We start from the raw sequence: 101,348 nt of genomic DNA on the forward strand, positions 1-101,348 counted from the left end.
TATTTTTTCATTGTGTTTTTCCATATTTTAGTTGGTCCTACATATGGGAAATAATTTTTTTAAATTGGTAAAATGGCGAATAATGGGTAAAAACTGGAAAAATACAGGAAAATTGGCTTATTTCCATTGTTTAAAATTATTTTTACAATATATTCGGCAGTTTATCATGCGTAAGGTGTTCTATAAGTAGAATCGGGCATCTTTCTTTGTTGACGAACGCATAATGGAATAATAATAAAAAAATAAAAAATGAAATAAAATGGCGGACTGGGGTTCGAATTTCAAAGCCGTCTAACTCTCTTTCAAGGACTCTTTCTATAAGTAGCCGTCTAACTTTTCATGTTCAAGGATTCTTTTTTCAAATCTTGAACTATGAAAAACTATCTCCATCTTGATTGCTAAAAATTCTATATTGACAACACGCGGTGGTACAATCTTTGGGGGTTGCTGAAGAGATTTTACAAATGCCCATCGCCAAATGTTTGGCGATGGACATTTGTTAAAATTTAAGAGTCCCCACTTCAAAGATCTATTCATAACAATACATTTTCCCCTTTGACACATTGATGGATCATATCTATTGTTCTGACCTTCTACCCCACCTTCAGGTTGGAAAATCCTAGGATGGACAGAGCACAGCTACAAGTACTAGTTTTTTTTAGTACCTATCTTGTGGTAGGCCACTAAGTTCATTTAACTTCATGGCTTACTCTAGTTCATTACTAGTAACTAACAGGAAAAGAAAGCTTGCGTATTGGGAATAAAATTTAAGTGTAATAGTCTATTGATATTTTTGCTGTCTTATTGTTTTTTTATTATTTAATTGATTTCGTTTAATGAATTAAAATAATATTTTTTTACTTTAAAAGGAAATTTAGTTTCACTTTGATCGATCAAGTTACTGGATGATTCAAAATTCTATATCAATAAAAACCGAACGGTGGCAAAAATAATCAACATTCCTTATTACTGAATGTTAAATAAATGTGATAATTGGTAGAATAAAATAAATGAAAGGAATTACTGTCACAGGAGAGGAATGCTAGATCAGGGGTTTCCAACTTACATGAGGCCGGGGGCCACAATTAAAAACACAAATCAAATGGAGGGCCGCAACTTTATCAAAATTTTATCTACTAGGACTCTTTTATGTTTGAAGGAACATTAAATATTGATGTCAAATTTTTACCAAGTTGTACAGAACAAAAGTATTGAATTACAAATTAAAATAAGAAGTAAATTTTTTAAAAATATTTGTTATTAATAATATTTTTTAAAAATATTAAATAAATAATAAAAATTCGGGCTACAATAACTTTAATGTGCACCTATGTAATTAACAATTAATGTGCAGCAGATATCTAATTGTTAAGATATAAAACTTTAAAAAAGTTGGTATTAAAACTTACATAGTAGCACACAAAATATTCAATGAGAAAATTGAGGTTTGTCTGCTGCAACCACCAGAGAATAGACATTTACATTTTAAATAAAAAAAATTTCAAATGTGTGCGTAAATATTTTCGTCCAAAATGAGTGGTTTCAAAAAGTTAAATCGGATAATTTCTTCGAGAAAATTTCTGATACGCACGTGCTGAATTATATTCACAAAAAAAAAATAATAAATAAATAAAAAAGAGCAACATACATGATTATTTTTGTATTTTGAATAAATATTTTCTAGGATGCAAAACCTGAGAAATAAATTTTTCTGCACCGTTGGTACGTTAAATTTCACGGAAACGAAGAAGTTAGGTTCGTATTAACGAGAAAAGTGGAATTTTTACCGTATAGTTTTTTTACGAAAATTAACCGCAAAAAAAGACAACTAATATATTTTAGTTCGCGGGCCACAAAAAGAGGCTATTTTTCATTTTTTAGATTTAGTTAATGTCTTATTTTAGTAAATGGAATTTGTTGGAACAAATTATAAAATTACGTTTGTTAATTCCTTATAGCATTGTCTATAAAATTAATAATGAAAAATATTCGTTTCTAAAATTCGTAAGTACAAAGTTCAAGTATAATTTTGCGTTTAATTATTTATCTTTTTTTTCTTCCCCCTTTCAGTTTTTGAGGGATCCCTTCCCTGAATTCAAAAATTTATCCGGAGATACCCTAAGCTGTCAACACCAACGCTTCATTCGCACTTACAATTAGTATTTTAATATTTATGTGTCGTCTTCAATCTCGTTCAGTTCATAACGTTCCACACAAATATTTTATTTATAATTTTGAAAGTGAAAGAAGCTACCATAAATATATTCTGAACAATGTTTAATTTTGAGTTCCGATTTTTCAATTGAAATAGATGTTAGGTCCACATGGCCCACCCTAGAAGCTAATTCACAGGGGGGTGGTCGAAATTTCAAGCCTGTGTTCAGCCTGATGAATCAACAAGTTGCAACAATGAAAAACGGGGCTTTATCTATATGGCAACACATTTGAATAAGATAATCAAACAAAGAAAGAGAGATAAGAGACAGGTGTGCTGGGCGCAAAGTGACCCCCCATATTCGACACTGAGGTAGGTTCTATATTATATTAAAGAAACTGAAGTAAGTAGTATATCTGTTCTTGTGTCATTATTTGTACGTTATTCATGTCCTTTGTTATTTAAAGTACAAAGTATGCCATTTTTTATTTGGATCATCTGTTTCTATAGGCAAAAACCAAACACATAGACAGACTGAATCTTTTTATCTTGCTTTTTGTATCCCAACAAGCACATTATAATGACATGTAATTGTGCAGTGCGCAAAATAAATAAATTAATTAATTAAATTAAATTAATTAATAAATAAATTAAATAAATTAAATAAATTAAATAAATTAAATAAATTAAATAAATTAAATAAATTAAATAAATTAAATAAATTAAATAAATAAATAAATTAAATAATTAAATAAATAAATGGATGAATCACCCTGAATGACTGTTGATCGAATAATCGGATCTTCACGTTCTAGGACTTTATCTTAATGATTCGAGGGGGTGATCTCAAATATGCTAATTAAATAATGCAGACGATATTTTAAGGTATAAAATCAGCCACAAAAACGTACTTATTCAGAGTAAATTGAAGGTTTCGGATTTCTGACCCCCAAAATATAGGGGTTTGCCCCAATCTGGGAAACATGATTTCAATAGTTTGGTCAGGAAGACAGTCCAAAGTTCGAACCCCTTAATGTTAATTTTACTTAAGGTTAAATTTACTTTTATTTTAATATATCTCGATAACTTTTAAAACGATTTGAAAAATTTTTTTTTCTCACATAATTATAAAATCCGTTTATCTAAAGATAATTCCTTGCAGAATATAACTTTTAGTAAATGATTATCATTTTTATTATTTTATTAAATAACAATTTTTTACAACATCACTTCAAAGAATGTAATTTTACATGTAAAATTTGAGCGGAATCGGTCGAATAGTTCTTGAGAAATCGAATTTAAAAAATAGAACTTTTTTAAAATTTGCTCTACCACGTTTCTGTTTTCGGACCCACTCGCATTATTAATTCCAACGAAATGACTCATTTTGAACACTTCTTAATAATGCGTAATACTTATTTTTTAATTATGAGTCATAATTATATCCTCTGAATTTATCGCATAGACTTTGTATCATTTATTTAAATATCTGTAAAAGAACGAAATTTGAATTCTGTGCAACCGAGTTAAGAAATTCTCAGCTGTTCACTATAAGCATTTGTAAAACAGCAGTTTGGACTGGACCACTATAACCGGGTATTCATTATAATAGTCAAACCCCGTTATAGTGAACATGGTTTACACTGAAAACCCGGATATAGTGAGCGTACACTGATATACTCATATAATGTTATTTTTTGTGGATGTAGTGAATCTAAAGAAGATAAGAAATTTTCCTGTCTTCGACTTATTTTTTTCTTCTTCATTTTTTGGTAATTTTGAAATTTCTACATAAAATACATATACCGATTTTTAAAGCCATCTATTGATTGGAATGTAGCCATAAGGATTCTTTCTTGTTTGCTTCTTCTACCTCAGTTTCCCATCCCTAAATAAAGGGCATTCTTAAATTTTTTGTACGCAAGACGAAGAGTTATAAAAAATAAAAGTTGACACATTTTTTTTGTTACTGCATATTGTTTTTTAATCATTTTTGTATTTCTTTTTATTGGCCATTTATTTAAATAATGTGTAGGGGAGAGTGGGGTCAATTGTAACAGGGTGCGATTGTAACAGAGCAAAAATTTCGAGTGTCGGGTTCTAGATTTGGTTCCTAGGTGGCGCACAAGGTGTATTTAATAAATCTACGTGTACACCCCTGCTGGCTACCATTTTTATATACTTTTGAAAGAGTTACATCACAAAAGATATTTTCATGCTACGAAAGTACTTTTTTCGGTATTAGAATATTATATTGCAACAAAGTAATTTTGTTTAAACAAATAAAAATTATTAACCGAATATGTAAGTGGACACCTTAATTAACATTTCAATAAAAAAAGATTAGTTTTGTTAATTAACTAGCATTGTTTTTAACAAATGAAGCTGAAATGGCGTCTTGGGGACAATTGTAACAATAAGTAAAGGGACGATTGTAACAGCGGAAAATAAATAATCTTATGTTTACATACCATTACTTAACTCTTTAAGAACCACCAATAGTTTCTTATATCATTTATATTATGTTGCATGTGCATTATTTTATTTGTCACCTTTCACAGCATAAATTAAAATTTTTAACCCCCTAAAGTTAAAAGTTTAACCCTTTAGGTTTCTGCTCATTATCATTTTTACTCCTAAAATATCACTACTATTTTGATCAATAAAGAAATATATTACAACTATGATAATATGTATAATTAACTATGTTTTAGTTGAATTTATGAACTGTTACAATTGACCCCGTAAGTGGGGACAATTGTAACAAGTGCACGACTGTCAAAAATTGTTAATAACTGATATAATAACATTTAAAATAAGGTATTTACTTTTTTTTCTAGTAGAGGATAGTCTACTTTACTCGTCTGTCAATTAATACTAATAATATATTGGATTTTTTGTTAGTTAAAAATAGTTAAGTAAAAAATGTTACAATTGACCCCACTCTCCCCTAATAAAAGGGAAGAGTTTGTAAAAATGAGTTAAAATTGGTTGCAGTACGGATACAGTGAATTGAAATTTCGGTCCCTTGAAGGTTCACTATACTGGGGTTTGACTGTATATCGAGTTCATTATAAGGACGTTAGACTGTGTTTCATTTTCTAAACTAAGACACGAACAGATAAAAGTTTTGGTAGACATAATTATTATCATTTATGTTTAATACTTTCTTTTGAGCTACTAAAATTTCCTCAGAGTATGCAATTTTATGAAAATCATGTAATTTTATTTTTTATGTTATGTTTAATCTCTTTTTAAAAAAGAGAATAATTCGTAATAGACTTGAAACAATAGATTCTTTTGGTTCGAACATTTCTTTCGCCAAAAATAGGAGATGAATTAGATCAGAATAATTTACCACCGCTTAACTAGTTTTTAACATTGTACCTGAATGCACTCGTTTAATACATATGAAAATAATACTTTTATGTTTAAGCGTGGCATAGAAAGGAAGGTTTACAAATACTGTCGAGTTTTCAACCGTTTCATATTTAACTAAGATTCACGATAAAAATAATTTTCAAACGTAGTATCCGTTTACATAATTATTTAGAGTATAATTTAAACTTTCCTTTCCTTTATTTATGCTTAACACAATAAAAAAAAAGTACAAATTAGTTAAAACTGGACGACTTTTCTTATTTTAGAATCTTCTTTCATTAATAATCGACTTTTTCGCATTACAGTATAAAAAATTATAAAAATCAATAGTTATAAAAAAATTAATGATTTTTTAAATTTCATTTGTGATTAAAAATAGTTAAGGATAAGTACAAAGTAATTATGCATAATTAAGTATAAGTATTACAGTCCATATTAAAATTATTAGACGTACTATAATATTCTATGTAAAATCTTAATTATCATGTAATACTATACAGCTTTACTGTTTTTGTGCGACTGAAACCGGTTTGCACTTGATTTCGTTCGTGTATCAATTGGTTAACATTGTAACGCAATACGTTAAAAATAAATACAAATGGGAAGTATATAAAAATATACTGAGTAAAAATGCATTACATGTATGTTTCAATATAAAAGTATTGCCGATAAACTTGTACAAAACATGTCATTATTAAAAAACTATAGTGCGTCTAATCATTTGATCTAATTATTATAATATACTAATATAATGCCTGATACAATAAATATTCCATGTTTATATAATATATCGTCTAATTTGTCCAATCGTCGAATTTATATTATACATTATCTAATTTGACCAATTTATACAAGAGCGTTAGCAAGTGTAAACCGGTTTCAGTCACACAGAAACTATAAAGCTGTATAGTATCACGTGATAATTAAGATTTTATACAGAATCTTACAGTGCGCCTAATAATCTGGCCAGTGACTGCTAGTATTAATTAAGTATTAGTATGAATAATTAAGTATTAGTGTCAATAATTGAGTATTAGTATGAATGATAAAGTATAAGTACTGAATTAAGTAGTTTATTTATTTATTTTTTAATTTTTTTGTTTTATCATAGGGGGAAATCCGATTAAGTATTACTGTCAATAATTGAGTATTAGTATGAATGATAAAGTATAAGTACTGAATTAAGTAGTTTATTTATTTATTTTTTAATTTTTTTGTTTTATCATAGGGGGAAATCCGATGGACCTATCCACTTGATTAAGACACCTGATCTCCATTCAGAACTCTCCTCGACCATTATAGCTGGCAGCCAATCAGATTGAACGTGCTCTCCCCCCCCCCACCCTCCTACTGTTCAAGAAGACATAAAATCTTGTAAGTACATGCAGATTTAGCCACAGTGTAGTTAACTGTTCCAAAATTTTGCTGGGAGATCATTTAAATTTGAGTAACAGGTTATAAATTGTGTCACTAAAAGTGTTGAAGTAAAGCGAAAATTGCAGCCTGGCAATGGGTAAGTAAAATTTTACTTTTAACAGAATTAATAACTATCTATAATTAATAACTGAACAAATTATATGTTATTTCCTTATTTCATAATTTAAGAATTCTAATAACATGAGTAAATTGAAAGAAAAAAAAAATTATAATAATTTCTTTTGATCGAAATTTAAAGTGTAAGCATTATGCAGATTTTTAGCCAGAATAACCAATTGTTTAATCTGTTGAAAAAAAAAGTTGTTTTAAAGTTAAATAATATTCACAACGTTAGTTGATTTACAACTAATATTATCCTAGCTTTTATTTTTCATTTGTAGGTGTATTGAATTTATAATTTTGCGTTCGTAAATCCCATGCATTTTATAATTGTTAGCGCATTTTCTTCAGTTCATGTTTTTGCATGTTATGTCTAAGAAATGTCCAATTGTTCTTAGAATGTCGTTACACTTTTTTTCCCCTCCGTGATTGTAAAAAGGAAATTTCATTCGCTGTTTATTTCAGAGAAGTAATTCATTTAGGAAAACTTAATAGCGTTTTTATTATAAGAATGTTCAAATATTCTTTACCATTTTCCTTATAATGTTTAACAAAAATTTCATATCCAGTCGAACCGCATTAACGCGAAATCGTTTATGAAATATCGGTTTGCATTAAACACATGTTTTGTCCTGTAAGTCAGTAATCAATTATTATTGTACATATTTCACATGTTTAACGTGAAATTTTCAAACTGATTATCGTTTAACATGGAAAGAAACTAGACACAGCACAGATAAGAAGCATATGAATAAAGTGCCTATTATTCACTTTAAGGAATGTTATTTCTATCATCCATCTTTGTTAGAAGTAGTAGTTGGGCAAATAAATAAAATAGTTTAATAAAATTATTAAAATTTGTCAGCTTATTTTCTATCTTTTAGAAAGATATTTTCTTCTTTGTCGTGTCGATTGTCGTTCTAAATTACAAAAAATGGGTGATTTTCAAAATTTTCTTAGCAATATTTATCAAAAAATTTTTTACTTAATCATGATAATGTCAAATTTTTGAAAATGTTTTTGAATTTTATTGATTTTTCGTTTATGATTTGTAGCGATTCCCTTGAGAAACCACCTGGGAAATCTATTTTTAGCTCAAACCCCCAAATTGTTCCTCTTCAGCCTCGTTTCCCAAACTTATGACTTTTGTGTACCCTTTCTAAATTTTTCGTTAAGCTGTGTACCACTAATGAAAGAAGGAATATATTTTTTACTGTAAAAAAATTGCACAAAAGTTAAAAATCACACCTGGCTGTTGATACCACTCATTATTAACTGCTAACTCTGCGAAAAAATAGCCAATAGAAAAATACGTAATCGTAAATTTTCATGGCTAGTTTTATTTTTAAATAAAATTTGTTGAAATTTTCGTTTGTTGCAGGATATTTCGCATAAGAACGCGCACCCCAGCTAAACAGTTCCCGTACCCTTGGGGGTACGCGTACCACACTTTGGGAAACATTACCGTAAGCGATCAGTCGCACAAAGTTGTTGTTAAATTTTAATAAAATTATATTAAGTTTTTACAATCGTCATACTTCTTCTTTTCACATATTGGAGTCATAACAATAAGTTATGTGATTAGAGGAAACCCCTAAAAAATTAAGAACTTAAAACGATCGAAATTTTTTTATTTTATTATTTTTTGGAAAGCGATTAAAAATATTTTGTGAGTGCTTAAAGTGTGCTTATTTTTTGTTGAAATATCTGGATGGGCTCTCTGTTCAATTATTATGATGGTCCCGCCAATTTCGCGTTAGCGCTTGTTCGACTATACTGTGAATCACAAATTAGTAATACTTTCTTTAAAGAAAATTAATAGCATTTTCAAAATGACATTTAATCGCGTCGCACCCCACGATTTCTTTCTTACCCTTAGTCAATTTTATTCTAGTATGCTAAACAATTTTCACACACGGAAAAATATTTCAAGGGAATTTTATGTAGTGATAATAATTTCGAAGAAGATCGTTACGCCTGTTTGTTTAACTTAAAGAATATTTAATTCCTCCTTCCATTTTGCTTAAAATATATTTAATTGATAACAATAACTGTTTAAATAAATCCTTAGCACATTTTTATTTTCATTGTCTATCGAATTATTTGTGGAGATCTAGGAGTTTTCTTTTTTGCATGCCTCGCTAAATCACGCCTCGTTTCTCCCTCACTCATTTAGTTGTTTATTCATTTAATATTCGGCTAATTGATATGTTGTTTATCACAGGGAAATGATATTTTCTGAAGGGAAAGTTTTCTGATTTGGTACGATGAGTGTAAGATTTTGGAGGAATTAGAATGTTGTTTCTAATCTATTCGAGCACTTGTCTGAAATGTTATTCGTTAAAATACTTTTAACAGTGAAAATTGCGTAAAAATTTAGTTTAAATCAGAAGAATAACTTACATGTTGTTTTTTTTTCCTTCCAAAGCAGGGGTCTGTTTAGAAGAAATTTGGGTCCGTTAATGGACCCTTCACAAAATATCTTTTCATGAAAACGGACCCTTCACAAAACATTTTAACTTAAAAACGGACCCTTCACAAAACGATTTTTCTTTTAATCGGACCCTTCACAAATTTGTTTAGCTTCATTATTGTTTTGTTAATCGAATAAACCCTTCCCAGGGCAGAAAACAAGAAAGATGGATGTAAACGAATTAAGTTTTTGTCTTCGGCAGACGATTCTTCCATTATTCGTCCGAAATTAATATTCTGCGTTCAGCAGTATAGGCTAAATACCAAATATTTGTATGTTGCATCTCTAATTTAAAAGCAGCAATTGCTGTTTATTTTAGAAAATTTAATTTTTTTTAATTATAATTTCACAGTGCCGAGCATAATCTTGTTTCTATTTAAAATTTAAAAACTCCTTGAAGTTTTTTGCAATAACCGGACCCTATTTGCACAAATTCATAAAAGCGGACCCTGGTTGAAAGAATGTGAGAAATTTTTTCACAATTTCACGAAAACCGGACCTTTCACAAATTGTCTGGATAGACCCCTGCAAAGTACAACGGATAACATAGGTTCTTTTAAAGTTTGAAATTCAAAATTTACTTCAAAAATTGTGTTTTGTATGAGAAATTTGAAGTTAGTGGATAGAATTAAACGCATTGACTGAAAAAAAAGCTTGGAGAAAGAAATAACTTTAAAAAAACATGCATTTAATTTAGTTCTGCATTAATTTATTGTTAGGAGATATGTTCTATTCTTATGATTGGTTTCAGTTTTTAAACAGCGATCGAATTATAAACATATAAAGACACGCTGTCAATTTAAAGAATTCAACTCTTTAATTTTGCCATGAGCTTTAAAACCGATTTGATAAAATAGAGTATTTAGTTTTCTGTTATTACATTCCATCGTCGTGGCAATAAGCGTTTGTTAACTTTTTTATTATTCGATTTTAATTTTTACAGTCTAGTTTTTTAGTAAGATCCTATTACGATGACCGTTTCACTGTATAACGTTATATTCGTGAATTCCCGTTTGCTATTTTATGGATGGTGTATGGCCTGAATGTAAACAATAACAATCTTTCTAAAACCGAAAGAAATTACGAAGGTGATACTATTCAGCTTTATTCTTTTTACGACACTGAAACCGGCTTGCACTTTTTTACATTAGAGTATCAATTGGTTAAATTAGACGATATATAATATAAATTCGACGATTGGATAAATTAGACGATATATTATATAAATTCGACGATTGGATAAATTAGACGATATATAATATAAATTCGACGATTGGATAAATTAGACGATATATAATATAAATTCGACGATTGGATAAATGAGACGATATATAATATAAATTCGACGATTGGATAAATTAGGCGATATATTATACAAATATAGAATATTTATTATATCAAGTATAGTATCAGCGTATTATTATGATTAGACCAAATTATTAGACGCACTGTAGTGTTTTAATAAAAGCATGTTTTACACGAATTTATAGGCTATAATTTTATATTTAATGGGTTTTTATTCAGGTGATTTTTTATATACTTCCTAGTTGCATTTATTTTTAACGTATTGCATTACAATGTTAACCAATTGATACACGAACGTACAGGTGCAAATAGTCGCATTAAAACAAAAAAACCGTATGGTATCATCTTATAATTAAGATTTTACATAGGATCTTATAATACGTCTAATAATTTGCTGAGGGACTGTATAATTTGAAACTTAAACTTTGCAGTTCTCTTTGTGTGTTTATTTAACCAAAATGGCTATTAGTAGCTACCGTAGCGCCACATCTTTCAAAAAGAATTTTAAAGTTTTGAAGTAAGTTGGTAGTAGAAATTTTTTTTGTCAAAATACATCAGGCATTTATGAATTTTGGAATAAAAATTGCTGTAATCTTCTGTACATCTTGATATATATATATTACGACATCCCATTATAACATCCATTCTTGTTGTGACCATAGGGATCGTTATATCGAGAGCCAACTGCATTTCAAAAATACTGTACAGCAAGCAATTCAAATAATTTTGCTACACACTGTTCTAGCATGAATGGACTGTTTGAAGATAAATTCCAAACAATCCCCGTGGCAGAATTTTTTCGGGCTTTCTGCGACATACCTCTCTAATACTAATATCTTTCTGCAAGATACTTTTAATAATAACAAATATACATGTTACCAATATAAAGTAACGGAAGCGTCAACTTCATAAAAAATGTAATAATAATAATAGTAAATAAAAAAATTTGGATCAAGTAAAATAATTTTTTTAATTGAATATGCATATTTTTAAAATTCTAATATAATCGGCGATATTGTCATATTTTGTCGGGGGTAACACACTTATTATTTCCTTTTTCGCTTTTTGTAAGTCATCATCACATTATAAAAAATAATAAAAAAATGCGTTAAATCCGTAGCAGTAACTGCCGAAAAAAATAGAAGAACGACGACAAAATTACGCGAATCGGACTCTTCAAAAAGGGGCTACTAAATGCGTGTTTTCATTTCGAAGTTGTAATAATGTATCAGAAATATCAGATTTTAAGAGCAATGTTGAAATTAATAGTTATAACTGCATAATTTCTACTGTAAAGAAAACCGATTTTTTTTAACTTCATTATTCTTTATTTTTAATTATTCTCATATGAGAATATAAAAATCACAAGTATATTTTTCCACTCCGATGAGCCAGAAAGGTAATTCAGAAGAAAAGATAAAATCTTTCGAAAATTTCTGCAGAAGAGCAAAGCAAAAATTTTTACTTCCCAGAAGAAAAATCTTTCTGCAAGAACTCGGTAACATTCTGTGACAATGTCGCCGTTTCACCGCGATTCTACCACAGGGCGAACAAATACGCAGAAAATAATTATTCGTAGAATAACAATTTGAAATAAATTTGATTATCTCAACTTTAGATTCTTAAAAAAAATAATAAGCAATCTCATAAATTATTCTTTCAATTAGATCTTAAAGAATAATTTTTTTATTTATTTACTTATTTAGCAATTTTTTTTTATGTTAGTCACTTAAATTGATTAGTAACAGCTTTCAGAAAAATGTGTTTTTCATCTCTGCATATCGATCATATCGAAGAATTTATTTTTTCATTGTGTCAGAAAACTTGATTGTTATTTTCACACAACCAAACCTTGATACCGAGTATGTGAGAAAGATAATGTGATAAATTGAAAATCGTAAAAATATGTACATTTTTAAGTCATATAATAGCTGTATTGACAATTTCGAAGTAATTTTAATATTTTTTCTTAGCTTTGTCACCTCTCAAGATTATCTTGTACAACATACATACTTAATGGTGACAAGCCCGATTACACATCACTACTATGTTTAAATCAACCTCTTCTCCATTCCTAACACTTTAATTTTATCCCAAAATAAGGTTTATTTTCACTCAGCAAAAACCTTTTAATGCAGCGATTCTCAACCTGTGGGGCGCGCCCCCCTAGGGGGGCGCGAGCACACCAGAGGGGTGGCGCGAGAATATTCAAAAGAAAATATTATTTAAAAAAAATTGATTAACTGGATGAAAGGAAAGCGCACATATACATAGAAAACAAAATATATTTTGACATATTTAATAACTTATTAAAATGAAACAACTTAATAAATCAAAATTTAAGGTGGGGAGCCAAGGGTGGCTTGATCTTAAGAATTTTTTTATAATTTTCTGATTAAGTCTGTGTATCTGAATTTTTTCTGTAACATCTTACACCTATCTCTAATATATATCACGTATACTTTTAGTTGTATAATAAAATTTCATTTATTTTATAGTACAATTTTAAAATTTCAGCTTCTGCACCTAAGGTTTCGCACAGGTTCCAAAGGTGAGCGATGTTTTGAAATCACTTTTTCACTTACTCAAATTATCTTTAGAAAATACACTTGGACTGGTTAACTTCTTCTAAAAATGCACTTTAAGTGTCTTGCTGGTTGGAACAAGTTTCCCGACTTTAAAAAAGATATTTGTTTTCAGAGTGTATAATTTGTTTATTGATTTTACTTTGATAGTTCTTGTGTGAAGTCACTAGCGATTCTTTCGAGTTAACTCATTAGAATTAATCAAGAATTATTGAGTTAATTATTTCAGAAGGATTAGCCAACAAGTAAGAGTTAAATAACCATACTAGAGTTAACTAACTAAACCCATAACTAATCTAAAAATACCCAAATTTGCAAGAAAATACCAGAATCGACCACAAAAAACACTCATAACTACCACAAAAATAAAAAAAAATACCTGAAAAATGACTTTAAAATGCAAACAAAACAAAAAACTTGAAGCAAAATATCGTAAAGTCTACTAAAGTGCAGAGAACGTCAAAATATTATAAAAATTTTAAAAATACTAAAGTTCCACATTTGCTTAAAATGAAATAAATCAATTGGCATTTAATTCAAGCATTCCTTTTTGAGAAATAATATGCTACGTAATGATTTATAATTAACTCTTTTATAGATTTCACGTTTGCTTCCAAAGGTGGCCTGAGTGTCGCGCCACTTGGGAAAATACATAAGGTCTCTCTTACCATTTGCACGACATAAAACTATTAATCTGATAGATTAATTTGAATTAAAGTAATGTGGTTAAAGAAAAAGAAATAAACTTTCAGAAAACATATTATAACTCAAAGTTCTAAGAATTTAAACACATTATCTTCTCATCTGGAAATTAGAACGACAACTGCAAATAATTAAATCCCTTCATGCAATGGAGGCCATTCAAGGAAATATCTTCCAATTCAGCCTCGCGCACCTCAGATACAAGATTTACAATGCAGAAGGGACATCTTATGATTCAAAATAAATTTCATTTTACTTTGGGGGGGGGGGCTACGTTAGGAGCACTGGCCACCTTTGGCTTACCCACCTTACTTAATCAAACATACTAAATTTTTTTTAAAAAAAAAAAAAAATTAGTGACTTCCTTGGGTCTGTCCTGCAGAGCAAAGTTTTTTGAAGTGAGGCTTAATATTAGAAATAGCCACTCTCAGTCCTGTTTCTATATTTAGCCGTGATCTATATTTTATCTTCAAAGAAGCCAAGCAGAAAATCCAGTTTCACAAAGGTAGGATATTGAAAACGGTAATAGAATGCGAAATGCCCTTTGTTTCAGTGCAGAAAAATCCTCCTCCTGCCAAAATTCAAATAGTGATTTATTACTAAATTGCATTTCAGTTTCGCCACTTGTCGTGAAGTCTATGAATTTTTCTTCCTCATTAATTGAGAGTCCTTCGGGAGTCTTATGAAATGGATTCCTAACCCACTCGTAACTTGCAAGCAGTTTGTCATGAGCAGGAAAATACTTTTTAAAATTCTTTGCCAGCATGGCTAAATGATTTTCAATGATTACAAATGTAACTTTTATATATTCTTCTTCAGCCTTATAAGTTTTAGTACAATTATCCACATTTGCAAACATTGTTAGGTTCTTTTGCTTTAAATTTCTGCCCCACAATTCTAATTTTCTACAAAAAGCATTAACTTCATCACTCGTATCCAACATATGTGTATTTGCTCCTTGGAGTCAAGTTATTTAATTTCTCGAATAAGACGACCAAGTATCTCAATTTCATCACAAATAAACAATAGTGTAAATTCCCGGTTTCCGGTCTGTTATTTTCTAAGAAAATGACGATTTCTTCTCTTAATTCATGAGCACGTTGCAAAAATTTCTCACGTGATAAACATCTTGCCTCACATTTAAATAGTAACTCTGAATGAACTGAACCCATGTCATTACAAAGAGCAGAAAAGATTCTCGATCTCAGGGTTCTCATTTTTATATAATTTGAAATGGTTACAACCGCAGTTAATACGATATTTAAACCAGGACGTATTTCTTTCGAACCCAAAGCTTCTCTGTGGATCATGCAATGTGTCCAGACGCATTGAGGCGATTTTTGCTTTACTAGTGCTTGTATACTTTCGAACCTTCCGGATATTGAACAAGCATATTCCGATGCATATTCCAGTGCATATTCCGATGCACTTTTTGCATTCTGTGTTTGCATCATTCATAACATCATTTAAAATAGCAAATAATGCTAGTGCTGTTGTTTTGAGTTCTATTGATTTGCAGAAAAGTAGTTCTACTACTGACATATTATCACAAAATCAAACATAGGCAATGAAATGAGCATCTTTATTAATATCTCTTGCTTCTAAGTTTATTGAAACCATTTTGTCACGCAACATCGAGAAAAGCTGCCACTACATTTTTAGCTGTATCACCAATTCGACGAGCAACAGTATCATTCGAAAGAGGTATGGACTGTAATTGTTTTGAAATATTAACTCCAAACATAGTTTCTACAATCTCAATTGCTGCTGATTTTTACTTTACTTTTGTTTTGGTAGTTAGTTAAAAATAATTTAAAGACAGAATTAAAAATACTCAATATACATTATTGTTGCATACATTTTACTGCAAGTGGGGGGCGCGATGAAAATTATGATTGATAACTGGACCGCGAATACTGAAAGGTTGAGAAACGCTGTTTTAATGTAAACTTAAGAAGGTTTGTTATGCAGTTTACGTGTAAACCTTCTAACCTTAAAACAAGATATGTGGCAATCTGCTCTATTCTACGGGTATTTTCCTAATCTCCGAAACCTTCTATATTAAAACCTAAAAATCAAGGCTGTCTTAGGGTTTTCAAGCGAGAAAAAAATCTTTTGATAAAGCTAGTCTCAAAGTGAAAATAATCTTAAATCTAGAAAACTCTTCTTCATGCTCCACGTGCTGTATAGTCTGTCTAAAGTAAGAACTCCTCTAGCCATTCACCTGGACTCGTGGCGGTGACTATGGTAACGAGGTATTACTATTTCAAGTAGGGGAGTAACGTCACTATTTGGGACAGGTTGGGGCTCTGAGCGGCGAAAGAATCTTTTTCTTCGGTCTATTGTATTAGCCCTAAAGGGAAGAGAAGCTACCCTCCCTGAAATGATCCATTCTTTTTTTCCATATCGGCAGAAGGCCTCAGACTTGGTGGAGGAGGGAGTTCTTACTGTAGACAAACTATACTACTTCCTCACGCTCACCTTTCTAGACATAGGAAGAGTATCTCATAATATATATTTTTTTTCTATAAAAGGCGATATTCTTCGCTGCTACTCAAAATATACATGTCATCATCATCATCATCATCGTAGTAAGCCAGACAGTCCAATGTGAGCCAATGCCTTCCTCTGAAGATTTCTCCATGATGGCTTCCGATTTATCTTTGATCTAAAATATACATGTACTTCCCCAATCAAAAGCCTTTTTTTCTCAGCTGATTTAAATTCTTGACCTTTAAAGTATAGGAAGGAGCCGCAATGTAGAAAAGAAAAAAATGTCATTGTTAACTTCTGTCGTTCGTCATTGTTAACTTCCTTTTTACTGTATTTCTCATTTTAAACTTTTATTCCTCCATAACCGATTCCCTGAAAATTTCAGTCGTCCCCACTTAATTGAATATTGTATATTCGTATAACTTGCTTATACGAATACAATTTAAAGGATCCAAATCATTTTATAAGAAACTAACGTTAAATTTCTTCGTTTAAATGGATATTTGTAGTTTCTAGTTCTCCCTTAATTGCAAAAAAAGAGATACTGAAATGGAAAAAAAAATCTATTCATTTTTAAGAACTGTTTCACCAACTAAACTGCTGTTTGTAGAAAATGCAACACCATGAAGGAATTATCAGAATCAAATGAAATTCGCAGCAAATGTCAATTATAGGATATTATGCAAATTAATAAAGTTTCAGAGCCATCGCGCGTGCGTGGCGCGCGCAGCGCCCTCTGAATTGATGCTGAAAGCGTATAAATAAAGTGCTGTAGCGGGACGTTGAAAATAGTCTATGATTATTTGTTAGTGGCAAACGTTTAGTGAGACCTGAGTATGCCTCCACGACGGAAGAATAAGAAATTCAAGCAACTTACGGAGTTTGAACGAGGGAGGATAATCGGCCTTCGAGAAGGAGGATTTTCCTATCGCGCAATAGCAGCTCGTATGCAGCGGAACAGTTCCACAGTGATGCGAGTTTGGAAGCAGTGGACCGACGAGCACCGAACAACTCGAAAAACAGGCACTGGACGACAGAAGGTGACGTCAGAGCGCGATGATCGACACCTGCTCCGCATGGCGGTGAATGATCGCACAGCTTCCTCCAGGCAGCTGGCAGCACATTGGTCTACTGCTACAGGTGTACAATTGTCGGCTTCGTCAATTCGTCGTCGTCTGCTGCGCCGTGGATTGCGTGCAAGGGTGCCATTATACAGGATTCCCCTCACGGCGGATCATCGACGGCTGCGTCGGCAGTGGGCTCTTGAGCACAGAGACTGGCGAGCTGATTGGCACCAAGTTGTCTTTTCAGATGAATCACGCTTCAATTTGTGGACCCATGATGGCCGTGTTCGTGTTAGACGTTATGCCGGTCAACGCTGCCTTCCTGAGTGTATTATTGAACGACATAGTGGTCGAACACCCGGAGTTATGGTCTGGGGTGCGATTTCGTATCATGGACGATCCAATTTGATACGAATTGAGGGTAATCTCAATAGCAACAGATACGTCCGTGAAGTGCTACAGCCCGAAGTCGTTCCTTTCCTTCAAGGCATCCCTGGAGCTATCTTTCAGCAGGATAATGCACGCCCACATGTTGCGCGGACTGTTAGAGACTTCTGTTCAGCACAACGCATGCAACTTCTTCCTTGGCCTGCTTATTCGCCGGATATGTCGCCTATTGAGCACGTGTGGGATATGGTTGGTCGGCGTCTCACTCGTGATCCGCGTCCTGCAGTTTCCAAAGACGAACTTTGGTTGCGCATACAAGCGATATGGAATTCTCTTCCTCAAGCAGATATTCAACATCTGTTTGACTCCATGCCACGTCGTATAGCAGCACTTATTGCAGCGCGTGGTGGCTGCACCAAATACTGATTTCGGACGCTTAATTTGTTTCTTTTGTTTTGAAAATTTCATCATTTATTTGTATCAGTACAAGTCGTTTCTGCATTAAATTTCATTTGATTCTGATGATTCTTTCATGGTGTTGCATTTTCTACAATCAGCAGTTTAGAATGGAATTTTCAGTTAAGAAGATAAGAATACAATGGGTGATCACTTCAATAGGAACTTCCTGTTCATTTCTTGCTCTCAACAGTTGTTAGGAGTATAGCTTAAGAATTAATCAAATTTTGCTGGCAGTTATCCATTGCAGTGAATGAAGGGGGGTTTTACCTCTCCTTTGACTGACTTCACTCACACATTAATTAGAATGTAAAAAGGTACAGAGTAATTTTTCTCGCAGTGAAGACTTTTTCTTATCAAAGCTAATTTTCACAGCAGAACTGAGTTATCAGCTTTGATAAGAAAAAGTTTCAAAAGTACAGCGTGTCTTTCCCTAATGCAGAATAATCATTGCTTACTGCAGTGAATGCAAGACGAGTGTGAAAAGAAATGATTTGTCATAATGGAAAAAGTAAGAAAAATAGGGGTTTCGAACGAAATCAATTAAATTTCAAAAATTCCAAATTGAAATAAGCAAAGTAATTTGGTATTTTTCAAGTTTGGAAGATATAAAGAAAACTTAAAATCTGAAAGTATACGTAAGAAATATGCAAGTCATGAAAGTCTTAGTAAAGAAAAGAAAGGAAAAATCAAATTTTGATAAATTATTCGAATTAAACGAATATAAAAACAATCTTCAAGTACATATATTTTTCGAAAAATAACAAAATAATATTGTAGTACCTCCATCGTTTTTTTTCTTCATTAGCATAAGATTTATTTTTATATAGCTTTAAATGACATTTATATTATATAATACGAAGGAATGCAGTTTAAATTATATTTCTTTATTGATCATAAAACTGAGTTTATGTTGTTACGGCTGTTCAACAACGGTTCAAAAAACCATGTTTTCTTTATTTAGAAAAAATGCCAAATAGGAGTGTAGGTTGTTAAAAGCCGTAAGATTGGAAAATCGCTTACCGATCCTCACAATAATATTTGTTCTTGAATAGCATTCAGTGTTGCAAAAAACCCACCTGTCCCGTAAAACCCACCCGGGTTTTACTGGGTAAAACCCATTCTGAAAAACCCAGGGTGGGTTTTACTGGGTTTTTCTAAAATTGATTTCTTTTTTATCCTCATTTGTATTAAAGAGCTATTCTATTGAAATATATATGTAGTCCAGCCTAAAAAAATGAACCTATGGTGAAAAAATTAACTGTATTTGGAGACTGGAGAGTCACCTTGCTGGCTAGATTTGACTGTATATGGCCATTGATTAGTCAGTGCTTTTAATTCGCTTTCCATGCAAAAAAATAAAAAATCCCTCAATTATTTTTAAGACTAAAATATAAATAAAAAGTAATACTATGTTAAAATAAGTTTCAAATGTGTGATGTATGTGAGTACATATAACATTTTTTTTATCGTGATGTCAGAAGAAACTTTATTCACACTTTTGTACTCATTTTTTTGTATTAATTATTAATTGCACTTTAATTACTTATATGTGAAATTAGTTCATAAAATTAAACTTTATTATTAATATTAACATAAACTTTTTTAAAATAAGGTGCTTAACCCAGCCTTCTCTTTTGAAAAAAAAAATAAAACATGAAGTACCCAGAAAAACCCGCCCGGGTTGGGTTTTTCTGAAAAAACCCGGGTTTTTTGCAACCCTGATCGCATTGATCTGAAAAGCATTGTTTAACAACCACTAGTCCGCAAACGCTGTTATCTTTACAATTATTAATTCAATATAACAATTATTATTTCACAAAAACTATTCTTTATCGCTGGTCAAAAAATTGCTTAAGTGTCCCAATTTTATGTGAGATAAAATTATACCAATAGTCCTAATCTTACCGCGATAAAGCCGGACACACCGGATCGAGAAACACTGGTCTGAAGTAATCGTAGTCCTTTATACAAGCACGGGAATACACTTTTAGTTTATCCGAGCATTGTTTATTTATTTATTTTCTCTTCTTTCTCTTTTATGAAGTGAAACAAATAAAAGTGGAACCAACGGAAAGAAAAGTAGTAGTAGACAGAAAGCAGCGTTTGTCATATTCACTGAAAAGGGAACAGTTGAAGACCGAGCCTATCTTGTGTGAACGAGTGAAAGAGGAAAATCGGTATGTATTATTCACTCTCTTGACACGCATTTCTAAAATCCTTTAATAAGATATCAATTTTCGAACCATGTAGCAGTCAAACTCATTTTAGAGTAACACTCCAAATATTTGAAAAATTTATGATATGATGTCTACCTTCTGACTCGTTCAGTTTCCTTAAACAGAAATTACTTTATTTTATAACCGTCGTTGAATAGTCGACCCAAGTTTTTGGGGCTTTGAAATTACAAGGCTCCGTAGCCTTGTAATTTTGAACAAAATCCTGAAGACAAGGGAACTATTAGATCAAATATGGGGAGAATCAAATTTGGACCCATAGACCCTACGAGGACCCATATTAGATCAAAATTGGATCACATATGGACTCCTAGAGGACTTTTAGATGGAACTCACCCGCAGTTCCGTTACATGGAGAGGAAAACCTCCAACGGTTAGAATGACGGCAAGGAGACTCTAAAACATGATCCGTTTACCACTGAGAATATTTCATGTCAGCACTGTGGTCGGTGCAAGCCGGATGCGGAATTCGCATTGACCAGACATTGCCGGGATTCGAACCCTGGTTTACCTCATTGGAAGGCGAACGCTCTATCCCCTGAGCCATCGCGGCTCTGGTTGTATTTATTGTGCGTAAATTTATACTTAGGGCCGGAATAGCCTGGTTGGTAGGCGCTGGATTCACAGTGGACCCGAATTTTTGGGTTTACGACTACTAATGATCCACTACGTAACCTTGTAATTTTGAACCCAATCCAGAAATCAATTGGATCAAATATTGGAAGAAATTTTGCCTTCGTGGAGGACTTTTTGATAGAACTAATCCACATTTGCAATACATGGAGAGGAAGACCACGAGTACCTCACACGGTTATTCTGACGGAAAGGGAACTCTAACCCATGATCCGTCTACCACTGAGGATATTTTACGTCAGCATTGTGGCCGGTGCAAGTCGGATGCGGAATTCAAATCAACCAGCTGTTGCTGGGATTCGAAGCCGTTTCCCCTCATTCGAAGGCTAGCTCTCTATCTCTGAGCCATCTCAGATCAAACAGAAATTATTGTGCAAATCGAGACAACCTAAGGAAGAAGAAAAAACACCATTTCTGCCAAGTATGGCATTTTAGTAGCAGCAGTATTGCGATATTTTAGTTATATTATTTATATGTAATACAAATGATATCATATTTAAAACGTTTTATTTTAAAGCTATGAAAGACTTTTCTATGAACTAAAGGCAATTAGATAGAATTAGCTGTTTAAAGTTGATTGCTGCGCATTTTCTGCTATATTGCTTGCCAAAGAAGCAGGGACGACTTTATTTCGGAATTTGCATAGCAGCGCGACTGCTTTTCATGTACATTTAAAGGTTTTAATATCTTCTTCTAAAACTATTGTTAAAAATTGTTTATTTTTATCATAATTACGAAAAATTCGCGTGCGAGTTTTATTTCCTGAACGCATTTTTTATGATTTAAACTGGTGCAAATTCGCGTTGTTGTTGTTGTCGTAGTCTCTGGTAACAAGGGGTGTGATTGTTCTTGTTTTCCAGTGGCGCCATCTATGGTCAAGAATTCAACTTCGGCCTCCCCATGCATCACACCCGTTCATAGGGCGGACCCATTCATTCATCCACAGATCGTAATTTTGACCCGAACCAGAGAACGATGAATCTCCAATCCAGTACCCCCAGAGGTTTTGAATTGTTATGAGACGTGGAGGACTTTGTGAGCCTACAGATATAACGTGCACCAGTCACCATTTACTACACGGGGAGTCTTTGTCATACTCAAGAAGCTTAACAAACGTGAGTCCTGCCCTCCTCGCTATTCTGGCCTCGAAAAATTCATTCCTGTGAAATCAAAGACGCTGGTTTGATTTTTCTGGGAAAAATTGACTTTACAGGGAATGCTGATACCGATGAGTTTCCTAAAGAAACATATTCATATGATTTCAAAAATGTAGTGTCAATAAAATATTTATCAATAGCTCCAAGTAAAGAATACTAATTATGTAAAAAATAAGTATCAGTATTTATGTCTAATTTATTCTCTTTCAGGCGATTTACTGAAGCGCCCGTGTTCTCAATGATTGTTAATAAACCTGGTATACCTCCGTTCCGATTCTCTCCGATTACAAGTTCTACAGAAGTTTCGGACTGGTACCGGTTCTCTCCCACTACTGGTATCCATGACATGCCTCGATTATCTCCCATCACAAGTTCTGATGCAGCTCCTGGCATGTCTCACTTTTCTTCAATAACACGATCTAGTGAAGCTCCAGGCATGCCTCACCTTTCTCCAGTAACACGATCTAGTGAAGTTTCTGGCAGACCTAGTTTCTCTTGTATTACAAACAGTAAAGTTTTTGACAGATCTCTGGCGCCATCTATTGCAAGTCCAAATAAAGTTGCTGGTAAGTAAATTTGAAATCTATCGATATTAAATTAATGAAACTGTAATGCATGAATACACATTTTTCTGAACTATTTTATGCAGATCCAAAAATATGTTTTAGCATGCGAAACTTCCATGCGTGCGAGTCCCGCAGTAGAGTAAGTAAGCCGCCGGTGGGTGACCACTTTGTAGTGACTTTGAATTTTGGCGACTTTTAAATTTTTAACATTTAAATATTTATGTAGCGAGTGATTTAAAATAAAAGGGTTTTGTAGGAAGAGCACACCTGCATGAATCTCCTTTTTGCAGTTGTATCGAAATTGACTGATCGTTAAGACACGGTTCCCAGCAGATCGCTGAAGTCAAGCATCACTGGCTGCGGTCCGTATGCTGGTGGGTGACCACTTGAATCATTCTTCGTAGGAAACCGAGGTTGTGCGGTATAGGTCCTCGTTAAACTATTCAATCGTAAAGTGCTCGACTTCTTGTGCAGGTCGTTGGGCTTCCGAAGCGGGGGTGCCATCCCCTCCGCAGAGGATCAAAAATGTGTTGGCATGTCTTTGGATCGTCCTCAGTGATGCTTCCCAGACCGTCGCCAATAGCCCATTGTGCAGCTCTAGTGCGATGTAAATGAACTACAACGACAACATCCTCTCTGCAATTAAATGACTCAAAAGCTGGAAACGGTTGCTGCAAACATTAAAGTCCCTGTAACGATAAACTATCGAAATAAAGGTTTTTCTATTTGTCTCATAAAAAACACATTTGAGGTTTCTATCTTGATAAAAACGTAAAATACAACATAGCTGATATTTTTGAGTTAATTACCCTTAATTAATCAATGATTTTAAAATATAGAGATGAATATTTTATTGAGTTATAAAATATTATTTATAACTAGGTTAATGGACCTTCAAGACTCCGACTCTTACGAAATGTTCTAATAATTGCAAAATATCGAAATGAAGTTTTTTTGTTGTTGTACATTTTAGAACACGCCATTTCATAAAGAACACGCGTTTTTTACTTCATAAAGAATTAGTAAAAAAAATCATCATAGTCCGAATTGGAAACATCTATTTTGGTTAAAAAAAAAGGTTTTACTGTCTACCACTATTACTGTCAATTAGGCTAATCACTCCTTAATTACAAACTATCAAAGTGAATTTTTCTTAAAAATTTATATTTTATATTTTATAAAAATTATTTTTTAAAACTTTTAGACGTTAACTCACTGGTGAAGAAAAGTAAAGCAGAATGCTTGAAGATTAAAGAAGAAATCGTCGATTCACCTAGTAAGTACCATTGAAAAATATTTGTTTCACTATTTAATTTCTTCTGTTTCGCATGTCGTGTCAGAATTGTGTGTTTGTTATGTAGTAAATTATCATTATCAATTAGAGTAGAGAATTATCAAATTAGAGTAGTATATTTGTTATATAGTAAATTAGAAATTTCGTTATTCTATTGAGCAAACATGGCTCATTTCGCTGGCAACAATTAGTACGCATAGTTTTTTAGTGCAATTTGAAAAATAATTGTGCTTGAAAAATAATAATTTATACAGAATATAAAATAAAAAACATATTTTTACACTGGTAGTAAAATAGCCAAAAATGTCAACATGATGGCAGTTTAGTGAAGATGAAAAGCGTTTATGATCTAATTTGTTTTAATTATTTTGAAAATAACTTCCAACTCTACATAGTCTAAAACCTAAGATTTACAAAAAAATATTCTAATAAATTACTATTTATAGTTACAAATATTCTGATCGTTAGTTTGGCAAGTTTTAAAAGTTTAACTATTTATCGCTTAACTTCCTCCCTAAAACCCAGATAATTTCTTTTTTAACAATATGGTATAAACAGTTTAAAAGAAAGGCTGCTCTACAAGTCTTAAATTTACGACTGAAAATTTGAATTTTTTTTTTCCTTCGGTAAGAGGCCTTCGAAAATATACTCTCAGCATGTCAGAGTTGAGCTGTTGGAAACATAAAATGGACCCTTACAATATAATAGTATTGATATGAAACTTTTTTTTTACTTCATAAAGAATTAGAAAAATATAATCACAGTGTTCGAATAAACATCTATTTTGGTAAAAAAAAGTGTTATTGTCTACCACTGTTACTGTCAGTTAGGCTAGTCACCCCTTAATTACAAAATATCAAAGTGAATTTTTTTCAAAATTTATAATTAATTATTTTTTTTAACTTTTAGACGTTAACTCACTGGTGAGGAAAAGAAAAGCAGAATGCTTGAAGATTAAAGAAGAAATCGTCGATTCACCAAGTAAGTACCATTGAAAAATATTTGTTTCACTATTTAATTGCTTCTGTTTGGAATTTTGTGTTAGTTATATAATTAATTTTAATTATTAGTAAATTAGAGTAGTATACTTGTTATATAGTAAATTAGAAATTTCGTTAAAATTGTATTGAGCAAACATGGCTCATTTCGCAGGCAACAATTAGTACGCTTAGTTTTTTAGAGCTGTAATGTTTGAGAAACAATAATTTATACAGAACTAATTATAATTTTACGCTGGTAGTAAAATACCCGAAAATGTTAACATGATGACAGTTTAATGAAGATGAAAAGCGTCTGCGATCTAATTTTATTTAAAATTATTTTGAGAATAACTTCAAACCCTACATAGTCTTAGATTTTAAAATAATGCTCTAAACTATATTCCGAACTATTTATAATAACGAATCTTTCGATTTTAAGAATATCGTTAGTTTGGCAAGTTTTAAAAGTTTAGCTATTTTTTGACTATGTAAGCGCTTGGTCCTTAAATCCCAGATAATTTCTTTTTAACAATATGGAATAGACAGTTTAAAAGAAAAGCTACACTATAAGTTTTAGAGTTCCGACTTTAAAAACTTGAGTTATTTATTTATTTAGTTTTTTGTTACAAGACCTTCGAAAATACTCTCAATGTGTCGGAGTTGAGCTGTAGGTAAAATCAAGTAGAATCTTACAGTGAAAAATACTTTGTGCTTTAATCATTAAGTTTTAAGCCTTTTTATTACATTTTAAAACAAAGTTCAATTCAAAAGTACGCAAAACTACAAATAAGAAAAATGGTAAAAGCTACTTATAGCTAAACAATATGTTTTTTTAAAAAATATTTTTATTTTATTTTATTATTGTTACTATTTTTACCTTTTGGGGTGGATATAGAAAAATGTCTTTCAGGTGGTGGGATTTATGAGTTCAATGCTTATTTAAATTTCCATAGTTAACTTAAGCATGCATTCCTTTTTTTAAAATTATCAATCGAAGAAAAATAAGATTACCTTCATACAATAAATAAATTTTTAATGAAGATCAAATTTCTATTTAATTCGATTATTTTACTACAATTAATAATCGAATCTTATTTCCATAGCTATTCTCGATTAGGTTATGTTAGGAAAAATTACGAATCATCGAGGGCAGGCACTTAACCTTCAACACATAATTATAAGAATGGGGAATACTCTTTACTTTAAAATATATATATATATGTCAACTACATCACCGTCTTGCAATTATTTTGATTAGACTAATACATTATAAGGTAAATAACGATTTTTTATGTTAATTACGTCACTAAAAACTCGTGTTCCTTAAATTGAAGATTTTCGAAATCTGTCTTTAGTTTGTACAAAAAATTAAAAAAATAGCCTATCAATTATAAACTTACTGAACGTCTCAAAGGAAAAAAAAGCACAATCTTAATTTATAACCAATGTTGAAAACTAACCCATTGTTGGGTTAACGACAATTAAAGTAACCTTTTAATTTTTAACCCTACCTTGAACATAATGGATCAAAAGCATTTTATTTTGTTTCATAACCGTCGTTGAACAGCCGACCCAATTTTGGGTTCATGACTACCAATGCTCAACTCCTTAACCTTGTCATTTTGAAACCAATCCAGAAGACAAGTATACATCTGGATCAGTACCCCCAGAGGTATTGATTTGTTATGGGAATACGGAGGACTTTGCGACTCTACAGATTTAACGTGCACCAGTCACCATTTACTTCACGGGGAGTCTTTGGCCAGCTGGGATCGAATCCACGAACTCTTGGACACGAGCCCTGTACCCTACCAACCAGACTACCCCGGCCTGATGCGAATTGTTTATGCAATCTCCCCCTCCAAATCAATGCTAGTTGTTCAAGTCGCGATTTACGGAAGTGCAGAGTTTCGAGCTGCATGCCCCCCGCCCCATCACCCCACAATACGAAATACTTAGTGGCTCAATGGGATACCTGCTAGTGACGAAGCGTGGGTATCTCGATTCTGATTGGTGGAAGAGTTTCTCTTGTTTACATTAACAACTGTTCTTTTGATTCTGTTTGAGTAAGCCAAGCCCTTCAATTTTCATTCTATATTCCTACACAAAGATTCTTTCACGAAGATTTCAATTCTTTCACTATATATTTCTCACTTAACACAAAGATAGACATGAAGCTATGTAGAATATCAGCAAACTAATTATGCTTCGAAGTTGCCAGGTACACAAAACAAAAATGTATTACGGTTACGATGAAATGCATAAACAAATAATAAATCTAAGTTAAGTAAAAGACGTAGAAGAGAAAGAATTAAATTTCAATAATGTGTGATACGGCATTGTATTTCATTAACTTCACGTTAATTAGTATTCTAACTTACGTCTAGAAACTCAGCTCAACTTTATCACGCCATTTTGCTTATAAACGATCAGTTGGGCTTGACATCACAGTGGGTATACGTGGTCTTCTTCTTCTTTAAGTGTAAGTACCCGATTGGTAATAAAATGGAAACATACCACCAAACAATATTTTTACTAGATTTTATTAAAGTTTAGAAGTTCAATGGTCAATGGATTTTTTTTTTTTTTTTTGACATAACGAGTATACCAGGGTTGGGGTTTTGGACGTCCTAATCTGGTCTTAGACATGACACGTGACTTTCACTGTCCTAAACTGTCTAAAACTGTTCTAACCTGTCTTAAAGTGTCCAAAACCTTGAACATTGGTAAAAGGTAAAGATTCTTTATGTGTAACCATTGTACACATAATGACAAATATTAATAAATATTTTATGCTTTTTATACAATTTGCTTTAACTTATTAAAGGAAAATAATATAATAAGAAAAGATTTATAACTTTTGAAGCTCCATAATTCATTGAATAACGAAAGTGAGTATCTTATCCCTTATATATGAACAAATATGTTTTCAATACTGATAAATTATGTATAAGGATAAATAAATGCAAGATTAAAAATAATGATAAACTTTTTTAATAAAACAAAAATTTGTCTGTTTCTTGTTCAAAAATTAACTTTTTATATTTCCCAATATTTTTTTAAAAATTGTGACATTATTTAAATAAAAGGGTTTTGGACAGTTTCAGACAAAGGGGTTCTGGACGAGACGGTTTAAACCCTGGTTTCAACCGTGGATTAATCCATTATGTCCTAAACCTTGACAATTCTGGAGTATACACGTTTTACGCATTGCAATAGGGATTTGTTTAGTAGTTCATTTTGTATATTAAAACTGGTTAGTAGTTTTTTTTTCTTAATGAGCTTTTCTTCTTGTCTTAGGCTCTCCTGTTGTTCCCAAATTGGAAAAAGAGAGATCTCCCGGATCAAAATCCGAAAGGGAAAGAAGAAATGAAAATATTCTAAAAGGACTGAACACTGTAGATCCACTTTTGAAACGGATTTGTTTAGAAGAAAACGAGGACAACCATTTTTGTGAAATGATGAAATTCTATTTCAAAGATTTAAATAAAAAGAGAAAAGCTGAGCTTCAATTAAAAATCTTGAATTTAATTAAGGAGGAATTGAATAAAAACTAATTATATTGGATTGCCTTTTTTTCTTTATTTATGTAATATATTAATATACAACAGAAGCTTTTGATATAGTGCTAATTTCTTTAAATTTGTTTCATTTGATGTATTAAAAACCAACTACTACTTAGATATTTCAGCTTAGTAAGCACAGACTAGAAAAAAAAAACGTCTAGTTAATTCTGATTTTTTAATACCAATAAAAATCCATTTCTATTTTGTAAGATAGGAGAAATGCAACGAGTTTCGAGACGTGAAATTAGTCGTCGTTATTACAAACTAATTCATAGTTAAGAAACTCTTGATAAAATTTTTGTTTTATTTGAATAAACAATATTTGAAAACAAATAGCGCTGAAAGCTTTTTTTTTTCAGCATAATCTTCAACTGACAATTTGCATATGAAAAAAATTTTATCGTAATAAATAAACGTTTAACTAACTAAAATAGATTATAGTAATCTCTTTCTACAAATAGCTTATTTTTTAAATTCCTTCACGATGGTAAGTTTGTTCCATGATTTCTTGTGTTTTCTGGGTTGAATTCAAAATCAGAAGTCTACCTAGTCCATTATTTAAATCCACATAGCCGATATCAGGACCTGCGCTAAGGATTTAGGCAGTAAATTTGCCAAATATCAAAAGTATTTCCGCAAGTCTTCGCTGAATGCAAATCTTAAAAAAATTTTATGAATCATTTTTGTCCCATAGAAAACTATTTTACGGTAGTTTATTTCAGGCTTATATTGTTTTGACGGCTATATGAGTTGTATCTACTGAATTTTACAGTAGAAATCCTTTTAGATTAGAAAAAATCCTTTTCACGTAACTTTGAGGATCGAGTTCAATGTATTCTTTTCTTTCCAGTAGAAAAAAAATCAGTCGCCAATACTTCCGCCAAAACACAATTTTATTCGCTAAATTTACGATTCTATGTTATTTGGCAAGGGGGCGAATGCTTCGTGCGGGCCTTGAATATGAATATGTTATTAAATTAAGTAAAACGAGTCTTAATATAAATTAGTAATAAATCTTGTGAAGAAACTAGCAATACTAAGAACTAAGGCCGAGATAGCCTGGTTGGTAGGGCACATGTGTAAGAGTTTGTGGGTTCGCATCATCTTTTCTTCTAATGTGACTGTTAATGTAGTATGTCGGATACAAGAACCGACGGAAATAAATATGAGAGGACTGAAGGAAGTAGAAGATCAAGAAGTTTCATTTGGTAGACGATTTAATAAAAAGCTATTTACGTATATATACAAAATATCTAACTATTATCATTTTTGTTCAGACATGTTATTTCTACCGCTCATCTCTGTTCTATTTTCAATTCAGACTGATGCCACTCAAAATATAAAAACATAAAGCTCTTACCGTAGATGGCGCTGCATTCTCCCCACTTGAGTTTGCGAGGCAAAATCAACAAAAATCTAAACATTCTACTGAAAAATACTAAAAATATCTTAAACAAACAACTATCAATAAATGTTACAAAAAATATTAATTCAAAAAATTCAAGTTAATAAATTCAGAAATAAAGAGATAATAATCAAACACATAGTAATGTTTTCTCAAAAAAGTATCGTTAAATATGTAAAAAAGTCACATGTCCAAAACATAAAGTCAAGTTAAAGTCTCACAGTCAATATGTTCTGGCATTATCGGTGATCTCTAACGGATAGAGTCTTTGAATTAGTCTTAATAGAGTTCCCTTACTTGTTTTCAGTTTAACTAGTCTGACTCGTCCATCTCTTCCAGGGAAGAGCTCAATAACTTTTCCTAACGGCCAGAAAATTCGTTTTCTGTCTTCTCTGCCAATCAAGACGATGTCTAAAATATTTATTTGGTCAAGTCTCTTGGAAATAGATGAACGCAAGAAACCTAAATATTCGGTCCTGAATCTTTCTTTTAGTCTTTCTCTTAATCTTTGAACATATCTGTATCTCTTGTCTAAATTAGTTTTGTCATTTTTGTCTAAGTCGGCTACGTCGTTAGTAGGGAGGTCTTGAAGGAATGAAGATGGTGTTAAAGCTCTCAAATCTGGTTCTTCAGACACATAAGTCAAAGGTCTATTGTTCATGATCGACTCACATTCACAAACAAGAGTTGAGAGTTCTTCATGAGTCAGAGATGACCGTCCCAAGTTTTTTCTTAAGAGATCTTTGAGAATTCCGATTAATCTTTCCCAGAATCCTCCCCACCATGGGGCGGAGGGTGGATTAAATTTCCATTGGATTTGGGAAACTTCAAATTCTTTCATGATTTTGGTCCAATCAAGGCGCTTCAAGGAAGCGTTGAGGCTGTGGGGATTTAATTATCGACTATGTCAACCTTCATCTATCAAAACGTACCTCGTGATGGATTCAAGTTAACATGTCTTATATACTATTGATTTGGTATTTAATATTTGTAGTGGTAGTTACGCCACAAGGCCAGTTAAATTGGTACCATTGTCTGAGTACCGTGTGGATACTCTACCTCTTCTGGCAATAAAACGCCGTAATGCTTGAACAGAAGCGTTTGTGCTAAGAGAAGGTATCAGCTCTAAGTGAACAGTTCTATATACAGCACAGGAGAAAAGGACGATCCAAACCTTCTCATTAGTCTTGGTCATCAAAGGTCCGGCCATATCGACACCGGACACTTCGAATACAGTCGATAATCTAGTTCGATCAGGAGGCAGAGGTGGAAATGGTACTTCAAGATTTTTAACTTTTTGTCTCTTGCAGGTGACACATCCTCTAATAACGGAGCGAACAGTTCTTCTACCTTTTAAAAATCAAAACCTAATTCTTCCGCAGTAGATTTCAAAATATAAGACTTTTGTGAACCCGTATTTAATATAATTCTAGCTTTACGCTGCGCTTTATTTCCCTTAATAATTACTACAAGAGTCTGTAAAAATACTTCTTTAGTTGCATGCACGCGCGAATGTAAGGTGCCCGTCTCTTTTTCTTTGCTTTCATTATTATCTCGTTTTATTTCATCCGATCGATTACATTCTAAGTCAGGACACATGAATTTTAAATGTTTTATTGAGCAAATGGGACATTTAATATTTGATTTACAAGAAAAAGCCAGGTGCCCTTTCAATAAACAAATTTTACATAAACCCTTCCTTTTAATAACAGACTGTTTTTCTTCTAAAGGCATATAAACGCTTTCTTGCAAAAAGCAGTATCGTGGTTTTTAAAACAAAATAGACAAAGAATATCATCGTTTGAATTATGACTAATTAATTCAGCAGCAGACGATTTCCGATCTCTCAAATTCAGACTCGCCGGCGGTGTCAAGTTCCTTCGTTCAAAGGGGGGATGAAATATTTCAGTTCTACTCAATTTTATTTTTTCTTCCGCTTGTACTTCGTTTTTCAAAAAATAAATTATCGCATTATGACTGGATAGTTTTCGTTCGCTTTCTAAACTTTTTCTTTGGCGTTCAAATGAGCGTAACACATTTAATGGTAATGAACTTTCAACAAGGGGATTTTAGGTTTGTCGACTGAATTAAATAGTGAAATTTATCAGCTTTCGTTAAATTAACATTTTCATGAATATTTTTAAATTGGTTCCAAAACGTTAGCCAATCTTACAAGTCTCCGCCGAATTTATATAATTCAACTTCGGGGAGCCGTTGACATAAAGCCTTCGGAGATTTATTGTTCGGTAATTCGCGGTTATTTTCGGAAGTATTAATTTCATTTTCACACGAGTTCTTTTTCAAATTATCTAAAGAACGTTTAGCTTTTAATTGAATTCTCAAAGCTTTTTCTCGGTATTCTTCAACGGAATTATATTCAGTTTCGAATTCTTTTTCATCTTGCAAACTATCTAAATAACTATTATGAGTTAATTCCAAAATGTCTACTTTTTGTTTAAATAAACAAAGATCAGTTTCGATTTCGTCATACTTCACGCTATCGCCAGTTAATAAATTTTCTAGTTTATTGTAGACCTTAGTAAATGAAGCTCTTTGAGAGGTTTTATTTCTTTTTATTATTTCCATTTTTACTATTTTAATATCAAATTCTTAGCTTCTAAAACAATCGATTCTAAGCACATATAAATTACCGTTATGGTATCAAATATTCAAATAAAAATATATATATATTTCAAATCTTCAAAAGTATTCAAATTGTCAAATATTTAATCTTCAAAATGGAAATTAATAAATCTTCGCCTACCTTTCTTAATTTCTTGTTTGTCTTGTTTCAATCAGACCGCCCAAACCGGGGGCGCCATAAATGTCGGATACAAGAACCGACGGAAATAAATATGAGAGGACTGAAGGAAGTAGAAGATCAAGAAGTTTCATTTGGTAGACGATTTAATAAAAAGCTATTTACATATATATACAAAATATCTAACTATTATCATTTTTGTTCAGACATGTTATTTCTACCGCTCATCTCTGTTTGTTCAAAATGTTCCAAAATTAATGCTATGAATTGTATAGTTTTAAAATCTTTAGTTATAGAATGAAGATGTTAAACACCAGTACATTAACCGTTTAGCAAAAATAATTTAAAAGAAGCAGACTCAGAAGTGTTTTAAAAATGAACCAATTCTCTTATCGAAGTAAATCAAAACAAAGAATTGGTTTAATTAAGAAAGTCCGATTAAATTTTCCAATTAAAGGTCTGGTTTCTTAGGACAAGCGCCTTATCTGGTCGTCAGCGGGACGTCAACGTCACGCTGACGCCAACAAAATACTGGTTTGTTAGCTCAAGGCCTGGTTTCTTAGAACTAGCGCCTTATCTGGGCGTCAGCGGAAAGTTGACGTAGATCTGACGCCAAAAAAATATTTTTTTGTTAGCTCAGCGTGAGCAGTCGGTCCAACGCAGACATTATCTCTCATTGCGCATGCGTTAATAACGTAAACAAATATTTATTTAGAATTTGTATTGATTTTGTTATTGTCGACCAGTGTTTTAGAGAACAAATAATGACTTTGTCCAAGAAAAAACACATTATAGCTGAGCTAAATGAAGAGTGCTATGTTTAATGAAGAAGCTATGTTTAATGTCAAAATCAAAATCTTGGCTGATTTCAATGTGCAACAGGATGTTGTCCGCCATTGCTTCTGTGGTTAACGTCACGTTGTAATCCAACTGCAGTTGAGTTGGACGGCAATTGTAGTTCAAGATGAGCGTTCGATGACGTATACTATCAAACTCACAAATGGACCAATCAGAGGTTAACGCTGATTTCCAGCTGACGGCGTCCTGTCCTAAGAAACCAGGCCTTTAAGTTATATTGTTCATTTGTTAAGAATAGAGATGACAATTGGCATGCTTTAAATTACTTGATTTTTTTTTTCAAAAATCGTTTATTTAAGTAACCTTTTTTTTTGAGTCATTGAATTATGTCAAAAATATTTTATAATAATATTTATTAAAAAATATATACCGTAAACCGGGGCGAGTCTACCCATCCAGGGGCGAGTCTACCCATTTTAGTTTTATTTAATTTTCACTACTTAAAATTGCAAATAAAAAAATTTTAACAACGGAGGACTTAGTTCAGACTCTAAGGAAGATGGCGCTGTAGTAGTTTGATCTGTTTTTATTTATTTGGTGTCTTTTTAACCGACCTGTTCAAACGTCTTTTGAGAGATTTGTATTGAAAATCAGCAAACTTTTAGTTGGTGCTCCGTAAGTATATTATTATTATTACTATTTTCACTTTGGTTAAGTGATAAACTTATCTAAGACTAAGATTACATTAATTTTATATGAAAAAAAAAATAATGTAAGTTTTGCTGTTGTAAACAAAAAGCCAGAATTCGCGGGGCGAGTCTACCCATTCGTATTTAGTTTTAATGAAGCATAATAATATAATTTAGAACTTTGTTTATATGAAAATTAAGTCATTTTAAATGAATTTGAATATATTATTTTAATTCTGCATTGATGAATTTATCATTAATAAGAAAATTTATAGGTTAAATATAAATGTAAATATAAAATATGTTTATTTTACCTGTTTTTTCAATTTTTATATTACAAAATTAACTTTTTTTATTTAATGCAAGTTAAATAAATTATTATTTATAAATCATTATTACCTCCCAAAAGAATGGGAAAAGGATTTTTCATGATTCCCAATGTTTGAATTTCGATTTTGTTAATAATCTTTAATTATTATTATTTATTAATTAATTAATTGTAAATTTATATTAATTTTAATTAATTTTTATAAACAATAATCAGAAAAAAATGTTATTTTATAATGTTAATGATTATAAAAGCAAAACTGTGATCAAAATATGATAATCGATCAAATACTCAATTTGTGCTATTTTATAAATAAAAAAATGGAATATATAATAAAGTTATGAATTTTACTTCATAAATATCCTATATAGTAACTAAAATAACAATTTAATAGTAAAATTTGATTATTTACAATGTTAACATTCATTTTAGTAGAATGGGTGGACTCGCCCCATACGAGAGATTTGTCAGCAGTTCTATAAAAATATACAGTAACGGCGTAACTGTTAATATTTTCTAAAATCGATTTCACAGCTTTAAAGAGGGATAAATAGCGATTCCGAAACACCTATTAAAAGCCTTTTTTCTTTAATATTTACAAAAGTTTGACCACTTGAAAGTTGACAAACTGAAAAAATGGGTAGACTCGCCCCGGTTTACGGTATTTTACTTTGCCATTATTACGTTTTTGATTTTGATTGTTTTCTAAATTAAGAGAGTTTAAAACTAAAAGAGTTGTTTCCTTATTATAACGTAATTTTATGAGTATTTAAATCGGTTTCTCGACTTATTAACAGTTTTGCAAGCGGCAGCGAACAGAAGACTTACCCCTCTAGTTAATACACATATTTTAAAGTAGTGCATTTAAGAAGAAAAAAAAGTGGTCCTCATTGATATTAAAGTTTTTAAATACTGAGAGAGAAATGTATATAAATCATTGCTCCAAATAGACTTAAAATGAATTTTAAAAGAAAGAGGCTAAATGGGGATGAAATTGGGGTGAAATTTAAACAATAATTTTCCTTCAACTGAATGTAAAATAATTTGATTATTTAATAATCAATATTTCATGTAACTAGTAACTGACGCTCAACAGCCCTGACGATGGATTCGCAATAATTGCTGTTTCTTGGCATAAAACAGTTGGAATTATTGAACTAAAAATACAGGGTGTCCCAAAACCACAGCATTAACTCTGCACAGCTAGATTCCTCGTTGGAAGTACATAAAAACTGCCCAAAGAAGTGTTCCTGTACGATCCATAGTTTACGGAAAACAAAGTATGGCGTCACTGTCGGTGCAAGAAAAAAACATTTTATTGGACCATTCCACGGCGTGCTCAAGCCTGCCACGACATGCACGGCGGACACTTTGAACATCTGCTTTAAATTGTGCATAGTATACTGCTGTTGATATGTTCAATAAAGGGTTTTTTCTTGCACCGGCAGTGACATCATACTTTGTTTTTCGTATTTTTCTCGTTAACTATGGATCGTACAGGAACGCTTCTTTGGGCAGTTTTTATGTACTCCCAACGAGGATGCGGTCGTTTTGGGACACCCTGTATATGTGCTGTAAAGAACACTTGTGCCTCCATGTCCAAATTTTACCCTTATGATACCATTAAGATAAGTGAACATAAATCAATTTTCTAAACAATAATTTTTTGAAATAACATTTAAAAGTATAATTCTATGACAAATTTGTTGAGTTCACAACCGTAATTTAATATTTTTGCTTGCCAAACGGAAGGATGCATTTTAAATACAATTCTTGCCTGAAGTTTTAAATCATTTAACGAATATCTTGAACCATGATTCATAATAGTATATTAATATAATTTGAAACCAAAAAATAATGATAGGAAAATGGTTAATAAGATACCGATTTAAATCACTTAACCTTAAAAGGTAATATAGAATTACGTTATTCTAATAATAAAAGCAATCCTCCTAAATTCTTAATTTAAAAACAAACAAAATCGAAAACGTAATAATAACAGTACAGATAATTTTAACATTTAAATTAAGGAAACAAAAATATTTATAGGAAAACAATAACTTTATGATTTATGTCAATTTTATGCTGATGACAACCAAACCAATATGAAAATTAATGTGGGAGAACTTAATCCTGACATGTGATTTTCCGGCCAATGAAAATGTATTGACAACAATGGAAAACACCATCATTAGATTTTTATATATAGTAAGATAAATATTCATCCACACCGCTGATTTTCAATAAAAAGCCATATTCATTTTACTTTTGTATTTTTAATATAAAACTGAATTCTGCAATTAAATTTTGAATTTAATAGATATACTACAATTTTCCCCTTAGGAAAAAAAATCATAAGATTGGGTTTTCTGGAAATGGAGAACAGCCCAGTGTTCAAAAAACTCCCGGGTTCCTAAAGGGTAAAGCTAACTTAACCCCCAAAAGACGCCTCAAAAAAATATCGAGAAAGGATTTACTAACAAAACAGATGACGAAATGTAGCGTCATCGACCGACAAGCACAGTTTTTTTCCTTACTGCTCACGTGACCTTCAATTCAATACGCAGATCAAAGTTCATGATTTCTCAGCAGCACTTTCTCCTCATAATTTGTTCTTCATCTTTCAGCGCGTGTTTGAGAGTTTCTGCTCGGAAAATCGTTGGGGATATATTTAAAAATAAAACCGCTTATCTCTCTGGTCAAGTGAGACGAATATTATCTGATTAATATCAAATTCAAATAAAAAATATTTTTCCGGCAATTTTAATTTTTATTCACCGTGGCTCTTCAAATTCTTCTATTATGTCTCCTACTAATTATCCTGCTATTTGTGACTTTAGTTGTCTTTACTTACGTTTTCTCTACAGAAATGCCCAGTCTAAGGATGATACGTAGGACTTTTACCAGAGATATTAAGTAAGTTGTACTAGATTTTTTTTTTCTTTCTAAAAATATCTCATGTATTGATTTTCTCAATTTAGAGTCTGCGAATGAAATTCTTTTTCTATGAAATCGTTTGGGAATTATAGAGTGAGAAAATATCGTCAGGTTTAATTAGAATACTGTTTTTGCTTCAATTAATGTTCTTTTAAATGAGTGACTTAATTATCATCTGACTTATACTTAATTAGTAAATAATTTTCTTCTTTTATTTTTAATTTTTATCTACCATTACTCATAAAATTATTCTGTTATGTAATTCCTCGATTTGTCAGTTATTATTTTGTCGTTGTTTGCGTATTTTCTTCAGAAATGACATGTCTGTGTACGAACGTAGTAGTACTTTTACTTGACACATTAAGTAAGTTTGATAAAATATTTTCTGTATAATTAAAATTGTTTTAAATTACACAGCGGCTGCTCGTGACATTTCGTGTGAAAAAGATCGAAAGAGATAAAAACAGATTCTATTTTTTTCCCTTTCTATATATTCGACAATATTTTACGGATAGAGTTAGAATTTTACGGTTTCTATGACGGATTTTATCAATTTTATATTAAAAAATTATTTTTTCGTCAATTTCAATATTTATTCACTATAGTACTTCAAATATTTCTATTTTGTCTTCAAATTCTCCTATTTTGTTCATTTTATTGCTATTGTACTTTTCAAAAATGTTGATTTATTACACTACGTATACTTTAACGTTTCTCTTTTTATTTTCTTTTGTTCATATTTAGTTTATGTTTTAATGTCAGTTTTTAATTACGATAAAAAAAATTTTTTTAAAAAAACTTTGACAATTTTAGAAAATTGATTTAGTAGTTTCTCAAAATCATAATTGGCCTGTCCCTTAGTCTAAAAAACTGAAATCAGTCCAAATTTTTATATATTGTCAATTTTTTCCGAAACTTACATATTTAAAATTGATGTAATTTTTGAAATAGCATATCTATGTCGTATAGGCTCGATTTATGTCTCCGACTTGTTGAAATTCTCCAGCTTATTCAAGTAATTTTCAATACTCTTCTACTAAAATTTTATTGCAAATTGCCTGAAATAAATCAAGCTCATTGAGTCTTGGAATTCGCCCAATCGTATGTGTTCTTGTTGCAGTACACCTAATTAGAAAAAAATTTACTTATTAACCTGCATTATTGCATAATGACTGTCCATTTTCGACCAGTCGGACTTTTAAATTAGCCTACACTCTAAAATTTATAATTTAAAAGTGTATTACTTCAAATAACTAATTTTTTCGAATGGAAGTTTTGATTGCGAACTTCCATGTTTGTAAGTCGTATTATTATTTACGCATCTTGTTTTACTCTGAATCTATTAAATTGATAAAAGACTTCCGTATTTGCGTGCATCATGATTACGAAACACAATTGCTCATTGTGTAGAATGATAAAGAAAATCTAACTCTTGATTTGAATTATATTTGCGTCAATTTTCTGAGTGTAATTATGTAATTAACTACGTTATTTAAAGTGCTAAGTTGAAGTTATTGTAAAAATAAAAAAGCTCGTTTGTAGCATAACTGATGTTCAGTCAGCGATTTAAAGCTTCTTTTTTTCTTCTAGTATTTTTTTTTTTTTTGTATTGTTGGCATTAGCGACTTTTTTTCTTAATTCTAAAGTTCGTCAAAATCTATAAAATGAAAAGTTCAATAATTTCAATCAGGACGTTGAGGAGCGACTTTCGAGAATTTTTCAAATTCTAATTTTTCAATTACTTTAATGACAACATCAGATCTGTTTGCTAGCCTTACAGTTCCATTCAATTGAATCAAGTCGGAGTTACAAACTGTACTCTTCTGTTGGTTACAAATTGCACGTTTCTTAATAATTGAGCGTTCCTTTAATAATTAATTTTCTAACCAGGGGTCTGTTTAGAAAAAATTTGGGTCCGCTAACGGACCCTTCACAAAATATCTTTTCATAAAAACGGACCCTTCACAAAATATTTTAACTTAAAAACGGACCCTTCACAAAATAATTTATCTTTTAATCGGACCCTTCACAAAATGATTTTTCTTTTAATCGGACCCTTCACAAATTTGTTTATCTTCATTATTATTTTGTTTTTCGAATAAACCCTTTCCAGGGCAGAAAACAAGAAAGATGGATGTAAACTAATTAAATTTTGTCTTCGACAGACGATTCTTCCATTATTCGTCCGAAATTAATATTCTGAGTTCAGCAGTATAGGCTTAATACCAAATATTTGTATGTTGCATCTCTAATTTAGAAGCAGCAATTGTTGTTTATTTTTTAAAATTTAATTTTTTTAATTATAATTGTACAGTGTTGAGCATAATCTTGTATGTCTTTACAATTTGAAAGCTCCTTGAAAAAGGTTTTTTTTTTGCAATAACGGACCCTATTTGCACAAATTCATAAAAGCGGACCTTAATTGAAAGAATGTGAGTATTTTTTTCACAATTTCACGAAAAACGGACCTTTCACAAAATGTCTGGACAGACCCCTGCTAACTGATTTTCGTTATCCCAATAAAAAAAAAAATAATTTAAAAAACATAATAATAAAAAAGAACTTTTTTATGGTTTTGTACGAAAAAGTAAGAAATCAAACATTGAGTGTAACTTATGAGAATCAAGTTGATATAGTCTCAGATAATTTTCTGGATATTATTTACATAAATTTATCTTAAAATGTGTTGCCAGATTTTCTCATAAAATTTTTGAAGAAAGCAGTGGAAAGGTCCATGGTTTTCGAATAACAATAATAGCAAATAAACCTCCGACTTTTCATCTGCTTTCATGCTGGCAATACATTTTAAGATAAAATTTATATAAAATGAACGTAATATCTTGAAAATTGAGATTATATCAACAATATTCTTAAAAGTTAAACTCAATATTTTATTTCTTACTTTTTCGTGCAAAACCATAGAATTTTTTTTTTTTTTAATTTTTAAAATTATTTCATTTAATAGACTTTTTTCAGGTTCTGACAGTAAAGCGCGATATGCAGGTCATCTGTATTTGTATCGCATATTACTTTAGAGAAAAGCTTTATTAAATCTGCTTGTCTACTCGAATATTAACAGAGTAGATAGAAATTAAACATTGAGATTTTTTAGTATTGGAATAGCAATCAAATTATCAGTTAAATTAATAGTATTACTTAAGTTACATTACCATAAATATGATATTGTAACGATTAATACTTTCTTAGAATATGACGAAAATTGAAATTGACAATAGCTCAGAATTGCTGGCAAACTCTCGGGGAGATCCGGAGATAAATTTGTTCGAACATTTCAGCAGCTGACTGAACAGTTCTAATCAATTAATATGCGAAACATGCATAAAACTGAAAAAATTATACCGACTTTTTCTTGAGTAGCATTTGAGTATGATGAGTCTCAAAGAGAGAGTCTAAACTAAATTACAAATTGAAAATATTATTACCGTTGTTGAACAGCCGATCACTTTTTGTGTTTACGACTACTAATGTTCAACGCCGTAGCCTTGTAATTTTGAACTCAAACAAAAAGACAAGGAAAATCTTGGATCAAATATTGGGAGAAATTTGCCCTCTTAGTAAAGGACTTTTTGATGAAACTAACCACATTTGCATTACATTGAGAGGAAAACCTCGAAGCCCTTCCACGGTTATTCTAACGGCAAAGGAATTCTAACCCATGATCCATCTACCACTAAGGATATTTTACGTGAGCATTGTAGTCAATACGAGCCGGGTGCGGAATTCGTATCGACTAGTCATCATTGGGATTTGAACCCGGTTCACCACATTGGAAGGCGAGCGTTCTATCCCCTGAGTCATCACGGCTCAATTAATTTCAATTTTATTATATTTTATAACCATCGTTGAACTGCCGAACCCAGTTTTTGGGTTGACGACTACTACTGTTCAACTCCGTATATAGCCTTGTAATTTTGAACCTAAACAAAAGGACAAGAGAATTCTTGAATCAAGTATTGGGAGAAATTTGCCCTCTGGGTGAAGGAATTTTTGATGTAACCAACCATCATTTGCGTTACATGGAGAGGAAAGCCACGAAAACCTCCCACGGTTAGCCAGACTCTAACCCATGATCCGTCTACCACTGAGCATATTTTATGTCTGCGCTGTGGTCAGTACGAGCCAGGTGCTGAATTCGTATTGACTAGTCATCATTGGGATTCGAAATCATCAGTTCACCACATTGGAAGGCGAGTGTTCCCTGAGCCACCACGGCTCAATTGAAAATATGAAAAACATTTGTAATAGTAAATTTGCACAGTATTGCGAGCAGGTATTTCATTCAGCAAATTCTATATAACCGATTGTAAGAAGTCATCTATTTTAATGCAAGTTAATATTAAATGATGTAACTATGTTTGCTAAGCAGCAAATATAGTTACATTATATAATTATTTCGTTAAATCAATTTTTTTTCTTCTTTTTTTTGTGTGTGTGTAGGAAACCCTTATAACTTCGAAACTATCAGTCCGATCGTCTCTGTGTTGGTCTCATTCAACTCAGCGGGAAATCTTACATCGACAGTAAATCCTTAATTACTTGTTTAACCGCTTCCCGTAGCAATTTTTTAGAATAAAAATGGCAAGAGATCAACATATTTTTTTTATTTTATTAATGAATACAAGGAACTAAGGCTCCTACAAGAAACTAAAACAAAACATAATACACAAGTTCTAAGTTGAAATTTTAATTTTTTTTATGCCTACAAAATATTTAATTTACCATCCGTTTACTATTCCAAATGATCTTGGGCAAATGATAAAAGTTAAATATGAGTCTTTTTATAGGTTCACATCTTCATCATCTGAAAAATCATCTGCATTACTTTCGCTCGTCACCACCATTCTTTTTTTTTTACTCTTTTTTTTTTCTGTGCAAATTCATCAACCATCGTATATACAATCGCACAAAACACGCCTGCTGTCCCACAAATAACAAAACTCCTGAGCAAATATTGGAAAACTTCCAATCACAGCAGATAATTATTATTTTTTGTTTTGCTTCCGGCTGAATAAAAACGCGATTAAACAAAACGTATTGTCGAATTCCGCTATTCCCAAGTTTATTCGGGATGCAAAATATTTGCAATGTACACATACCCGAGCTAACTTGGGATTATAAGGGAAGTGGTTAAAAGAAATTTATTTCTTCCCTTCGAATCATCCTCATTTTCCTCAAAAAACGTACAGAGAAGAGTAGGACAGCTTTCAGGTATCATATATAATAACATAAACATCTTCCCTTTTTAAAGAAATGCCTTTCCGAAAAACTTTCTTTTTGCTAAAATTACTGAACTAATTCAGACATCTTTGGACTAACTGAACACCTATTTGGACATCTAATTTGAGTTGTAAAGTAAATGGCAACACTTTTACATCAGTTGTAATTTTTTTTTTATACTTAGATACCAGGATACCCAGAGACAACTCATAATTTTTTTCTTTGAATAATAATTTCATTTTATTTTATTTTATGAACAGTCGTTGAACAGCCAACCCAATTTTTTGGGTTTACGACTGCTAACGTTCAACGCCGCCATAGCCTTGTAATTTTGAACCCAATCCAGAAGACAAGGGAACTCCTAGATCAAGTATTGGGAGAGATTTTGCCTTGGTGAAGGACTTTTTGATGGAACTAACCCGCATTTGCGTTACACGGAGTGGAAAACCACGAAAGGCTTCCACTAACCCATGAGCAGTCTACCACTGAGGATATTTCACTTCAACCACAGTTTTCATCATAATTGTTCAGCTTAAATTATGACGTTGGTACTCTTTTTGTGCAACAAATCAGTTTGTTTTTAAATTTTGTGAAAATGGATAACTTAACTTTTTTCACTCTAAATTTATAATCTAAAACTAAAGAAAGTTTATTCAAAAGGTTGCGATGAGTGGACCTTGGCAAAACAGTAACTGTCACGATTGAAGATAATTCAAAAAGTGTATTATTGTTGGGATTTTTTTTTTCATTATCATAATAATCACTAAATAAGCATGACCTTAAAGAGCTTATTCAATTCATATGAAATATTCTGCGTGGAAAAGTAAAATGCGATTGAAAGTGTAACCTTCGTTGTGCAGTTACGGTTATAACTTACACAAAGGAAACATGAACAAAACAAAAGATGGAAGAAATTTTGATGGTAAAACTTTATCGTGATCTAAAAAATGTAACCTTAAATACTTTTTATTCGAATGATCAAATTTTCACGTACTAAAAATAAAACGTTTACATTCGTATTTGAATATACACATTTGAATATACAGTGTTCTCCCAAAGCATGGTATAATTTCTTTTAAATAAAGACCTTGCAATTAAAACCATTTTCCTGGTACTGTGTAATACATTTTTCAAATAAATTATATCAATACATTACTAAATTCATAGTTAGTATTCCCAAAAGAAAGAGATAAAATACACATTTAAACATACGGGGTTCTACCAAAGCTTAGTATAATTTCTTTTGAATAAAGACCTTGTAAACAAAAAAACCTTTTCCTGGTACGTCAACGAATAATTGTTGAAATTCGAAGAACCAGATCATTTTTTTCAATCAGTCTATCAATCATCATTTCCTGGTTTTTGAAGGAAATATGGAATTTGAACTCACTCACATACAGTCTTTTATAATGTTTGACAACACTTCAAAACGCTATTATTTTCAAGATGAGTTGATTGTGTCCTCACATGATTTGAAGGGTACAGAATAATCATATTTAAAATTTGTTTACTACGTTACTCAATCTTTTTGTTTGAAGATGATTTAAATCAAGGCATCGAGTGTTCAATATTTTTTGCAGTCTTGTTTTTATTAATTCCAACAGAACATTTAAAAAAATTTGGTTCTATGTTTTCTAAGAAAATATTTATTTGGTCATAAAATAAACAATCTGTAGTGTCTATCACTACAAAAATACAATTCCAATTCACTAGGTTATAAGACCTGTTAACTCGATTCAATGGTGGGGTAGCTTTTCATAGACGAAGGTTGACATTGTCGATAACAACTAACAACACATAGGTGACCCGAACGTGATGTGAACGCGATTACCTTGGCAGAAACACCCACTGCGATTTGAACTAGCCTACTTCGATGGATCATTCACTCATTGAACTGTTGACTTGCTATTTGGGACGGCGACATTGACCTCCTTACGCTGTTGCTACTCAGTCTCGATCACACACAACGTCGGCATGTATACACTCTACTGCTAATGGCAACACGAGAGCAACCACAAACGCGAACTTAATACAGTTCTCACGAGCAGCACTCAAAAGTACGGTGATCTTAATACAGCTCTCCCGGCTTCTCATAGATCTAAAATAAACGACGATGCAGACTAGACACAAAATTTGTGTAATTTGTATACAGTTCAAAATTTTTTTAAGAAAGTAACATATCTTTGGACTGGTTCAGTGACTAAGGGCTGAGGTTCGAATCACAGTGAGGGTGGAGAGCTTGAGATCAATAGGGTGCTTCACTTGGAAAGTAAAGGTGACTTGTGTCGACCGCATTGCTACAATCGTTAGGTTAGTCACGAAATTTCCGACCATTAATCTCCATGTTCCCCGAACTCACAACGGAAGTTATTCTATTGCATTTGACAGTGTTATAATTTTTGTTGAATCATGTAAAAAAAAGGGCAACGGAAAAAATATTGATTACATTTCCTCTTTCAATTACATAGCGGTAGATTCTACTCGTTGTAGTCAAGAAACGATTGAAACCTGCATCTCCTGTGGAAAATTGAGTGCTCTAGATAGACGGAAAGTGCTATAATTTTTGTTAAATGGGTAAGGGAAATAGCGCACTAGATAGAGGAAAAGTGGATAAAATGTAGATTAACGATACATTTTCAACTACGATAACAGGGGTATAAAATCTACCTTAAGCGATCAGTAATTGATTTTAAAAGAACAGGTCGATGCCGCAATACGAGATCGAAAAACGCCCAATATTGTTTGTTTGCTAGACATTGCAAGTATCATCTGTGTTAGAAAAAAGTAATTTTTGTGTTTGGTAATTTTAGGTTTGGGAAAATTTATTCTATATGCGATGTGATTTGCAGGAATGCGCCATTCTTTATAACTTTCTTATTTATATGAGTTTCAGCTTATCGAATATTATAACTTTCAATTCATTTTTCCTATTCATGTGAGTTTAAAAAATGACGTTAATGATGCTTATCAGAGATTTATGTTCAATTTATTTATTGTTATTAAGAAAAATTAAGTCTTATCGTGATGTTCAGTTTAATATCGTAAAATATCGATAATGAATTTGAATTGTCCTTGATTTTTTTTTTATTATTTGTGAGCTCATATCTGTAAATTAGATTTGAAAGGAATAATTCAAGAAGAAAGATATTTATCTGATATTGGGAAATTTATCATGATTATCTTTCAAATAAATATTGTAATGCAGTACGCGATTTCGTTTAACAATGGAAAACTTTTCATTTAACTTATTTAGTTAAAAAAAAATAATTTTCCTTAAATTGCGGTTCTTTTTTCCGTTACAATTGATAAGACTTTTAACATTATTTTTTTGAAGTTATATTTCAAAACCAGAATGGCAATTTAACCAGAATGGTCGTCCAACAACCTTCATAAAATTATCTATTTCTAGAGAAGTAATTTTATTTTATACCCGTCGTTGAACAGCCGACCTTATTTTTGGGTTTACGACTACAAATGTTCACTCCGTAGCCTTGTAATTTTGAACCCAAACCAGAAGACAGGGGAACTCTTGAATCCAGTATTGGGAGAAATTTGCCTTCGTGACTGACTTTTTGATGGAACTAATCCATATTTGCGTCACACGGAGAAGAAAACTTCCCACAGTTAGCCTGATAGCAAGGGGACTCTAACCCATGAACCGTCTACCACTGAATCATTCGAGTCGAATTGAGCACTGTGGTAGGTGCAAGCTGGATTCGTATCGACCAGCCATCGATGGGATTCGAAGTTCATCTCATTGGAAGGGAAACTCTCTATCCCCTGACCAATCACGGTTCAGGAGAAGTAATTTTAAAGTGTTAGGTTGTTTAAAAGCTGTACTCCAAATTCGAAGACAGTTTCGATTTGTCGAAACTGTCCCTGACCAATCACGGTTCAGGAGAAGTAATTTTAAAGTGTTAGGTTGTTTAAAAGCTGTACTCCAAATTCGAAGACAGTTTCGATTTGTCGAAACTGTCCCTGACCAATCACGGTTCAGGAGAAGTAATTTTAAAGTGTTAGGTTGTTTGAAAGCTGTACTCCAAATTCGAAGACAGTTTCGATTTGTCGAAACTGTCCCTGACCAATCACGGTTCAGGAGAAGTAATTTTAAAGTGTTAGGTTGTTTAAAAGCTGTACTCCAAATTCGAAGACAGTTTCGATTTATCGACAAACGAATAGCGCTGTTAAAAGCGCTGCATTATGTTTGTTTTAACTTTATTTATGCTAATTAAAATTTGAACTTTTAAATCGTTTTCTAAATTTAATTATTGCATCACTTCTCAGTTTGCGTATTTTGTTTATAATAGCTGCTAAATTATATTCAATGATACCATTTTTCTCCTACTAACATTGGTTATAAATTAAATATTGGTATTGTCAAGATTAGGCCAAAATAATTTTCTAAGTTCTTGACATTCCTACCTGCTCGACCCCACGTATTTTTATTATTTTGACAGATCGTGTGAAAAAGGATGAGATGGGGATTCCTAGCAACAATTTTACCTTTGCCCCAGATGGGCTCAAAATTGGTTCAATATGGTTCCTATATGAATCAATATTGGAATGTCTTGATTTTTTAATATTGGTCCTATATAGGGCCTATATTGCTTGAATAATGACTGATAGTTCCATATAGGACCTATATTGATTGTAAAGTGGCTCTAAAATATCAAGTGAATCGGACAATTCTATATCTGGTCAGTAAGGAAAAATAACAGTTCTTTAAAGCCTTATTAATCCAAGATTCATGAATATGAGTCCAATGAGAACCCAAGTTAATTTGCTGCTAGGGATGCTACATGGTACAGTGAGAAAAAAGAAGAAAAATATCACTCTGAATAATATTTATTCCAATTAATGGAACAAAATACCAGTTCTAATGGTACTAAGGGCTGACCTCAAAATGGGATAATTAGTCTAACTCTTATTAGCATATTTGAACGAAATCAGACTCATATGCGTTCATTATTTGCGCGTAATACTAAACAAGCTTACCTTTTATTCGACTGATTTTGTTCCAAGTTACCATTTTGTCATTTAAAATTACATACTTTGAAATGATTTAAAAATTAGTAGGAAGATTTTTATATTATTTCAAGTCAAATTTTTTTCAAATCTTTTTAAATAAAAAATAATGAATGATTATTGAGAATTATTTTTTACACGAAATTATTTTTGAGTTAACTAGTTTTTAAGAAAAATATTCGATCATCTTTCAAAACTCCGGATGCATAACTGAATACGCTAAAAGTTAAATTAGCATGAAGAGACCCAAATTTTCGTCCTCTCCCCTGAGTAAGCTTTTAAGTAAAATAATTTTTTAAAAAAAGGGGAAACAATTATGATCACAGAAAGGCGATCACAGGTTACCCATTGGCAAATTGGTTGTTGTCTAATCCCCCCCTTCCGTCTACGTTCTTTGGATTTAGCTTTTTCAGCCTCGGTAAGTTTAGGCCTTGGTATCGTTTTTTTTTTTTTTCCTTGCTTCAACTCTAACCTTTGGGGCCGTATCAAACAGTTTGGGACCCTCTTTATGTGTGATATTCGCCGGAATTAGTATTGAAAACGATCCGGTTTGAAGTGTAGGTTAGAATCTCTAATTCTTAATTAAAACAATAAAAACAAAAAAATATCGTTCAAATGATGAAATTCTCTTTTATTCACAACTCAAGAAGTATTTATGGGATCTCTCAGGTTCCTTATCTCAAAAATAAACTCACCAACTTTATGCATGACAAAATCAAAAGTGAAAACAAGAATTCTAAATAAAAATATCAAACAGCAGCGGTCACCATAGCAACGCATGCAGTGACGACGCATGCGCACTGTTTACTATGACTCTTGAACACATTTGAAAAGTGTGATGACGTCCAAAGTAAGATGCGCACGCCATCCAACTCAAAACACCATTTTGCTAATGGGTAATAATAAATGATGATTAAAAATAATTTTTTACATTGAATTACTTTTGAGAGTAAACGAATTTTATGAAATATTTTCGATCATCATTCAAAACTCTGAAGGCATAACTAAATACGCTAAAAGTGAAATTAACATGAAGAGACCCAAACTTTCGTCTGCTCCACTGAGTAAACTTTAAGAACTATATTTTTCAGATTGTGGCTACCCCCTCCAATTTTGATGGCCAAATCCTTCGAAAAGAAAAAAATATGGTTATTCGGAAAAAGTAAATTTTTTTTTTATCTAATTCCGTAACTTAATGATTAGATCTAATTAATTATCATAATTAAGATTAACACTTTGACCTATTGAAATTCGATTTTAGTGAGAGGAAATTCGATCATGCCAGTGAAAGTTAATTAGGCTTTTATCTTTACTTTTGGTTCGCAGTGCACCGATTTCTGATATGAGGCATTACTTGGTACCTAATAAGATTTCAAAATGTCATTTTAAAAAATAAAAATATCAACTCCTAGAATGGATAGTAAGAGAATATGGATTGTTGTAACGGTGTCTTTTGCACAATTCGCTTTTTATTTAAAAAGCTGAAAACGCTTCCATTGGAATTAAATATATCTTTAGCCTTAATTACGTGTTTTTAAATTTCCTTAAAATGATTCAACTAAGTATCTTTATGCATCGTCGAAAATTCATTTACAGTTTGTGGCAAAATTTAAATTTTTAAAAACTGCTTTTTCTATGATACCAGATAAATAGTTTTATTCACTTCTTGATCAAATCATACGCAATCGAAAAAGTTATTTATAACCAAACGAATACCACCTAAGTTTTTAAAAAGCACTGTGCTTTGGCTTAATTGCAATTTGTATTAAAATTAATTATAATCAATACATATAATTATTGTCATAACTAAATTGTAGTAATTAATAAAAATAGTTAACAATAATTTTTATAATAATTAATTATTTTAATAATTATTACAAAAATAGTTAATAATTTTTTTAATAATTAACTATTTTAATTATTATTATAATTATTAATGGTAGCAGGTTATGTTTTTACATTAAAAAAGGAAATTATTTGAAAGCTTTTGACCTAGATTGCGAAAAAATATGAAGAATTAACATTGGAATTTAAAGATTATAATCTTAAACTTTGAGTTATCTTTTCGTTAATAGTTCCATTCTAGGATTTTTTCGTTAATTTAGAATAAGTTTTTTAACCCAGATAATTATTTTTCGATAGAAAAAGCATTAGTTGTAAAAATTCGCGATAATTATTCAATGGTTTAACGAATAATGCATATTTTAGTACATAAATTGAGAATTCGCAGATTACGATTTTGAAATCTTCTCAAATGTTTCTAAATATTTTTTTTTATAAAAAAGTAAAATTAATTTTATTTTTATACTTTCTATTAAGAACTTAAAATTACCAGCAAAAAAAAAAGTAGTTCTAAAATTATAGAACAAATTTTGGGAGTAATTTTCATTTTTGAAACGGCGTTTAAGCGATTGAACATTAAATGTCTATTTACTAAATTCTCTCTATTTCTCACATGTGTTTATTTATTCAATTATTTTCACCTCATCAATGGGTGACTTCTCAAGGTAAGGAATGCTTTAGAAACCGGTTGGAGCAATTTAAGAATGTAACTCCAAAGTTGATTCGTATCGATCAATCTATCTGACTTTGAATAAATTTTCAAACGCAAAAAAAGTTTTGAATATACTAAGAGGCATTAAAATAATCACACTTTCACAAAAACGCAATTGTCCGAAAATTCAGATTTTTTTAAAACTCATATTAGGGGTTATGTGTGTTTAGATAGGGAGGGGAAACATATTTGGGGAAGATTTACGTATCTTGATCTGTGGCAGAATTATCGCCAACTCTTGGCAACTTCCGGACAGCGGCCCCCGAGAAACTTAAAAAAAAAAAAAAAAAACTTTAAAAAAAAATTCACAGAAAGAGACCAACTCGAAGTATAAGTCGTAGCCACCAAAGGGAAAAACATCTAAATGTTTTTATTTAAAGACATTTGCAAGTTTAAAATCAATTTGGCGCCTTGGCGATTGCAGTTGGCGCGACAGATCACGATGCAGAAATATCCCCCATATTTTCTTCAATTTTTATTTTTTAAATAAAACAGAAGAAATATTTTAGACGAATTTTGAGAACATGGTAGAAAAAAAATTTAAACCGCGAGGTTGTAATTTCGGGTGTTAACTTTATGCTAGTGGGTACCTTAAGTTTTATTTTGTTTTGCTCTGCTGTAAGTACCATACTTAAACTTGTAAAATTATGAACGGGTACAGTATAATGTCTACAGAGCATGATGAAGTTAGAATTTTAGTATTCAACGATTAACTGTGAAACTTGTAATAAAAAATACCAAGAGGACCGCTCTACAGTCCAGAAACACGCAGTTACGGAATAGAAATGTAACGAGTTTGAAAGGTTAATTTTATTGTAATAGTAGCATCGAGCTCTCAGTTTTTTTTTATTTAAAAAAAAAACTTGTAATGTAAACGATACTTATGTTACTTTGCTACGCTAGCGGGAGAACACCTCTATTGCGAAAATATTTCAACGCTACCTAGAAAGTGAAGTAAAAAGTTTATGTATATATATATATATGTATTACTAATAGCTAGTCATCAAAAATAATTGTAATAAAGTTAACAAATCTCGTCATTATTTCCCGATGACCATGTCTAAGCATTATATTAATGAACTACGATGCATAATTTTAATTCATATTCTCTTTGATAGGGAAATATCGAATATTAATAGTTAACGAAGTCTTCTTTAACACCTATTGGCTACTTTTTGTTCCCTTTAGTTACATAACCTTTCATTATGTTAAGTACAAGTTAAGTTAACATTATGTGGAATAAAAAAAATTTCCCGAATAATTATTTCCCCCCTCAAATTTAAAAGATATTGGTTACATTAGAAAATTTTAGAACATCTAAATCATTCGAAAATGTATAAGCAATTATATAAACGTTGTAAATCCAACAGTTAACAAACGACAATCTAGTTAAAATTTTAATATTCGAGCTACCACTTTCGGAATCTGCAGAAATTAATGACTTTTGGTGGAATCTAGTGGTTTACCAACTAGAGGAATAAAGTCACTGCATTTTAGAGTAATTTTAGTCTTTTTATTTAACAAATAAGGAAAACATTACTAGGTTTTAGTCATTTTGGACGACAGTAAAATTTTAAGGTCAAATTTTTACCTTTCATCATATTTCTCATTGTTAATTCACTCTTTTTAATTGAGCATAAAATAGCTTAAGCTTTTTCTACAGCTTAACTATTTGCTCATTTTAATTTTACGAAGACATTGGCAGCTTTTACCGTAAATATTCTCATTATCTATTATTGTTTTTCCCACCAATTGTGTTTACGTTTTTCCTTCATGACTTGTACTTTTACTTTTTATGACTCAAAGAAATTTCCTGCTTTCAAATAATAATTTTCCTTTGTTGTTCTCAATAATTGATCGTCATTTTTGTTCATTCATGTTCAAAACAATTTCCGAGTTTTAGTGACTGTTTAATTTTTAAAAGAGTCAAATCTATTTTTTGAAGGTGATTGCTTTAGAACAGATTGCTTTAGAAATATTACGCAAACATGCTTTCAGTAATATTAGACTTCGTAGCAAAAATAAGCAAAAAAAACTCATGCTTACTAAAAAATTTTCGGAATACTCCCTTTCCTTTATTTTCACGTTGACTTTTACAATAGTAATCTAATTTTAGGATGAATTCAAATAAAAAATATTACTTAGAGTTAAATAAAAAATTTTAATTAAAATACTTTTTATGAAGCTTTGTATGTTTTCTTCTACGGTTGAATTTTTTGATCTACCAGCACGGAGAAAAAAAAATCCGGTAAAATTACCGTTGTTGTTGTCGTATGCCATTAAGGCAAAGGGGTGAGCTTCTTGTTTTTCAGTGGTGAATCCAAGAATTCTACTTTTGCCACACACATACGTCGCAATCCGTTAATATGTGCCTACGAAAGCTGTAGTGCAATGGTGAAAGAGGATAACTACATTCAAAGTTGAACAAAAGTTTAGTAGATACCAGGACAAAATTTGTTATAGGGTCCATCCTCAAGGGACAGGATGAATTATTTCCATATTTTGTAGAGTTTTTGCACACCCTTTATACAAAATTGTAGTTTCTATATAGATATTTTATGACCGTCGTTGAACAGTCCACCCAATTAAGGTTTACAACTACTGATGCTCAACTCCGTAACCTTGTAATTAAGCCGTAAAAGATAAGGAAACTCCTGGATCAAGTATTGGGAGAAATTTGCCTTCGTGGAAGACTTTTTGATGGAACTAACTTGTATTTGCGTGACATGGAGAGGAAAACCTCCTGACGGCAAGGGGACTCCAACCCATGAACCGTCTACCACTGAGGATATTTCACGTCAGCACTGTGGTCGGTGCCAGTTGAATGCGGAATCCGTATCGACCAGCCATCTCTGGGATTCGAACCCGTTTTTACCTCATTGGAAGGCGAACGCTCTATACCCTGAGCTATCACGTCTCTCTATATAGATATTCTCTGCCATTTTCTTTTGGAAAAAAAAAAAAAAAAAAAAGCAAATACTATCAATCCCGCCTTCAGCTGTCGTGGAATTACGACTCCCTCTCCTTCTCCTCTCTCTTGAGTACATCATGTGTAAATTGCGTGTCTAATTTTTCTTAAATTGTCACTTAAAATAGAAATGTCTAATTTTTTTTTCTTTCTTTTACTGAATTTCGATTATTTCTAAATTTCACATAGAGTTAACATGTGCTCTAGGTTTTTCACCACTAGCGGTTTAAAATCGGGTGGTTTGACTTTTTCTAGAAAAAAAAATCTCGTATAGAAGAAAGTAGTACATCCATAACTTCTCGAGAATATAACTGAATGAATATCTTGGTAAAATCAGATGAGTATCTAGATCGAACAGCATGCGATCGAGCTACATGAATATTACCCTCCCCCCCCACACTAATTATAAATGTCTGCCTTAATGATTTCCATTATTTGTCTAAATTATTTTTTCCTTGGTACGATTTAAGGAGGAAATCATTTTGAGAAATCATTTGTTCTGAAAATGACGCTCAACGTCCACAGGAAGAAAAGCCATAATTTTGTGAAAAGGAAAATTGTTTGTGATCTAATTTTTTTTATGTTAAAAAGAGTCAATCCAAAGCTGCGTTGTCTAGGCCTATAAATTTTTTCAAAAATCTAGACATCGATTTTTATAAATTTCATCTAGGTGAAAAAAATATCTAACCAAATTGGCAATTATTAAAAGGGTTTGTACGTAGATGTATGTGTATATGTATTTGTATATGTATGTATATATGTATACATATGTATGCATGTATATATGCATATGTATATATATATGTATAAATATGCTTATCTGTATGTATATATGTATGCGTACATATATATGCATATATAGTACGCCTCAAGTGTATGCGTACATATATATGCATATATATACGCCTCAAGTGTAGAATTCCGGCTATTTTACTTTCTTTGGCAAAAGAGCTTTGTAAAACAATATAGAATGTCGTTAGAAATAGAAAATCAGTAAATAAAACATGAAAAGAACGTAGATACTGCCTAATCATTCACCGAAGATAAGACGGCGAAATAGTCTATTATTATCCCTTTCAATTCAAGTATTGATAAAAACAACTTTTAAGCAGAAATAATGCTAAGTACACGCTTATCACAAGGTCCTTATTTATGATATGTCATCCAATTCGCATACTTTTTTTTTAAATAAAAAAAAAGACAATCAATGCGATGACACGTGGATTAAAATTAAGAATTAAAAAAAAACAAACTTAAAAACAGATTTATTGTGTCTAACGCTTCAACCTCAATCATAAAATATAATAATAGCCAATTAAAGCTTCAGTAAAATTATTTATTGCATTTACCTGATGCTTTATAATTACTTTCATTCGTTCATTTACAGCATTCATCAATAGATTGCAATTGGGTATAATATAGCCTACGTCACAGGTTGTGTTGTTCCTACTAAATTTAACCCATGAACGGCATTTTCTGCGAGCCTAACTTCAAGCCACAAATAAACAAACGAAGTGTTCGATGGTTTAAATAGCTGCTCGCCAGATTTTATTGCATTATAAAGAAAAGTTATTGAAACTAAATACAACTAAATAAACAACAAGAACTAAAACAAATAACAACAACTACTAATAACAATAACTAAATAAACAACAGCTAAATTCCATTCGTTTAGCATTGCGTCATATGTTGTTCCTACTAAATCGAAGTAGTTGTGTTTTTTTCATATTATACCCAATTAAAAATGGTGGTTTTCAGCAACTTGCAGTTAAAAATGAAATGAGTAATATTCAAATTAAAATTAAGCCTTTTTTTTATTTTCTTAATGCTTAGTTCCTATTTTTCAAATACGTTTTTTTTCGTGATTTTCTGTAAATTTTTTGGAGAATTTATTCAGCTACTTTTAAAAAAATTTTTTTAAAAACTTGTTAGTATAAACCACTATAGTGCTAAAAAACATAAAAGAAGGACGCGTGTTCTTCAGAGCGCAGAAAAATGGCAACTCTCTCGTACAAACGATTTTAGCGCTATACTGCGGTTAAAGGCTTAACTATTAAATGGGCGAGTTTATCATTTGCTTTCTCTTTATTTTTAATTGAATTTATGAGTTTTATTTTAGTTCCATAAAAAGCTTATACGATAAAGTTTTAAGGATGTCATATGTTAAGACGACATAAGGTACCTACATTTTCTAAAGTTAATTACGATTTATTTTAAATATATTAACATCTCACCATTTTTATTTTTCTTTAGTTTATTACAATGTTAAACAAAATTGATATTTATGTGGTTAACTTGTGCCATTAATCCTTATACACTGAAAATTAAATTCCCGAAAAGCATTATTACTATAGGTATTTTCTTTTCTCTGTTTAATGTAATTTATAGTATGACGAACTGAAATAAACAAGACGAAATAAAAATATAACATGCATACTTTTTACGTTTAGTAGAACTAAAATCCAAGATAAAAAAATTTTAAAATTCACTTATCTTAGATTTTAGTTTTACTAAACGTAGATTAATTAGAATTGATTGATTAGAAATTGATTTGAAAATTGTAGAATTGATTTGAAAACTTTATATTTCTGCACAAATTGCCAATAAAAAAATTCAAAACACAAAAATAAATTGCCGCAACTCTATTTTTGTTCAATAATAATATTTCTTGAAACCTTAAAATATAAAGATAATTCTTGTGCATACACACAGAATTATCTTATTCGTTTATGTTCTAAATATTATCGTGCATGGTATAATCGTACGATACAAAACATAGAATAGAAACACAGCATAATGAACAGTTGGGGTTCAAGCATTCATATCTACAGTGTGAACTAACAGTTTCTAGTGTAGCTAGAGGGAGCAAGAGCTTGTTGGGATAAGAGAAACTTTTAGAAAAGCGTCGTGATGACGTCAAATTGATTGTCTATACATATTATCGTTCATGGCATAAATATTAGATAATCTTTTGTTACATAAATAAATAAAAAATTCTATTGATAATTGGCTTAGGCGTATAAAAATGAATGGAATAAGTCTTCGGTAATTTTAAATGTAGTTATTTCTAATTGTTGTAGTAAAAATATTTTAAAAAATTGACAAAATGTAACTTTTTTTAATGAGTATTTGTTTAAATGGATTGCCCCGAAAAGAAATAGCTTTTCTTAGATTGGTAACGCCATCTGTGTAAACAGTGATAGAAGTTGTCTGCTATGCTTAGTCAATACTTCAGGTTATTAATATTTTCAAAACCAATTTATGAAATAAGATATTTGCTTTAAAATATAATTATTTAAAATATAAAATATTATTAGTATCTTTAATTTACCTTTAAAAACTCCCGGGGTGAGATATTCGAAATAATGACTAACGTATCTTTAGTTTTCTATTATAATGATAAAATCAATGAAAATATTTTGAAGGTCATTCTTGACAAAATCAAAATTCAATTCCATTCCAAAACTGCTAAAAAATACTTAATATCTAAAGATGCTTAATATTTTGAGCCTATGTTTAACTGAACGATTGAAAAATGGAACACAGAAATTTTTTAAAACTAGGGAAAATTCGAGTTAATAAATTAACTGTTAACACGTTGAATGCCATGGGGGTCACCACTGACCGGCACTGAGTTTGATCGCGTCGCCACGGGGGTCATCAGTGACCGGCGAAGCCAAGATTATTTTATAAGGCAAAGTACGAAATTTGGACAAAATCTATCAAATGGTTCCTGAGAAAAATAATTTCAAATATAAATTATTTTTTTTAGAAAAATGCAATTTCTCCAAAACTATTCGACCTACTTCGTTCAAATTTCGAATTTTACCATTTAAAATTATATTCTTTAAACCTATGTAAAAAAGTTAAAACAAATTTAAGAAAATATCATATGACCATCATATAACGCCATCTATTACCATCTATGGCCTCTTACATCGCACCCGTTTATAGGGTGGACCAGGGCCGGATTAACCTATAGGCACACTAGGCACGTGCCTAGGGCCTACGAAATTCAGAGGCCTACGAAAAACTTGGGAGAAAAAAATTTGTTGACAAAAATAATTTAGCTTTAAAAACAACAAGTGTATTTTGCACAAAATTATGAAGATACAAATAAAAATATAATATTTTTCGGTAATAAATTATTTTGCAGAATCTTATGATCTAATACATTACTTTTTTGGATTCAACAAAATCTTGTATTATGCTGTCGAATTCCAAACTACGCAAAATGTCGTATTCAATAGACATAAGTGCGAGCGATGCCAAACGATCTTGATTCATTGTTGACCGCAAATAATTTTTTATCAATTTTAATCTGGAGAAAGATCTTTCTCCATCTGCATTTGATCCAAGAATCGACAAATATATTCTTAATGCAATGTGAACGTTAGGAAAAGTATTCACAAGTTTATCTTTAATTTCAGCCTTCAGCATTTCTTGTGCAGATTTATGTTCATCTAAATTTGAAAATAGTAAAAATTCATCTACAAAGTTTTTCTCTAAATCGGATGAGTAAATTTTCACCAAATTTTGCGCTTTTAGTTTAATCTCAGATTCTGACAAATCTTTGTGTAATTTCCTTGTAATTCGGGTTCGATAAAACATCGATTAATCACACTTTTTGGTCGATCCAGAAAACTGGGAAATTCAGACATCCTGGGATAGCGATGGTCCCGAGCATCCCAAATAATTGGTTCTCTACTATATAAATATTTCTTGTAATTAATCTCTCTATCAATTTCACTGTTTTCTTTGCTGGCTTGTTGTTGTATTGTTGACGTGAAGTGTTTACATAGTTATTGATCGAACTAATCATAATGGTATTATCGATATCAACTGCAATATCGGCAGTTTGTCGGTATTGCAGATAAAGTTCAATAAACAAATTCGTAAATTAAAATCCATATTAATAAAAATGTAAAAAAAAAAATATGCAAGAAAATTTTAGCATATATTTTGAAAAGAGGGCAGGAGGGGAGGGCCCAAAAACGGCTATGCTAGGGCCTACGAAAGGTATAATCCGGCTCTGTGCCTAGGGCCTACGAAAGGTATAATCCGGCTCTGGGGTGGACCCATTCATACATCCATTCTTTCCTCCACAGATCGTAAATTTGACCAGAACCAGAAAACTACCAATCTCCAATTCAGTACCCCCAGAGGCATTTATTTAGTATGGGAACATGGATGACTTTGTGACCCGACAGATTTAACGTGCACCAGTCACCATTTACTACACGGAGAGTCTTCGGCTGGCTGGATTCGAACTCCCGTTCTCACGAACATGAGTCCAGCACCCTGTCAACCAGGCTAATTTACACAAATAAATTTATGATTGATATTCACACTATTTGTCAGTGTCCTTCGACACATGTAAAAAAAAAAAAAAACGAGGATTTCTTTCACAATTTGTAATATAAAGCGTGCGGTATTTTTGATTCTCTAAAATTTTTTTGACATTGTATACAATACAATTTTGCAATCAACAGTTTCTTTTTATAGATAGTTAAATAGTATACGGTTGCCTGATTTTAGAATTTTGATAGGTACCTTCGTTGTGCAATTAACGATGCAAGATTTTTTTTTTAGTCATCGAAATATGTTTTTATCAGTTTCAACTGTAGCAAAACGAGATTTGAAAGATTCTAAAATCTGAGAAACATGTTTTGAATTACTTATTCACGACCATAATTCGCATAACGTTATTGCTTTAAAATTATGAGGAAAAATTCGCAATAGTCTAAAAATCATCAAGCGATATTTCTCATGATCGAATAAATCAACTTCTTGATTTTCTACTTTTGTTTGAAAGATTTTGTGCGGTTAAATGATACTACATCATTAAAAGTAAAAAATAAAAAAACACAAATTAAAAATTTAGCCTAATTCCAAGATGGCAAGTGTAGAGGCCTAGAAATAGCAACATACAATTTTATTTTTATTTTATAACCATCGTTGAACAACTGACCCGATTTTCGGGTTTGCGACTACTAGAGTTCAACTCCGTAACCTTTTAATTTTGAACCCAATCCAGAAGACAAGGAAACTTCCGCATCAAGTATTGGGAGAAATTTTGCCTTCGCCGAGGACCTCTTGATGGAACTAACCCGCATTTGCTTTACATGGAGAGGGAGACCACGGAAACCTCCCATGGTTAGCCTGATGGCAAGGGACTCTAACCCTTGATCCGTCTACCACTGATGATATTTTACGTCAGCATTGTGGAAGGTGCAAGCCAGTTGCGGAATTCGTATCGACCAGCCATCGCTGGGATTCGAACCCGGTTCACCAGATTGGAAGGAGAACATTCTATCCTCTGAGCCATCACGGAATCTAAAGTTATTGATATTTTTTTTAGTCCATGTTATCAGATAGTTTTTTCTATTATCCGGGGACTTACGATCCGTGAGCAGCTGTTTATCGAGAATCTAACAGCTACATTTATGGTGAAATCCATAATTAAGATGCAATGATGGAAAGTGTATTTTAAGATCAATCTAATTAACCTTTCCTCTTTATTTTCTTTCAGAGCTGTCAGATTGTATGCGTTGTTTCTTTTCTTTCTTAAAAAATGTCATTTGCTTAATCAGTCGGTGGCCGATCTTTTTACAAACACCGCCAAGAAATACGGTAATAAAGTGTGCTTCATCTACGAGGATCAAGAATGGACATTCAGGGATGTGAGTATTTAATTATTTTTTTAATGCTTTTGTTTTGTAGTAAGGATTCAGATACACTATCTTACAATAATGAAAGAGACACAAGATACTTTCAGCTATTGGCAATTATTATTTGTTTTTTAAATTAAGAAATAATTTTACAGGTGAAATAATTTTACAGGTGTTTAAATTATTGGAATTCTCATACGCATCAATAAAGTTTAACCCTTCCTGAAGCACCGGCTGTAAATGACGAACGAAAAAGTGTTTTTGAAAACCCTTTGGCAGAAAATACAGGGTGTCTATAAAGGAACTCCGGGGTTTTGAGGCAAAATATTTTAATGAAATAAAAAACATACATGCATGTTTTATACATGACTGAAAAGCTTACATTTTCAAGTTTTTTTTAACACTTAGTAAAGTTCTATATGAGCCCCGTTAGTGGCACGACAGACGTCTAAACGGTATTCTACCTCTTCCCATGTCCTGGCGAGCATGTCTGGGGGGACGGTTGCCACACAATTGACTATTCGTTCCCTGAGATATTGAACATCACGAATTTTCTCTGCATACTCAAGATTCTTGATATGCCCCCAGAAGAAAAAATCCAACCGAGTCAGATCAGGGCTCCTTGGAGGCCATGGAATAGGTCCCTCCCTTCCGATCCACCTGTTGCCGAGCCGAGCGTCCAATGCCTCACGCACACGTAAACTGAAGTGTGGCGGGGTCCCATCTTGTTGAAAGTAAACTAAACCCTTCTCCGCCTCAATGTCATCTAACTGAGGAAAAAGATACTCCTCCAACCTGCAGCGCCGCCAACAGTTGATACAAACATTCCCAATTGGTATGAGTAAAACTTTTTGAGCTACTCTTTTCAGAGAAATCGACTAAACTTTGCTATCTTTTATAGTTAGTGAGATATGAATTTTTAAAACCCCGGAGTTCTTTTATAGACACCCTGTATAGTAATGAACTTGTAACTTGCTTTCAATCGATTTAATTATCGTACGCAATAAGTGCATAGTTTCGTAAACCTAGCCTTAATATTCATGGAAATACGAACTTTCGGAAAAGAAAAACTACTTTTGTTGCATTTTATTCCTTTTATAAAAAATTTTATAAAATTCTCGGATTAAGTTTTAAATTTAAAAATATCATTTTAAAATTCGAAATATATTCGATGAAAATTGCGGAAAAGTGGGCAAACAAAATAATCCTTTCATACTGCGCATGCGTACAAAACGTTTTAAAAAAAAAAGGTTCAAATAATTTTGTAACAGCTGGTCTGGGAAGCAAAGACGGTGTTAATATTTCTCAGTGTTAATAATAATAATATTAATTTCTAAACTCCATCAGATGGCGCTCTGCGCAGTAATATAAAAAGATGTATTTAGTTTCCTCTATGTCACTGAACACAATTCCTTGTTTTTGTTATTAAATATACTTTGTTAAAGGCGTTTGTAATGCGTTAAAACCCAGAGATCATCGTATTTAACAGACGGTTTGGACGCAATGCTGACCACATTGCCGAAATCATGCCTTTGTCACGAAGTTGTGAATCCTTTTAGAAGTGTCTTACTTTGCTTTAAGACTGAACATTTGTGTACAACATAGATTGACAAATGTGTTTCTATTTTGTAACAGGTGGATGAATTCAGCAATAAAGTAGCCAATTGCTTTTTAATGAATGGTTATAAGAAAGGGGACGAGGTTGCCCTTATCATGGAAAATTGCCCGGAGTTTATTTGCTTTTGGCTTGGAATGGCCAAAATTGGCGTGGTCACAGCGCTCATCAATACAAATGTGCGAGAAGACGCTTTGGGACATTCCATCAACATATTAGATGCAAAGGCTGTTATATTTGGGAAAAATATGTCTCATGGTTTGCATTATTTCTATATTTGATACCAATCAATCTCGTAGTTTTATTACATTAAATGTTTTCAATCTTGTGCTTATCAGGAATTCTTAGACAGTCTTCGAAGCTTTGCGAATATGTTACAGTGAATGACCGAAGGCCAGAGACTTTCACCGGTGCATATCAACAATTGCATAGTCACTTTGGTAAATGTCCTAAATATTTGTTTTATCCGATTTGATATTATTATATTTAATCGATGTTTTTAAATATCCGCCGAGGATAGATTAGGAGGAGCATCAGTGTAGGGTATACTACACTAATGGATGGAAATTAACTAGACCTGGTGCATATTTCGGACATTTACCGAAGCGACTATGCGATTGTCAACATTCACCACCGTGCATATATATATATATATATATATATATATATATATATATATATATATATATATGCTAAGAGAATCATTTTATAATTTCTGAAATGTTTAGACCATGCAATTTCTTATACATATCAATGAAGTTAAAAGCTTTTTAAGGTTTGAGGGACCGACGATAAATTACAAGCAGAAAATAATGTTTTTGAACATTATGTGTCAAAAATTGTATCAATAGATTTGTGACTTGTTACAGTTATTTTGGTTATTCTATGCACACAAAAAAATCACTCAATTTCGTAAGCCTAGCTAAAAATATTTAGGGAAATGCGGACATTTTTACAAAGAAAAAACAACTTTTTCTTTTTGTCGTACGTTATTTTGCTATAACTTTAAGAAATATTCAATGAATTTAAACAAAATTTTCAGAGAATTTTAAAAATTAATTGCAAAATTTTTGCTTTGAAATTTGAAAAAAATTTGAAAAAAAATTGTTAAAAACTGCGCTAACTAAAACTAGTTCTTTTATACAGCGCATGGTCGGGAAAAAATTTAAAAAAAATATTTTTTTTTTGTAATTTTGTAGTGAATTTTATTCGGCAACTAAGGAAAAAAGTCCGATTCGAATATCTTAAAAATTTAAAAAGTTTCAAGCAATTTTCAAAGTGAATTTAGTACTTTTTAAAATTAACCTCAAAATTATAGGTTTTCTACAAACATTATTTTGTATCATAAAACAGAATTTAATAACAAGTGATAATACCTTATAATAAACGTTCATACACCAAAATACGATTTAATAAGAAAAGAAAGATACTGTTATAGGGTATGATCCCCAATAATGCGGGGATCATATTTAGTAAATCTTGTTTAATAGTACACAATGAAATGTGCGGAAAACCCATTACCATTTTGTGCATTATTTTAAAAAGTAAGAAAACAACTTGAAACTTTTTAAATTTTTAGGATATTTAAGTCAGACTTGGTTTTAATTAGTTCCAAATACGATTCACTACAAAATTAGGAAAAAACTTTTTTTTAAATTTTTTTCCCACGCATGGGAATGAACTAGTTGCATTACTCATGTATTGCGCAGTTTTTAACAAAATTTTCTCAAATTTTAAAGCAAAAAAAAAAAGTTTTTGAAGTTTTAGCAAAAGTTATAGCAAAAGGACGTATGACTAAAAAAAAAAATAAAAAAAAATTTGGTTTTTAGAAAATTTTCAATATCTCCATAAATATTTAAACTAGGCTTACAAAATGTTGTGTAATATAATAACCAAAACTACAAAAGTGTAGCAATAGCAGTTACAAATCTATTGCTACACTTATTGGCATAGGGTGCTCAAAAACATTATTTTCCGTTTTTAATTTATTGTCGGGCCCTCAATCCTCTAAAAGCTTAAAGCTTCATTGACATGTATGTATAAGAAATGGTCTAAATAAAAGAGAAATATAATATATATATATATGAAAAAGAGGTTTATTTTCGGTATTTTATAATTATTAAGGTATTTCGGGGTTTATTAGCCTAATTAACAGTTGTGCTTAGTAACAGGTTTTAGTAAGATATAAGTTTCCAATTTAGTTCATGTGCTCTTTATCTTAAGTGACACATTGTAAATTCTATCACAAAGATTCTTTCTCAAAAATTTCAATTCTTTAATTGCTTATTTACACAGAGACTTGTGGGAAGCCATGTGAAACATAAACAAGCTAATTATGTATCGAAGTTGCCAAGTACTTCAAACAAAAATGTATCACGGTTACAATAAAATACATTAACAAGTAATGAATCTAAGTTAAGTGAAAAAAGTGAATAAGAAAAAATATTTCAACTAATTCGAGATGCGATACAGCTCTGTTTTTAATTACCCTTTAGTCAATTAACATTCGAACATGTAGAGAAACGCCATTTTACTGATAAAGGTTAGCTGGCGCTGACGTCATGGATCACATGTGTGAGTATGGGAGGTCTTCTTCTTGAAGTGCAAGTACCCAATCCGTCTGAGTTTAATTAATTAAGTTTTAAACTGCAGCACAACTAGTTTTTAACTTACAGCTCAGTTTGTTTCAGTTTTTCGTTCTCAACGCGAGGAAATAATTCATTCAGAAATGAAAGAGAAATATACATTTGGACTCATTTCATAACTAAATTATTTGAAGAGTCTCATAAAAGTTTTATTTTTCAGCTCTTGAGGGAGCGATTCCATTTATAAATAAGAGGGAAACAATAGAATATTATTATTATTCTGAAAAAGGTAAAATCGACACTACAACATTCCCAGCCGCCAAATCTCTGAACACTTTACTCGATGATGCTTCCTCAGCACACATTGATTTGGGAGACAAGAAACCCGGCTTTACAGGTATTGTTCTTTTTTGTAGTATTAATATCACTAATAAAGTCAATATTAGTTCTGATACATAATTATTCAATTATTATTTTAATTAATTTTCTTTTCTTCCGTAAATTTAAATTTTAAAAATTATATTTCTTACATATAGATGGAACCACTGATTCTCGATCGAACATAACATGTTGCCACCGCTAAAAAAATATTTAAACATATTAGACGGGCAGAAATAAAACCATGCCAACATATTTTAGGCTTAAGAAAAAAAAGAAATAAGCTCTCCATGACGCTGCAGACAAAGTTTCGATTTCAAAGAAAAAAGAAATAAGCTCCCCATGACGCTGCAGACAAAGTTTCGATTTTAAAAAAAAAGAAATAAGCCGATGACCACTTTCTCTCAGGGGGTGACGTCACTACCCATGCCTCACGATAAGGGAAGAAGCAGAGAGGGACTATGGCGTCACATCCGCCTACTATATTACGGCTACTAGAGAATTTAATCATTTGAACAATATTTTTTTGTTTTTATTGTTTTAATTAAGAATCAGAAATTCTTACCTACAGTTCAAAGTGGATCGTTTTCAATACTAATTCAGGTGAATATCACAAATAAAGAGGGTGAAAAAAAATTAGACAACAACCATTTTGACAATGGGTAACTTGTGATCACCTTTTGGTGATCACAATTTTTTAAAAATTGATTTTGAAAATTAAAGAAATTTCAAAGATGAACTGTTTATCGTTGATCTAAATAAGCGCAAATTACTTATAACACAGGTAGGAAGTGAGGTGCGATCGGAAGACTTTACCTTTAACGCAGAAAAAGACACCAGTGTTTCATGTTTTTTTTTTCTTTCTGAAATTAGTTTTACTCTAAAAACTACAGATTTTTTTTTCAAGTTGATATTTTATTAATTTTTTGTAAAAGTTTGTAAAGAATGTATGAGATATATATACTATATTCGTTTGTCTTCTTCGTCCATCACCCTAATGAGCTGTCCCAACTAGTCGTCTCCATCTGGCTCGCTCAGACACTAGGTTTCTCCATTTATTGATTCCCATGGTTTTGAGATTGCCCCCAGAGCATTGGTCTTCTTCTTTTTCGGTTGCCTGCCCCAATCAAAATTCTTGATGGTCCCTTCAAAACATTTTGAGGGTTTATGTTGGCTTCAGTACGATTCATGATGGTATGGTCAAACATAATTTGATGATCATCATCATCCGACATTTTTAATTATGCATTCAGAGGTTTTGATATTCCAACAAACTTCCATTATTCCATGATGGAAAATACTACTTTAATATTATGATGGTTAACCATCAAGATAAGATTGATTCTCATGGACTAACAATCCGTGATGGTCCATGATGAATCCAACTCCGAAATCAGTCTGAATTCATACATTGGGGTGATGGTTGTTCATGATTGTTCCAACACTTGACTTCTAAGAATCTATGAGGGAAATTTCTGATGAACAAACCATCAAAACAAGTTGCTATTATGTTGGACCATCATAAATAAGTCCTACTTTGAGGTGATAGTTACTTATGTTGGTTACTATCAAAAATATAATGGTTCATGATGGATTTATTGATCGATACCATCAATATTATGTTGATCCATCAATTTAAAACCATCAAAAATTTTTACTTAGGTGTAAACTTTCCGAAAGTAAACTTCTTAACTATGTCACCATCACCCCTTCTATGGATGTGATATAGGCCATCTTATTTTATAGAATTTAATAACTATTCACTTGTCTGCTCCTTTGAAAATAACACTTTAAGCAAAAAGTAACTCTCTACCACACCCTACGTAGCAGAGAAGTGGAGGCCCTTAGTATGTACATGAGTGGATTTTAAAAAATCCTGCCTAGGGCTATATTTTAAAATTGCGTAAGAACTACAACATATAGTGATAATCTGATTGCAGATTTTATATCAGCAATGAAAAAATATATATTTTAGATCAGTTCTAAAATTTCAAGCAACATAAACCAAAACTGCTCCCCAGTGTTTAGTATGAATTTATGTATAATAATAATTCATGTATTTAAAACAAAATAAAAAAAATAAATTTAAAATAAAATAAATTCATGTATTTGATTTTTTTTTCTTCCAGTTTCCATTATTAAAATTTAAAAACATTTTTTTAGACAAATTACTCTACATCTATACATCGGGAACCACTGGTTTGCCTAAAGCTGCCATAATAAGGAATAGTAGGTAAGAATTACAGAAATTTTTTTATGTGATGAAAGTATCGCGATTTTAATTTTATTCAAAACAGGTAACTAAAAGTTGTTTAAGGAATAGTAAGAAAGAATTCAGAGCCATTTTTTTAAAGCTATTATAGTATCATTGTGCTTATCGCCATTTTTATGTTGAATTGCTTTCTCAGTAAAAAGAGGTATAATTTTTTAAACGTCAATGTAATTAATTAACATTAAAGTTCTGTCTTTGAATTTTTATTCAGCGTATGTGTTTTTTACCTTGCATTTGAAAAAACAAAGAGCTGACGTTGTTTTTCAAAGTTACATTGCAGTTTTTAAATGTGACTATTTTTTGTCGTTTTAATTGTCATTAGTGTTTTATTTCACAAACTGTCAAGGATCTCTTTTATTTATAGTTTTTTTCTCTTAAAAAAAGAACGTTAATTTTCAACTTCAATGTATTAAAATAACAAAGCTTCAGTTTTTAAGGTATTTGATTACCGAATAGTGTTTTCAGGAGGAAAATGGCATCTCTAATTATTTTATATGAGTTTTATTTATAAATCTGTTTGTCTTGCAAAAACTGATTTTAAATTTTTAACTTCAATGCAATGTAACCACATTAAAGTTTCTTTTTATATATTTTCAATCACAGTATGGTGTTTACAACAGGAAAATGATTTTGCCATCTCTATCTATTCAGTTGTGCCGTTATATACATTTTCGTTTGTTGATAGCTATGAGTTTTACAATATAGTATTATTTTATCACAAAAAAAATGAATAGAAATAAAATAAAAATAAGCAAATAAAAAATTTAAAAAAAATATATATATATATATATCGAATGCATGAAAATTCACCTTATTATAAATCAGAGTAGAGATTTATAACTAATAATCCTTTTGTAAAAAAATAATGTATAAGTTATTAAAAAATATTCACGTCGAATCAAGGAATAATCATCTTAAAGAATCCTAATAAATTTAAATTCTTATTTATTTTTCTCTACTTTCGTTTACTTTACTAACAACGAAACCATCTGTTCAAAAATACCACTGAAAGAGGGACATAGAAGGTTTGCTGTTTAGGACATCTGATGCTTCAAATTTGTTTTTGAAATTCCTCAACAGATAGCGTTAGAAAAAAAACTGCTCAACAGTATTTTTAAAATGAAACATTCGCAGCATCAGCACTGTGTTATTAACAGGAGCTAATATGTAGTTTAAAAAAAATTTATTTTAAAATTTTTGTAGTGACAAACTTTTTAACTATGACATATTTTAAACTAAGTGCCTTCCATTTTTTAATTGATTTTCAACACCCTGTATACTATAGGTTTTTATGGATGTGCGTTGCTGCGAGATACATGGTTCAAATCCCGGGCTTTGAGATTTTTTACAATCCTCTTCCACTTTACCACTCTTCGGGGGGTATTATTTTTGTAGGATACATTTTGGTTTTTGGCAGCACAATGGTTATCCGCAAGAAGTTTTCAGCCTCAAATTTTTGGAAGGATTGCATCAAGTATAAAGTAACTGTAAGTAATATATTTTTTTATTTATACGGGAAAAGATTAAAACTCATTTATACCTTGTTACACATTGTTTCCTTACAATGCAATAGATACTTTATGAGAGAATTAAAGCGTTCATTAATCAGTAATTAATGTATATTAAAAACAAAAACTCGAAATATTTTTCTTTTTTTTTGCATTTATTGCAACTAACAAACATTCAAGCGAAAAAGTAACTGCTATCGTAAAAGCAGACTGATTCCAGACATGGAACCCTACCATGAGCTCCATGGAATGAAATTCCATCTGGGAATGAAATTCCATCTATCTCATTCCGTTCCAACGGGAATTATTTCCCCCCACCACGAACACCTTGGAAAGAGTTTCTTGGCTGGAATTGGAATCGGTTTCATTCCAACCAGTCTCCGGCACCTGGAATCGTCGTTCCAATGAGGGAATGATGAATTTTTAAGGACTAAATACGATATTTCGTCGATGAATGTCTTAATTTTTTTCTATTTCATAAGAGAAGATAACAAAATTTCTAAAAGATAAACGTGCCCGAGCCATTTTCAAGACGATAATTAAAAGAGAAATGTTTTGTTTCATCAGTATGTGTGAACGAAAAGATACTTTCAGAGTTAACTAAGAAATTACGGAAAACTAAAAATAATTATGCTCTCATTATATAATAATTGTTACTATTTCTATGTTATTATTACGGGATGTATTACTTGGCCAATACCTTTTTCTGAAGTTCCAATTATTTCTTTTTTTAATTTTCTTTCAATGAACTTTTAATTCAACAATATTTAACTTCCTTTCGAACGATAGTTCTTTATACTATACACCAATGGCAGCACATTTAAAAGAATTTTTTACAGGCATGATGTATTATAAAGTAAACAATTTATTTATAATAAGAAATACAAAAAAGAATAAAAACGTTTTAAAAATATTTATGAAATTTGTATATCTTACTCATTTTAAAAAATTTTATTCTCATTCTTCCATTAAAATATATACTATAAAAGCTGCGGAAGTAGTTCCCTGAACTATAATTTTTAAGTATTTCATACGTAAAATGATTTTACAAATCACGAAAAAAATTTTACGCAGTTCTAGAAATTAATTTCTTGTGAACATATTTATTTAACTATCAGTAAAAACAGTCACTTTTATAATGTAACAAATAAACCAAAGTAATAAGCAAAGTAGTAACTTTTTAGTCATTCATATTGTTACAATTTTAATTGAAAACAAATTAACTTTTCTGAATTTAAATTCATTTCAAAGAGATCAAGCTAAGTGTTAATTTTTTTGTCTGATAAAATTTGAATTCTTTCTGGAAATTAGTTTTGATTTAAAAACTAGCATAATTAGTAATCTATCTACTTGCAGTTCTCAGGCACGAAATTTTGAATCTTAATTCATTAGAATATGATCATTATTTTAAGAGTTGTACTTTTTAAAAAATATTTAAAATAAATAATGAAACGTATTAAGGGATACATCAGAAATATTTATTATGAAAAAATGATTTTATTTTATGAATTATACATGATAAATATGACAGTTTTTAATTAATAAAACTATATGTATAATAAATTGAAGAATATTTCAAAGTATTCGCAGTTCATGTTTTTTTAGTCTAATGAAAACAATAAACATTATAAAAATAAAACAATAAGTAGTCAAAAATATTATCTAAATAGCAGAAGCTCGTTTCGTTTTACTCATGCTAATGCTGCCAAACTCAAAAAGAAAATCAAAAGTAAATTGTGTGATTGGTTAAATTTTAGCCACTCCCTGAGAGCGAGTTATCGTGGAATGTCTGATTCCAAGGGAGTGTTCATGGTACGGTATTGAGCATTCAAGGAACCAAACTTTTCCAGTTTCACTTTCCAGCCTGGAATCTTCATTCCATTCCCGGTAGTTCATGGTAGGGCCCATGGGGTTCTATAAGGCCTGTTTACACGGTCCAAGTTCTTGAATGAAGATTGATTGATATTGATGGAAACTGGCTTTGCTTTGAGCTTGAATAGTGTAAACGATCATCCAAGTCCTTGGACGATAGTAGATCATATTCTGCTTTCCATTCAAGTTTTTTCTCCCTTAACCAATCAGCTTCTTAAGTTTTGTGACGTCAACAAGCCGGCATCAGATTATGTCATTTTGTTGTCTGTTTTTATATTTTTTGTCCAAATAAATTATTTGTTATGGTCTATTTGTGTTATTATGATTTTATTTAACTTTATTCAGTAAACTCATGTATGTATGATTTTATAATGTTGAATATGAACAAAGCGCATGCGCAAGTTTTTCATCCGACCTATCAGTGACGTTCAAGAACTTGGATAGTGTCGACGAATCATCCAATTTCTTGGACAGAGAAATTCCTCAAAGTTCTCAGATTCAAGAACTTGGACTGCGTAAACACAGGCCTTTAGCATATGGATGGTTGACTGAATGTCAACAATAACAAGCTTCTTAAAACCGGAAGAAACTTCCGGTGTATCCCTCCGCTCATGTTATTCTTACGAGGCTTAATATTCTAGGGAAATTTGTTAATTCGATTTATGTTTAAATTTGTGCGTTATTTTACCTTTCCTGTAATTTATAAATTCTAACGGGTTGTGAGCCTAAAATAAATTTCAGAAAATTAATATCACAACCTAAAATTAAGCTTAAAATTAATATCACATATCGGCTCACTATATACTTGTTGTTCATAAAATTCCAAAGTATTCACATTAAAAAAAATGTTTTTTAATGAAATTGTTTTCCTAGGCGACCCAATACATCGGCGAAATATGCAGATACCTTCTGAATCAACCGAAGACTCCAGAAGAGACGCAACACTCGGTGAAAGTTTTGATGGGAAATGGACTTAAACCACACATTTGGACAGAGTTTCAAGATAGATTCAAAATCGAACGAATCGTCGAATTTTATGGTTCAACAGAAGGAAATGCTAATTTAAGTAAGACATAATTTGACTTTTTGTTTTTGTTGTAATACAATTGTACTAAACATATCGATTAATATAATAGTTGTATTAAACATAATTGTAGCCGAACCAACAATTTTGTTTCGAGATTTAATATGTCAGATTAAATGCCAAAGTTTGAAAAGATATAAATGCGAGACAAAAGATATAGATGCATTATTGAGGTTACTAATTTTTGGAAAGAGATATTTCATTATTTTTAATTTTTTATACTTAATTACTGAATCAAGGGTATATATATATATATATATATATATATATATATATATATATATATATATATATATATATATATATATATATATATATATATATATATATATATATATATATATATATACAGTGGCGTACGCAAGGGAGGGGTTTAGGGGTTTGAACACCCCCCTTGAGCTCAGACGAAATGGCAAAAATAAACATTTTAGTAGAAATAATGCGGGTATTATTTTTTAAGACTATATATTTTTATTTGCTTTATGCCTACCTTTTTATCTCACGGTATTTCTCAAATACTGAAAAAAACATTTACTATTATAGGGTTGTACTTTTGAAACTAAATTCACGTGATACTGTTATGGACTGGTTCCTTTCTGTTCTGCCAGTCGCGATAGTTTTCGAGACTGGCTGTCATTCGCGAGGTCTTAACGCGATGATTCTGGAATCTTAGACGTTCTGTCGTCTTTGAGACAATTCGACAATTTTGGAGATGCGGTGAAAAATTATATAAAAGGGGGACGGAGTACAATGTAAGTTTTTCTGTTGTACAGAAATGTGATGCTTCCGCTGAAGAAAACGTTTCTAGCATAACAAAATCTGATGAATGTGAAAGTGGCCCTCAAAGTGTTACTTACCACCCATATGACATTGGACTTTTTTCAGAAGATATTACATGCGAGAAGATATTACATTATGTTCTTAAACTTAAAAAATCAAATAAAAATTTAACTAAACAATGTTGTCTAAATAAAAAGTCAAAACTGTCTAAATTAGGGAAATAATAGTGCTTTATTACATACTCGAATTTCTTTTAGTAGCTTCAGAAAATTATGAACACCCCCCTTGAAAAAATTCTGCGTACGCCACTGTATATATATATATATATATATATATATATATATATATATATATATATATATATATATATATATATATATATATATATATATATATATATATATATATATATATATATATATATATTATTTTTGTTAAGTTTGAAGTTTGCACTCTTCTGTAACTGTTATACGAAGTATAACGGGAAGCCAAATTTGCTCAGCAAGAAGTGAAAATTATAGATCTACGGAATGACCATTCAATGTTTACTAACAATCACAGAGACTGCAAACTACGATCCTCTTGTGTTTGAAACTTTCATACGGAACACAGGTGTTAGCTATGAGCAATTCGGCACACGGTGTACTCATTCTACGTTGAAAAGAAAACCAACAAAGATCATACGTGACGGAATTCTACATATGTTTTTCTCGTTGTTATTAAGCGTTTAGATAAAACGGGTAGGAAAAAAAAAACTGTTAAATATCTTTAAAATAGTCATATTTCACATTGCGTTCGTAAATTTTCGATGAAACATTGTTAACTTTTTCAGTTAACATATTTGGTAAAGTTGGAAAAGTTGGATTCGTATCTAGAGTTGCGGATAGGGTTTATCCAATCTATTTGATGAAAGTGAATCCGGAAACTGGAGACATTCTCAGAGATGAAAACGGACTTTGTATACGATGTAAACCAGGTAAGACCATGTGTATGTTTTTTTTTTTTTCATTTTTAATTTCCTTATAAATGTGTTTAGTATATAGTTTTAAAATATTATATTGTAAGTTACAGTAGGAAACCGATTATCCGGAACGATCGGGACCATCGCTATTCCGGATAACTGATTTTTCCGGTTTTCTGAATCGCTACAAAAAGCGGTTTTTTTAATGTTAAACCCAACTAAAAAAAAAATTTTTTTTGGAAATGATCTTAAAAAGAAGAAAAAACGATGGAGTAATACAATAATGATTATTTCCAAAATGATGGTAAGGTAAACATCTTTCAAAAAAGAACGAAAAATCCTAAAATCTTATGAGGAAAAAAAAAAATTTTTTTTAAATATGGCGGGAAAATTTATCGAATTTCGTTCCGGTTTTTTGGTTTTCCGGTTTTCTGATTTCCGGATAACGGGTTCTGTACTGTATAAACGTCGTAATATTAAACAATTGAAGTCTTTCTAGCATTTATTGAGGATTGAAGTTTAATTAGGATAATTATAGTACCGCAGCAGTCTGCGAGGGGGTAATGAAGATATGCATATATTATAGCAATATTCTAGTGATATTATAATAGTAATGGCCTACAATTTCAAGACCAACGGCAAAACTAAAGCAATGTGGTTAGCATTGCGTACTAGCTTCCTTTACTTTCCAAACAAGTTGGTACGATTCTATCTGAAGCTAGGTTCTTCAGAATAAACGATTTAGGCTACAACAGTGTGAATGTCTTATTATAGAAGATGCTTACAACTACCAATGTTCAACTCCGTAGCCTTCTCATTTTGAACACAACCCAGAAGACAAGGAAACTCCTGGATCAGTACCCCCAGAAGTATTGATTTGTTATGGGAACATGGAGGACTTTGCGACTCCGACAGATTTAACGTGTATCAGTCACCATTTACTACACGGAGAATCTTAGCGCGGGGGGGGGGGGTCGAACCAACAAACTGTTGCACATGGGCCCAGTCTCCTACCAACCAGGCTATCACGGCCTTAATATAAAACATTTCAAAAAAAGAAAAAATCTTCGCTGGTTATTTGCTGATTAAATAAGCAAATCATACATTGTTGTTTGTAAAATATTATATTTATATTATCTTGCCAACAGAACCAACTGTACCCAAAGCATCGAAATCGTTATAAACTGCCTGACAATTGTTCTTAACCGTATTATCATTAAGTGACAAACCGTATCAATCCTTTCAAAACTATTATATTCTTATTATTTGAACAACTGTAGAGCAACTAAGAAAAGCTTCTCAATTATTATTATCACCTGATCCACAAAGATTCAAAATTTTTTCGTCATTCTTCTATGACCGAAAGAAACAATTTTGTTTGAAAACTTCACCATTCTTATTTATAACAGCATCTCAACCTTGATCAAAAAAATTATCATAGCATTTGACCCATTATATAGTAACTCCTCTATTGACTAATGATACCAACTTTCATATCTACTTCGTCTTAATATCGTCAGCAATATTAGCGAATTTTAAAATTGTTCCTCTTTTGTTATGATTTTATCAATCGTATGAATTATTGTATCAAAGTCGTGGTGGCTCAGGGGATAGAGCGTTCGCCTTCCAATGAAGTGAACCGGGTTGGAGTCCCATCAATGGTGGGTTGATACGAATTCCGCACCCTGCTCGCACCGTCCACAGTGCTGACGCAAGATATCCTCTGCTCCCATTCCGTCAGGCTAACCGTGGGAGGTTTTCGTGGTTTTCCTCTCCATGTAGCGCACATGTGGGTTAGTTCCCTCAAAAAGTCTTCCACGGAGGCAAATTTCTCCCATTACTTGATCTAAGAGAGTTCCCTTGTCTTCTGGATTGGGTTCAAAATGACAAGGCTACGGAATTGAACTTAGGTAGTCGGAAACCTAAAATTAAGTCGGCTGTTCAATAATGGTTATAAAATAAAATAAAAAATTATTGCATCAACAGCAATCTCTGAAGAATGCAAGTACCAAAAAGTATTCTATGATTGACGGTCGATATTTTTTTTAAACAAAAATGTGACTTTTTCTACTTTTCCTTTCTAACTTCTTTTCTTTTTGTAGGAGAACCTGGAGAATTGGTTGCCAGAATCAGACGTGGCACTCCATTGAATTCATTCGATGGTTATGCCAATCCAAATGATACCAAAAAAAAGATAGCAAGAAATTGTTTCAGACATGGAGACACTGCGTTCCTTTCTGGTACGTATTTCTAACTGACCGACACTAAAATATTTAATCACATAAAAGTTTTTTTTTTTTTAAAAAAAAAAAGGTCGATGTGACAACCATGCTTGTGAAGCGGTATTATTTGCGGGTTCGTCTTTTGGAACGAACCCGCAACGTCGCCATTAATTAATATTAAATGGCGACGGGGACTTATATCACAATATACTATTCGTCCGTATTCGTTCAAATATAGTATTTCGTTATATGACGTTGTATGTTTTTAAAAGAAAGATAAAAAGTTGCATACATTACAACTTAAAATGTTTTCGAGAAATAATAAACAATTATTAAAAAAAAATTTTTTTGCATGGAATCTTTGGATTAACGAATTTTGTAATTGTGAATAAAATTTTTTAATTCGCTCAAAACTTCACAAGATATACCGAAATAGACAGAAAGTAAAATTAATATTAAGAGGTCCAAACTTTGGACCGCTCACCAGACCAAACTATAGAGACCCTGTTTTTCAGATTGCAGCTATTTCTCATATTCAATTGTAGGGGAGAGTGGGGTCAATTGTAACAGGGTACGATTGTAACAGAGCAAAAATTTCGAGTGTCGGGTTCTAGATTTGGTTCCTAGGTGGCGCACAAGGTGTATTTAATAAATCTACATGTACATCCCTGCTGGCAACCATTTTTATGTACTTTTGAAAGAGTTACATCAAAAAAGATATTTTCACGATACGTAAGTACTTTTTTTGGTATTAGAATATTATATTGTAACAAAGTAATTTTGTTTGAACAAATAAAAATTATTTACCGAATCTGTAAGTGGACACCTTAATTAACATTTCAAAAAAAAAGATTAGTTTTGTTAATTAACTAGCATTGTTTTTAACAAATGAAGCTGAAATGGCGTCTTGGGGACGCTTGTAACAATAAGTAAAGGGACGATTGTAACAGCTGAAAATAAATAATCTTATGTTTACAAACCATTACTCAACTCTTTAAGAACCACCAATAGTTTCCTATATCACTTATATTATGTTGCATGTGCACTATTTTATTTGTCACCTTTCACAGCATAAATTAAAATTTTCAACCCCTTAAAGTTAAAAGTTTAACAATTTAGGTCTCTGCTCATTATTATTTTTACTCCTAACATATCACTACTATTTTGATCAATAAAAAAATATATCACAACTATGATAATATGTATAATCAACTATGTCTTAGTTGAATTTATGAACTGTTACAATTGACCCCGTAAGTGGGGACAATTGTAACAAGTGCTCGACTGTCAAAAATTGCTAATAACTAATATAATAATAATTAAAATAAGGTACTTATTTTTTTTTTCTAGTAGAGGATAGTCTACTTTACTCGTCTGTCAATTAATACTAATAATATATTGGATTTTTTGTTAGTTAAAAATAGCTAAGTAAAAAATGTTACAATTGACCCCACTCTCCCCTACTCAAAAAACCGAATCCGTCGAAAAGAAAAAGTATATTTATTTAGAGAAAATACGTCATTGTGTCGTGTTCCGTATCTTAAAATATCGTTTGCACTAATTAATTGGCATATTTAAGCCCTCGAACCATTGAGATTGACTCGTAATACGTGAAAATCCGATCAATGGATCAAAAGTTATTCAAAGTGTTAAATTTTTTTCTTTCTCGTGTACTGTATAGTTTGTCTACGGTAAGATCTCCCTCCCCCCGCGCCACACAATCTGATGCCGTCTACTGCTATGGAAACAAGAATAGCGCAATTCAGGAAGGGTAGCTTCTCTTCACTCTAGGACTAACACAGTAGACTGAAGAAAAAGATTGTCTTTCTCTCGACGATCCGGGCTAAAACCTGTCCTAAACATTGACCTAACACCTCTACTTGAATTAGTTATACCTCGCTACCATAGTCACCGCCACGAGTTCAGACGGATGGCTAGGGGAGTTGTTATTTTAGACAAACTATACAGCATGTACAAAATTTATGAAATTGCCGAATTTTGAGGCTGAAACTAACTCTGAAAATTGAGTGGCTTCCGCGATAGCAACTTTCCCTTAACTTAAAAGACGATTAGGCAAGACTTCCATATTTTATTTTATTTTATAACCGTCGTTGGACAGCCGATTCAATTTTGGGTTTACGCCTACTGATGTTCAACTCCGTAGCCTTGTCATTTTGAACCAATCCAGAAGACAAGGAAACTCCTGGATCAGTACCCACCAGAGGTATGATTTGTTATGGGAACATGGAGGAATTTGTGACTTCGACAGATTTAACATGCATCAGTCACCATTTACTACACGGGCCGGCAGGGATCGAACTCACTACCTCTTGGACATGGGCCCAGTGCCCTACAAACCAGGCTATCCCAGCCCAAAACTTTAATATTATACGAGTGTGATTGAGCTGTGGTAGCACAGGGGATAAAGCATTCGCCTTCCCATCAGGAGAACTTGGTTCGAATCCCATTAAAGGTGGTCGATACGAATTCTTCATCCGGCTTGTACCGACCACAGCGCTGACGTAAAATATCTACAGTGGTAGACAGATCATGGGTTAGTCTCCTTGCAGTTTTCAGGGAAGTCAAGGAAATTTTTGTGATTTCCCTCGCCATGTAACGCAAATGCGGGTTAGTTCCATCAAAAAGTACTCCACGAAGACAAACTCCTCCCAATCTATTCTATCCAGGCGTTCCCTTGTCTGCGAGACTTCAGAGTGTGATTTAATGACTAATGGTTTTTTTCCAGGTGATATTCTAGTGATGGACGAAGATGGTTACTTCTCATTCATGGATCGAACAGGTGACACGTTCAGGTGGAAAGGAGAGAATGTTTCAACGGGTGAAGTAGAAAACATTGTCAGCAAAGCTCTCAGTCATGCAGCAGTTGTTGTTTACGGTGTGGAAGTTCCAAGTGCGTTTACATTCTCTGTTTCAATTTTTTAGACACATATTATTTAAATGTTTTCACATCTGTTTAAATGTGCATTTTGACAATACCAGCATTTTTTACAACGCCTGACGTAAAATATGGCTTTTTACTTTGGAAAAAAAAAGTCTGGACAATACCGTCCAATACCTCTTTGCCTTGAAAACCTCTGTGTAGGAAAAATCAGGCAATATCTAGTCACTTTAATAAATATGAGGGTTGCAGTTACCGGGCTATATCTGTATGCCTTAAAAATACATTAGTGTAAGAATACCCATGAAATTGTATATGTAAATGGTCCTCACATCTTTCCCGAATTATTATCTTGGTTAAGGTGATTGTTATTAATAATGCATGGCGATTACTAAAAATGTATGTCCTTATTAAAGAAAACAAGAAAGGAACAAAATATGAAATCGTTGTTGTCGTTGTAGGTCATTAAAACAAAGAATATAGAGGATATTCTATATTCTTTGATTAAGACTCTGAAGATGCGATCGTTCTTGTTTTCCGGTGGCGCCATCTAAGTCCAAGAATTTGACTTTTGTCATACCCTTACGTCACACCCTTTTGTAGGGTGGACCCCTTCAATCATCCATTTATTCATCCACAGATCGTAATTTTGACCAGAGAACGATAAATCTCCGATCCAGTACCTTCAGAGGTATAATTTTAAGAACTGTTAATATATTAATAAATGTAAAGCGTCTCTGTGAATTATTTCTCTAAATAGAAAGTTCATTTTAAGATGAAGAAATATTTTAAAGAACAAATAAAGTAATTAATAAAATAATCAGAATAAATCTATGTTTATAACACAAATAAAATGTGTGCAGTTTCAACGAAAAAAAATAGAAATCGGATGGTGATTGGCAACTGGCAGACATTTTTCAAACCACCTGTTTAATATATTCAGTCGCCCTGTGGTCAGTGTCGTCCATTAATTCTTCTGTACAAATTGAACACTGCTATTTGCACTGCTTTTCTTTACGATAAATTACCATTAAGTTGCTCAACTTTCAGTTGTTCGTTGTTTCGTCCTAAAAGGCGTATAAACAGTTCGTTACTGTAATACATATACGCTTTGTAAAGGCGAATTCAGTTCTGTCTCTCTGTGTAAGTAACATGTAATTATTAATAATCCTTATTTTTTTAAAAATTCATTTCAGATGTTGAAGGTCGAGCTGGAATGGCTGCTATACAAATGAATGGGAATGATCTTAATTTTAGTAATTTATATGAAAATATCATCAAAAAACTGCCCAGCTACGCAATCCCTTTCTTCATTCGAGTTACTGACATCGACACTACTGGTTTGTATTAGATTTTAGTTGAGTTTTTTTTTATTTTTTCAAAAAATAACTAACCAGTTGGAACAACAAAAGATTTAAAATATTAGCTTAAAAACATCAAATTTTTATAAATAAATGGATGGAAATTTTTTTTTAAGCAGAATGATGTATAATGTAAATTTATTAAATTCAACCAATTAAACTCAATAACAATAATTACGTATTTCTAATAAAAACATTTTTATTATATTTTTCAATACACGATAGCACAATACGATTTTAAAGAGAACATATTCCCGCTAGAAAAAAAGCATCGTTGGCTGCAGTCAGTAAGTAGGTGGGTGACCCCTTTGATCAGCCTGCGTAGGGACAGAGGGTGAGCAGTATCCGTCCCCGTTAAACTGTTCTACTATAAAGTGCTCGACTTCGCGCACAGGTTGTTGCACAAAGCAGGGAAGCACTCCTCTCTGCAGAGAATCAATATTGCGATGGCTTGTCTTAGGAGGATCACCCTCAAAGGATGTTTCCCAGACGTCGCCAATAGCCCGTTGTGCAGCTCCAGTGCAACGTAAATAAGTAACTACAGTCGTCCCCACTTAAGGGCATATCGAATAACCCGCTTATACAAATAAAATTTTGTGGAACCAAATGATTTTATATTATGTTAAACTTCCCCGTTTAAACGGATATTTATTGTTTTTTGTCCCCGCCTAATTTCATAAAGAAGAGGTACTGAAATGAAAAAAAAAATTTTGTAGTTTATTTTTGAGAAATGTTTCACCAGCTAAAATGGTATTTCCGTTTTTCAATTAAGATAAGGATACAAAAGGTGATCACTTCAATAGGGACTTCCTGTTCACAGGTGTTAGGGGTAACAGGTGTAAGCAGGTGTTAGGGGTAAAGTTGAAAAACTAATAAATTCTTCTTGCCAGTTATACATAGCGTTAAGGAATATTTATTTCACTCACTCATCATGTAGAATGTAAAAAAGGTACAAAGTTATTTGTTTTATGGTCCCCTCCTGTTTCACTATTAGCTTTGATAAGAAAAAAAGTTTCAAAGACCTAATACGTTAGTGTACAGTGTGTCTTCTTCCTCTTAAAGTGGAATAATCTTTGTTTAATCCAGTGAATTACTCTGAATTGGTTGAGAGAGAAAAGGAATGATCTGAATTAATCAGAAAGGAAAAAAAAACAATGAATCGTGGAAACAATAAATTTCAAAATATCCCAAACTAAAATTTCTCAAATTTCGAGGATTAGAAAAAAAATTTGGAATTTAGAAAATTTGAAATTAAAAGGAAGAATGTAATTATGATAAATTGACAAATTAAACCGGTATAAAAACAGTTTTCAATAATAAATTTTTTGGAAGGGATTAAATAATATTTTAATACCTATATTATATTTTATTATTATTATTGCACTGATTTATTTTTATGTAACTTTAAATGACGTGTATATTTTACGATTCTAACACAGACAGTTTTAATTACAATTGTTTATTGATCATAAAACTGAGTTTATTTAATCAAAACGCCATATTATGCATTAAATCTCATTTAAAGTAAAATTTCGATTGAATTCCCTTCGAATTTACGATTGAATTCCCTTTTAATCGAATAACCAGCTTAATTGCATAGATTTGGCTGTAACCGATGGTATTCTTTTAAGCGGGGATGACTGTGCCTACCTACCACTATCTCTTGAGAACTAAATCTTACGAGTCAGATTCTCGTGAGTGTAAAATATTACAAGAAAAAAAAATTCTGACTCAAAGTGAATTTTAACAAAGACGAATCAGAATCCTTTGACTCTTCAGAAATAAATTATGGAAGTCAAATGTGGAGTAACTGTTTAGGACTGTTGGGAGTTCTTACCGTAGACAAACTATAGTTGACTAAATGTAAACAATAGCAAGCTTTCTAAAACCGGAAGAAACTTACGGTGTATTCCTCCGCTTATGTTATACTTACGAGGCAATGTGTAAATAGGCTGAATATTCTAGGAAGTTTTATTATTGTGATTTGTGCTTAAATTTATACGTCATTTTACCATTCAAAAGAGCTTTCTGTAGTTTACAAGTTCTAACTGGTTGCGGGCCTAAAACAAATGTAAGAAAATTAATATCACAACGTAAAGTGTAAGGCTTTGTGATGTTCTCAACTCGTAATAAACTACACTGTTGAGTTTTTACAACAATGAACATAAATTTATTAATAAAAAACAAAAGATTAAGAAAATTAACAAAAATTCAGAATGGACACATCTAAACAAAATAATACATCCGCTCTCTCCAAGAGCGCAACCCCTTCTACTCTTTTTTATTTTCCACCCACTCTCATCTTCCACCACACGACGTCATAATAATGGCGTCACCTGGTATGACACCCCCCACCTAAAATTGGAGATAGGGTTCAAACCCAAACACTAGATGCAATTTTAAATTTTAACCAGGTGACTCCTAGGACATACAGCATAAAAGTACTTACCAATAGGTATATAACAAAGATAACATAAAGACATCTTACTTCATCATACGATACATCTAAACTAGAAAATATAAACAAAACAATTAATAATCACATATAACAATGTTGAATTATGCCATGGCTGCTAAACTAATCATTAGAAATAAGTAAAAAAAAAACTTTTAAGAATGTTCAAAAAGAGTCTAATAAAGTTTATTGTTGCTTTGTAGTTCACACAGGACCATCAACAGTTTAGTCTTGACAACGCATCGGCATTAGCAAGTTTTACACCTGGGCAATGCGTAATCGAAATGTTATACTTCTGTAATGCCAGAGCCCATCGTTGAAGCTTAGATGATTGAGGTGCATTCTTCGAAACAAAAGTCAACGGATTATGGTCCGTAATCAGTTCTATAGGTGATCCAAATATCCAAGTCTCGAATTTCTTTAAACTCCAAATGACGGCGTACGCCTCTCTTTCGATAGTTGGCCAAGCCTGCTGGGCTTTGGTCAACTTCTGACTGGCATAGCTTATAGGATGTAGTACACCATCCTTACGTTGAGACAAACAACCACCGATCCCTGTCGATGACGCATCACACTGTATCACAAAAGGTACTCCGAGCACAGGAGTACTGAGGCTGGTTGCCTCCATAAGACAACGCTTCACGCTTTGAAATGCAATTTCGTGGTTTTCCTTCCAAGTAAGTTCTTCCGGACATCTTTTCTTCGTCAATTCCGTTAATGGCAATACTACTTCTGAATAATGTGGAATGTAATCTCGATAATAATTACAAAGTCCTAAGAAACTCTTTAACAGATGCTTTGACTGAGGCCTCGATAATTTCTGAATCGCTGCCACTTTATCTGGGTCTGCACCATGGCTACCGGATCCGACGATGTGTCCTAAGTATTTGATGTGAGTTCTTGCAAAGGAACACTTTTTTAAGTTTACAGAAAACCCTAATTCTAAAAGCTTTTCAAAAATAATATCAATGTGTACCAAATGTTCATCCCACGATTTTGAATAGATAGCAATATCATCGATGTACGCCCTTGCAAAATCTTGATATTTCACAAGTGCTTGGTTCATGACCCTCTGGAAGGTTGCTGCGGCGTTTCTCAATCCGAAAGCCATAACTTTAAAACGATACTGTCCTCTATGAGTTTTAAAGGAAGCTAAATCCTGGCTCTTTTTTTCTAATGGTATGGCCCAATAACCCTTGAGCAGGTCAACTGTTGATATCACGTTGGCTTTCCCAATTTCAAATAATAAATCAGTCTGATTTTCCATAGGAAAATCGTCCGGTATTGTCACTGCATTTAGAGATCGAAAGTCAATACAAAGACGAAGAGCTCCGTCCTTTTTCATGACACATACTATAGGATGAGAGATTTCAGCGTCGCTTTCTTCAATTAAACCTAGGTCTAACAATTCTTCAATCTGCTTCTCAACTTGGGGTTTCAATGCTTCTGGAATTCTATATATGTAAGGCTTTTTCCTATCAGCTTCGTTTATTCTAATCTTGTGTTCTCCGACTTTAGCAATTTGGACTTTATTCGAGAAAACAGTTTCATATTTCTTTAACAAGTCTAATATATTTCTTCTTTGACTATTCTCTAAATGGTTTAAATCAATCTTTTCAAGTTCAAAATTTCTCGGCATGTCATCAATACTGGGTGTGGGCTGAACCTCCCCTAAATCCTCCTCATTCTCAAATATTACTCCTATAGCCTGCACTCTCGGAATAAATCTCCTAATTTTGTTTACATGCACGTTTCTTATATTTCCATCTACCAACTTTACTTTGTAAGAATCGGGATTGTAACGTTCAATTATCTCCGCGGGTCCTGTCCACCTAGCATATAGTTTATTTGTTGAATCGGAAATCAGTAAATAAACTTGATCTCCCGGACGAAATTCTTTGTATACCGCTCTCCGGTTAGCATACTTAGCATAAGCACTTTGTTTTACGTCAGCTATTAGGGATGCCTGCTCCACAGCCTTTTCTAAATTAAATTTTAATTCCTGAAGGTATTCAATTGCGCTTTTCCCTACATTTATAGGTAGTGGAATCTCCCCTGACCATGATGATTTTAATACCGCAAGCGGACCCCTAGCCTCTTTCCCATACATTAATTTAAATGGCGACACCCCGGTGGTGCAGTTCGGAATCTCTCGATAGGCAAACAACAAATATGGAATATATTTATCCCAGTTTTTCGGATTAGTTCGAATTATATGGTGTAACATACGCTTTAAAACTTGATTATACCGCTCAACTAAACCTGAAGATTGGGGATGTCCTGGTGTTGCAAACCTTGGAGTCGCTCCCAATCTAGCATGAAATTCTTGGGTCAATTTAGAAATAAAATTTGTGCCCTGATCGCTAGCTATTACCCGAGGTATACCTGTCCTCATAAATATTTCTAAAAGTGCATCGCAAGTTGCTTTAGCTGTAATTGTTTTTAAAGGCACTGCTTCCGGCCATCTGGAATGTTGATCTATTAAACACAATACATACTTATGTTTTCTCGCTGACGGGGGTTCTATTGGTCCTATTATATCACAATTTACTATATCAAATGGAAACTCAGGTCTATTAATTGGTGTTATTGGTATTTGATCACTTGCCCTCTCTCTACTCCTCAACTGACAATCCTTACAAGATCTACAATAATCCTCTATTTCTTTTGACATGTTCGGCCAATAAAATGAATATCGTACCCTTTCTTTTGTTTTTCTCATACCCAAATGATTCGCGAAAATTGATTCATGACCTAATTTTAAAATTTGTTCCCTTCTAATTTTTGGCACTACTAATTGCGAAATTTCTTCTCCCAAAATTTTATCTTTATGATACAGTAAACAATCCATTTTAAAATACCCATTTTTCTGTTGCTCTGCATCTTTAAAACTTTCTTTTAATGTTTCACAATTCCTCTGCTGTTTTTTAAATATTTCTACATCTGACAACTGACCTATATTATGAATCGTTTTATTTTGAGTATCCGATTCGACACAACAAATGATTAACTCTCTATTTGAGCTTTCGCATGGCGCCTGTTCTAATATCAACATGTCTTTTTCCCCCTCCGTTTTTTCAAAAACAAATAAAGAATCACTTTCACCCCCTTCGCTTCCCCCTTTCTGTTTTTCATTTGGCGACTGTGAGAAAGACGAGACTTCTCTTTCATTAATATTCATCGACTTCTGTAACATTTCATATACTATTGGAGTAATAATGCAAGGTACTACTAATTTTTCAGTGACAGAAAATAATACATCTACATCACTTGTTGGATTATTGGGATATTCAGATTTTAATGATATTTTAAAGGTTTGCAAATCTGCAGTTATGGTCTCACCGAATGCTGATATCAATTGAACTTTAGAACAATCATTATTTTTTGAACATGATGGAATTACATTCGAATTAAGAATTGGCATATCTGCGGCACTATCAATAAGGGCTTTAATTTCTTTTCCCCCCAACCATATATACGCATATTGTAAAGGTTGAGCATTTATTTCATCATTGAAATACGCTTTTTTGACTCTAGCGATTAATTTATCATCTGTTTTCGTTTTAATAACTGGGTCTTTTTTTGTCTGAAACGCTCCGGTTTTATTTTTTTCTTTATTATTGGGGCAAAACTTTAAATGTACAGCATGTTTACACAATTTACATTCTCTTAATGTATTACCCTCTCTTACCGAATTGACATTCTTATCATAATAATTATTTCTCATAGGAGGTGGTACATATTTTCCTCTAAAATTATTATTAAAAACTGATTCACTATGATCACGAATTTTAGCAGATTTATCATATATCTCGGAAAATGATCTACCTTTAGAAGTAAACCAATTATCACACAGCTCCGCTATTTCTTTCGGTCGTAACCATTTATCTAACTGTTTGATTCTAACATAACTTCGCATTTCTGGTTCTAAAGCATTTAATAATCGGTCACTAACCATTAATTCGTTCAAAGTTTCGAAATCTTTTACTTTTCTAAGTTGACAATAAAAATCCCAATTAGCTCTAATTCTACTCGCGAATTGCATGTGATTTTCATTTTTCAATCTTTTTGCGGATAGGAAGTTTTCTAAACAAGCTTCTGGGGTCGGCTGAAATTCTTTCAAAATAATGTTTTTAACTTTTCCATAGTCTTTCATTTCTTCCGCATCAACATAAATTAACAAATGGGCTGCTTTCTCTCCTAACAAATTAATTAAAATTTCTACTTTAAATTCTTCCGGGACTTTTTTTAGTTCAAACGATTTTTCTAAGGAAGCAAAATATAGATTCCACGTTTCGGGTTTAGTAGGTATCGGTAACGTAAGTGTTTTTATGCTTTTAATTAAAGTTTCTAAAGGGTAACTACTTATATTTTGCTCTCCCACAACAGTATTCGACACCCGAGACTCAGACTGGATCTTTGCTATTTCTAGTTGCGTTTTTGTTAATTCTAGTTTTGTTTTCTCCCTTTCCAACGCTGTTTTTTCAAGTTCTAGCGCGGCTTCTTTTTCTTGTTGTATTCGCTGTTGTTCCTTTCTTTCCCTTTCTTCGTTCTCTGACTTTAAAGTTTCTAGCCTTTCTTTTTCAAGACGTTCATTTACAGTAGTGATAATAAATTCTTTTACAAAATTGAAATCAGATGCATATTGCGTACTTTTCTCAATAACTTCTTTTAAATCTACTATTCTGTGCTCAGCTCGCACTGTGCACCCTAACTCCTTTGCTACTAAAACTAAATCTTCTTTTTTAATTCCTTTAATACTAAACATATTTAGTTACTTCCACTAGACAGTTCTTCAAATTAAACTCAGCAAAGTCTATTATATATTTCTCATTAAATCACAGTTCATGCACTAACAATCAAACTTGAGATTTCAAACAAAGCTTAGGCCTACCTCATTGTTCGCTCTTCTCCTCTAAGCAAGCTCTGGTTCTATCGAAAGTTGAGCGTGTGATGTTCTCAACTCGTAATAAACTACACTGTTGAGTTTTTACAACAATGAACATAAATTTATTAATAAAAAACAAAAGATTAAGAAAATTAACAAAAATTCAGAATGGACACATCTAAACAAAATAATACATCCGCTCTCTCCAAGAGCGCAACCCCTTCTACTCTTTTTTATTTTCCACCCACTCTCATCTTCCACCACACGACGTCATAATAATGGCGTCACCTGGTATGACAGCTTGCCATGTTATCCCTCATTTGACTCTATTTGTGTAAAATATGACTCTATTGTGTACCGTTTGATATTTTTTGGGTTGCTTGCGAAGTCTTTCGATTTCATTTGTTGTTTGCTTCATTGCAATTTGAATGGAAAGAATATCGTAAACACTATTAGTACAGTACAGAACCCGTTATCCGGAAATAAGAAAACCAAAAAACCGGAACGAAATTCGATAAATTTTTGAGCCATTTTTAAAAAAAAAATTTTTTTTCCTCATAAGATTTTAGGATTTTTTTTTTCTTTTTCGAAAGATGTTTACCTTACCATCATTTTGGAAATAATTATTAGTGTATTCCTTCATCGTTTATTCTTCTTTTTAAGATTATTTCCAAAAAAACATTTTTTTTGTTGGGTTTAACAATAAACAAACGGCTTTTTGTAGCGATTCAGAAAACCGGAAAAATCAGTTATCCGGAATAGCAATGGTCCCGATCGTTCCGGATAATCGGTTCCCTACTGTATAATAATAATGGAAGGCGCGCTTTTTCAAGTTTAGGCTTAAAGATCAATCGGAAGTCATGACCTGGAAGTCTTTCAGCCAATTTTAACCCTTCACACAGTCAACCATCCATTGTATATAGAGTTTGTCTAAAATAAGAACTCCCCTAGCCATTCGCCTGAACTCGTGGCAGTGACTGTTTTAATGAGGTATAACTGCTTCAAGTAGGGGTGTGGGGTCACTATTTAGGACAGGTTTTGGCTCGGGTCAGCGAGAGAAATGGAATCGTTTTCTTCGATCTATTGTGTTAGTCCTAGAGTGAAGAGAGATACGTTATTCTTGTTTCCACAGCAGCAGACGGCCTCAGACTTTGTGGCGGGGGGTGGGAGTTCTTACAATAGACAAACTATACCAAAATTTGTCTACCCCTCGAAACTTTGATTTTACAAGATATTTCCTATCTAAGAGTATGCCCTGATATCGTTTGCATTAACTTTGAAACTTACAGCATTTTGTCTTCTTTTGATTTCAGGCACTTACAAACTGAGGAAAGTGACTCTCCAAAAACAAGGATTCAATCCAGAAGATATATCAGATCCTCTATTTTTCGTCAATCACAAACAGAAGACTTATGTTCCACTGACCAAAGAATTATATTCAGAAATTGCAACTGGAGTTGTCAAACTGTGATTCACATTCGCTTCATATCTTCCACTTAAAATAAATTATGTCTCAGGCATTTACTCCCATTGAAATATAAAAATCATTTTTTGTGCACGATGGAAATGCTCTTGTTTCATGTCGCTATAAAATACATAGTATAAAATTAACGATTTTACAGTCCTGGGTGGGCCACACACAAAAAAAGGGGAACGAAAAGCAAGAGGTTTCCATTACCGGGCGCACATCATTTCTGCGCATCCTAATGAAAACGCCTCTCCTATGTCACTTGATTCCCTCTCGTTTCCTCAGTGTGTGGCCTGCTCAGGGAATAAAAATAATTTTTATTCCTGTTCTGGCGATTGTTTCTTCTTTAATTGTTTACATTTTCATATTGCTCATCGTCATAATTCTATTTTTATATGTTGCTAAATAAATAAATTTATTTATCTTTCATAACCAAAGATATTATGGAATGGTATTATTTTGTCTTTTTTTATTCTGTTATAATACACTAAAAAACGGAAAACTTTAAATTATGTTTATTACTTATCTTATGCAGCAGTTGCCAACACATGTGGCCTAATATCACGCTGGGCTAGGCTATGTGAAAGATGTGTTTTTAAAATATAATTACAGGTATTAATTGATTATTGAGAGCGAGTTTAGATTAAAACTGTTCAATTTTAATTTAGATATTAGCCCTAAGTTAATTATTTTTATTTAATAATTTTTTTTTAACTTCTTGGACGTTTTAGCTAACTTTTTCCCCCACAAATTTAACTTTTATCGTAAATTTTTTTATTGTAATTTTTTTTTTACATTTATTTTGCAATTAAAAAGATTGAAGCTTACTTTACATATGCATTACTCAATATCACTCTTCTCCAATTGTCTACAAAAATCACAACCCTCTTTCCCCTTTTAGGTGCTTACGTAATATTTGAACCCTTTTTACGTATTAAATACTGTTTGTCATATTTTCTATTTAGTAAAAAATATTAGGTTATCACAGCATTAAATTATAAAATGCAATTTTTGTACACATTTTATACATCAGAGCAAATTTAATATCATACGTAACAAGCTTTATTTATAACTGAAAATTTAAAAAAAAAAAAAAAATAGACAATTTCAGAAAAATATAGTTTTTTATATATTGGATTTTCAAGGGGATGCAAATACGTCCTCTTAAACCTTTTTGTGTGTGCCTGTGAACTCTTGAATGTTTTTCAGCTATACGAAAACTATTTGCACGAAGTTATAAATTCGTTAATCATTCTCAATCGTTTTCATTTCTGAAATCGTTTTAATTTCTTAGTCGTTTTAATTTCTCTTAGTCGTTTTAATTTCTCTTAGTCGTTGTCATTTTTGAAATCGTTTTAATTTCTCTCAGTCGTTTTCATTTCTGAAATCGATTTAATTTCTCTTAGTCGTTTTCATTTCTGAAATTATTTTAATTTCTCTTGGTTGTTTTAATTTCTCAAGAAATGTTCGACCAAAATTTGTTGAATAGTTCTTGAGAAATGAAAATTTAAAAAGAGAAATGTTTAAAACATTTTTATTTCTGAAATTATATTTGACTAATTTCATAGCATTTCCTCAAATCTGTTTCAAAAAAAGTTTGTTTAGTCCGAGATAGACTAATTTTAGTCTTATTTCGTAACTTACGTAGCTCGATTCACCTAGTTTGAGATTTACCCATCAAACTATTAAGACTAGCACTTACAACATAAAATTCCCATCTTTTGAACAAAAATTATTCAGGGTTATGTCTTGTTCTTTTGTCTCATTTTTTTTTGTCATGTACTTGAATCATGGTAAAAAAAGCATCGTTAAAAAAAAAGAACCCCATAAGAAAAAGCACTGAAAATAAATGTACCGGATTAATAACCACCTCTTTAACTTTGATATAAATTATCAAATTCGATTCGGATCGTGGAATGCTAATTTAATGAAATTAAATAATTCTTGGAACATAATTAGATATTTTTTTAAAATTATTTTTACGATACAAAGTATATTTAATGTTGACTGAAAGGAAATTTCAATACTTCAAATATTTTTATTACGTAGATAGAATACTATGATGTATAATAGTATTATTATACAAAATTAATCAATTAACATTGTCACTGAGAGAATTAATCAAAAATTATTTCAATTTTAAACATTTTTTTAAGAAAAAGAAATTACTAGTTGAGAAAGTATTTGTTTGTTAGTATATCACTCTACAATAAGTATAATTATTGAAATTTAGAACAAACTTAGAGTTGCATTAGAATCCTAATCGATTTTTTTATAGTGTGAAGTGACATACCGTTACGTAAAGGTTAAATCCTGTTCCCTTAAATATCTTATTTCATTCAAATAAGTATTTGCTTACATTTAAAGCGAGCTTAAAAATCCTAAATGAATCGGCTATTAGATTCGTATGATTTCTAACGAGGTGCCTTTTCCCCCCCTTTCACCATTGAATATTTTTCTCACTAAATGTGAGTCAATAACCAGATTTTTGAAGAGGAATGTTGTTTTACCTCTCCAATTCTACCCTTTCCTAGGGGAGCTTACCCTTCTCAAGGGGTCAGCAAAAAGAACCAGTTTCTGTTCCCCGGGCAGTGGATCCCCACAAATTCCATTGGACAATATTTCTTATTCAAAACATGTGTGGGGATTTCGGACAATGCGCAAAGCAGTGGAGTTTTCGTAGTTGCTGGCGGACCTGTTGAAAGACTTATCCGTTTGGAAAGTGTCGCGATAGGATGACGATTTCAAAAAGTGATGTGTTGCTTTTACTTAAAGCTTTTCGACTGCAAGAAGGTCATGAAGATCTCCGGTGTTCTTGCGGACTCTCGGAGGAATTTATTTGCTTTTTCGATGAAGTGGAAACTTTCAGAAGATACCAAAATGCCAGAAGTGTTCAATGGATCCATAAAGAATACGACTTGGAATCATTACGTGATGATGTTGACGTACCAGAAACAAGGACTCTGCTTAAACTATTTTCTGAAGCACCCCCTGTTCTTGTTTTATTCAGGTGTGGTCTCAAGCTTACGTCTTTTCATGAAAAAAACCGATGCGGTGAGTTTTTAACAAAAGCATTAATGTTCGTTTTGGCAGCGTTCGAAATAATAATAAACTCCTATACCTACTTGCATTTCGATGTGAATGCTATGGTTCTGGGGTTTTTAAAACTTGCCTGTAAATATCGCGTTCACCACAGCGTTTTGTCTGAAATTTTGAAAGTTTTTTACACCACACCTTGCTATAGATCCTTCAAGAGGATGCTCCGTTACGAATCGATTATTGAGGATGTGTTTAAGTACACAGAGGAAACTGGGATTGATGTGCTGGATGTGTGGAAAAGAACGGAAGAAAAGTTGAGAAGATCCGAGGAGTACTTTTATTGTTCTGTTTTCGAAGATATCAAAAACTTTATCCCTTTAATCAGATGTGGAAAAATGGAATTTATTTCTATAGAAAGTCATAGCTATTTGAAGTCAGCCCGAAAGCAGTAAGTAATTTTTCTCTACACTTTATAATAACATGTCTATTGATGTGATGATAAATTATCTATTGATGTGTTGGATCCAGTACAACATTGGCTACATCGGACAAACCAGACGAAGTTTTAAATTTAGGTAGGTAGGTACTTTATTTACGTTGCACTAGAGCTTCACAATGGGCTATTGGCGACGGTCTGGGAAACATCCCTGATCCGAAGACAGTTTTGATCCTCTGCAGAGGGGAGGCTTTGGTAGCCCGACGACCTACGCCCAAAGTCTTGCACTTTACAGTAGAGCAGTTTAACTAGGATCGATACCTCGCATCCTCGGTCCCTACACAGACTGATCCAAGTGGTCACCCACCCGCACACCGACCGCAGACTGTGATGCTTGTCTTAACAATCAGTCCAATGTGGGACATGTTTAGTTTCTGTCGACTCTGTTAATATTCGAGTAGATAAGAAGAGATTTCGAGTTGATAAGCGTTACCCTTAGACTTAAAATGTCAATTTATCAAGAATTTGATAGACTAACTATTGCCGGACATTGTTTGAATCTTTGGCCTAAATTCAATTTCAAAATTGACAAACTCCTTCTTTCATCCTCCCTCCCTCTCATTCCCTCACCACAATAAATAAATGAAAATTCTCCATCCCTTATGCGTCATGGATATTTAGGTTTCTCTGACAGATCATCATTCTTGGGGAGGGGGTTCAAAATTGATAATCTTCGTTTATTAAAATATTTTAGTAATATTGTAATAAATGTAAAAAAATAAATCATTTAAACTAATAGTAGTTATTTTTCATCAATTAAATAAATATATTACGCAACGATTAAATTTTTTATTAATTTACATGGATAAAACACAAAACATATGAATTGAGTTAAAATAAAGAAAAAATACACTCTCATTTTTTTACTTTAGTTAAAGTGAATTCAGAACATTTCTTTGGAAAATGTTATTACTTCATAATATGGAATTACTTTTGATCTAATGATCGGATTTTCCACATACAAGGACTATAACTCAATGGTTAATGGGGATGACATCAAATATGCTAATTAATTCGTGGAAATGATGTATAAGTATGCCCGCCATCTGAAAAATATGCTCTCGATAGTTTGGTCATGAGAGCAGTCGAATGTTTGGACCCCTTAATGTTAATTTTTATTTTTGCGTATTTCGCCATATCTCGTGAACTTTTTAAGCGAATCTGAAATTTTTTGCACACAATTATAAAAATCGTTTACCCAAAGATAATTCCCAGGAAAAATAACTTTTAATAATTATTTGACTTTATTATTTTTATAATTGGTCAAAAAATTTGAATTGTAAGATTTTTACAAATGTTAAAATCCTTTTAAAGAATTAAATTTTATAAAAAAAAAATGTGGACCAAATTGGTTGAAAGATTCCTGAGAAACCCTGTCGAACTGTTCTGTCAGCATATTTTGTTTAGAGATTCTTTACTCAATAAGAAAGAATACTAGACTTCCTTACTCAAATAAAAATTAGTTTTAAGATAACATTTTTTCGTATAAATACATTTCGGGTAATAAAATTAATGATTTACAAAAACCTTAAAAAACAATTCTTGCTTTCAATTCCTAGAGGAGGTTTAAACCCTGAAAACCTTATCCTGGGTGAGCCACTGCATCATGAAATTGATGTTGCTGATTCAAATAGTTTGTACAGGCGAGGTTCGAAACGGGGGAGACAAAAATTTTTCTTCCTTGGCAAACGAATTACAAATTTTTTTTTTTAATTTTATCAAAACGAATACACGTATATAGATATATTTTTAAAAGTTGATAACCATCATGAAAATAATTGAGGGTATTTATTTTTTATGAAAGTCTTTGAACAGCCAACCCATTTCTGGGTTTACGACTACCAATATTCAACTCCGTATCCTTGTAATTTTGATCCCAATCCAGAAGACAAGGGAGCTCCTGTATCAGTTCTCCCTCCAGAGGTATTGATTTGTTTTGGAAACATGGAGGACTTTGCGACTCGACAGATTTAACATGCATCAGTCACCATTTACTACACGGAGAGTCTTCGGCCGGTGGGGATCGAATCCACGAACTCTTTGACATGGGCCCAGTGCCCTACCAACCAGGCTATCCCGGCCCTGATTTTATTTATTGTGCGTATATCTCTCTCTACGTATGGCATGGATAACCTGGTTGGCAGGGCGCTGGAATAACGTTTGTGAGAACGGGAGTTCGAATACAGCTGGCCGAAGACTTCCCGTGTAGTAAATAGTAAATGGTGCTCGTTAAATCCGTCGGGTCATGAAGTTCTCCATATTTCTGGAACAAAATACACCTCTGAGGGTACTGAATTAGAGATTGATCGTTCTCTGCTTCAGATCAAAATTACTTTCTATATATGAATAGATTCACCCTATGAACGGGCGTGAAGTATGGGTAAGGAGGAAGTCGAAATTTCGAATACTTATTTCGAAAATTTATATGACTAAGAAAATATTAAGAAAGTTATCAAAAATCTAACCAATCATTATTGAGGAAGGTGGAATTAAAAACATCGAAACCTGTTTGATTGCTGAATAAAATTAAGACGATTAACAAAAAATTTTCAAATAATCGCTCCAACACAAACAAAGCTCTTTCAAATTTATCCCTTCATCCAACAAAGAATTCTAACTTCCTTAATTAATGATTCGGGAGATAACAATTTTGTATTGATTTCAGCAATTGATTATCCAGAATGTTAAAATGAACATGCTAGTTTATGTTCAGTTATAAAACAGGTCGCTGTGTGCTATTATTGAGCGGTCTTAATCCCTAATCAATGAAACTTACTTCATTGACACACCTCCATCTAAATAATGCTTTTCACGATTTCTTTAATACTCAAGAATTGAGCCTCGATGACTCAGGTCAGTGCTTCCCAAAGTGTGGTACGTGGATCCCCAGGGGTACGGGAACAGTTCAGTGGGGGTACGCGTTCTTATGCGAAATATCTTGCAACTAACGATAATTTCAAAAATTTTTTATTTAAAAACAAAGTTAGCCATGAAAATTTACTATTACGTATTTTTCTATTAGCTATTTTTTGCAGAGTTAACAGTTAATAATGAGTGGTGTCAACAGCGAGTTGTGATATTTAACTTTTGTGTAATTTTTTTACAGTAAAAAATACACATTCATTTTTTTATTAGTGGTACACAGCTTAACGAAAACTTTAGAAAAGGTACACAAAAGTCATAAGTTTGGAAAACACTGGCTCAGGGGATAGAGCGTTCGCCTTCCAATGAAGCGAACCAGATTCGAATCCCAGTCAATACGAATTCCGCATCCAGCTTGCACCGACCACAGTGCTGACGTGAAATATCCTCAGTGGTAGACGGATCATGGGTTAGAGTCCCCTTGCCGTCATGCTAACCGTGGGAGGTTCTCGTGTTCTTCCTCTTCATGCAACACAAATGCGGGTTAGCTCCATCAAAAAGTCCTCCACGGAGACAAATGTCTCCCAATACTCGATCCAGGAGTTCCTTTGTCTTCTGGATTTGGTTCAAAATTACAAGACTACGGAGTTGAACATTAGTAGTCGTAAACCCATAAAATTGGGTCGGCTGTTCAACGACGGTTATAAAATAAATTACTCAAGAATTCCAGCGACGGCTAATAGATACGAATTCCGCATCCGACTTGCACCGACCACAATGCTGACGTAAAAGAATTCTCAGTGGTAGACGGATCATGGGTTAGAGTCCCCTTGCCATCAGGCTAACCGTTGGTGGTTTTCCACTCCATATAACGCAAATGAGGGTTAGTTCCATCAAAAAGTTCTTTACTAGGGCAAATTTCTCCCAATACTTGATCCAGGAGGTCCCTTGTCTTCTAGATTAGGCTCAAAATTACAAAGGTACGGAGTTAGACATTAGTAGTCGTAATCACAAAAGGATTGGGTCGGGTGTTCGACGACGGTTATAAAATAAAAACTCTAATTCAGTACCCAGTTGATTTGTTACATGCTCACTTAAATGTTATTACTATTTTAAATGGATTTTATATCCACAACTGTTTAATGACACTACAATGTTATTTTCTACTGTCTTCCCTAGTTACAATGTCGGAATAACGATGGTCAAAGAATATGGCTCTATAACTTTTCGTTCTCTGCAAATTCTGCATTTGACACTGACTGCCCTTAGCTCAACTACTTCTATACCCACTGCACGCTGTGCATTGAAGTTATTGTGGATGAATATAACAGACCCCTTCCTCAACCACGAAGATTTCAACAAAAGCTTCACTCCAATAAGCACAAGACAGCACACCGTACTTCAACTAGCTTGGAGCAGGTATGCAGAATCGGTACTAGAAAACACAACTCCAGCGAGGGGGCCGAGATCCCTCTCTCATCTTTCAAGATGTTCCATCAGGCGACAACTGGCGGCGTGTCTTCAGCTCCCTCGTGGCGCTGAAAGACTTGTTGTTCCAAAGATTCTGAAGAACTATATACTTTTAGAAGATTGAAGTGTGTTTTTTTTCCGAGGGAGACATGAAAAATGAAGCCGCGCAACCGTCAACTCTACTGGATTTTGCCAGTTTTTCCACATCAGAGAAAATTCCCTAAAATGGAGTAAGTTTCCATAAACAATGCCTATAGAAATAAAATTTTTGCAATAAGATTATTGTTTGCTTGAATATTTAGATACATATGCATAATGAAGCGAGCCACATTTGTAAAAATCAGTTAACTTTGATGAATTATTACTATTCAAAATTACGAGTAAACATAATTCATAACATTTTAAGTTCATTTAATGCTAATCATAATTAAAAAATATTGCTATTTTTCTATTTTGAATCCCTAATATCCCCTATGTGTAAAATATTCAGTACATTTTGCAACAATTGTCATGAAATTTATATTGTTTCGTAATATCTAGTGTTTTTTTTTCCCTATCCATGTTAATAACTTCGAACTGTTAACTTAAGCATGTTTTTAGTAATTTTGGCCTTATAGACAAAAATAAATTATATACTCCAGCTTACGTAAGAGAGTCGTAACAACTCTCTGTTTTTTTGCTTTTCCTTTAACTATAGTAATGAAATTTTCAGAATTTTATTGATGTGCGCATTCGATAACTTCGGAATCGAGTCAGTGTGTGATATATCATCCAAAATAAAAACAGTGGACTGTAACTAACGATAAACTTAATATTTAATTTATAACAAGCAATAACCAGCAAAGTATTGACCAGCAAAGGTCGAACATTAATGATTTTACATGGAACGTTTTGTATGTACGTCATGCATTTTCAATCGCCATCATTTTTCCTAATACTACTCTTCAGTGTTGGCAGAATTTAAGATTGAAAAGTAGCAAATGGGAGCTCCAAAAGTAGCGGATTCAAACATTTTGTAGCCCAAAAAAGCTACGTTATATATATATACATAATAAATTTAAAAAAAATAGGTTAAATCTCAATGCATTGCTTTGAAAATTTCGTCAAATTTAATATTTTGTTTTAACTTAGATTAAAGGTCATGTGATTTTTCCAGAAGGTGAACGATTAATAAGGGTTTCCCCATCATATTCGCCGTGCATTTTTTCATATAGGGTAAACCAACCAGTGAAGGAACATTTCATATATATTGATTAAAAATAAGAATTTAAAAGTTTTTCTTTAGATTGATTGGTAACAATAGCTTACTGTCAAACAATAGAAAGTCATCTAGCAATGTTTTGGATTACCTGGTCAAATAGATTTCTCTGGAAAAATTTTGAATTTGTTATCTCTGCAACACCTTGTTTCTTTGAAAAAATTATAAGGTGAGTGTTTGTATTAGTGTTCCTTTACTGTTTTTTTTTCTAAGTTAATGAAAATAAAAGACAAACTTTAATTTTCTTGTACCTTTAATGATGTTCCGCATCAAAAGTATGTTAAAAATACGAAAAACAACTTCTAACCAGTGAGGGAACAGGCATGTTCCTTTACTGAGCATAGATTTCCCTGTGAATGAACAGTATGTATTAATATGTTGACACTTTAATTTTCAATTCATGATTACAAAAAAAAAAAAAAATTTTCCAAGTACTTATATGTTATAATTTCAAGAAAAGGCTTGTTTTTAAATCTTTGTATGGCTTATAAAATCATAAAGAGAATTAATTAATAACCAAAATTAAGTGTTCCTTCACTTGGTCTTCTTACTACTTGTTATTTGAACCTCCAAAACTTTAAAACTATATTATGTAAGTTCTCTACAAGTTTTTTTACATAATTTGTAATTAGTAGCAAATATGTTGACACTGTCATTTAACTAAAATTACGAATTTTGAAATTAATATGATTTTTTAAAAGGCAAGCGAAGCTTAAGTGTTCCTTCACTGGTTAGTTTACCCTATATCTTTGCGATTTCACGAGCCTATGATTTGAAGAACAGATATGGAGAGATTTAAACTGCGCATCAAAACAAATCAAGAATCTAAAACTAAAGCTGATGCAATTTCAGGAAGAAAAAAAAATTCTTTTTTTAAAAAAGATAAAGGAACTGCAGACTTTTCAGAATCATTTTATAATGTGAAAGGAAGAATGTTTTCAAGAAGTATTTCTATAAGAAAGTAGCTCATTTTTAAGATTTGTAGCGTTTAAAAAATAATGAGTAGCCCAAAAAAGTAGCGGAACTTTTAAAAGTAGCCCAATCTGACAACACTGCACCAACAACAAAGGCGTAAATGATTTTTAGTGGAAATATTTAAAAAAAAAAAGTAGAGGTTTGCCCAGGAATGGCTACGAGTTACATATTTCAAGTTGGTCCCTTTCTGTGATGTTTTCTACAGTTTTTTGAGAGAGTCTGCCCTGAAATTGCCAAGACTTGGCCATCATTCTGCCACAGATCAAGATACAGAAATCTCCCCAATGTATTTATTCTTAGTCAAAGTCCATGGACATTAGCACAATTAAATTAACCATGAGAATGAATTCTCGTCATTCGTTATCTGCATAGTCACAATCCATAATGAAAACAAAATAAGTGTAGCAATATGATACAATAGTTGTTAGTACCCAAAAGCAGCAAGACTGAAATAAACAAAAAAATAGTTCGTAATAAAGTTGAATGCTTTTAAATTTTTAATAATTACCAAACACTTATAAATAACTGTGATAAAATTTTCCACTATTTTCAAATTAATGAACACAATTTTACTAATATTTCTAATGAATAAAAAGAGGGACAGATAGACGAAGCAGAATAATGAAAATTTACAACAAAAAAGACGGGAGCTAACATCTACCAATAAGTGAGCCTGGTTGGTTTTTATTTCTATTATCATCTAGCATGCCTAGTTTAAGATTTTATAAATATAATTAAGAGTTTCAATGTTCTTCCTGATTAAATTCTTTTCTTTAAATTTGTATTTGCTTGTTGCCACCCATTTTAATAACATAATAAACAATTTTACAGGGATAGAACATTACACATTGTACTATAAATTAAAGGTTAATTGCTTAAAGGTTAAGTTTGCCAATAGTGCCTACTTTACTATAAACTATACTCTCCTCAGTTTAAAAAGCAATTTGAGCTGGACTCTTATTTTTTTGGAGTTTACTTGATCTTAAATTTTCTTAATAAGGAAAATTTTTATAAAACTAGGAGTGAAATTTTATTTAAAAAAAATATATGAAGCAGAAGAAAAACTGTAATTACAATATTCATAGATGTGAATTTTAACTGCTCCAGTATGGAAGATTCTTAGCTTTCCGTAAATTTATTTTACGACAAAAATAAAGCTGAAATATGCAAAAACAAACCATGAAATAAATTTTTAATTGGAAGAAAACTAAACAATTTAGAAGGCTACTATGACAGGCTGTATCACTCAACTAGCTGAACAAAAAAACATATATTTAAAAAGTTATCTATCTTACAAAATATAAGCCGAAATTTCAAGCTGAACAGCAATTCATCAGACTCATAAATAAATAATACCTACTTCTTAAATATTTCACTTAAAAATAGAGAGAAAAAAAAACACAAGTTCAACCTTTATTTCTGACGTATCATATGTCGCGAAGTTATTCTTTGGTTTCTTCTCAGACAAACAAACAACAACTATCCAACAAAAATGATGTGGATGTTTATTTACTATCAATTGTTCCGTCTTTCACAATGACGCTTTCTACTACCTATTTTAGTTCAAATAAATCAAAAACGTTTCACACCATTCGCAATTTCTCTAGCGACTACTTTTGCTTTATGCGAGGAATTCGCAGATGAAAACTAGAAGAGGCGAATGAGATCCTGATTGGTTAAATTTATTTATGTTCCATTTTTAATGCTCGAAATTACGTCAAGCAAGTAAGAAAGATTTGCGTGGATTAATCTATTCACCAGGACAAAGCATTTCGTTTGGACATGGTTCATGGTGTAGAGAGAGAGTGTGAATTTGATAAAGAATTTTCCTGCGGAAAACTTACCCAACAGTCTCGTCTTCTTCTCTTGGATTGGCTCGCAAGACATACGATTCGATTGATTGATGCATGTCGGGCAGAGCAGAGGTGCGAGAGTCAGTAGGTGGGTATTTTTTTAACTTCGCACAGGAGCTGCACGATGGGCTATTGGCGAAGGTCTGGGAAGCATCCCTGAGAATGATCCGAAGACATGCCACAATTTTAATTAATCCTCTGCAGCGGGAATGTCACCGCTTCGGTAACCCGACGACCCGTATGCGAAGATGAGCACTTTGTGGTTGTACATATTAACTGGGTCCTTACGCAGAGTGATCCAAGTGGTCACCCACCCACATGCTTGACTTCGGTGATCTGCTGTGAACCGTATCTTAACGACCAGTCCACTGCAAGACGTGGTCACACATACAAAATCTTCTCCCTAAGGGACTGTTCACACTGAAACATTTCAGTTTGTTTATTCGGAACTATAAACGAGGATCTAATTCTTGAAATATACTGTCTGAAAAAACCTCTCCGAATTCGGATACGCGATTTAATTAAGTGAAGAATGAAGCATCATTCTATCGAAATCTGGATAATAATTGAAGAGGATGATTAATGTATTAAACGCCTAAGTGTCGCGTGAGTTCAATTGTAGAGAGGACTAAATTAAAATATGTCACCATAGTTTTCAAGTTTTACTCGAAAGAAAAAAAAAATTCTTATATATTTAGCAGAG

General features: G+C 32.1%; 5 protein-coding genes across 11 annotated transcripts; 3 read left to right on the top strand and 2 right to left on the bottom strand.

Moving 5' to 3' along the window:
- The first annotated feature begins 2,419 nt into the window (after window positions 1–2,419).
- Window positions 2,420–28,971, top strand: LOC122271962 (uncharacterized). Of its 7 annotated transcripts, none has more exons than XM_087154269.1 (7): window positions 2,420–2,527; window positions 6,765–6,910; window positions 20,585–20,717; window positions 22,775–23,130; window positions 24,335–24,406; window positions 25,334–25,405; window positions 28,705–28,971. In XM_087154269.1, exons 4-7 carry the CDS (start codon window positions 22,803–22,805, stop codon window positions 28,959–28,961), a joined length of 729 nt encoding a protein of 242 aa, XP_087010395.1. In that variant the 5' UTR covers window positions 2,420–2,527; window positions 6,765–6,910; window positions 20,585–20,717; window positions 22,775–22,802; the 3' UTR covers window positions 28,962–28,971. The 7 variants fall into 7 exon arrangements, with proteins under 7 accessions (XP_087010395.1, XP_087010394.1, XP_087010391.1 ...); XM_087154268.1 differs by having other exon boundaries at window positions 2,421–2,558; XM_087154265.1 differs by having other exon boundaries at window positions 2,422–2,558; window positions 6,765–7,049.
- A 1,627-nt stretch (window positions 28,972–30,598) lies between these two features.
- On the bottom strand, window positions 30,599–31,216 carry LOC139426287 (uncharacterized). Its single transcript, XM_071184488.2, has one exon. It carries the CDS (start codon window positions 31,214–31,216, stop codon window positions 30,599–30,601), a length of 618 nt encoding a protein of 205 aa, XP_071040589.2.
- A 6,293-nt stretch (window positions 31,217–37,509) lies between these two features.
- LOC107444343 (long-chain fatty acid transport protein 4) lies at window positions 37,510–89,129 on the top strand. Its single transcript, XM_043054787.3, has 12 exons — window positions 37,510–37,867; window positions 60,206–60,356; window positions 61,980–62,217; window positions 64,765–64,941; window positions 67,086–67,155; window positions 68,480–68,681; window positions 71,448–71,640; window positions 73,271–73,414; window positions 75,502–75,639; window positions 78,368–78,532; window positions 79,717–79,860; window positions 88,538–89,129. Exons 1-12 carry the CDS (start codon window positions 37,821–37,823, stop codon window positions 88,693–88,695), a joined length of 1,827 nt encoding a protein of 608 aa, XP_042910721.2. The 5' UTR covers window positions 37,510–37,820; the 3' UTR covers window positions 88,696–89,129.
- On the bottom strand, window positions 82,554–87,104 carry LOC147802121 (uncharacterized). The gene has a single exon (XM_087153256.1). It carries the CDS (start codon window positions 87,102–87,104, stop codon window positions 82,554–82,556), a length of 4,551 nt encoding a protein of 1,516 aa, XP_087009382.1.
- A 2,169-nt stretch (window positions 89,130–91,298) lies between the features above and the next one.
- On the top strand, window positions 91,299–96,838 carry LOC107448353 (uncharacterized). Its single transcript, XM_016063517.5, has 2 exons — window positions 91,299–92,179; window positions 96,269–96,838. The coding sequence occupies exons 1-2, from the start codon at window positions 91,428–91,430 to the stop codon at window positions 96,681–96,683; spliced, it is 1,167 nt and encodes a 388-aa protein (XP_015919003.3). The 5' UTR covers window positions 91,299–91,427; the 3' UTR covers window positions 96,684–96,838.
- Window positions 96,839–101,348: the final 4,510 nt, after the last annotated feature.

This window comes from Parasteatoda tepidariorum, chromosome 10 (genome assembly GCF_982258835.1).
Source record: "Parasteatoda tepidariorum strain Cologne lab strain chromosome 10, Ptep-v5.0, whole genome shotgun sequence".
Classification (NCBI taxonomy): Eukaryota; Metazoa; Arthropoda; class Arachnida; order Araneae; family Theridiidae; genus Parasteatoda; species Parasteatoda tepidariorum.

Excerpts from the sequence above, each read along its gene's own strand:
- LOC107448353 (XM_016063517.5), top strand. The coding sequence starts at position 91,428 with ATGACGATTTCAAAAAGTGATGTGTTGCTTTTACTTAAAGCTTTTCGA. Across the intron at positions 92,180-96,268 it reads TTGAAGTCAGCCCGAAAGCA|TTACAATGTCGGAATAACGA; the intron begins GTAAGTAATTTT and ends TGTCTTCCCTAG.
- LOC122271962 (XM_087154265.1), top strand. Across the intron at positions 20,718-22,774 it reads CGAGTGAAAGAGGAAAATCG|GCGATTTACTGAAGCGCCCG; the intron begins GTATGTATTATT and ends ATTCTCTTTCAG. Across the intron at positions 25,406-28,704 it reads AGAAATCGTCGATTCACCAA|GCTCTCCTGTTGTTCCCAAA; the intron begins GTAAGTACCATT and ends TTCTTGTCTTAG.
- LOC139426287 (XM_071184488.2), bottom strand. The coding sequence starts at position 31,216 with ATGAAAGAATTTGAAGTTTCCCAAATCCAATGGAAATTTAATCCACCC.
- LOC107444343 (XM_043054787.3), top strand. The coding sequence starts at position 37,821 with ATGCCCAGTCTAAGGATGATACGTAGGACTTTTACCAGAGATATTAA. Across the intron at positions 64,942-67,085 it reads CAAGAAACCCGGCTTTACAG|ACAAATTACTCTACATCTAT; the intron begins GTATTGTTCTTT and ends ACATTTTTTTAG. Across the intron at positions 71,641-73,270 it reads AGAAGGAAATGCTAATTTAA|TTAACATATTTGGTAAAGTT; the intron begins GTAAGACATAAT and ends TAACTTTTTCAG.
- LOC147802121 (XM_087153256.1), bottom strand. The coding sequence starts at position 87,104 with ATGTTTAGTATTAAAGGAATTAAAAAAGAAGATTTAGTTTTAGTAGCA.